At 42.2% G+C, this 109,290-nt stretch overlaps 2 protein-coding genes across 5 annotated transcripts; one reads left to right on the top strand and one right to left on the bottom strand.

Annotated features, from left to right (window-relative positions):
* Positions 1-21,323: 21,323 nt before the first annotated feature.
* ZBTB10 (zinc finger and BTB domain containing 10) lies at positions 21,324-67,721 on the top strand. The gene is made up of 5 exons (XM_048507403.1): positions 21,324-22,610; positions 30,669-31,560; positions 42,825-42,962; positions 46,403-46,575; positions 65,148-67,721. Exons 1-5 carry the CDS (start codon positions 21,696-21,698, stop codon positions 65,451-65,453), a joined length of 2,424 nt encoding a protein of 807 aa, XP_048363360.1. The 5' UTR covers positions 21,324-21,695; the 3' UTR covers positions 65,454-67,721.
* Positions 67,722-69,425: 1,704 nt separating this feature from the next.
* LOC125438821 (kinectin-like) lies at positions 69,426-82,404 on the bottom strand. Of its 4 annotated transcripts, XM_048507404.1 has the most exons (8): positions 82,325-82,404; positions 81,137-81,253; positions 79,113-79,297; positions 77,970-78,121; positions 76,758-76,920; positions 73,411-73,566; positions 71,645-71,812; positions 69,426-69,716 (listed from the first exon to the last, which is right to left on the bottom strand). In XM_048507404.1, the coding sequence occupies exons 2-8, from the start codon at positions 81,219-81,221 to the stop codon at positions 69,672-69,674; spliced, it is 954 nt and encodes a 317-aa protein (XP_048363361.1). In that variant the 5' UTR covers positions 81,222-81,253; positions 82,325-82,404; the 3' UTR covers positions 69,426-69,671. The 4 variants fall into 4 exon arrangements, with proteins under 4 accessions (XP_048363361.1, XP_048363362.1, XP_048363364.1 ...); XM_048507405.1 differs by lacking the exon at positions 82,325-82,404 and having other exon boundaries at positions 81,137-81,737; XM_048507407.1 differs by lacking the exon at positions 82,325-82,404 and having other exon boundaries at positions 81,050-81,137.
* Positions 82,405-109,290: the final 26,886 nt, after the last annotated feature.

Genomic DNA, 109,290 nt, shown 5'->3' with positions numbered 1-109,290 from the left:
GCATGTGCCTGGGGCGTCCCGCCCCCCGCCTCACGCTGTTGGCACTTTGCCACTGCTTGTGAGGTACATGGGGCTGAGAGAATTCTGATAGTGAGTTCTGACCCAAGTTTACCCAGCAGGCTTCATGTGGCAGAGTGGTGAAATAAATCCAATTTACCAGATCAGAGACAATAGTCACCTTCATATTTTCAGTACCAAGAGTCCCTGTGGTAGGGTGAGTTGCAGGATATGAGTGAGGATTTCTGGAATAAGCTGCAGTACCATAATTGGGAGCAGAGAAACTATGGCTGGTAATGAAGTTGGGATCAGTCCTGACAGGGGAAAACACCATGGCTGTGTCCATTTAATCTTCCAAGAGCAACTTCTGCTGAGGTGCCTATTCCAGTAGATGGGGGCAATGCATTTTTTGAATGTTAGCCACCAAAAAGATTGGTTTGGGTTGGAGCCCTCCTCACACTTACCTGCCATTCCAGGGTCTGGTCAAGAAGCTGCAGCAATGTCAGGGCTGGAGAAGCCTCCCTCATGCCCATTAATGCCAGGACCAGGCAAGGCAGCTGCAGCCACGTTGACAGGGTGGGAAAAAACCCTCTCCATATCCACGTGGCCTAGCAGAGCAGGGTTGCAACTCTATTTAGGCCTATGCTGTTAAAGAAAATGCCTTGCTGAGCATTTCTTCTTCACCATCCAGGAGAGAAGTTTGTGACAAGAAAAGAAAAAGACTCAACCTAGACTCCAAGATACTGAAACATTTTATGGAGCTAACTACAAATTACACTTACCACTGTAATTTGTTGTTTTTGTTTTAAATGAAAAGCTGTTTGTTTTAAATGAAAAGCTTGGCTTGTGAGAATTAGAGTAAAGAATTAGCAAGGGAGGAAATCGTTCTTAACCTTATTCCTGCCCTTTGTTTTTCACTTCCAAACAGTCCCTGCAGTGGTTTTTCCTCTTGTGATTGTCCTAATGTGTATTTACAGCTTTCCACTTTTCATTTTAGAGGCAAGATTGCCTCTATAGTGAAGTTTTTTGTCCTTTACGTTTTTTCTTGGTCTCCCAAGTCTGGAGGAAAATCTGAATAGCATGGCTCTGATTCACCGATTTAGATATCTGCAGATGGGAGCCACATGTCACTATTACGTATATACATTATCTATTTAAAATATATCCTGCCTCTACAACAACATGTTCAAGGTGGCTTACAGTAAAATTAAATAATACAACTCCATAAAACAGTCAGTGCAGAAAAATTCTAAAGGAGAACCAGAGTACTCAGAGATGTGTCTTTAGTTAAGCTGCCACCAAAAGGAGGCCCCCACTTGGGCAACAAAAGGACAGTCCAGATGGAGGGTCAAAAACAGAAGAGTTTATCTTTGCAACCCTTCTCCCTTAACTCAGAGGAGCAGCACAGAAAAGAGCTTAACTTGGTGATTTCAGGTAGGACAATATTAACTATAGAAAATACAAGGATCTTGATTGTACACACAAATCCTGTGTGTGTGCATCTTTTATGCTCATAGGCTATGTTTACAAGTTATGCTAAATGTGTAGGTTCATAGGGGCGGTGAATGAGCTAACAGACATGATTCAGTTCCTCTCATATGTTTCATTCCTCATATAAACTGTAAGTCATTCTAGAAGCTGTCCATGCAGAATGGACAAATACATTTGAAAAGAAAACATGAAACTGCCTTATACTGAATGAGACCATTGGTTCATCAAGGTCACTATCGTCTACTCAGACTTGCAGCAGTTCTGCAAGGTCTCTGGTATCACGCCACCTACTGCCTGATCCTTATAACTGGAGATGCCAAGGATTGAAACTGGAACCTTCCGCATACAAAGCTAATGCTCTACCCGTGAGCAATAGCCATTCCCCAAATGAGATAGGCTGATCTGGAATGCATCACTGAAAGCCACGAGAAGGTTGCAAAGCTTTGTCCAACAATCTAATATATAGTGACACTTTGCATAAGACTTTTTTTTTGCTTTTGCTGTCAAGTTGTAACTGACTTATGGTGACCCCAGGGCAAGAGAAGTTCAGAGGTGGTTTGCCATTGCCTGCCTCTTTATAGTGATCCTGGGCTTCCTTGATGCTCTCCTACTGAAATACTAACAAGAGCCAACCCTGCTGAGCTTCTGAAATCTGACATGATCAGACTAGCATGTGCGACCCAGGTAAGCATTTGCTTACCATTAAATCCATTAAATCCATTTGTCAAAATTCAATTCCCAATGCATCTACTTGGACCATTGGAATCAGTGTGTTTTTTCTACCAACAAAAGTGTTTAAGATGAGATGTGAAGTAAGGAGAATAAAAACACTTGTAAGCCCAGATCTTGGTTTAATGACTCACCTATAGCATTTTCGTAGGTTCACTGAACTTGCTTTCATGCAGTTCTCATCTTTGGTTGATGTTACTATCAATATGCACGGTCAAACATTTGTCACTTTTCATTCAGAGAAGAGGGCATCTCAGTGAGGTCTGATAAGTGTTTACATAGCTACTTCAAGTAGTTAAGATCATTTCAGACCTTTCAAGAACAAGATAATACTTGGAAGTGAAAGACAGCTCTGGAGCCCCAGTTCTTTGATGTCTATCAGCACTAGAAGGGCAAGTGAAACATTGCCAAACAATTAACAATTGCACAGCAGCAATCAGCACAGCCTCTGACTTTGAATGCTTTACTAAAACCCGTTTGGCTGCTTAGGATTTCAGCTCAGACTCTGAGGTCATGGAGCTCTGTCACTACTGGACTTTTAACTGTTAAGCTCCCGCCAAGTAAATTATTAAGCAACAAATAGAAAAAAAATATGCACAAGTCTTCTGTATGTAATTCCCCTTGTCTTACTTGCATATCAGGAGTAGAATGCTTCAGATAATGGCAGGAGAGCCTAGACACAGCACTAATGCAATTCTTATGTTACTCATCTGTACTGATTCACACATGCATATTCAAACAAAAAAGAGAGCAATGATTTGCATATATGGATCATATGAAAGGAAGCAGAGAACCCTATGGATGGAATCATCAGACCTCCTCATATAATCTTGAACAGCAGAGTCTTTTCAGCAGGCTCAGTTTGAGCATTAAACCACTGGTAATTAAGTGAACAGTAATTAAGTGTAGAGATATCATGAGTATGTATGTGTGTAGCAGCCTAATACTTTTTCAAGTGCATAAAAATGAGGAAGCTAGGACTGAAATTGCTTTTAAGGGTGCCAAGGCAGAAACCTAACCAGTAAAACTAAAAATGAACAGATGATAGATTGTGTGGAAGATGTTTGTAAACTTAAAACTGACCTTGAATGCTACATTAAGAAAGTCTAATGGAATGTAGATATTTCCCAGCAATGCATTCACCTCTGTCGAAGAACCCATTTTGCAATTTAAATATTGATCGTGAAATGTTGTCATAATGAAATAAATTTTCACCTTTCTCTCATTAACTCTTTGCCTACAGCTACTGAGGAACAACTCAGGATGAAGATTCTGTAATGTTTAATATGTGTTGAATTGTATTCCCTCACTTGCATTTTTACCAATACAATTGGTCCAGTTCTTCTTGTAGACTCTTGGGTGTAATGACTGGTCTATATTTTTTTCTGGTTATGGAAAGAAGAAATCACCACACCTGCACTCTCATCAGCATTCATGGAACACAGCATCCAAGAAAGTCATGCAATTGATTAATTTTGTGAGCACCTCCAAGCTATTGAGAGTGTATTCTCAGTATAGTTTGGACCACTGAAAATGTGTTACAGGGGAAACTAGGCACATATAATAAATAATAAAATTCTTGTAGTAATAAGATTTTTGAATTCACTATGAAATTTTACGATCTCTGGATATTTTATCTCTGTGGTTCTAGTCAAATGTGCTCATTCTTCAAGTTGTATGTGCATCTTTAAAAAATGAATCTAAATTAATCAAGGAGATTTTCCTACCCCCTTGTTAATATAGTGCTTGCTTTCCTTCTCACAGAGGCATAGACCTAATTGCCACGAGGAAGGAGCTAAACATTATCTTCCCAGCCTCCTTTCCATCATAATCCAGTGTGACAAAAGTATCTTTGTTATACCTATATTTGTTCCTTTGCTATTGCCTACTGACCTGACATTTCTTAATCTGAGCTTGTTTTCCAGGTCACTAATTTGCGTTCCTGGCCCTTTATATTCTCAGTTGGAATAGGGTGAACTCATCATCAATCATTATCATCCTGTCTCCATTTTATCCTCTCAGATACTTGGCTGGTGAACAACATAAAGCTTTCAAAGCTCTTAACAAACAAAGGCTCAGAAGTTTACTTTATTTGATAACTGTACTTCATATCACTTATTTATAAAACCAGTCAGGCTTCCTTTCTCATTAATACCTACCTCATACCAAAACAGCCTGTGAACAAATGCAACACTAAAAAAGTTTCCAGGAAATAAATGAAGGATCCCAAAATTGTTTGAGCAATTAACAGTCCCACCCTGAGCAGAGTTATACCCATCAGAGCCTATTGATTTCAATGGATTTAGAAGAATGTAATTCTGCTTAATCATGTCAAATTTCAAAATGGAAACCTTAAAGGAAATACTGGTCTGTAGAAAAAGTACACAGAAGGCTGCTTCTAAAAATCTGGATATCACATATGCTGTACACATGACGCTAAAACTGAATGTCAGCCTAAATTTATTTTTCAAGAAACATTTTGTGCTATTGCTAGCTAGCACCCCAATGTTGAGTCGCATTCCAGGTGTTGGGGGGGGGGGGGCATTTGCTACTCTACCTTGTGATAGCCCTCAGCTTATGGATCTTCCTCTTCTGTTGACCAAAATTGCCCAAATCTGAATGTAGAGACACCAGCCTGATCCTCAATGGGCCAAGTAAATTCAGTGGTAAGCAAAACCCTTTGAGGTTTCATGGGCATTATCTAGTTCTGTTCATAAATTGTTATGCTAACATAATCCAAGAAGAATGCATTTCTTTCCCATTGCAATAGCAATTTAGAATATGTCTGCTGGGGAGAAACATAACATAATAATAAAAAAAACCTTTGGAGAAATGGGAGATAAAAGAATCAGTGTGAGCAAACACATTATTACAGTTAAATTTACAGCTAGAATTTGGCTCAGTCTTGTACATATTCAATCAGAATTAAACCTCTGGGTGTTTAATGGGGCAACTTCCAGATTTGCATTAAGATTGCAGCTTTAAGGATCAGGACTCGGCAGTACTCCCAAGTACCCCCTATATTCCTGGAGCCCAGCCAAATATATAGGCGTTATAGAATCATGATTTGGAAGGGGCCATACCTACCATCTAGGAAGTTGGGACTAGATGGCCTGTATGGCCCCTTCCAACTCCATGATTCTGTGACTACTTCTTGGATCAAAGGAGAGAATCATGATTGAATTAAGTGCAATGAAATGCCATTTCATGATAAGATGGCTAGGTATGTATAAGAAACTGTCACATTCCTTTATCAAAAGCTTGTGACTCTATGGGTCTCCCACACCCAAACCAAATTAAATTATCAGGACTTGTGAGACAATAACCTGACATTCCATTCCATTGAAGGAGTGTCTCAAAGAATACAGAACTGCCCAGTAAATTAATCAACTCCTCAATCAGCACAATGACTTAATCTTTTACCCCATTATTATGTCTCGCAAGTTGCTCAAGTAAGGAGAAAATTGTGTTCTCACTGCTGGCAGAAAAGGTTGCAAATTGTTGTCAACGTTGCTTTGTCAGTGCCAACAGTTACCCTGTACAATTGGGCAACCAGTTGAGAAAGAAACTGTGCACAGGAATCTTGCCAGGACAGGCATTTCTCATGATCACACAAATACATCATGAATCCCCTTTTTTGTTTTTGCTCAGTAAAGAGTAAATGAGAAGTAGACTAACAGTATAGACCTAAGTAGTCATTCCCTTCTAAGCCCATTAACTTCAGTAGACTAAAAATGGTGTAACTCCACTTAGGTTTGCACTGTTACAGTTAAATCTTAAGCATGTTTTCTCAGGGATCGCTTCCTCAAAGTATATAGAATTGCAGCCCAAGGAGCCGGGCATTCATTTGATTCATGTTTTGACTGGCTCCAGCTAGTCTTCCTTGCGACAGCATAATACCATTATCATTAACAAGCTTTTACTGAATAGGCTTCTTACTATGAACTATTTCTGCTGCTGTTGTTCAGAAAACTCTTCTGAGAAACAGATAATTTAAAAAACAAAATAGAGAAAATTCCATTATTTTGGAATTTGTTCATCTGTCTACTACCTGGCTGCTCTTACTCACAAAACTCTTTTAATGAACTGATTTAATAAAATTAAAAAACTGGACAATTTAAAGTGTAAAGGACAAACTTCTATATCACATAATAATATGTTGATGCCACATTAGAGAATCCATTGGTACCCAGGGCTGCTTCTATATGGCAACAGTTGTCTATGCTTCTTGGCCAATTGTGGTCTGTTTTCCAGAGTATCCACACAGTAGTTTTCCTCTATGGGAGCTGAAAATTTTGTCACACCTGTGTTCATGTTCAAAGATGTTGGTGTGATGTGAGCAGATCACCCTGTCTGCTCAGCTTGTGCTGAACTGCTGCTAAATATGTATTGTCAAAGGCTTTCACGGCCGAATTCAACTGGTTCTGGTGGGTTTTCCAGGCTGTGTGGCCATGGTCTGGTGGTCCATCAGACCACGGCCACACAGCCCGGAAAACCCACCAGAACCTGCTGCTAAATATGTTTATACTTTGTTTTTGGAAAACTGGTCATATGCAAAGATGCTACCAGTTCAAACCAATTAGCAGACATGAGCATTATTAGGGACTACTTAGATGAACACAGCATTTATTTATGATTTATATAATTTGTTGTTGATGTGTACTTAGACAATTGCTTACTGAATGGAGCAGACATGCAAAAAGGTCAGGGGTGGATTGCACTGACTGTATGGTTAACAGGATACAGTAGAGCAAGCTTCTCAGTATCCACAAAGAGGTCAATGAAAAGATAAACCAATCATCAAAAATCAGCTTCCTGTTCAGGATTAATGAACAGGGTGCAAGGCAAACTGGTGTTCAAGAAACCCTGGTTTTCCTCACACTTTTTTTGCTTCAGTCCTCTGAATCCGTCATTCCTTCTCCTGCCACCAGAGGGCTTTTAAAAAAAACAACAACAGTAATTGTCCTATCAGGATAATCTTTTAATAATATAGTGATGTGTCAAATTCTTTGTTTAATGTCTGAAATAGTTGTTTTGTAACGTGTGTGTGTGTGGGGGGGGAGGTGGCAACTGTGAGGGACTGAGACAAGAAAAATGGTGCTGGCAGAATTGGCAAAGATACACACCTTCCTTTTCTCATGGTGTGCATGGTGTACTAAAACTGTGTTTTAGTAAGATCAGAACAAAGCCAAAGCCAAAGAAACCACAGGTGCAGGACAAACAGAGAAGGTGACCTGTGGATACTCCTGTAGTAAGAAGGTAAAATGGAGCAAAACATCTGTGTAAAAGCAATCCCTAGACTGGAACTTTTGGTCTCTCTGGAAAGTAGTGCTTATATTGTGGGGGAAAGAGAGATGCATATACATTAGAATACTTGCCTATCCAGGTGATTAGCTTTACCGTCACTATGTTAGCTGACAGAGCACTGTTATGATCTTAGAAATGTAACTGAGTGCCAATTAAGAAAGGAAATATCAGGGGAGAGTAAAGTGACAGGCAACTGCAGTGCCAAGGGAAAGTATAAAGGATAAAAGGATCTTATAGAAAATGACAACTGACATTTTATAGAAACACACAATGAAGAACAATGACTTTTTGTACAGAAAAGAAGTTGACTAGACTTGTCTTAGCAAATCTGAGGACCAGGAAAGGGAAATAGCTCAAAGACCTTTGCTATATATCTATATAGCAATATAAAATAAATATAAAAAGTCTAAATTAAATGGCAGGGGTTAATTTTGACACAGACTTGCCAGGACAAACTTTGGGACCTTAATGAAGTCCACAAACTTCAACCCTGACTCACAGTTCCCAGAAGCCACACAATCAAGTCTATTCCTATAGAAGCTGTGCAAATTATTCATACAGGATACATTGTGCAGAAAAAATAGGCATTAGAACAGCTGGACTCTTATCTGGACAACTGGGTTTTGATTTCCCACTCATCCACATGAGCAGCAGACTCTTACCTGGTGAACCAGATTTGTTTTTCCATTCCTACGTTCCTGCTGGGTGACCTTAGGCTAGTCATAGTTCTTCGGAACTCTCTTAAGTCCCACCTACCTCACAATGTGTCTTTTGGGGGGAGAGGAAGGGAAAGGAGTTTGTGAGTCACCTTGAGTCTCCTTACAGGAGAGAAAGGCAGAGTATAAATTCAAACTCTTCTTCTTCATCATCATATACTTGCTTCAATAATCTTCTTCCTTTGATGGTGATAGTTTGATAAATACCATGTAATACTAGATTCACCCAACAGATACTCCCCACGGAAGGGATAGCAATTGAAATCCTTGGTTGGTAGCAATGATGCACAATGGATATTCCTTTAACTAATTTTGCTCCCTTTAGCTAGTGAAATCTCTACACCAGCTTGTTTCCACTTCACACTATGGCAAAATAATGTTTACAGAGTCCTCATCTCATTCTGGACTGGACCTCTCTTTCTGCTATTTGCTTAATTCCAGGAGAATATTTTTAAAAGATTTGTTCATTAGCTTCTTTCCCCATTTCTCACAAAGCATTTCTTCTGGGACCACAGAAGTTCTGCTCCTTCCTCCTGCAGCAAGCCAAACTGGCAGAATCCCATTGTGTGGTTCCTGATGGCCATTTGGGCTGGATTAGCCCAACCCTCTTCTACTAATTCCTCTTCTGGATTATGTAACTGCTCCCCTTGGGGCCAGGCAGGGTTTGTTTGTTTGTTTTGATCTTGGCATAGCTCCCAAGTAGATGGGTACCTTTAAAGCTGTTAAGGAAGTACTCCTTACTTGGAAAAGTTTCTTGGGAAGTTTCTTCGGCCAGAATATGTAATAGACTTTAAAACAGATTACCTCTTGGGGTGATGGGAAGAGATTTGGTTATAGGAAAGAGTAATTGACCAAATGTTTGGTAGGAGAGAGCTGCCAATCATCCAGTTAACTTAAGAGAGATCCTGCCTAGAGTTATAAAATAGGTGGCTCTGGATAGATGTGTCTCAGAAAGGGGCTATAATTTTATTTTATTTTTGCTGATTCATGGTGACTTCTCAGGGCAAGAGATGTTCAGAGATGGTTTGGAATTCTAGCCTCCTTATCACGTCCCTGGTATTCCTTGGAGGTCTCCCATCCAAATACTTGCCAGGATCAAGGCTGAGAGTATCTAACTGGCAAGGTCATGTAGGAAGTTTCTATGAAAGAGTGGGACTTCAAACCTGGGCTTCCCAGATGCTAGTCTGACACTGTAACCAAACTACCACACTGACTCTCTATTATTCGTTTGTTTACACTTCCAAAAAAAAAAGGATGTAGAAATTCTACTTGATAAAGTAATATTTAGTAAGTAATATTGTCATATGACTCTAGGTGGTGCAGTAGAGTTAAATTAAGGCAAAAGAATGCTTATTTGAACTGAAGAGGAAAGTTGCTTTCTTGGCATACCCCAGTTCTGCTGAGTCAATATCTTTGAAAGATGTGGAGTCCCTCTCAAGCCCTGAGGCATAGACCCTTTCCAATGCATAGGACCCTCTGAACACTTTGTGGGCAGAACCTTAATCCAGCTTCAGCAACCAGGTCTGGACTCTGTGCCTAGACTGCTAACACACCTCGAATGACTTAGGGAGGGTTTCATTCTGTCAGGACCTCCTGATGACCTGGAGCCAATGCAGAAGCCATACCAAGGTTCCATGCAGTCTACTCCAGAGCATCACGATCAGAGACAAAAGACACCAAGGGCAGAAGCAGAAGCCTGATGTAGGAGTCTAAGAAAAGCAGCCTGGGGTCTACTGGACTCCAGCCTCTTCCATGACAGAATTGAGGTGTACTAGTTATTGACAGGAGCTGGGTTTCAACCAGGTTACCAGGAAAGGTAGAAATTCCAGCCTCTTCTTACGTAAGGCTGAAGAAGTTTGGAAACTTTGCTGGTTCTATAACTCTTATAAGGCTTGTTATGCTTGTTTTCCCTGCCTGCTGCAAAGGAGAATAGTTGCATGGCAAATAGTCAAAAATATATGAACTCTGGATATTAGGGTTGCTAAATGCCTTGAGAAAAAATGTCCTGTCCTTTACTATAGGCTGAAGGGAATGTTATTGACCAGGTGATGTTATCTATCTCCAGGTCATAAAAAGTTTCATTTGTCTATTTCCAAACAAGGGCAGTCCCACAATAGAATTAATTAATTAATGTAGTAGGGATGAGCCCCGCTAACCCAGCAGAGCCTCAGAAAGAGCGCAGGAATGCCTGTGCCATCTGTGCCCTTCTGGGTGCACACGCTCACCTGTCCCCAGGCCCCCGTGAGTCATAGGTCATGAGATGCCTGACTCACCGTCACAAGACATCCCAGACAAAGGGACAAAGGGGCGCATACCCCCAGGTATAGATTAGGCCCAGATGGGAACGTTTCCTCTCTCACGTAGGCAACCCCATGAGTTATGTACTGTACAGTATTCTCCTGCTCTTCCGCCTCCGGCCCGCCTCTTGTGAAACCCTAATAAAAGGTGCCAGGGACCAGACCACAGCAGAGTTGCCAGATCCACGGATCACGCTTCCTGCCACTGGCTCTCTCCACCGGATGATATCGCTGCGTTTCGCCTCTTCCTCGTGACCCTCATGGGCCGACTTCAATTAATTAATGGCACCATTAAAGAGGCAGAACATGTATCTCCAGGCCTACTGGCAATCCTACTCAAATACATGTGGAAACTGAGAGTGTATTTCCACCTTATCCTAAGCTGGTGTACTCAAAATCTTACCTGGGTATGTTCCCCTGGGTTTACTCTAAGAAAGTATGCTTAGAATTGTACTGTAGAAATACCATATTTTGATCCTCAGAAAGTGTACTTCCACTCCAACGTCTTGCTAATTAGTTGATTTGTTGTGCTTTTTACATGATACATACATGGCTGTACCTGTCTCAGTGGGATTCCTGAAATCTTTAATTTCAAGCAGCACTTCACAATAGCATACGGTGACCTTTTAAAGTTTTAAAAATGTACAGCATAGCCCTTTTGCATTGTACCATCTAATCATACATGTAGCCTGCCCTTTTGAAAAGTGGGTAGACCAACAAACCTTACCCCTTCTTCTGTAGTAAAAGCCGTAATTTAATAAGTACTTTTAAAAGTGTTGTAAAACAGCTAAAGTGATGCTCACTAGCAAAGCTATCCTGCATCCATTACATCAGGATAGGATATGATGTTATTAGCAGCTGAGCCTGAGAATCAGGGTTAAGAAAGTGCAGAACAGTACTAAAGAAAAAATCCCAGTTCTGTGGCCTTTCTATTGTTCTCTATCTGTTTCGCTGTTTAATTACCGGTACATCTGGTCAGCTGTTCCCTACCACATTAGAACCCAGCCTACTATGAAGCATTTGTAAAGAAATCCCTTCACCAACATAAAATGTCAACATACCACACTCATTTACAAAAATCAGGTTGCAATCCTATATACACATTACTGGGAGAAAGTCCCCGGAATAAAGCAGGACTTACTTATAAGTAAACATGATAAACAGGGCTTAAAAGGGTGTAACTGTTTAGTTTGGCACTGTATGTCTTTCCTATGGTGTTCAGCCATGCAAAGGAAAAGCAGCAGAAAAACTGTGGCAAGTAAAATGACATCTAAAAGGTAAATTTACCAAAAAAATAAACCCAGAGAAAAATGAGTGATTTGTTTGGTTCTGAAATGGGGGTGGCTGTGATTTATATTGACAAAAACAAGCAAACAAACCTTCTTAATCTACAATGCAAAAAGTAAAACATACAATCAATGTTTCCTTTTAATAAAACTCAGGATTATCAGCTTACAAAATCAACATTTTCCTTGTGTTACATTTTTTTAATAGGTACTTTTATTTCAGAGTACAGATAAAGCCAAAAGTGTTCCCTGAAAAAAGGTCTGTGATGAAAACTGAGGGATGCAAGAAGGGGAAAATTGGATGAATCACTATTTCTATGAGCTTCTCATTTGCATCTAATCCTGAATTTGGAACTGAAAAATTGCCTGAATGTGTGCTGAAAGAAAGGCTCTTCTACACATCATAATATCCCTGGACATGGATGTATCATTGGAAGTCAATGTAAACAATGCAGTAGCACAGATTGGCCATTTATGCATGCACTATTTACCCCATGACTATTTGCTTCACAGTGGAGTTTTCCCACCTTTTTGTATACACAAAGATTTTCCTCCTATGAAGTGTCCCTAGCCAAGCCAATCTGCCATTTTGCTCTCCTGCCACTTCCTTTTTATTTTCATGCAACTTCAATTGGGAAGGTTGCTTTGCCACCTTTTGTTGGTGGTGTCTTTGGGCTAGCATTAGTTCACAGACCATGCCAATTTCATGTCAATTTCACAGGGTCTATCACTGTAGCACAGTGGTGGTGAACCTATGGCACGTGTGGGCATGCATGCCGTCACCCCAGTTTGGCCACTCGGCAGTGGCATAGCGCCAAGGGGATGAGGGGCGGGCGGGCATTCCAGCGGTGTGACAGGGTGTTTCAGAGCATTCCAGGGATGTTCCAGGGAAGGGCAGGGGCAGACGGGGGCGTGGCAGGGGTGCAGGGCTCACGCGTGCCCTGGACAAAGTTTCCCCTTGCTCCACCCCTGGCACTCGGTCTCTAAAAGGTTATCCATCACTGCTCTAGCAACTGACTTTCAGCATTAAAATTTAAAAAATAAAGAAAATCCTTCTGATTGTTTTGAAATGGTGACCCAAAGAGTGGGAGGAACTGCTGTGGTGTGGGTGGGGGGAAAGGTAAGGCAAGGAGGAGTGAGAAAACCCAAAGAAAGCTTAATACACAGTGATCTCCTTCACTTTCCCTGCAAAAGGAGAAGAAAAGTCATACTTAAAGAGGGTTTGGAAACTGTGAGGATTCTGTGATCTGAAGGCAGGGTGATTGCCAAAGGGGGGAAACGTGTGTGTAACCGAGAATCAAACTCATAGGTAATGTATATTCAGTACACACAAGTCTATCTCTTCTCTTGCGATGGCAGCAGAGAGAGAGAGAGAGAGAGAGAGAGAGAGAGAGAGAGAGAGAGAGAATGTGTTGTGTGGAAGAAGAGGGGGAGAAAATATCAGTTCTGTGCCTTTAATGCTGTGCTGCTAGCAGGCAGGGGCGTGGCTGGGTCTGACCCCACAGGGTAAAGCAGGCAACAAGCACAAGCGTGGTCAGGTCACATTCCAATGGGTCAAGGCAGGCGGTAGGAAAGGCGTCACAGTGCAATAGGTCAAGGAAAACCAAGGAGCAGGCTAGGAATCAACCAGTCACACAGCAGCGACAGGTAACACACTTGTTGCACCCAGGCAGAAGCAAGCTCATAGCAAGGCTTATATAGAGCCTTGTTCAGGGGACTGGGATTCTGTGAGGAAGTCCTCATCAGATGCAAAGACTTCTTATCCCCCATACCTTACTGCCAAATGAACACTCCTTCTGTGCTTCTGAAGTAGCACCCTCTACTTCTGCCTGCTATGCACAGCTGGCTCGTCACTGGGTTCCTAGGAGGATCTGCAGGCTCCTCCACCTGTATGTCATCAGGCAGGAAAGGACTGGGTGTTGGCTCTGCTGCCTGGTCTTCTGCAGGAGCAGTCAACTCTGGCTGCACTGTGCCCTCAGGTTCTGCCTCAGAGTCCTCTGTGTCCTGGTAAGTACCCAGGGGTTGGCTTGTGACATCTGCTTTTGATGGGCAGAGTCAAGAAAATTAGGACAGAACCAGATGCCCCTGTGAAACTTGCAAGCAGTTTCAAGGCACTGGGCTGCCTCCTCACTTGTAACAGAGAAATATGAGGAAAGCCTACAGCGAGCCCACTGCACAAAAAACAGGCTCGAGGTAAGTGCTCCATGAATAATGGGCCCACATGTGTTAAAAGCCCATTTATGTAATGTGTTATACTTACCAAAATTTGTGCTTAATCTGTTTCCAGATAGCTAAGAAGGGGTGCACAAGGTACTTTTTAAACATTAAGCGTGTTTTGAGAGAAAAGTAGGGAAATGAAGAATCCTTTCAGCAAGGGATTCTATCAAGAAAACCATGGGGAAGTGAATTAATGCAAAAGGTATTATGGGATAAAATCCATCATCATTAGTTCAACAGTAGAAATAGAAAATGAGGCATCTGTCAAATAGGAATACTTAGCAAAAACAGAAATCTTAATTCTACTGAGCTAAATCTAATGTCTACTACACATTTGACAATAATTTCACTTTGATACTGATTAACAAACCTATCTTATACTGGTTAAAGTGCTTTAATATAGCTCAGGGATTCCGGAAACTTCAACTGGTGCAAAATGCAGCTGCCTGGGTCTTCACAGGGGCACCCTGGAGGGCTCACATCCAGCCATGCTGTCATAGCTGCATTAGCTACAGGTGGAGTACCGAATCAAATTCAAGGTTTAAGTATTGATGTTCAGAGCCCTGAACAGTCTGGGACCTTCATATGTGTGAGACTGCCTCTCCCTATATGTTCCCCAAAGAGCATTACACTCTGCAAACAACAACTTACTGGCAATCCCTGGCTTGAAAAGTGTACAGCTGACCTTGACCAGAACAAGAACTTCCTCGACTCTGGTGCTGGCTTGGTGAAACACTCTATCTAATGAGGCCAGGGCCTTGCAGGACCTATTGCACTTCCTGTGATACAGAATTGTTCTGTCAGGTCTATGGGTGGCGAAAGCAATAGTTTTATTGATCTTAGCTGGATTCCCTGACCTCTCCTTCTGTTCCTATATTATCATGATTGGTATTACCTAATTGGGGATGTGTGAGTGGTATTGAAATTTAAATTGTTCCTGTGTCGTGGATTAGTATATTTTAAGGTGCCAGATTTTATTGTATATTATTGTTATTCATTGTATGTTGATTTTATTGATTTTATAGAAATTGGTAATGCTACTGTTAGTCGCTCTGAACCTACTGTGTCAGGGGAGAGCAAGTTAGAAATGTAAATAATGAATAAATTAATAAATCTTTTTGAGATTTCAATTCCCTTTGGAATTCTGATACAGAAGGGAGATGAGCCACAAAATTACCACCATAGGAGGTGGATCCAGCCACAACATGGCTGCCTAAGCCTACCTTTAGTCACATGTTGAAGGACAGTGTGTTGTGATGCCGGCTGCTGCCAAACCAACATTTTTTAAAAATCTCAATGGTCAATCAGGAGGCTTGTTGGTCTAAAAGTTTCACCTGGCCCCCACTATTTTCTAAAAACACTTCATGGAACCCAGGATGCTTCAGTGAGTACCACGGTGTCCATGGGCACCGCACTGGGGACTCGTGTTATAGACTTAGAAAGTTTTGCTAGTGTTGGACATGCCATTGAAGGGAGAGTGGCATGCACACGCTCCATTACTGCTAATCTCAATAACTCCATGTCAGGTTAAACAACTGACAAAATCATAGTAAAGTCTTCTCTGGATCATACAATTTTGGAGATTAGGAATGGAATGTTGGAATATTCCAGGGGTAGGGAACCTGCGGCTCTCCAGATGTTCAGGAACTACAATTCCCATCAGCCTCTGTCAGCATGGCCGCAGGTTCCCTACCCCTGCACTATGGAGAAGGGGGGCGCTGTATGTAGACAGGTAGCATATCAAGGAGATGGACTAGCCTTCTTTCTGACTTACTTTTCCACCCCACCCCCACCCTCATATGTAGGATTCATGTTGGAACACTGAAAAAATACAACCTACACTACTACCACTTGCAGTTTGAAATAGTTTTACTACTATATTCTACTGACTGTATTAACTAACCTTAGCAGACACCAGCCCAATAGAGCGATGATTGCTTGAGGCTGTAACAAGAAGAAAGGAACAATTGTAGAGCTTGACTTCCTTTCTCCATGCTAGTATTTAAATATGTATAGTATATTTATATCATGCTTTTTCTACATTCAGAATCGCCTTTTTGGTCACTGGAGAAATAGTTTCTGAAAGTGAAAAGAAAATCTGCTGTTGAGTAAGAAGCAATAAAGTCATTAGCATTCCTTTAGAAGACTGAGATCACATCGTGATAAATGAAAGTACAAAATAGATAGAGATGAACTCAGATGTTTAATGGAAAAGGATTTTATCCTCTAAAACCTGGAAAAGAGAAAAGCATTGAACTGTGCTTATGAATCTGTCTGGAAAAGGAAAAATGGTTCATCATTTTTGCGGGGGATGTCAAGTCATAGCTGACTTTTGGTGACCCCATAGGGTTTTCAGTGTTCAAAAGTACGTTGCTATTGCCTGCCCCTGCATCAGACTCCTGGTATTCCTTGGAGGTCTCTCATCTGAAAACTTGCCAGGGTAGAGGCTGACTGACCCAAGGTCACCTAGCAAGCTTCCAAGGCTGAGTGGGGATCCTAGCCTGGAATTCCCAGATGCTAGTCTAACACTTTAATCACTATACCATGCTGTCTAGATATTAATTACTCATTAGATTTGTCTGCAAATTACATTAGACAAGAGGAAAATGAGTACCTATGTTGTGTTGGTACCTCAGTATTCTGAGGTGGTGTGCTTTACAATAAAGTGAAACTGGAAATATACCACAAACCAAGCAACAGTTTAAAGTTTTGTTTGTTGCCCGGCCTCATTATGATGAGCATGATAAATTTAACATATATGACAATGGATAGATAGAACAGAGCATTTAAGTTCTAGCTAAGTTTGAATATATGGAAATTTATATTGTTCTCATCACCTTCGCATCCCTCTTCTTCTTTTCCATCTATTACCTCACACTGTGGGAGAATTTTAGATTCTAATAGAACAATCCTAAACAGAATTACACTTCTATAAGCTCACTGGTTTCCACAGAAAAGAGGGACTGCCATGATTTATTACCCCTTAAAAAGCATCACCCATAATTATTATGATGTAGGAAATACTTATAGGCTCTTGAGACATATACATTCCATAAGAAAAATATATAATTTAATGTAACCAATTTCACATAATAGTATGATGCTGCTTCCCAAAAAAGTTATGATGGAGGATCCATCACTCACATAAATCTTGAAGTATGCGTGGACAGCAAATAAGTATTCTTTTATGACTGAGTGGGTATATGATTAATATTTTTATTTTATATACTCACCTTATGAAAGTGGTATTATTCTTATCCATTGAAGGAATCCTGAATCTGTTTGCCTGGATCTGTTTGCCATTGTCTAACACTGAAATGTGCTACAAACTAATTATGTTAAAAATGAGTAAAACCAGAAGAATGGGTGAGAATGGTGGTATTTAAAGAGGGAAGTTTAGCAATCCAAGACATGGATGTAAATGAAAGCAAGACACTACCAAAAGATAATTCCAGATAGGTAGCAATATTAGTTTGTAGCAATGAATTAAAACAGAAGACCAGTAGCATTAGAGACTAACAGAATTTAATCTGTCATAAACTTTTATCACCTCTGATGAAAGTTTAAAGTGAAAAAAAATGTCGCTGAATTCCATTCAAAAGGATAAGGTATCCCGTTAGAACTGAAGTGGACCACTTCCAAAAGACTATGAACTGGCAAAACACCATGAATAATATACAGGAACCTGTAAAGAGGGCATTATTTCCCATAGTGAGCTAACCAAGACACATCTCTACTGAGCTCACATCTTGAATTTGCATATAAAAACACACTCAGCATTGAAGTCTTCTGTTTGCAACTTTTTTGCTGCAAGGTAGCATCTTTTAATTTTGTTACTGAATGGCTGAAAAAGGTAAAATACTTTCTTGCTAGTTTCTGAATGCTTCAGTTTTGATATCCAGTTTGTATCCTTTTATTCTTTTGCATGAGACAGTTTAGTTCAGCCACTGTTCATGACAGAAAAACATTGGTGATATGATAGTGCATCTAATGTTAGAAGACATACAGATAAATGAGCCTTGGATTGCACTGCTGCTCTTACTGGATCTTGTAATAGTGTTGGTTGAACAGATATGAAGGCAATGGGCTCTGGGGTGTGCCACATTGGGGCCAATATTGTTGATAAGTAGTTGATTCAGTTTGGGGATATCAGTTAACAATGTGATGAATATTTACATCTGAATGCCCAGGGTGTAGGATACCTAACATTCCATTAAAATGAATGGGCCAGCTTCTATCCTAGGCTACAGATAAGGAAGAATATAGAGAATCAGTTGGCTTTTTTGCGCATTTATTCCTGATTACAGTGAAAATCCCAAGCATGAAATAGAAGTTTAAATTCTGTTGTGGTATTGCACAATATGTGGTTCTAATTTTGTAAACATTCTTCATTCCTATGTGTATTCAGCAGAACTGACAACCCATTTTGTCAAATAATAATTTTTCAAAGAATTTACTGCAGATACTGGTTCTGGTGGTTTTCCGGGTTGTGTGGCCATGGTCTGGTGGATCTCGTTCCTAACATTTCGCCTGCATCTGTGGCTGGCATCTGTAGATAGTTTCACTCTGTATTCTACAAAGCTTCCTAAGATACTTACAGTGGGGCCATTTACAACAAATTATATCCCATTGTAGCTGTTGCCTACTAAAGCTCATCATCATGCTATATGCATATGAAAACAGTGGCGCAGTGGCTAAGAGCAGGTGCACTCTGATCTGGAGGAACCGGGTTTGATTCCCAGCTCTGCCGCTTGAGTTGTGGAGGCTTATCTGAGGAATTCAGATTAGCCTGTGCACTCCCACACACGCCAGCTGGGTGACCTTGGGCTAGTCACAGCTTCTCGGAGCTCTCTCAGCCCCACCCACCTCACAGGGCGAGGAGATTGTAAGCCCCTACAGGAGAGAAAGGGGGGATATAAATCCAAATTCCTCCTCCTCCTCCTCTTCTTCTTCTATATAAATAAGTGGTTTTGAAGGAGGAGGGATATGCATCTCATTCATAAATAACCACCTCTCATGTCTGTATACAAGTCTTTGTATCCTATGCACACACTCCACCTCTGTCAGGCCCCACTAAAACAACAACTACCATGAGCCCATAAAGAACAGTAGCTTAACCTCCAATTCGCCTGCTGCTTGTTTAGTATACTTATGTTCCACATTTTGGCCTTGGTAGGCCACCAAGATGACTAACAATTTAACAAAAAAGTCAAAAACCTATTTACATACAATCAAATTATTGGATATCAAATTAAAACAACCAGTAGCCAACTTATTTGTACATACTTTTATCACTTGGTTGTACCCTTCAGGCATTTTTTAATGAACAAAAAAACAAACCTATGTAAGATCCCATGCACCTGGGAGCAAGCACTGCTGAATTCAGTGGGATGTCCATCCAAGTAAAAATATATTAAATCAGGTTACACAGCTATGATTCTATATGCACTCATAGGGCAATAAATCCTATTGAACAAAATGGAACATTCACAGGACTAGTTTGAATAATTGAATCTGTGCCATTCCTGATACATGGGTGGGGGCTTTTAGTCTGGAATGGATAGGAATGCAACATTTAATCAATTCACTTGTTAGATTAATTGATTGAAAACATTTTGGTTAATGGAAAAGTATCTGTATTAGGCTGCAGATTTTTTTTAACAAGATTGATTTACAATATTCACAAAAACGGTAGGTGTAGAATGCCATCTCATAAAAGACATTCCCCTTTCTGAAGGGCTGTCTAAAGTATGAGGTGATCCTGTTGCAGTAGGATGTAAGGTCTATAAGCAAAGTATGTTTTTAATTTCGATGCATGATTAATAATCAACCAAATACATACAAATAATTGATAACACTTTCTTTAATTAGATACAAGTTCTAGGAAAAAGTTATTTGAAAAATTGATGAAATGGTATGAAATTGCATTACTTTACTGAGAAAATAGTAAAGGAGCGATGAAAAGAAGATGATTTACGGTGCTCTCACATTCGGATAGTGGGGGGATTGCCCCCTTATTTAGGGCAAGCACAAGGCAAAGGGGGCCTGAGGAGTTATGACGCCCTATAAACTGTGCTTGGTAACTTCCTTGGAGCGCATGTATTACTCTTCTTGTCATTACGACAGCAGACTCGGGGGAGGGGCAAAGTTGGCCAAACTTTTATCGGTTCGGAAAAACTCGGTTCAACTGCCGGGCTTCAGCTCGTCCAACTAAGCACAGACGCTGGCCCAGCCTCCGGGCTGTTTCCCTCCGTTTGCCTTCTAACGCGCTTAGCAACCTCTTCAGGTAAACTCCGCGGCTGTGCAGGTAGCAACACGTCCGGAGCTGTGGCATAGTTGGCTGCGGCCGGGAGTGATGCAACAGCCGTGTCATTAACGCAAGCCGAGCTTGGTGCGGCACGTGCGTGACCTTTATATTTAAATTCGCCCGTTTCACAAGAAGAGTAATACAGGCACTCGGGGCAGTGCATTTCCAAGCAATTACCGGGGCCTGGTAGTGGCGCGGCTCTGCGCGGAGGCGGCTAGAGCATCGCCCAAAGGGCCCCCGGGCAGCTTTTTCCAAAAACCTGAATTAATCAGCGCGGAGGAGGCAAGCCGAGGGAGGGAGGACAGCCAAGAACAGCCCCTCCCCTCGGCAGCGGCGGCGGCTCAAAGACACACGAAGCTCCCACCGGGCGCTGGAAGGAGCCGGCGATGCGCTCAGCAATGGGAGCTTAGTGTAGTGGGCTGTCCCCTCAGGCTGGGCGTGCGTTTGCGAGGCAAAGGGGGTGTTTTGTTATCAGTAGGAAAGGGGCGGTGGGTGGGAGGTTTCAGCGATCTGTTTATGTTGCAGGCTGAGGTGTTTAGAAAGGGTTTCGGTATGAAGCGAGGTGTGGTGCTGCCAGGAGGAAGGCGCCCTCCTTAAGATGTCCACTTTCCCAGGGTGATGATGTCAAGGGGGGGGGGGGAAGGGAATGACTCCGTGCGCCCGAGAAGGGTGGAGAGCCTCCTTAATGAGGGGCGGGGAAACCATGTTGTGCTTTCTGGGACTGGAGGGCGGGGGGGAGAGGTGTGGCGCGCGCTCGTCCCCGAGAGCGTGTGTGAGAGCGGGGGTCGCGCACCGAAAGTCCTGCCAAGTCGTGGCGAGGCGGCATCGTCCAATAGGCGCGCTTCGCCGTGAGCGCGCAGGAAAACCTGACACTCGCCGGCTGTTCGGACTCCTCCTCGCCCCCCCCTTCCTTTCCTCACTCGCTCTCCCTTTCCCCCTCCCCTCCCCCGCGGCGTCGGCTGCTGCTGCCCTGGTGCATTGTGGGTGCAGTCCGTTGTTCATTTGCCATTCGACCTGGGCCCGGGGCCTGTTGGGGCGGAAGGGTTGCTGCTGTCGCCTGAGCAGGAGCCATTGTAGCGGGGGACAGCCGGAGGCGGCAGCGACATACAAGCCAGAAACTAGAAGACAGGGTTGGGCCCCCCTCCACAGACTTGGTGGCTGACTGGAGCTGCCTACCTGGTCGGGTGGGTCTGGTGGCTTCTCTCGCCTCCGCACCTTTAGCCGTCACAGCGGACGGTTGGAAGGCGAGCGGGGGGGAGGGGTCGGGGGACAGTTGGGCGCGAGGCAGGAAGGGGGGGCCGCGAGGGGCGGGAGGGAGTCGGGCGGGGGGCGCGCGCGCTTGCCCGCCATGTTCGCCGAGATGAACCGCAGGACCTTGGCGTTCCGGGGGGGCGGTCTGGTCAGCGCCACCGCCGCAGTGGGAGGAGGCGGCGGCGGCCAGGCAGCTAACGGCAGCGGCGACCCGGGCGAGGCCTGGGTCCGCCCGGAGACGGAGCAGCTGAACGGCCAGGGGGTGGAGGAGGAAGTAGAGCTGGGGACGGTGGAGCTGGAGGTGGCCGCGCTGGAGGCCCCGGACGCCGCCGGGAAAGAGCTCTTGCTGCTGCCCTCCGACTCGGTGGCCGCCGCCGCCCCGGTGGGCCCCATGTTCGCCGAGAGGAACCGCCGGACGTTGGCGTTCCGCGGTGGGGGCTCGTCGTCGGCGAACAATGGCTTGGAGGTGGCGGGGGCGGCCTGGCCGCGTCGGCCGCTGAACGGGCGGGGTGGCGGGGCGGAGGAGGAGGAGTTGGAGCTGGAGGGGCTGCTGGAGGGGAAGGAGCTGGTGCAGGACGGGGGGTCGCTGAGCGACAGCACCGAGGACGAGGAGGACGGCGAGGGGGGCAGCCTGGGCGAGGGGAGCGGCGCCGAGGGCGGCAGCTGTAGCAGCAGGCGGTCCGGGGGGGACGAGGCGGAGGTCAGCAGCGTGGGCGCGGGGGAGGGGGAGAGCCTCCCGCACTTCCCGCTGGCGCTCCAGCCCAAGTCCCTGCTGCAGAAGCTGCACGTCTCCTTCCAGGGCGCCTGGCTGAAAGAGTTTCCCTGGCTGCAATATTGCCAGCAGACGGGGCTTATGACATGCGCCTGGTGCGCCTCTGCTGCCGCCGACAGCGGCAATGGCGGGGGCCACGACGAGCTTTGCAAGGGCACCCGCAACTACAAACGACCCCTACTTCTCAGGCACCACCTTTCGTCGGAGCACCGACTCAACGAACCTGTCACCGCCGAGCAGGTAAGTGTGGGGTGGGGGCACTGCGGTGGGGCCTTGGTAGAGGTGGAGTCGGCTGGGAGACTGATGCTTTGCTTCCTTTGGGAAGATCCTCGCCAGGCAGCGTGCCCACCCATCTGAGCTGATTTAAAATGGATTCTTCTCTCTCCCACCACTGGGCTGGAGGGCACATTATGCTCCCGGTTCACCTTCTGTCTCCATAAGCAGATTACTCTGCCTTCTGTTTCAGGCTGAGTTGTCCTACAGTTTTGGTGACTACATTACCTTTCAACGGTTTAAGCTTCCATAATGGTTCCATTGTAGTATTGCTACTTCCTTTATGGTAATTATTACTTTCACTGCTCTATTTCTTTGGTATGGGAGGGAGCAAGTGAAACTTTCCAGGTGTATAATAGCTATTGTGGCTGATCATTGAGCCCATACATGTTTCTGATGCTATCTTTTTTTGTGTGTGTGCCAAACTGTAATTTTGTTTGTGGAAACCTATGGCAGTGTGTGGTATTGAGATGACTCACTTACATGACACCTTCAGTCACCAGATCGTATGCCTTGAAAGTATATGAATATGCAGAGAAGAGCATTATAAGCAAAGCATAACATTCTTCAAAGTTGGGAAGTGAAATTTCTTAGACACTATTTTCTTCTGTTACAGTGGTTGGTCAATACGTTTGGAAGTAACTTAGTTTAGGATTTTTGAAACTGTTTGCATTGCCTTCACTAGAGATGTTTATGTGGGACGACACTAAATCAGAATGAGTGCATTGGAAAACTTTAGTACATGGCATTTAAGGTTGCAGTAATACCCTGTCTTTGATTTAGGAGAAAGTTTTTTGTTCTTGGTGCTTTCAAGCTGTCGGATATTCCTTTTTTGAGTTATCAAGGATTGCCCGTTATGCTGGCTTCTGTGTTTACCTGATTCCCTAAACTTAAGCACTATGTTTTCAGTATAGAAATGATACTGAAACTAGTCACACATGGCATTTTTACATTTGAAAATTGTGTGTAGATGATTTCATTTTCTGCATGTTTTTTATTCTTTAATTATCATTGGTGTGGTTAAGTTTCTTAAATTCCAAAGTGTGCATGCGTAACTCCCAATCTTTTGAAGTAGGCTAGGTTAAAACATGAGTGAACCTTGTCTAGCAACTGACACGCAAGTTCAGTCAATACAGATGAGCGTTTGCATCTCTGCTTTTGTGGTCTCACTGAATGTAATGGTTATTATTTATTTTTGGATTTATAGGCCACCCTTCCCCATATGGGTTTAGTATGACTTACAGCAATACAAAACATAAAAATACAATCAATTTAGTTTCTTGGAAGAAAAGGGAAGGGAAAATGGGACAAAAGGATAAGATAGGGTAAGGGACAGAGTTCAGGGAGACCAGCTCTGATGGAGGTATTGTTACTGCCCTCAACCATAGGCCTGGCAAAAATAGTTCCATCTTACAGGCCCTGTGGAACAGTGACAAGTCCCACAGTGCCCTGGTCTCATTTGACAGAGCATTTCAGTGGGTGGAGAAGGGCAGAACTGAGAACTGTCTCTCTGGCCTTGGTTGATAGCTGGACACTTTTTGGGCCAAGGACCGCCAACAAGTTGCTATCCATAGAGCAAAGTGCTTTCTTAGGGGTGCATTTGGAGAGGTGGTCCTGTACATACAAAGTCACCGGACCATGCAGGGCTTTAAAAGTTAAAACCAAAAAAATTAATCTGAATGTGTACTCCACTGGTAGTAGCCAATGCAGCTGGCAGGGCACTTGACTTGTATGCTGCCATCACAGAGTCCCCATAAGGATCCATACAGCTTCACTATGCACCAGTTGGAGTTTCCAGGTCAGTCTCAAGGGCAACATAATGTAGAGCAAGTCATGATACTCTAACCTGGAAGTGATGGTTGCATAGATCACTGTAGCTAGATCAGGGCTTGAGCAGGAGGGGATCGAAAACTTGATCTAGTTGAGATGATGAAACACCAGTTTGGCCACCTGTGTGACTTGGGCCTCCATGGACAAGGAGGGGGTCAAGTATTACATCCTGTAGATGCGTAACTTCAACTGTGGTCACATTCAATATTGTGTAAAATATGAAAACAAAAGGACACATTGTACCATACTGTCCCTGTGTCTTGCAACTGTGGCCCAAATCAAGTTCAAGTATGAAAAATGCTACTCTGGTACATGCTTCAGTACATTTACATGCTTCTATACAAACCTTTTCTACTATTCCTTGTTGCATCTAATCTCCTGAATTATGCAGCACTGGAAAGATTGAATATATACAGGCCATACTTCCTGCCATAGATGCTAGCTTTTTGATCTTGTGCCACAAAATCCCACTGTTTTATACTATAGTTTGCCACCCAATCACTAGACTTAGCAAGGCATGTTAATAAGAAGTTTTTCTATTCTGTAGTGTTGGTTTCCTGGTTAAGATATATTGCCATTTTAGTAAGGACAGTTTCATGGAGTTTAGGCTGGTCTAGCCTGCTTTATTTCATGTGTACATTTTTAAAGCTCTACTCTGTAAAACTTCTTCCTGATTCACTAGCTGCTTTTTCCCCATGACCTTGTTGAAAGAATGAACTGAAAACCTGCCTGTCTGACCTGTGGCAATACCAAGCTTAACAATTTAGGTACTGCAGATTAATAAAAGCAGTGTATCATGCAGACTGTGTCCTCAGGCATTAACATTTAGATAGGTGTTTCATTTTATGTTCTAATTTCCTTGTAATATTTTATGGCCACTACATTTCAGTGCAGAGGTAGCCACATGGGGGAGGACCGGTAGAGGACAGATATTTCAAGTTACTTGACAAAGATATCAAATATGATATGAAAAGGCATTTTGTATTATGATTTGACTGTGCTTTGTTTTTAAACAAGTTTTCTGTTTCCCTGAGGTTGGTGCCCTTTATCTACATTTATGTTCTATGAGCATATAGCAAATATTGTGATTTTAAAGATTATCTTGCAGATTCCCTGCTTAAATATTATTTTTCTCAGACTGAGAAAGTGACTTCTATTATATGGCATTGTTCTGGGCCATCCTAAAATGCTGTTGGTGTTTAAATGTCTATAGTATCTTTGCATTGTATGGAGGTAAGCAAATGAAATATAATATCTTGAACTGATAGAAGCGGTTAATTTTGACCTTGGATTTAGGGATCCCTAAAATAGATGTACGTGTTTAGTCTCCAGTTTTGCAGACTTTTATTTGAAGATCATTTTGTAGGTCCGGCCATTGACCTTGTTTATAGCCCAATGTTCATATTTGGTATTTTGCTACTTTAATATACCTGCTTTTTGATTAAATGGATGGCTTCTGTGTATTGTCATATATGAAAATATAGAAATGTAGAAGAATGGCATACAGACAACCAAGTGTGATATAGGGGTTACAGTGTCAGACAGTGAGAAATACTTTATTGGCAGTTGTTAATGCATAAAGACTTAAATACAGGTTTATCACCATTCTGAATTTCCCTCTATAGATTTTGTTTTGGTTTAAATTTTTTGTTTTATTTGAGCTGTGTATAATCATCTAATTTTGCCAGTAATTTTATTAGTTATAAATTGTTTAGCTTGGGGGTTTTGGTTTAATGAATTTTGACCAAACTAAAAGCCTATGAGTTAAATAGATATACCTCCTAAGAAATAGAACTAGAGAGTCTCCATTGAAGAGAAAGGTGGGCTTACAACTGAAGTAAATAATTACCTTTCCGGAAAGGAGGGGCATGATACTCCACAAAGTTAATTTCATTATGTCAAGTTAAACCAGTAGTGGTACTTCATTATGATAACCAAACTAGGCAAGGAGGGATAATGTAGCAAGTGAAAAATAACATTTGGCACATTTGTGCCTGAATATGTAGCTTTGAACCATACTTGGAGTTGGTGACAGCCAAACAAGCAAATAATATCTGCACCATAAAGTTGGAATATTATGTATATACATGTAGTGATTACATTAGTTGTGTGAAAGCAGGAAAGATCTCTAGCTAGATAAAACTTTGCTGGCATCTATTCACTTATTTTAGACCCCTTCAGATATCTCTGGTTTTATATTTTGCTATTTGCAGTTGAGGTATCAGAAGAACAGCAGTTTCATTTTTGTCATAGAGTTTTGTGGCTTCTTAAGGACCAAAATGATGTCCTACAAACACTTGTTTTGGAGTGAACCCTGTTGAAGACTTATATTTACTGTTAGATAAATATGCAACTGATCGGGCTATACAGTTGCAGTCCACAAAGCTACTTTGCATGTGTCTGGCAGCTTGAGCATGCTCAGTGGGATTTCTTGCTTTGCATAGCAAACCACTCTATGCCATATTGTGAAGTACTTTTGAAAGTCCCTTCACCTCAGATGCTGTGTCCTATGTAGGAAGAATAGTTCTGTTTTGGAAACATAAGCTTGAAGTACCCTTTGATGTACAAAAATAGTTTTGCTCACTGCATCCAGTCCTAACTAGTTAAATTTTTCCCTAAGGAAATATCCTATATCAACCAACTCTACCCATCTGTGTGGGGTGAGGTTGAAAAAAAGGGTATTACTTGAAAAGTATGAACTTACGGAGTCATTCAAATAACAGTGAATCTGTCTTTAAAATGACTACTTTTCCATCTGGAGACAGGCAGTGCACTGTGGTCAACTCTGTGTGTTTACAGTTCAGTAGAAAAATACAGATAAAACTCAAATAAACCTTACAGATTGGCAGATAATTTCTTTGAGATTTAAGGTTGCTCAGATTTTAATGATTTAACTATGAGAAATCAAAAGTACAAAGAAAGTATAAAAATATTTGTGAAATTATCATAGTGATTTATAGCGTTGTAATGCACACACATATACATTCATGTTTAAGGCCTGGACTAGATCAAGTTAGATAAAATGAAATCTGTGATTTGAATCTTTAAATAGCTTGTTGGTTGCAGTCAGTTTTGATCAGGGAAAGGGTTGCATGGCGCAGGGAGAGAGAAGATTTAACCTTTTCTTTCCATACTGTGACTTGAATAGCGCCTCTGAAGCAGCAGTTAGCACTGAGTTAGTGGTAAAGAAGATGTATTGTTTATGTTATTGTGATGGTTACAGTCATTTAGACTAGAATGAACCAAGTTCAAATCCCTACTTGCCATGAACCTTGATGGATGACCCTGAACTTGTACTCTCTTGGCCTAACTTACCGGTAGTTAAGAGGATAGTTGTGTCGATAAACTAGAGGAGAGGAGCAATGTGAATTCTGCCCTAACCTCTTTTCAAAAAGGGCAGGGTGAAAATGTGATCAATGTCCCATAGCAGATCGTAATTATGAGATCTGTTGAAGGGTTTCCATGTTACAAAGTAGTTTTTCTGATATTAGTTTTAACTTTCTTTTGTAGTAACTTAATTATGCTCTTATTACGTGATCCTTAACGTGTAACATGAAAACATTTCCAATTAAATCTGATGGTGATGATCCTTATTCAGATATTTAAGGAGTAATACAATAAAACCAGGAAGAAGCATGCAAAGATTTGCAGGGAAGGGGAATTCAATTTCCCCCTTCTGGTAGCTGTGGCTGCCTCCTGTTTCTGTTTGTGCTTTTGCTCATCATGTTAGGCTGCTGAGGTCACTTATAATGCCATGTTGGACTCTGATTTTTCTTTTCCACAAGGTCTCTGTAGGCACAGGTACTGGTATTCACTAACTTCTAAAAAGCTAAGTCTTTCTTCCAAATCTATTGTAGAAGAGGCCAGTCAAGATGATTAAGGACTTGAAGCATTTTCCAATACAGAACAGCTAATGTTTAGAATATTTTTGGTTTATTGAAAAAAAACCTTTAAAAGTGGGTATAAGGTAGAGGTTTACAAACATATGCGTGGGGTGGAGAACGTGGGTAGAGCTTTTTCTCCCTCTCCTGTAATTCTAGAACTTGGGCAGAGGGGCACCCAGTGAAGTTGATAGGCAATGGATTGTGGGTGGACAAACACAAATGTTTCTTCACTCAGTGAGTAATTAAGCTGTGTGATTTACTACCAGACGATGGCCACTAGCCTAGATGGATTTAAAAGACCATTAGACAGATTAATGGAAAATAAATCCTTAAGTGGCTACTAGTCATAGCTTCTAAAGGGGACCTCCATGTTAATAAGATGATGATGTTTGGAATTATATCTCACCTTTCTCTCCTGTAAGGAGACTCAAGGTGACTTACAAGCTCCTTTCCCTTCCTCTTCCCACCAGTGGTGTATAGCCCTAGGTACCCCATGTCCCCGAGTGCACACATTTTGGTCACGTGGGGGGGCGCCGGATGCCCCCCACATGACCAAATGGGCAGCCCCTCTTCCCTGCCTACAAGCCAGGCACACGTTTCCCTCGCGCTTGGCTTGTAGGCAGTGCAGGGGAGTTGGGCAGCCTGCCCCTCTTCCCTGCCTGCAAGCTGGGCGCAAGTTTCCCTAGAACCCGGCTTCTAGGCAGTGAAGAGGGGCTGGAGCTAAACTCATGAGTAAGCAGGGCTTACTCACGAGCAAGCCACGCTTACTCACGAGTAAGTGGGCTCCGCATACGGGGGGGCGCCCAGTGGGGTTTTTTCTCTGGGCACCATTTGGTCCTGGTACGCCTCTGCTACCCACAACAGACACCTTGTGAGGTAGGTGGGGCTGAGAGAGTTCTGAAGAACTGTGACTAGCTCAAGGTCACCCAGCCGGAATGTAGGAGAGCGGAAACACATCTAGTTCACCAGATAAGTGTCTGCCGCTCAGGTGGAGGAGTGGGCAATCAAATCCCATTCTCCATATTAGAATCAACCTGGTCTTAACCACTACACCACACCAATCTATCTGCTAAAATTGTTGGAAAAAAATTACGGTTGTTATTGAATAATGATATTTATCAATTCTTGTTAAAGTTAAGTTTTGTCTTCCTTTATACATTAAAGTTGTATTGGCCTCTTTCCCCCTTGTAAAATAGAGTTTGTTGTATTTTGTAAAAGTTGCAGAACTTCATCTTAAACACACTTATAATAATTTTACAATAAATCATCTGGACCAGGAACTTTTCATAGCACCACCCATTTCTCTTATAGTTGCAGTGCCATCCATAATACATCTCTGTAATCTTAGGTAAATTTTGCTTTCTAAGGTATTCATCTATTTTTATCAATGAAATCTCTTGACGTTTCTATTAATCCATCCTCCTCCTTGCAGGATGCACTGCAGCCCTTATTCTCCACCTGTTGTCAATTGCAGTGCAGGCTCTTGGTGTTCTTTGCCATTTACGCCTGCTCTGTGACTAGCAGTGAAAGAACTTCCTGATAAATGTCCCCAGCCCCGCCTACCACCTCTGAATCCTGGAACTTCTTCCTCCGTTCCCTAAAGTGAAAGCGGAATGACTCATTGATCTGGCCCTGGCACCACATGTCTATTTACCTGCATCCTTCCCAAGCACTTGCGCTCTGCTGCCATTTGACAAAGTGTCTACCAATGTCTCCCACTGTGCATGTGTTCACCTTGGCCATGCTGCTGTGCTTTGCTTCAGGACCTCCAACTCTGCCTAGACTCATGCTGCCCCTTCTAGCCTCCATGTTCCATAGAAAACATAGCAGCACAGTCAGGGGCAACGGTGTGCACAGTGGGAGTCAGCGTAGTAGAGGGGGAGACTTTTGTCTCCCTGGCCATGAGCTGTCCATTATGTGGCAAAGAGCTGCATGTGACTTGTGAGCCACCCCTGGTCCAGTACATTATGGTCAATTTGTTGGCAAGGTTCTAGTGAGTTTAGAACAGTTAGTTGATACACAGTTTATAATTTTGGTATGTTTTTGGTGTACATGAGGAAATGTTAATATTTCTCTCAATGCATATTTTGGGTGGGAGTCCTGTGTGTATGTGAGCTGTGACGAAGTTTTGGAATACCTCCAAAGAATACCAGGGTTGTAACCCAGGGACATGCTACGGCAAACCAGCTCTGAATGTCTCTTGCCTTGAAAACTCGTGACATGATGTGATAGAGAGAGTGACCCTAAATGCTCAGCCGTTTTGGTATTGGGAATAACTTAAATAATATCTTTTTTTTCTTGCTCATTACAGGAATCAGAAAGACCATCAGAACTGGCTAATGAAAGAGATTGTGATTATAATATTAGGCCAAATGAGAACTCTTACTGCTATCAACTGTTGCAAGAATTAAATGAGCAGAGAAAGAAGGGGATTCTCTGTGATGTCAATATTGTGGTGAGTGGAAGAGTCTTCAGAGCCCACAAAAATATCCTGGTTGCAGGCAGCCGTTTCTTCAAAACTCTGTATTGCTTTACAAACAAAGAAAGCCGTAACCAAACCACTGTTACCTACTTAGATGTTGTTGCTGTTCAAGGATTCTCTGTCATCTTGGACTTCTTATATTCTGGTAACCTTGTGCTTACAAGCCAGAATGCTATTGAAGTAATGTCAGTTGCCAGCTACCTTCAGATGACAGAGGTTGTCCAATCCTGTCGCAATTTTATCAAAGATGCCTTAAATATAAGCATAAAATCAGAAGCTCCAGAAGCTGTAGTTGTGGATTACAATAGAAGATCTGTTAGTAGGGAAGGAATATCATCTAGGGATCAGAAAGTTGCTAGTTTCTGGGCAACAAGAAATCTTACTAACTTGGCAAGCAGTATAAAAACTGAGAATGATAGCTACTGCATCGATGAGGGCCAGTCTGAAAACTACCAAATCAATGATTGGGTCCAGGACAGCTCTCCTGAAATGGCCGAAAATGAGTCTCAGGGAGAAGGAAAAGTCTTTGTATGGAATGATATGAGTTCACAAGGACAGTTGTTTCAAGAACCTGGGAAAACAAGAAGGAAAAACCAAACTACAAAAAGGTTTATTTACAATGTACCACCCAATAATGAAGAAATGTTAGAAGAACACTCAGCTACTGAAGCATCAGTCCATTACCCGGAAGACAACCTGCAGTTCATTAAAGAAGAAGCAGGTAAATATTAGTATAATCTACAGAGGGGTACCTGCATTCTGTTGTAGCCAAAATAACACTTCTGGCACAAATTCTTGGAAGCTGAAACCCATTGTGTCAAACTGTTCAGATCAATTGTAAGAAATATGTGTATATGACGAGGTAAGAAGTGTAATAACTTCCACACCCTCTTTCTCTTGTTTCTGTTTGCTTACTGTAACACCTCAGAAATGGGCTTTGTCTCACAAAATAATAGCAGTTAATAGCACAGTACATGTTGGTCTTTGTGCTTCAGCAGGATTCTGTTTTGACTTTGCACAAGTGGGAGAAGCTAAGAATTATGTCAATTACCCTTTACTTTGCACTATATAAGTGACACAAAGTGAGGGTAGTTAGCTTTGAATGTGGCTGAAATACATGCTGCTTCACAGGTAGATGATCAAATGTTCTGTTACCAAAAAGGTGTAGAACAGAAATGGAGAAAGACCCTCACTTTTTAAAAATCTGCTTTCCTTCTTGGTTTACATCAAACCTTGATAAATTTCCTTTGGACCTATGACCCAGCCCAAAAATTAAGCCCCGATTCATCTGTAACAAATAGAATATTTTTCTGGTGTATCAAGTCAGTTTAGTGTTGCCTCTAATTTGTGAATAGAGCTACTGACTGGGCTGGAGAAAAGTGTTCTGTGTCTTTATACAGAAGATTAATATGATATTAGTAATCAAATGATGTTGTTTACCTGCATGCCAGAAAAAAACGTTTCCCACAACAGTTGGCTACAGTAAATCCAGCAGGTCAGTCCTCCTATGAAAGGTAAGAACATCAGTTGTGAAGAACTGAATCCTTACTGCTCTGGAATGCCTTTCTAAATAAGGCATTTCTTCCTTGTCCTGTCATTTCAGATGAGTTGCAAAATCCCAGGAAAAATGTGAAAACTTTCACACAGTGCCTTAGTTTGCTGCAGGAACTGAGCACATATGCATATAATTGGAATAAAAACACTTTCCTCCCTAATTTTCTCCATTCCATCTTTTTTCCTCTCTCTGTCATCTTCCTTGTCTTAAGTTTTAGGTTGTAAGCTGTGTAAGCTTCTTAGAATAAAGACGTGCCTACTTGTGCTCTTTTAAGCATCATGCACATTGAGTAATCTGTGTAATAAAAACCCCACCATTTGATTCAGCAAAATAAAAAGCATCTGGGCTTAAACTAATGGGATTTAGTGGGATAGTCATGTTAAGTGTGTGTTAATGAGAACAAGAAACCTAAAATACATGTATTGCGACCTAAGCTTTAGTATACTCAGGCTTTTTGGTTAAGGTGATGTTGCTCCTACAGTTGCTCCTACAAGTTTCCTATGTAACTTGAACAAAGGTAAAGGATTCAAAAGTAATCCAAGAGTTATTTGTTGTTCAATAGAATCCATTGGGAGGCATGGTAAACAGATTTCAAAACAGGAGCCCCTGCTTAAACTATTGGGTAAAATGACTTATCCTGTGTATACAATTATTGCACCAAAGCCAAATTTGAAACCACCCACAATGTTTGTGTTCTGAATGATTCAAACACTTCTGAAAATTGACTTGAAGACTGTAAGACTGGTGCCTCTTCTCTAGGCCAGGCTTCTTTGTCTTCATTCTCTCCTGTATGCCCCTCCCCCACACCACACAGCCACCTGCCTGCCATCAGCTCCCACTCCCTCCACACCTGCAGAAGTTCTGACAAAGCCAGTGAAGAGGCAGCAACCATTGAGCACTATCTGCAGTAGAATGTCTATCTTAGCAACAAATTAGCTGTGTTCTAAAAGTTTTGCAAGGCATTTGTTTTAAGGGCTAACCCTTAACCATAAACAGAGTTTTACAGAGTTTACAGGATAATAACTGCTGGAGCTTTAGGTGGCAGGAGCCAACCTAAGGTTGCCATGATATCCTGGCATGGAAAATTTTGAAACCTAGGTTTACACAGATAATCTTTTTTTGTGTGTTGGAAGGTTAATTTACTTTTGCACCACAGAGGCAGCCACAGATGCAGGTGAAACATTAGGAACAAGATCTACCAGACCACTGCCACACAGCCCGGAAAACCCACAACAACCAGTTGAATCTGGCTGTGAAAGCCTTTTTGTAAAATTGGGACAACATTAACGATATTCAGCGCCAGCAGCATACTAGGAGAAAATTAATTCATAAGGCATATTGGCTCAAACAACTAATTTGGCTACCTGTAATAAGTAAAAATGGGCTGCAAGTGACCACATAAATAACCCTTCCAATTCTTTCATTCTGCTTGCTGTTTAATGCTAAATGGGTATATATCAGGCCACTACTTTTCTTCTTTGCGAAGGGAAGACAGCCCAGACTCCCTTTTCAGAACACAGATGAACACAGATAAAATGAGGCAACATTATGTATACTAGAGTTTAGTGCTACTTTGAGCCATAAAGTTACATGACAAAGACTAGACTGGGATAACAGTTTTCTTTGCAGCTTCTGTCTGCATTTTCTTTCTCTTGACTCCTCTGTTAGAGTATGTGGTAGCTAGTAGCTATGTGTGTACACTGTTACGTCTTATAACTAGGAATGAGATGCCAATATTTTGCAGTTGTCACAGCATCTACCAAGTTTTTAGAAATGACTGTGAAGCATGCATTCAAACACAAGGTAGCTTATGCACAGCAGCGACCACAATAATTATAATGTCCATCTTCATCAGAATTGACCACTATCACTACCGAGAAGTGAACAGCTAGGCAAGCACTTGACTGCAACACTACTGCTCTTCTCCACTCTTTCTAGATCAGGGGTCCCCAAACTTTTTAAACAGGGGGCCAGTTCACTGTCCCTCAGACTGTTGGAGGGCCAGACTAAAAAAAAACTATGAACAAATTCCTATGCACAAATGATTGTAAAATGTTTGATTTCACCTTTCAGCCTTTCTGTCATGGTCTATTTTTAGAACAATGACCAAAGTATGTCAAGTACAGGGTGGGCTCCAAATATTGTTGGGGAGGCTGTGGAATACCTTCCCCTGTAAAAAAAAAAGCAGAACTTTCCCAATGAAGCATTCCATCTAACCCAGGATCAGGTATCTTCCTGGGTTCTTTCCTCCCTAGCAGCCAGCGAATGATTCGCCAGCCTGGCTGATGCTAATGGGAGTGAGGCGGAACAGAAAGCCTGAGAGCAACACATGGAGTAGCTGAGAGGGAAGGGTGGAGCAGGCGTTGCCACATGTAAGGTTTCCAACTCTGCGTCAGAAAATTCATGGAGATTTGGGGGTGCCATCATGTAATTGCAATCAACAGCCATTGGGGCCGGTTCCTCCTCTCCCTCGAGCCCCCACTGCACATGAATGGAGCTATCGCCGCCATGCCTGGCGGGCTGGATAAATGCCTTCAGGGGGCCACATTTGGCCCCCGGGCCATAGTTTGGGGACCCCTGTTCTAGATGGAAAGGCTTAAAAAGGTGCATATGGGGTATAATGCCAAGCCTTTGGACAGCTGCTGGCTTCCACCTCTTTGTCTCTATCTGTCTCTCATGTGTGTATGTGTGCGGAGGGGGGTGGTATATTTGAGGTTGTTTTTTATTTGTGTTTAATCTGTATTTTAATTACCTGTAAGCCACAAGAAAAGTGGGATAGGGCCAGGATATAAACCAAACAAATGAAATAAATAAAATATTAATAACCAAAATGAGAACTGATGTGAAGGAATGGCATATTGGATACAAATGAGTAGTTAGCATTTTCTATTGGAAGCACTGTTTCAAAAGACTTAATGTTTCACAGAATACTGCTTAGGAACTTGGTTTTTGTCATTCAGTGTTATTTCTTGAGCACTGAACCACCCTCAGTTCCTTTTTATACAGTATGAGCAAAAGAATAGGAAATTATCAGACATTGAGTTGAAGGAGCAGTCCTAAGTATAAAAAAAGCTGTGCATACCTTATAAATGCATACAGGTGCAAACATGGGCAACACATGGAATGAAGGCAAAGGCTCATGCACTCTCTCGTGTCATTAAATGTGCTTGAATTAGATAGCGATTCATATTTGAGTATTCTCTTTATGTGCTGGCATAATGATTGTGGCCACTGAACAGGAAACAGAATTCCTCTTCACATGATTAATTCTTTCTTTCTGGCAAATACTTTATTTCCCATATGCTGGTATTGATAGTTGAAGAAACTGCAGTCCTGACAACACTGAATTATAGATGTGGTATTCCAGGAGTTTTAAATATGAGCATTTTAAGTGCTTCAAGTACTTAATACACTAATTCCTTTGCTATAGTGATGCTAAGTAGCATTTCAGGTTCTTTGTAAAGTGAAATCTTCTCAGTACCACAGATCCAGTTTTGTGGATTTGTGTGATTCAGTGCTGTTTCAGAACACTGTAGCCTTGATACTGCTAGCATTTGTCAGTTTTTGCCTCCTTATCTAGATTCTGATTGGCAGCAGCTCTGTCATTGTTTTTCTTCTGAACTTGCTTGGGCCTGAACCTTCATGGTCAATATCTTTGGAATATTTAATCTACCCAAGGCTCAGATTTTAGCTTTGGCTTCAGTAGAACTCATCTGGGCTATTTTATACTTTTGCAGTGTTGTGGGTTTAATGTTACTACTTATTAAAACACTTCTTGATCCCATGCACTACTAGTATGAGTATATTGCTGATGCAGTTTTGTGACTGAGTGCTTATCCCCTCTTCTACATTTTCCTTTGGCTCCAGACTCTCCCTGATCCCTCACTTCTTCTGTTAGCTTTTTGTGCTGCTGCCAGGTTTAAAGAGCCTGGAAGATAGTGGCAAATAGCTAGGGTATCTCATTTTGTTTCTTTAGAGTGGCACCATAATGATTGATCCCTTAATGGATTAAAAAGAGTTCCTCAGGGCAGCCGTCTTGAAGGAAGAAGAGAGAAAACGTATGGTGTAGGGAGGTTTTCCCAGCAGTACTTTCATTCTTTGTGCTGTTTCTCTATAAACTGGGCTAATCGCACATCTTCATAGTGTAGCTAAGTGGTTCAGACTGTTCATAGATATGCATACATTTGCTTAAACAAATTCTGAGACAACTAATCTGTGAAGGACTAGTTGAAGGAATGCAGTAGGGGAAGTGACATGGGTGTCATTCATAGCAATGCCATTTCACTCTTCAGATACTTCACAAAGAATCTAACCTATATCAAGTGTGTTTATTTGGGTCCCAGGCTTGAGTCATCAGCGCATTCTCTCAGTGTGTCCCATAGCCCCTGCCTAACAAACTTCCTAACTGAGCTGACTCCTGAGTCAGTGTTGAGGTCTTCCAGATTTTTGTCCTGAGGAATTTCATTTCTACACAGAGGTCACTTTAACAGGGTAGCCCACAGATTTATGCCAGCCATTATAATAAAACTATATGTATCTGGTGCAGTGTGAATAAAAATCAATGACTTTTTTGTTTTTAAAGTTTTTGAATAATATTTTTTTAAAAATCTAATCTGAAGATGGCTTCTAATTATAGCTCAAAAGTATGGAATAGAGATTACTAATTTGTAGTTCTGTAATATGAAGCTACATGCATGTAGTATGCTTAAGGATTTTTTGTAAATTAGTTCCAATAATTAATGTATTAGAAGCCCAGTTTTTTGCTGTTCCAGAGACTTCTGTAAAGATTCTCTAGGTATATAATTTCTCCTTACTCATCAAGATTTAGCCTTGTTGGAAGATACTAGCACGAATGCATCGTTTTGTAGGTCTCAAGCTGAAGTTACAAAATAATTGCTATGTAATAATGCATATCATGCTCTTCTAAAAATGAAATATGCATTTATTATTGTCAATATATTTTAAGATTATACAGCCCATCAGAAATGGACTCTTTGTAGAACATCATGAAATTGAGTTTTCCTGAGTAGAGATGTGGATTATATCTACCTTTGTCTAGTGCCATGTATACAGTAGATTTGGATTTTAGTTTCAATGAGGCTAGAGCTGTCATTTTATTTTTATCCAAGATAACTATTCCATAAGCATGAATAGATGGCTGTCTGGTGAAAGCTGTGTTTTTGATCACTATTTTCACATGGAGACAGAAGGTATCCTAGTTGAGAAGAATCACTCATTTGATATTGACATTCTAGCTTCCTATTTTGTACTTGAGAAGAAAAATCTCCACTCAGTTTCTCCTGTCTCAGGTGAACAGTGGAAAAGACTTCCTTAGACTTTCATTCTGTATATTACTTCATTTTTCCTTTTCTATCTGCTGGAGCATGGGTGCCCTTTTTTTTAAAAAAATGCTGTAATTCTTGCTATCTGGGGTAGCTGGTGCATGGCGTGGCTAGCTGAAGTGGAGCTCTTAGACCTTTTAATCTAAGAGGACTTGAAGGTTCTGCTGAAGTACAGATGAAGAAGAAGCATGCCTCACTGATGGCTTTCTGGAGGAGACCCTTCAGAGAAATGTTAAACTGTCCCAGTGTCTAATGAGGAAAAATAGCTGCCAGCTGCTTAGAGTCACAAGATGAGGGATATGGTCATCTTAAATGCTTAGGGGTCCAGTTGGTTTTTGGAAAGGGCCTGCTACACTGTCGAAGCCATAATATGCTTCTGGGATAGCAAATGGACTTCTGCAGTACCAGTGAGTCAAAGGCATCCTCATTCTGTCACAAAGTCTTAGTTATTACCATAATTCAGTGAGCTGCAGGGTAAGATGGCAAGGATAAATTAGCAACTGAACAAAACCAACCAGATGTGTACATTTGAAGTCCTATTTCAGAGTAGTTATGACAGCAAATAAATTTTTGCCCTCACTTCACCTGTCCAGTCCTGCTCACCTAAACAAGGTTAAGATTACTATATCTTGATCCCTTATAACGTGTGGCTCAGAAACTTCAGTAGATTGTTTTAACTTTATGTCATGAGTCTGTTTTTGACCTTTGACTATTGTGGCTGGTCCTGGTACTCTAGATTATTATAACTAACTTTGTCTGTTTAATCTTAGTTTAAAAGAAGGAAAGGCCTTTTAGGAAAGAACTTTCCATAGTTTAAAAGAAGGAAAGGCCTTTTAGGAAAGAACTTTCCCTATGGACAGCTAATGTTGTAGTTCTAGTTTCTAATCTTGCATTGTTGGGCAGACACTGGCTAAGTGTTTGGTGTTTCTGAATGAAACAGACAACCAAGATCAAATCTGTAATTTCTTCTGTCCTGTTCCATTAGGAGGTCAGTGGATGGTTTGTGATTCTGTTGATCCTCATAGATCACTCTTTTCAATAAAACGTAGGTTACTTGTTTCTCTGTTGCTGGGGTAGGGTCCAAAATGTTCCTCTATGTGGAGCTCACTAGTAGGGTTTGGTATATTCCCCATGCCTTTTGACATCTATGTGTTGTTAAATCTATATCTAGGCTTTCCTCTGCTTCTGAAAGCTGACATGGCCAGGGCATAGGTTGCATCTTATTCATAATCTGCACTTTTGTAGAATGGAAAGGTAGTATTTGCTTATAGACCATACTGTGTTTGCATTGGATGACCAAGTTCAGTAACACTAGGAAACCTAGAATTTAATCATAGATAATTAAATGTCTGCAGTGGCCAGTATCTTCATGTTTAGTGGCATGATGCCTATGCCTTCAAAAATGAACTGATCCTAGTATTGCTGAGCCATTGCTCCATACCACTTATTGCTCCATACCTACTGCACAAATCTCCTCATGATAGCAACATCAAACATATTTTGTTCAGAGGCAGTATATCTCTAAATGTAATTGATAAGGCAGTCCTGTCTGTAGCTGCTTTGCTTCTTAGGAGCAGAGCATGCCCTGGTTGTTAATCTTTTTTTACAAGAGTCCTTTATTAAAACTTCACTATAGTCTTCCAGTTTTTAATTGGAAAGACTTTAGTTGCTGGCCTTGTACTCACTATGTAAGCTCTCTGTGGTTAAAATAAGTAAAATAAAAATCCTCTTCTAGAGATTTAAATTTCTGGAACTTTTCCTGCCGTGGAACTCAGGTTGTCTCCCTCTGCCTTAGGGGCTAGGAGACAGCCCAAAGATTAAGGACCCCAGAGTCATTCATACCATATACATTTTTTCTCTCACATTATGTAAATCTAATGTTGCTACAAAGTGGTGAATAGAGCAGCCAATTGACCTTGAGCCAAGTGTCCCTTCAAGGTACATCAGTTTCAGGATACCATTACCAGAAGATGCCAGCCACAGATGCAGGCGAAACGTTAGGAACAAGATCTGCCAAACCACGGCCACACAGTCTGGAAAACCCACAACAACCAGTCTATATACATAGAGTTGCAAAAGAACAATGAGATTAAAATCTTTTTCTCAAATGTGTATGTTTATTTTATAACATCTTTACTGTGAAGAAGAGGCATGTTATCTTTGCAGACATAAATTCAAAGTTTTGAGAACTGAAGAGCAAAGCATTTGTTATTAATATCTTCTAGATGGAAAAATTTCCCCAAATTATCTTACAGAAACCTCTGGAAGAGCATGACATTGGGACTGAAGTAATGGAATTCATCTACCAGAAAAATTAATCATTGCATGAATATACAGTTTCATGCTACATAACTAATCCTTATTTCATAATGAATAACTTTTGGACTGTAATGTATCTTAGATAGAAAATTATTCAAACTATAATTTTTCCTCAAAAAGCATTCTATTAAAAATCCAATTTACATTTTCAAAATTCAATTTTTAAATTTTTATTCACCCTCAATCAAACCCTGTATACTCTTATATGTGTGTCTTTGCTAAAGTTGTTTTAAATCTACTACTGTACATATTTTGCTGTACTATAAAATAGTACTAGCTGTGCACACTGTACAATGATTTATTTGTCATGGGTAATTTAAATGGGGGGGAGGGAGGAAACTGAAGTAAGCACCCTCTGTTTTATAAGCTGGTTCTAGTAAATATTGTTGCACTTTGCATGTGTTTGTACATAGATGTATATTGATCTGTTTCAGTTGTATCCCCATGCATTTGTCATGATCTGTCCCTGTTCTGGCCTGATCCTGTCATGTCTCCCAGCCGGAATGTGGGATCCTTTGTCTGGGACTTTCATTTCTTGCCTGCTGTTTAGTTTTGCTTTTACGCATGGGCTAATCAGCTCATTAGGCAGCTGCTGACTTCTATACTTCAAAGCGTTGGGGAGTATGGGTTGTTTTGCTTTGTTTTGCTTCCCATGAGAATGAAGGGGTGCTGTTACCCGAAGGATGGTGTCAAGCAATATGGAAAGGGGGAATGGAGTGAGGGTATAATGGAAGGTGTTTTGGTGCTTAATATTTAGTTCTGTCAATGGAAGTCTAAATGCTTAATCCTGATGCTGTTTTTAACAAAGGAAATCATTTAAACATGAAGTCTCATTACTGAACAGTCCAGGGGCATGACAGCATTAGTCTAGTGCACATAGATGACTTTATTAAGAGTTTGATGTGTAAGATGGGTGAGTCAAAGTATGCACATAGGATAAAAGGGTAAAAATAATCCCTCTGACGCTTCATAATATCCCGTATAAAGTAACTTGCAGTTTGTAGTTCTGCCTGTTGTTGATTGTCATGTCTTCATCTGTCGTTCTGTTCAATTGGTAGTCCCTCTTGGAATGCATATTCTTGGTCACCATTGGGTTAATACTACTGTGGCAGGAAGGAGAAGGAAATTAGTCACACCTTGTCTAGAAAATAGTGTTTGACTTGGGGTCAGTTTCCAGGAAAAAATGCATGAACACAGGCAGCAAGTCAGTTGCATAGCACATGCTCCGTGTTCAAGATTTCATCCTTGCTAGGCAGTGTATGATAGCAGCAGGCATATATGATAATGTCGATTAGCTCCGGGATGTAGAATAACTGGGTCTTAGGAGAATTCACTAGTGTGTATACTGTTGAGTCCAAGTACTGTAATTTGATTGCTAGGTCATTATTATCTATATATATAAAAAGCTAACAGTGTTTTTGTTGATGACAGTATACCTCAGTAACTGCTGGGCCAATTTCTCTGAAAATTCCCAGCCACTATAGTCAGCCAGGCGAGAGTGTTTTTAGATGTTCACATACCTGAAATTTCACACCTGGCCCAGGTAAAACGCCTTTTTCCTGGCTCTCCCTGGTGAAAGACATGCAGCTGCCTGTGTGTAACTGTCACCCTTAGAATGTTCGTGCTGCTTAGAATGTTCACTCAGACAGCCAGATATGAGCAGTGAAAACAGTACATAGGCAGTAACTCGAGTGGGAGTGAAACACATACACACACATACACACAAGGGAGAGGGAAGGGAGGGAGGGGTGGCATGCAAGGGAAGAGAGGGATGGAGAGGAAAGGGACGGAGTGGGAGGCATGCAAGGGAAGAGAAGTGAGAGAGGGGAGACAGTGAGGGGTGGCATGCAAGGGAGGGGAGGCAGGGGGCCCAGCATCTTGATATGACCCACCCACCCTAGCGGAGGGAAAGGGAAGGAGGGGGAGGGGTGGCATGCAAGGGAAGAGAAGTGAGGGAGGGAAGAGAGTGAGGGGCGACATGCAAGGACCGGGAGGGAGGGGCCAGGCACCCTAGATTCCCTGAATACTGCGGTTACAGTTAAGAAAACCAGGCACACATTACTCAGGAGTAAGCTCGGTACAGCAACTGTGTCATATTTTGAATGACTGCGTCGCGCCCCTCAGAGGGTTTCCTCAGAAGCGACACCCATTGCCACCAACCAAACTTACTCCCAGGTACAGGATCATGACCAGCCAGCCTAGATGTGTGGGAGGGGTGCCTTTCCATTCCCCCCCCCCAAGGAATGCGGGCCCACACATCAATGACATCGTACAGTATCAGGCTGCGTGTTTGCATGAGCACGTACTGCTGGCCTCTGCAATTGATTTGCTGCTACTGTTCCTTTTCCATTTCACCACAATAAGCCACAGCAGCACGTGGCTGGGCCCCGCTAGTCAAGTATACACCCTCACTGTATCTGGGATCATCTGTTGTGCTTCCAGCATTGGTTTTTCAGTATAGGTGTGGCTGTTTGGGTCCTATTTCACCTGTGGAAAGAATGGTTAGAGTAGTTATATCCATCTTTCTAAGGATCACTTTAGCAGATACTAGACTGCATTATCTGACCTGCTGCTTACATGGATTTTGACTTGGGCATGCCACATGTGTATGTGTGTGTGGTAACCATTCATGCCAGTGCGTAGAGTACCTTTAGCCTGAAGCCGCGACTTAACTCATAATCATATCTCTTTCACATACAAATAGGTCACTTGTTTGGCTTCAGTAGATAGACTTTTTATATATAACCTTTCCTTAACCTCTCCTGATAGGCACTTCTAATGATTTCAAGTTCGGAATGTTTCCTGCTATTTCAAATGATTTCAAGTTCGGAATGTTGCCAGGTACTTCAAATGATTTCAAGTATGGATTATTACCTGAATCCTGGCCAAAGGAAACCTGGGAAAATGGCAAGTAACTTCTATAATTATTTATAGTTGCCTGTTTTCATAATTAGTTCTGTATGCTGTGAGGGTAAGGGTGCATAAAATTCTTTATTAAAAATTGGCTGCTGAATTGATATTAGAAATTATTTTAATTGCCACAGAAGAGCAACGTCCTTGTATAAGTTTCGCATTAATTTGCAATTTACACAACATACATCAATACGGGACACAGACTAGCACCTGTTCTGGTTAGATGTGCTTTAAAATTCGTAATATTCTTAATGTTGTATAGCAGTTATTGATCAATTGTAGTTTTGAACAAGTATTACCCTTCCTGGACTTTTGCACAGGGAACATTTAAAAAATGGCAGTTGGCCTTTCAAATTTTGATCTCTGATTCACATTCTTTGCTGAGGCAATTGTGTATCATTAAACACAAGCATTCAGTTGAAATTATGCAGAAGGATAAAAGTCACTTGATTTATCAAACAGCAGAGTTTTATCTTCAGGATATATTTACTTGAATAGTATATTGTAGAGTTGAGGAGGGTAAGAAATATGAAGACAGTATTTTAAAAATACTGTTTTTCTAATGTCTTTAACATATTGGGTTGGATCTCACATTTTTTTTGCCAACATTGGCATGTTCCTCCAATGTGTAGGAAGCTGTTTGCACCAGAGGTACATATCAGAAGAACAGAGTAGTAGGACTCAACTTCTTCCATAAGTGTGATAAATGTAGGGATGTTTTATAGAGATGTTATTCTTAAAATGCTAGTTGTGTCTCTGTAGATAAACATGAATAACATAGAGCAGCAGTTCATTCTGCAAAGCGATCATACAGGTTTTTTTCCTGTAAGTGTTTGTGTTGGGAGTATGTTAGTTGCGTATGGGGATCTTGACGCTTTTGCTTGGTTCAGACCAGCTGAATTTAGTTAGGAACAAACACAATCTTGTATGTTGCTGAAACCCAAAGCATCCTTCCTGTGTGGATGTAAATAGTATGTGATTCTGCTTTTGCATGCTATACACCAACTCCAAGTTCTTTGCTCTCAGAGGTGTGCATTTTCTAGAAAAAATGTTAAAATTTCTAGACATTTTCAAAATGTAATTAAATTTAAACAGTTTACATTTGTTCATATTCCACATTTAGCCCCACTAAAGTGATTGATTTTTCAGCATTATAGTTCTGACAACTATAGATAGAGCAGAAAAATTTCTGTCGCATATATGTAAATATAGTCTCATTGACTTAAAGTTCAGAAAATAGTGTTACATAGTTTAAAATTAAGTTATAAAACTCCAAAATAAAATATTAAAAGGAAAAAAGGAAATAGACCCATCAAATTGGTCCTGGAATCACTAAAAATATGGGAAGTGTAAAAAGTCCTATAGCGTAACACCACAACGAAGTTCTGTTGCTACCTGCAAGAAACTTAGCTACGTCTTCACATACCACTTGATTCCAATAATTATTTGTCATGATTTCTTCAAACATTTCCATAAAGTTTTATAGATAAGGTTTTAAAAATTGGTTGCATTAAAACCTCAATTATCATTACCCAAATAAATATCTGAACATTGAGTGAAACCCCAGAGTAGACCAGCTACATAGACATGAAAGCAATCAATGCTTAGAACATTGTTTATTAATATGCATGAACAACTCAAACTTTGCAGTTGGGTTTTTTTAATGGCTTTCAGCCAATCAAATATTTTTAAAAAACAACTTGCATCAGTTCTTGCAAACTGAATAAATCTTCATAGAGTAGTTGAACAAGTGAGCTTTATAACTGATCTCCTAAAGGTATATTCTCTAGCAAGGCAAGGAATCCAGTGGAGATCCTTACTCTAAAATATGAATGTACCTAATTGTGTGTGTGTGTTAAAAGAGTACGATCAAGTCACTTCCAACTTCAAACTGGGGGCTATTGACTTTATTTATGGAGACAATTCCTCTTGAGTCTTCCACTTTTCCTAAAATTATTGAATTTCTACAGAGCAGTGACATAGGTATAGATTTTTATGGGGGGGTTCGGGGGCAAGGCCCCCACCCGCCCCTCGGGGCATGGCCACATCTCCCCAAGCCCCGCCCCGGCCTCAGTGCTTATAAAAGCAGCTCTCCGAGGCCAGAGCAGGCAGACTCCACTGCCCTGCCCCCCCCCCCCACCAGCGGGGCTCCCAGCTGGTAGCCAGCAGTCCCTTCTCCCTCCCCTCCAGACAGAGGGGTAGCTAGGGAAAATGGAGCCTGGTGCAAAACCTGAGATTTGCGCCCCCCCCCCCATGGGTGGCTGCTGTGATGCTGAAATCCATCCCCAAACAGCATCACTTTCAATGGTGTTTAAATTAGGGAGTCCAGATTCCCCTTTTTAATCCATCTTAAAGGGAGAATCTGGGGTCCCCAGTTAAAACAACATTGAAAGTGATGCTGTTTGGGGGTGGATTATCCCCCACCCTGAAACAGCATCACTTTCAAGGTTTAATCTGGGGACCTCAGATTCTCCCTTTAAATCCATGCCAAAGGGGTTGGATTCAAAAGGAGAATCTGGGGAAATCTGGGGGGTCAATTTTCCTGCTGTCAGGGGTACAATTGTTAAGCTAGCAGCACCAACCTTTTAGGGTATCTTTAGAAGATTCTCCTGATGATACCACCCAGGTTTGGTGAAGTTTGGTTCGGGGGGTCCAAAGTTATGGACCTTCAAAGGTGTAGCCCCCATATTCTATTAGCTCCTATTGGAAACAATGGGGGATGGGGCACCCATTTTGGGAGTCCATAACTTTCAGGCTATCACAGGTGCCCCCATCCCCCATTGAGCGAACCTTCACCAAGCCTGGGTGGTGTCAGCAAGAGACTCAGGGGTGCAATTGTTAAGCTAGCAGCACCAACCTTTTAGGGTATCTTTAGAAGATTCTCCTGATGATACCACCTAGGTTTAGTGAAGTTTGGTTCAGGAGGTCCAAAGATATGGACCCTCAAAAGGGTAGCCCCATCTACTATTAGCTCCCATTGGAAACAATGGGGGATGGGGGCACCCCCTTTGGAGGTCCATAACTTTGGACCCCCTGAACCAAACTTCACCCAACTTGGCTGGTATCATCAGGAGTGTCACCTGATGATAGCCTGAAATTGTGGTGCCACTTGCCTAAAAATGCGCCCCCTGCAGGCAAAAAACCACTTTAAAATACAAAAAAACACAAATGGGGGCAGAGCTTCAGACATGCAATGGGCGGGTTTGAACCCGAGAACCCCCACCCCTTACCTACCTCCTTGCTACAGAGTCTTGTCTTCTCATGATGTGACCAAGTACAATAGTCTAAGTTTAGTCATTTTAGCTTCTAGGGACAGTTTAGGCTTGATTTGCTAACCTAATAATCAATCAGTGTAATATTTATGAATGGCAGAATTTTTCAGAAACTATGCTGATTTCATTTTCATACTAAACTTGGTTGTGTCTTGTTCTTAGGTGACTCATCTTTAATCATGAACAAACTGAAGTGTCCACACTGTAACTACGTAGCCAAATACAGAAGAACACTAAAGAGACACTTGCTCATTCATACAGGAGTGAGATCTTTCAGCTGTGACATTTGTGGAAAACTGTTTACTCGTCGAGAACATGTAAAGAGACATTCCTTGGTATGTAACATTTTACAATTGCTACACTGATGAATAGAAAACAGTTTTGGTATGGATAGTAAATTGATGTACAATTTTTAAATACTATCATATTACTTTGTGACTATGGCAATTTTGATTTTTTTTAAAAGATCATATTAGCTTTAATCCCAGAATGTCTTTGGGTCGCCTCAGTGGTTGAACTACTTAAGAACTGCAGAATTATTTCTATGTCTTAACATGCTCAAACCTGTGTTGTAATATCCCTAGAGATGTAGATTGAAGAAAAACAAAAAAAGGGGGGGGTGTTTGAAATATATGCACTACCACTTTATCAAGCCTAAATTTATTTTGCTGCTGAAACTAATTTTTTGAAACATAAATGTGTAATTGGCTTGCGTTTTGCAAGCAGCATTGCAAATATACTTGCTACTGAAGAGGGAACTCTCTGCAATCTGCTTTTTTAATGTAAAGTCCATGATGGTCTTCAAAAAGCATTTTACCAATTACAAAAGAAAAGGTATTTCATTGCTGTTCTTCCAGTGCTATACAAAACTTCATTTTTCCATTGGGAAAAGCGTCAGCAGGAGAGCATAGGTATGTTTCTGAGATCATGTTTGTGAAATTATCTTCTGGGACTTTTGTCCTTGCCATCACACGTCCATTCAGTTACAAACTTCAAAAGTGTATTAACAGTAAAAGGAATCTCATCCATTTCAAGATGCTCTCTTTCTCACAGCAGACGGAACCCTTACGTTAAATGCAATCTTCTTATTTCTATGGTGCCCCCATCTAGAAATCTTATAGTCAGAATCATGGGGCTTTGTCTGCTAATGACTTACAGCTGCTTTTTTATGTACATTTTTGTCCTGTAGCATTTGAAGGTAACAGTATTTCCTGAGGTTGGTGGAAGACGCATTGACCTTTGGGTTGAATGTGGCATATGTTCCTAGAACCATTTTGTGGAATATGTGCAGAGCTTTCTTGGTAGATGGGCGCCTGATTCCAAGACCCTTCTGGCTGAAGTAACATCAGTTATTCTTAACTATTGGAACTTCATTCAGAATGTTGGTTGTATAAGAACTGATAGGACTTTGTGTAACCTACAAGAAGGGAATCTGTAAATCACAACAAGGTTGACCTGGGCAGCTGCTTTAAGAAACCAGAATATGGTGTGTCTGAAGATTGAATTTCCAAGGCTGTTGCTACCTGTCTGTGCAGCATATTTGCTTTCAATTTTTGGTCTACACGATGTTGCAAGTTCTTTTGAATTTGGTATAATGTCAGGCTGCACACATCTAGATGTTTTTGTTTGCACCGAAAGGAAGAACTATAAATTCTACTGGGGGGGGGGGAGGGGAGACATATTGTATGAAATATGCTCTTCACCACTTGCAGGGAGGCAGGCCAATCAGAAATCTCTGACATCACTTCCTGTGTAGGTCCTCTGGGTCAATTCCCTCAGTATTGTTCCTGCCTCTGCAGGGTGTGCAGCTATTTAGTGAGACTCCATTCATTACCTCAGTCTACGGCCTTTGTGTGTCCTGTGAGTGTGCGAGATCAGTTGTTTCTCTACCCCCCGTCTTGCGTGTGTGTTAGTCCCAAGTGGGCAAAAGACAAAAGGGAGGTAGGAGATAATATGGCCTTGCAATCATTCACACTTCCGAGGGAGACATTCTCCCGCTCAACTGCAGAGGGGACGAGAGCAAAGGCACAGAAGAAAACGCAAGCGGAGCGCTTTTCTCCGAAGCGAAGTTCCAAGATGCAAAAGAGTACAAAAGCGGCAAGGCGCGAGGAGGGAGCTCCCGCGCCTAAGAAGAACAGGACGGAATTGCCGCGAGGGAGCTGCGCGCCTTCCCAGGGCTCAGCTGCAATGGCCGGCTGCCAGCTGAGCTCCTCCAACCCTTCGCGGGACTTGGAGCGCTTAGCTGAAGTATTGGTATGGCAAGGAAGTGATGCGGAAGTTCCGAGTGGTAGCCAACCGATCAGGCAAGTCCCAGGCTCCGGTACTAGTACGGGGGGGGGGGGCAGTCCCAGCTGGAGACGGGGGAAGAGGCTCCAAACGCCATTGCGCTGGAGGCCACCAGGACAGAACCAACAGTTCCCGCCAATTTGGAGCTCACGGCCTGGCACAATGCTTCCCCTGCTGCCTTTGCAGCCTTACTGCGGCAAGAGATAGATAAAGCGCTAACAGCGAGGGACCGCCAGAGAGTTGCTATGCGATCTCAGCGCTCCCAGATTGAACCCCCTCCCACCTCTTCTAGCTTGATTGTTCGTTTGTCTCCTCCACTGTTTCTTCCCCCTCTGAGAATCTGTCCAATTCCTCTGTCTCTTCTCTGTCTGACCCATCCTCTTCCTCATTGGGAAAGGCTATTGGGTCCCTGTAACGTCCCAGGGGCCCAATAGCCTTTCCCAATGAGGAAGAGGATGGGTCAGACAGAGAAGAGACAGAGGAATTGGACAGATTCTCAGAGGGGGAAGAAACAGTGGAGGAGACAAACGAACAATCAGCCAAACTGTTTAGAAATGAGAACTTGCAGCTTTTAATTACCAAAACTATCTCAGCTTTGGATCTGCAAGACAAGGCTGATGCGGAAGAGCCCGCAAACCCTCTGGGCGAGGGGTCCTCAACCAAGACAGTTAAAGGATTCCCAAAAGGAAAAGAAGATTATTTCCCAAAGGATTCTGAGGGCGAAAAATATTTCCTAGTGCCAGAATATTTCGTGAAATGCATAAAAAAGGAATGGTTAAACCCAGCTGGCAGGAAGGGACTTCCCCTAACCTTTAAGAAAACATACCTGTTACCTACCCCCTTTCATGACATGCTGCAGAACCCTCCAGTAGATTCCCCAGTGGCAATCCTACACTCAGGGGGGCTAGTAGCTAAGGAAGGTGAGGGAACTATTAAAGACCCACTAGACCGCAAGTCTGAAGCAGCATTACGCAGATTGCATGAGTGGCTGGCGGCACTGATTAAATCATTAACCCCAGCTTCAACAGTTTCCAGGGCTGCCATGAAGTGGCTCAAGAGAATAATAGAAAGATTACCACCGGAGGAGGCAGCGTTAAGGGAGGGGGTAGAAAGGGTTCTAATAGCAAATGCCTTCATAGCAGATGCCACCATGGACGCGATCGCATTAGCAGCTAGGACAATGTCATCCAACATGGTGGCAAGACGGAACAACTGGCTACGCCCCTGGTAGGCTGACACTCAATCAAAACATGTAGTGGCAGCCTACTCCTATTACGGAGGTGCCCTATTCGGCAAAGAATTGGATCAGGTACTAGTAGAAACTAAAGACAAAAAGAAAGTGATGCCCAAGGCCATTAAACTGGAGAGATCTCAGAACTTCAACAGTACAACCTTCAGATCTCACAAGACACTACCACGGACCCCCAGAGCGGGTCCACGCCCAAACTGGCAAAACCAAAGTTCCTTTCGGAGCAAGCAAAACTTCCGCCCCTTTACCAAACAGGGCAAAAACTTCAAAACAGACCGCAACAAGAAATGACGGTTTGGACCTCCCGGTGGGGGGTCGCCTTGCCAAGTTCAGCTAAATCTGGCAAGGAGGTCACGTGGACAGTTGGGTACGGGAAGCAGTCCAAAAGGGCTACGTAATAGAACTCCAAAAGATACCCAAAAAACATTACGTGCCGTCTCCACTGTCCAAAAACCCGCAGAAAGCAAAACAAACATTGGAGGCAATAGAACATCTGTTACAGATACAGGCAGTAGAGGTGATCCCGATGCAGGAGAGATCATTAGGATTATATTCGCACTTCTTTACGGTCCCCAAAAAGTCAGGGGACTGCAGAGCAGTACTGAATCTAAGATTCCTCAACAAATTTATCAAAGTCCCAAAATTCAAAATGGAAACACTGAGGTCCATCTCACTGGCACTAAACCACAGAGACCTTCTGATGTCATTGGACCTGAGAGAAGCATACCTCCATGTCATGATCCACCCCTCACACAGAAAATTCCTAAGATTCGCGGTGGGGGATCAACATTTACAGTACAAAGCACTTCTGTTCGGGTTGGCAACTGTGCCAAGAACGTTCTCAAAAATTCTATTGGCCCCCATCACTCTCCTCAGAGAACAGGGAGTACATATTTACCCCTACCTTGACAATCTGTTGATCCGCTCCAGGACATACTAGCAGGGGGTAGAAGATGTAGAAACAGTAGTAAATGTGCTACAACACCACGGATTCCTGATAAACAAAGAAAAAAGCTCGCTTACACCAGCGCTACGATTAAATCACTTAGGTGCAACCATAGATACCCAGCACGACGCTCTCTTCATACCGGAGGAAAAGGTAACAAAAATCCAACAAGTGACCAGGAAAGTAATAGGCGTGCACTAACAATCACTAATTCAACTAACAAGTCTATTGGGCCTCTTAATCACGGTAATAGACCTATCACAATGGGCATGTCTTCATACATGACCCCTTCAACTGTTCCTCAGACGTTTTCAAAGGGACATCATTCTAAATAGGGACAGGAAGGTTATTCTCCCTACCTCAGTCAAGGACAGCCTACATTGGTGGACGCGTTGGGACAGCCTCATCAGAGGCATTTGCACCATCACAGACCGCAGATATACACGGACGCCAGCCTCACGGGATGGGGGCAACCCTAGACCAAAAATTCATTCAGGAAGCATGGTCACAACAAGATTCGCGATTACCCATCAATCTTCTTGAGACAAGGGCAATACTGCTGGCGCTGATGCACTTCAAACCACAACTCCAAGACCAGCACGTCATCTTGAGGATGGACAATGTCATGGCGAAAATGTACATAAACAATCAAGGCGGCTCAAGGTCAAGCAGGTTACATCAGGAAGCAACCAAAATACTTCTCTGGGCGGAACAACACCTGTTATCCCTAGAAGCTCAACACATAAAGGGAAAACAAAACAAAAAGGCAGATTGGCTGAGCAGACAACAAATCCAGGAAGGGGAATGGCAACTGAATCTGGTAGTCTTCCAACAAATTACCGAGGTTCTTGGTTGGCCAACGGTGGACCTGTTCGCGTTGCCCAACAACGCCCAAGTGGAGATGTTCATGACCAGGTTTTACAACAGCAAAGCGATGGACACAGATGCCTTGACGGCACTTTGGCCCCAGGGAATTCTATACGCGTTCCCACCATTTCCGGTGATAGTTCAACTGCTCAGGAAAATAAAAGAAGAAGGAGCGACAGTGATACTGGTGGCACCAAGGTGGCCCAGGAGGCCGTGGTTTTCGACAATACAGGAAATGATGATTGCCCCACCAATACAACTGGATCCGGTGCCAGATCTACTCTCACAGGGACCCATCAATTTCCCCAACCCAGAATGGCTAAAATTGACTGCGTGGCTTGTGAGAGGAGACATCTGATGCGAAAAGGATTTTCAGCAAAAGTGGCAACCACCATTCTGGCAGCACATAAACGGTCAACGATTACTATATATAACTCATCATGGAAAGCCTTCGTAAGATGGTGTGGCAGTGGAGCAGTGGTCCGTCATTACAGAACATACTGGAATTCCTGCAACGAAGTTTTGACTTAGGTCTCCATAGCTCCACTTTAAAAAGACAAATTGCAGCCATACCCACTGTGTGCCCATTCATTGAAGGCGTCACCATCACCAGACAGACAGACATGAATTTCCTAAGAGGAGTTAAGCTATCACAACCACCGACAATGCATAGATTTCCATAGTGGAGATTACACACAGTGTTAACAGCCCTTACTAAACAGCCATTCGAGCCAATTCAAGAAACGGATCTAAGATGGGTTAGAATGAAAGCATTGTTTCTGGTTGCGATAACTTCAGCAAGGAGAGTATCAGAGCTTCAAGCGCTGTCTACAAACCCAAAACTTTGTATTTTCCACAAAGATAGAGTCACGCTGAGACCAGATCCGGCTTTCATCCCAAAAGTGAATACGAACTTCCATTGGAGACAGGAGCTTACGATTCCTAATTTCATGCCGAATCCAATTCACCCAAAAGAGAAATTATGGCACACACTAGATGTCAGGAGAGCATTGAAGGCTTTTCTAATCAGGACAGAGCATTTGAGAAAATCAGAATCATTATTCATTAATATTCAACCTCCAAAGGTAGGCCTTCTACGCTGAAAGCAACCATCATTGAGGCTTACAAGGTTAGTGGTCTGACACTCCTGTCAGGCGTAACTGCGCACTCGATTAGAAGTGCGGCAACCAATGCTGCATTTAGAAACCATGCATCTGTGGAGGAAATAAGCAAAGCGGCAACTTGGTCATCTATTTCATCATTTGTACGACACTACAAATTGAATTCCATTGCAGCCGCAGATGTGGCCTTCGGCAGAAGAGTATTGGAAACCATCATCGGGGATTAAGGGGACCCACCCTAATTAGGGGACACTGCTCGGGGAGGTCCCATACAAGATGTCTTCCCCTCCAGTAGAAGAGTCCATTGGATACTCACCGTGAAGGGCTTTTCTACTGGAGGGAAGGGAAGACATCTTGACACACACACACACACACACATACCCCGGTCTCGGTTTCTTCCCAATGATGGTACTCCAAAAGAATAGAGAACGTGAGAGAAAATAGGATGGAGCCAGAGTAAAACACAGCTGAAGTTATGTTTTATGTTGTTAACATTGTGTTCGAGTGTTAAAATGTTATATGTTTAGTTCGTCTTCCTGTGGTCCTCATGTCTACTACGATGTCAGGCAGAATACTGAGGGAATTGACCCAGAGGACCTACACAGGAAGTGATGTCAGAGATTTCTGATTGGCCTGCCTCCCTGTAAGTGGTGAAGAGCATATCTCATACAAGATGTCTTCCCTTCCCTCCAGTAGAAAAGCCCTTCACGGTGAGAATCCAATGGACTCTTCTAGAGGCTGGCATGGTATTTGTGATGGTTATAGAAGAGTCTTTCTCTTTCAGTTTCTATGAAATCAGGTTCTGCCATTCTGGGTCTACAGTGGCCCATGTTGAAGTATATCCAGACAGATTAGAATCTTCCAAAGGTCTTCTATTAATGATTACATGAATGCTTAAAACAGGGGTCTTCATGGGCATTTGCAGGTCAAGAGTTGCTTTTCCTTTCCTGTTTCTTTTGGATAATAAGAATAGATGGAAAAGCAAAGAGGGAGCTCAGTGACGGGAGGGATATCAGGACATCTGTTTGCTCTGCTCCTGCTGCCTGGAATCAGGTGAAAAATTGGACAAATGATGATTGATATACAGGATGAAGACATCTAGGTTTCCAAAATGTTTTGCAATATGATGGAAGATTTCGGTCTTATTTAAAACATTTGTGAGAGACCATGGGTTGCCTGCTTATCCAGTCTAGGAGCATGTTCTGCTGCTCTGTAAGGGTTCAGTTGATATCAATTTGAGGTTCTTTTTTGCCCAAGATGGCATCTGTGCTGTCTCTGCATGCAGGGTAGATAACTTGGACCTTGTTTATGAGGGCTTTCATTGAGATACTGTCGGCTCTTATCAATATGTGATTGTTTTTGATCACATTTTGGAATCTTGACTATTGCCAGTCTTATTGCTCTGATCTCGAGGTGGTTGATCATCTCCTGCTTTGCATGGTTCCATATCTCTTTTCACATATCTTCTCTGGCAGGTTGCTCCCCAATCTGTCAACCTCATATCTGTAATTGCCTGAATTATGCTGGGCTTTATATAATCATTGCCCTTGGCACCAGAAGAGGCCCTGTTGTAGCAGGTAGTTGATGTCTAAAGAAATACTTTCCTGTAACATCCCTTCTCCACTCACATGAAGTACCTACCATACTCTGTACTTCTCTCTCTCAAGTTCAGAATTACAAGTAGGTCAGACCATCACACATTTCTCTTGTCAGGTTCTCTGTCTTACTGATAGAGACATCAGCAGACTGGGCAAAATCGCCCGGATTTTGGAATTCAGTCAAGGCCAGGCGGCTGTTCTGAACATCAACACCATTGAAACCCTTACACTCTGCCTCCCTTAAGAAAAACTTCTCCCCCCCAGGTTTGTGCGGAAAGGTGCGGTGGAAAGCAGAAATAAGGGAAGGGGCGTCAATATTTTCTGAATAGACCCATTGATTATACCCAGAGGAATATCCCACCCAAGAGACTAAATATTGCAAGCGTTTGCGATTAAAACGAGAGTCCAGGATGGCGTCAATTTCGTAATGCTTGTGGCCATCAATTATAGTCGGCGGGGGTCTCTCCGGAGGGTCGTGCCAGGCATCGGAAACGGGAGCCTCCTTGAGTAAACTGGAATGAAAGACAGGATGGATATTACTTAGAGAATTAGGCAAGTCTAACCGGGCAGTGACATCATTAATCACTTTAGTAATCTTAAAAGGTCCCACGAATCTTTTGCCCAGTTTTGAAAATTTATGTACGTCTCTGAGATTCTTGGTAGACAAATATACCCAGGCTTACACACATAAAGGGAAATCAGAGCCGTGCTTATCCGCTTTGAAGTTTTGGGAATCTTTAGCTTGTTGTAAGGCGGTCTGGACTGTTTTCCACCCCTCGGCCAGAGATGAAATCCACTGTTGGAACTCTGGAGGATTCAACGCTTCTGCGGGTAGTTGTGGCAACGGAGGGAAGGATCGGCCAGACACAATTTCGAAGGGGTTTTTTTTTGTACTGCTATGAACCGCATTATTGTAGGCGTATTCTGCAAACGGAATTAAATCGCACCAGTTGTCTTGGTGATAGTTGGTGTAACAACGTAAATACTGTTCCAGGGTTCTGTTCGCTCTCTCCCACTCACCGTCACTTTGAACGGTAGGGGCGGCATTGCCGGGGCGGCCCCCAACAAGCCCAGAAAAGCTTTCCAGAACTTTGAAATGAATTGGCCCACGGTTGGACACCACCTTGACGGGGGAGGAGTGTAGACGATATATATGCTGAATGAACAGACGCCGGGCTAACTTAGGAGCCGAGGGGATGGAAGTACATGGGATGAAATGGGCTTGCTTGGAAAATAAATCCACCACCACCCACAAGACTGTGTTGCCTTTGACTCTCTGGCAAAATCCGTAATAAAATCCATGGAGATGACTTCCCAGGGACGGAGGCCACCGGGAGAGGCTTTAACAGACCATGGGGCTTTCCCGGAACGGATTTGGCTTCCGCACAAACAGAGCATCCTTTGATATATGTCTCAATGTCTTTACGCATCGCGCGCCACCAAAATTGACGGCGGGCCAAATGCAGAGTCTTAAGGAAGCCAAAATGTCCAGGCGAGCAGACATCATGACAGGCCTGGAGAACTTGCTTACGGAGGGGAGGCACGTACCAACAATCCCCGGCCTCCAAACACCATTCTCCGCGTAATTGGGAGTCACCTTCCTCGCTGGTGGCTCAAGAGCCCCGCCTCCTCGAGTTCCCATAGGAAAGGAGAGATCAGGCTGGGAATGGGTGGTGAAGGAGGAGTGGACGTCTGAGATCGAGTGACAGCCAGCCCCAATTGGGAGGGGGAGAGAACAGTGCGCAGGATATCCCGTAAGGCAGCTCCACCCTCCTCGGCAGGCCGAGAGCGCATCAGCCAGTTAATTGGTTTTTTCCAGGGAAAAAATGGACGGTGAAAGAGAAAACGAGAAAAGAAATCGGCCCAACGGAGTTGTTTTGCGGACATCTTGAGGGGTGGAAAGGGCTGCCAAGTTCTTGTGATCCCACCAAACTTGAAAGGGGTGTTTAGCCCCCTCCAGCCAGTGGCGCCAAGTGGAGAGCGCTACTTTGATGGCCGCAGTCTCTTTATCCCCTACAGTCCAGTTGAGCTCAGCACCAGAGAATTTTTTTGATAAATAAGCACACGGAACAAGCCTATCATCTTTATTTCTCTGCAACAGGGCTGCACCAAGCGCTTTGTCCGAGGCATCCACGTGAACCACAAAAGGAAGATCTGGGTCAGGGTGTTTTAGGATAGGTTCGGTAGTAAAAGCTGATTTCAAATGTTGAAAGGCTGTCTGACATTCCTTAGACCAAGAAAGGGGGGCCCCGGGCTTGGCAGCCTGTGGGTCTTTACCTTTAGTACGTAAGAGGTCTGTGAGTGGGAGAGTCAGTTCAGCGAATTGGGGTATAAAGTCAACGATAGAAATTAGCAAACCCTAGGAAAGACTGGAGTTCTTTCCGATTGGTGGGGCAGGCCATTGGAGGACTGCTTCGGGATCTTAGCAGGATCCATTTTAACCCCTCGGAAGAGATCCGATAGCCAAATAGTCTATGGAGGATTGGTGAAAACAACATTTAGAAAGTTTTGCAAAGAGGGAGTTGTCGAGCACGCGTTTTAATACTTCCCGAACCAAGGCTTCATGCTCCTCCATGGTTTGTGAATAAATTAAAACATCATCTAAGTACACAACTACTCCCTTGTATAGTAAGTCATGTAGAACTTCGTTGATGAGGGCCATAAAAGCTCCGGGGGCCCCACTTAACCCGAATGGCATTATTAAGTATTCATACTGTCCAAATTTTGTGTTAAATGCAGTCAAATGTTCATAGCCTTCCACAATCCTGACTCTGTAGTATGCTTCTCTTAAATCCAACTTAGTAAAAATACGTCCCTTGCCCAATGCATCTAAAAGGTCCTTGATCAAAGGCAAAGGGTATTTATTGGACAGGGAAACCGCATTGAGTCCTCGGTAATCCGTACAGAGCCTTAAAGACCCGTCCTTTTTTTAACAAATAATACAGGAGCAGCATGTGTGTGTTTGGTAGCTCGTCGTATGAATCCGCGAGCAAGGTTCTTGTCTAAGAAGGCACGAAGTTCCTTCTCCTCATTGGGACTCATGCGGTAGATTCTACCCTTGGGCAGTTGAGCCCCTGGCTGTAATACGATTTTGCAGTCAGTGTCTCTATGGGGTGGCAATTGATCGCATTCTTGCTCCTGAAATACTCTGGCTAAATCCTGGTAAGCCGGTGGAATGCCAGTGGATTCGGGAGCAATTGGAGCTGCACAGCTGACGAAAGCCAGGGGTGTATGTCATTAGGAGGTGAGTTATCCCCCCAATTCATGTGTTCTCCACAGGGGGGGTCAGTGAATTCTAAGATCCGTTCTTTCCAAATGATATTTGGTTCATGCAACAACAACCATGGCATGCCCAGGACAATGGAGTGTTTGGCCACTGGGGCCAGAATAAAACTAATTTTCTCCCAATGGTCAGCGCGAGGAGAACCGGTTGCGTTTTGAACTGGGCGGTCCTTCGGCCCCGAGGGGCTGCCGTCCATTTGTGTGAACGGTATGGGCTTAGCTAGGGGAACTTCGGTCTAATCCAAGTTCTTCAGCCACTTGGGACCGCATTAAGCAATGGGAGCACCCAGAATCTACAAGGGCTGAGGCTATAATACGAGTGTGCTTAGCGGGGTTGGCCAGAATCGCTTTGAACCGTAATGGGAGGCTGCCTTCACTCACCGCATCTGGAGTCGAACCCATATCCATGGGCGTTGATGAGAGGCAAACCGCCACTTCCCTCTTCTGGGTCGCCGGTAACCGCCTTAGACGAGCCCGTCGGAGGCGGCCCGGATTTACGTGGTGGCTTGGCTGATGGGGTGCGCCGCAGCCGGAGCGGTTGGCTTCTGTTTTTCGGGCAGTTGGCAGCTAGATGACCCGGTCCTCCGCAGTAAAGGCACAATCCCAAACGGCGACGGCGCTCGGAGGTGGTTTCAGTAGAGACTGCTGGGCTTGACTTACTGCGAGTCGCAGAGGTGGTCGTAGCAGCGGGTTTTGGCGCGTGGGCGCCCCCCGGCGCGAGCGTAATCCAAACGAGACGCCACTTGAGATCCCAATTCGATCCATTCAGCAATAGTGCGTGGGATCCGAATAAGGAACACCGTTTCTCGCAGTTTGCCGTCGACGGCATCCGAGAAGTATTCACATTTCATGCGCTCAGGCCACTCAGGAGGGAGTCGAGCAGCCGCCGCACGAAATTCACGGGCAAATTCAGCAAAAGAGCGGTTGCCTTGCTGAATAGATTTAATGGTGCGGATGGCTTCATTTTCAGCATCCGGATCTTGGAAGCGAGCCCTTAAGGCTTGGAGGAACGCAGCCCTTAAGGCTTGGAGGAACGCAGTATCATCCCCTTGCAGGTCAAAAAGAGTCACAAACCAGTCGGCTGCCGCTCCATCCAAGACGGAACCGATGTCCCGTATTTTTTCGCGTTCAGACCGGTACAAATCGTCATAGTCCTCCATGTGGGCATCGAGTTGCAGGATGAAGTAGGGGAGTTTGGAAGCGGTCCCATCGAAACGGGCAGGTATCGGAGGTCTGTAATATCCTCTCTCCACGGCCCTCGGAGCTCGCTGGGGCGGCGGTTGCGCAGGTTGAGGCAGTGGCCCAGGGAGAGCCGGAATCGGTGGAGGTGGAGGCACAGGTGCCGGCGCCGCTGGTGCTCTGGTGGGAGCAGGCCTTTGGAAGGTGGCAGATACGCGAGTAGCAGGACCCAGAAGCGTCGCCCCTCTGGCGTTGGCTGTACCGGTAACGGCGTAGACTCCAGCTTGGGGCATCTTGTCCCGCTGCTTCTTCAGCTCCTTTTCCAAGGCGGCTAAGTCTCTTTCCTTGCGAGTCAAGGCATCTTGGTGCGCATGCAAAGCTGCTTTCTCTCGTTCCAGTTTGGCCAGTTCGTCTCGTTGAATGGCTGCAGTTAGTTCACTTTGTGCACGCATGGCCTTAACGCTGCGTTGACGCTCTGGATCCAGTTTGGAGTGTTGCAGGGCCTTATCATGGGTCGGTAGATTCTGCATATATTCCCGTTGCACAGCCTCTTTGGCACGGTCCGATTCGAGTTGGGTTTCTTTGCTCTGATGTTACCGGTCCTGGTGCCGGTTTTCGCGCTCTTGCTGCAGCTGCTCCCGTTCCTCTTCCCATAGCTGGCGTTCACGGGCCCATGCTTCTTGGGCATCTCGCAGTCGGGCCACTTCCTCATCCCAGCTCTCTTTTGACGGGAGGGGAAATAGGTCCGGATGAGAAGGCAGGCTTTCTTCGGATTCCTCCTCATCGAATTCAGCACCTCGTGGTCCACCGGCGGCTCCACGGGGCGCCTCTGGTGCAGCTGCTGATCCGGGATCTGGGGAGTCCGATCGGAAGCTGGTACGGATACCCCTCCCAATCCCGATATAGTCCCGGTTTCTACGGTGGTCTTAGGACGGGCCCCAGTGCTAAGTGCCACGGTGGATTCTTGGGAGCATCATCGAAATACGAGTCCAGGAATCGTTCAATTGACTCCTGGGTTGCCGCGATGAAAAGTGGTCAGGCCCATCTCCTCTGTGACAGGTTGCATCTGAGGTTTGTAATCCACACGGAAACGGGTAGGTATCCGATCCACAATACCGATCCATAGACAGCGCCCCAAACGACTCATGCAAGTCCACATGATCGTTCCCTCGTCCCTCGTCCCAACGAAGTAAGGGAAGACTCGTGTTGATACGAGGACGGGAAAGAGTTACCAGCGAGACCCGTTCTCCCGCCGGTTCCTCCAAATCCAGAAGGGAAAGCTCGGAGCCCTCTTTGGGGGCTACCGCGCCTTCCACAGTTTCAGGAATATTCAACCTCTCCATGCCGAGACACCAGAGGTCCACTACACTGGGAAGATAGATGAACTAGGATTCCTGCCACAATGTAAGGAATTCCATAGAAGCAGAAATAAAAGGCTTTTTGGTGTAAAAGACCGTTTATTCAGACATCCTAGAAAGCTCACGTACACGACGTGGCAGGAATAAAGTCTCCCGCCAGAAGCACAGGTTATAACTCTGTCCATCCCATCCCCCCTCCCGGTTTCTCATGGGAACGGAGTTCTCATCTCTCTCGAAGAGATAAGGCCTCCCCCAGAGTCTCCGCCGCAGATGCTGGCCCATCGCCCGGATTTTGGAATTCAGTCAAGGCCAGGCGGCTGTTCTGAACATCAACACCATTGAAACCCTTACACAGGGTAGTCCAGCTCCTTTAATAACAGGCCCTGCTCAAACATTTCAGACTTATTGGAGTTGGGGGCTCAAACGCTGTTCCACTCACATGCTGCCCCTATTTATTTATATCCTAAAACATATGTAGACTGAGATCTTCATTGGTATGCGTGTGTGTTTCTTTCACAGAGACACACAGCCAACAGAATTAAACAAGGAGTTAACTTCTTTAATGGTTTGAAGATAGCACTGAAGTGAGGTAGAAATTGTGTTTGTATTAAACTTATGAATTGTTTCCCTATTCCAACAGTTGGGATTTTTTGTTACAAAGTGACTTTTCTTTCTATTTAGCTTTAAGTTGATCTTTGCCTTTGCTTCTCTCAGGTGGACATACTCTTTTTCCCCTTAACTCCCTAGCTCCCAACTGCTTTCCTCGCTGCCATTTTCCATCTCTCACTAACATTCAGTCAGCTTTGGTCACTCTTAGGGAGAGGTGGAACCTAACCTGTCCCTCAGACTGCCTTTTGAAGGGTCTGTAGCTAGAAGGGTCTTAAGAATCACTGCAGGGGGATAGTATTAGAACCTCATTCAAGGAACTAAGTCCAGACAGGCAGTAATTAGGTTTTGTGGTCTTTCCAAAGTTTATGACCTGAAATATATTAGTTACTTTGTCATTCCAGAGATTTTCTGTATTTTTTTTCTTCTGGTAGAGCCTATTTCTGGAGGACGGACCCCTGGGTGCTCTGTCTGTTGTGGTGGATTCAGGTTATTCTTGGATGAGCTGATAAGAAACACATGGTAGGTTAGGCATTGAGAGCTGGCTAGAGTGTCTGTACTCATTTTTCTAGACTCAGAGATCTGATCAGGAGGATGAAAATAGATCCTTCAACAAAGAAGTACTAGCCTTGGAGTGGAGATACGTCTTGGCAAGGCCCTGCAGTCAGACTGTAGGCCCGTAAGGTTTTCTGAGAGCATAATCTGACTTACTGACTTACGTAGAGATCCTTCCCCATCTTTGGTAATGAGGCCCCCTGACAGGCGAGCTACTGCAGGGGCATCTAGTATCTGAAAAAAATCCATAACATTAGTAGGCAGAGAACAAACGGGGTGGGGGTGGGGCGCTAGATTTTGTATATGGGAGAGAGTTGTAGCTTCATTTGATACTCAAAGAATTCTGGACATTATATTACCCTTTCTGCAGCAGGTAACCTGGGGGAAAAATTCCATTTTCTCTTTGGCCTTAACTTTAGGATTTCTCTCTTCTTTGCCAGTTTCTGGGGGTTCTAAGCGATTCCAGTGCTAAACTTGGATAACATTCCCAGTAGTCCCTTTGGTTATTTCCTTCTCAGACCTTTCCCCTTATTCCTTGTTAGAATAATTGTCTGGTACTCTTGAATCCTAGGAAGAGGGGCTGGGTTTCTATAAGAAGCGTGGGGACTATGGACCGCTGAGGATTTTTGTACTGCCTTAGTCAACCAGGGCCAGTGCCTCACAACCTGCCCCGTATCTGAGGAATCCTCACTGCTCCCTCATCTAAATGACAGGGGAAGAGGGAAAACAGAGAAGGATCTTGCAGGGTCCTAAACTATTCTAAGGCCACTCACTATAGCCAGCTTGCTACTTGTAGAAGGCATCCAGAAAACGGAGCCTGGGAGGGAGGGAAGGAGTCTTGATTTATGATGGTGCTCTGTCTCTTTGACTGCTTCATTGTTGCCATAAGCACTGAGCCCAAGTGTCCGCCATTTTTGTTGGTGCAGAGGTTCTTAAAAAAAATAAACAGCAGCTAAAGAGGCAATCTCCAAGGCATGGTAGAATTGGGTGGAGTACTCTTCTCTCCACTTGTGCTGATCTGCTGCTATTAACTAATCTGCAAATCTGTACCTCCTTGATCACACTGAAGAGTACTGTATATACTCGCGTATAAGCCGAGTTTTTCAGCCCTGTTTAAAGGCTGAAAAGTGCCCCCCCCCCCCCCCCGGCTTATACGCAAGTCACTGCTTACCAGCCGGCTCTTCAGGCCTCTGCCGAGGCTGGGGGCATGGCCGGGACGACCTCCCTGCGGCTGCACAAGCTGCTTGTTTCTGCCTCCTGGGAGGGTGAAGGGGAACCCTGGCTGGCTGGACTTCCTCAAACCCCAGGAGGCAGAGGGAGCTCCTTATTTGGGCAGTGACTCCCCCTGATGTCATTGCCCAAATAAGGAGCTCCCTCCACCTCCAGCTGGGTTTGAGGAAGCCCAGGCAGCCTAAGGTGGAGGGAGCTCCTTATTTGGGCAATGACATCAGGGGGAGTCATTGCCCAAATAAGGAGCTCCCTTCACCTCCCCGCAGGCTGGGCTTCCTCAAACCCAGCTGGGAGGTGGAGGGAGCTCCTTATTTGGGCAGTGACTCCCCCGATGTCATTGTCCAAATAAGGAGCTCCCTCCACCTTGGCTGGGTTTGAGGAAGCCGGGCCTGCAGTGGAGGGAGCTCCTTATTTGGGCAGTGACTCCCCCTGATGTCATTGCCCAAATAAGGAGCTCCCTCCACCTCCTGGTTGCCTGGGCTTCCTCAAACCTTTTACCTTTTAAAACTAGCTTACTATGGCGCAACACAAGTCCATGCACAAGTAATTCCTTATTAGGCCCTTATTAGCATGCAAAATAATGCGCTTTCAATCCACTTTTAATGCACTTTGCAGCTGTGCGGAATAGCAAAATCCGCTTGCAAACAATTGTGAAAGTGCATTATTCTGCATGTGCGGAAGGGGCCTATGAGCATGCTTTTGGGGTCTGAAGATGATCTTTTTCAGATGAAAATGCACTGGGCCCTAAAATTTATTTTAATGTACCTTTGAGGGTTTTGCCTCTTTTGTTCCACAACTGGTGATTCTTTGTTGCGGTATTTTTTTTACTCTACATTAATTGCAAGTATACACTGACTGAGCTTCCAGTTTGTGCCAGATTTATACAACACATATATTTACATTTTGAATTAAAATCCCCATGCGTATCTTAATCACACAATTTTGAAATAAAATCACACAGATGTTTTCCTATACTGTAGGCAGAAAAGCTCGTGTTTGGCCTGTAAATGAATGTTGCCTCTCCAACCTTTGTTCTACTTGCATTGGCTTTAGCGGAGGCAAAATATTATCTGTATTCCAGGTATTGGACAGTGGAGTTGCTTCCTTGTTACTTCACTCCTGAGCTATAATGAAATTCTCTTGCATGATCTACAGCAGAGGAGATTTATTTGCTGTAAACATCCAAACTTGACTTGCTAAGGATATAAGCCAGTGATGGCGAACCTATGGCACAGGTGCCAGAGGTGGCACTCGAAGCCCTCTCTGTGGGCACGCGAACACAGAGTTTGTTATGTGGGGGGCAAAAAATCACACACCCACACACACACACCCCTAGGCTGGCCTGGGCCACAGAGCATGACGTGCGCGCACTGCAGTGAGCAGGGAGGACTCGGCTGGCGGGCCTGGCGCCTGTGTTCCGGGTGGCTGCTGCCTTGGGGGGGGGGGGGCAGAGGAGGCAGAGATGCTAGAGAGGCACAGAGCGGTGTGCGTGGAACTTGCTGGAGGCTAGAGCAGGCTGACCCCTGCTCGAGCGAGTGGGGCGGAGGAAGAGGGAGCCAACCGGTTTTTCAAAACTAACACCTCAGCATTCAGGTTAAATTGCCGGGTTGACACTTTGCGATAAATAAGTGGGGTTTGGGTTGCAATTTGGGCACTCGATCTCAAAAAGGTTCGCCATCACTGATATAAGCTGTTTGAACAGATCATACTAAATGCACAATTAAAACGTTAAATATGTATTGCATAGGTATACTTGTTTGGCGGTAATGACAAGCTGGAAATCCTCATTGAGGATTTCAATTGCAGGTCCATTTTACCTACAGTAATATTTGAAATAGATCATACATTTGTGTTATCTCTTCCCACTGAAGTTTGCATTGATGGGCTCAACGCTTGACATGTTCATGTTTCTTAAAAGTTCCGTGATGAAAAATATTGCTACATTGCATGTGTTGGATGTCATATGAATGCTTCCAGTGTAATTTTTTTATCCTGTTAACCAAGTTATTGTGATAAGGAACATGTTTCAGGTTCTCTAGCTACTAGGATTAAACATGTAGGTAGTAGCAACTCTGGCATCTTTAAAATGATGCAGGCTTGTCTGTGTTTTCAGTAGCCAGGGAAAGATACTTTCCATGCTGAATGTTTCAGTGCCTCTAAGAGAACCTTTTCTTAATTATTCCAGTATTTGTATTGCTTTCTTCTACTGTGCTATTGTGTGATTAACTCACCTAATATCAGCCTCACTGTTAACCTATGTTAGTGTTTATTCCTAATAAAATTGTATTTATTCAATGACACTTTTGTTTTTAAATCCATCTTTTAAAAAAACACTGTGCTGTAAAACAAGGTCCAAGGGTACTGTACAAGTCAGCATATTAAGAAACTAGGTCTGTGTAAGTGCTGCGAAGTGCCTGGTCTTTTCTTGCTAAGACCAGGACCTTCATTCCACTAAGCCAGCCGCTTATGTGTAGCACATAGTAAAGAATGGAAACAAAATTCCAAGATAAACAGCATAGAACAGGGACTATTGAAAGAGTGCTCTGGATTACTAGCATTAGTCAAAGCAAACTTGCTAAGCAGTGGAGCTGAAAAAAAAGTGTTCTGACTTATTGTCCTTTCTTTTTTAGGTTCACAAGAAGGATAAAAAGTACAAATGTATGGTATGCAAGAAGATATTCATGCTTGCAGCCAGTGTTGGAATAAGGCATGGATCTCGACGTTATGGTGTTTGTGTTGACTGTGCGGATAAATCTCAATCAGGAGGGCAAGAGGGAGTCGACCAGGTTCAGGACACAGATTTTCCAAGAGATGAAGAATTTGAGGAAAATGAAGTGGGGGAGGCTGATGAAGAACTTCCTGATGACGTGGAAGAACAGAATGACCAGACCCGATGGGATGAATCTGGGGAAATCTGTGTGCCTTTAGAAGACTGACAGGGCATAATGGCCTTCCAGATGCTTTATTTGGACATCATGTGGATTGACCATGTAGATTTCTTGACTGAAGGCTTGGAAAACATGGTACAGGCTGAATGGAAGTTATGTTGCTGTGAAAATTGTAGGGTCAAAGCCTTATAGCAAAAAAGGATTATTAATTTTTTAAAAAGATATTTGCACAGGACTGTATAGCATACAGCCATTTGGTTGAATTATAGAGTCCTCACATCTACAGTCAATTATCAAAAGAAAAAAATGTATTTTTATTATTTATAGGATATAGCTATTTGGTTCCTATTCAAGCATAGTAAGAGCTATGCTTGTGTTACACGTTCATGTGGCCCCTTAACATGAATGAAGCAAATTGCAATCTTGTTTGGAAATACAGAGATGGCTCCCTCAGATCCAGTCATGGTTTATGAACAAATGTGGCTAATTTGGGCTGGTGACTTCTGTTTCCTGAAAGTGGGCTTTGCCACATGTCCCTTGTCTTCCCCGCAAAATATCAGCATCTTGATTAGATTGATCTAAGTCGCTTGGCTATTGGTCAGGATGTGGCTTATCTTCCAGCTTCTGGAGGACTTAATCAATGATACTTAATTTAGTGATTCCCTTGGTTTTGATATTGTGAGTTTTCAAAAGCTACTTTTTCACCAAATACACAATAATGACTTAAATTACAAGGAGGTTTGTGATTGGAATGAGCTTTTCTCCTTGCCACTTAAAATATTTTATATTAAGACACTTTCTGGCATGGCTGCCCATGTTATTAATTTATGTTATGTTAGCACTATTCCTACTGGCTTATCCTTTTTATTCACTACTGTATACCTCAGTCCATCACAAAGCTTAGAGTCCTAGATTCTGGGGAAGAGTGTCATAGAAACAGTAAATGTCATTGGACTTTTAAAATTTGATTTAAATAGTTCAACCCAATTTGTTTGCTTTTGTCTAGTTCTGTTATGTGGAAAAAATAGACAAGGCTGTCTCTTTTTTTCTTGTGCCCCATTACTCTTCATTAAAGTGAACACACAAAATAAGTCTTTGCTTCTCTCCTACTTTGGGGGTTCTTTTATATACCAAACAAATTACATTAACTTGGCAGCTTTATTTGCTGGAACCTTTTTAAAAATAACCTTGGTATTTGTTAGTATAATTGATAGAGCTATTTATCCGCAATGCTCTTTGCTTGTTTTTGGATGAGATATTGAAACTTGAATTTTTGTAGCCATAAATCTTTTCTAAACTTGTTATATTGTACCAATGATTTCAGGCCTTTTTTCTGAGGGAAGGGAGGGTATTGCACCTTTTTATGCTTAGAATTCTCAACTTCATTTAGTCTGAATGCAAGTGAACTACTTGAACTTGAGTCATTGCATTCAGTATATTGCTATGTCACAATGAATAAATATGCACAGCATTTACCGTAACACACAGCTAGGCCAGTGTGACAGTACTGTATAATAATTTGAGGGGGCACCATATTTGAGTTTTAACTTTAAAATGAGTATATTTTCCTATTTTATATCAGTAACTAAATTATGGTAGTTGTGTGATAAACTTAATTGCTTTGATGGATAGAATCTTAATGGTGCTCATCTGATCAAAGTTGATATTATATATATATATTATATTATATTATATTTAAAGAGACAGCTTTATTATCCCTTATTTCATTACAACAATGGCTTAATGTTAGACACTGTTTCTGCAGGATGAAACAGACATTGAATTATATGGGTATTGTAACCTTTTCTATCCAAATGCTTCATTGGTAGATTCCACATCACTGTAAACTTGACAGCTGGGTAGTTCTGGGGTCTTTTTTTTTTTTAACTGAATACATCTTATTCTCGTTCTAGACTGAAATGAGTAATGTGTAATTCTGGTGGGGTCCAAAGTAGAAAATAGTGGGAAAAGATAATATGAATGGGAAGTATTTTAAACGTTAAGTAAATGTTCGGCTCTGTGAATATGTAAGTTATAGTATAAAGGTTCTTCCACCTCATTCCCCCCCTTAAAATAGTTTACAATTGCTAGATCTGCCTATAAAAAAATCTGAAATTCACCTAAATCTGCTTTATTAGAATATACTATTCTGATGCTTAAACTGGACCTGGCTTTACATACTTAATGTATTTTACTTTTTCTCTTGAAACCGAATCTCCTTTTGCTACTTAAATCATTTATGTATATCTGGTAAATTATGACCAAATTTGTTGTTAGATTGCATACAGTAAATTGAAATATACACTTGGTACACTACAGAATTGTTGTCCTTTTTGTTCGGGTTATATATGTTTTTTGCAAAGAATTTTAATAGATGTACATAAACCTTCTTCAGTTGATCTTGGATATTGGTAAGTCTGCATTTTGAGAGTTTCTAGTTTATTTGTCTAGTCAGTCAAGTTTCTGAAAGCTTCAATTTTGGGTTTTTTATCTATTTCAAACATAATGTTGAGTCACCTAGATTGTATTATTGGAATACAACAAAATCTTGAGCAGTTGGCACTCTGTGTGTTCTGTGAAGTTTTTCTCCTGATCAAGTTAGTTGTCTGACAGACCACAGAAGACCTTCCCATCATTTTAATCTTTGAAAAAATTCTTGATTTCAGAGAAATCTCTCCTTTGAGACACATTCTAATATTCTTGCACATGCACTTGTGTTCTATGATTCTTGTATTTATTGGTCTGCAGGGCAACATGTTGAAAGAACCACCCGATGGCCATTTAGTACAGACACCTCATATTCTTCTGCAGAAAGAACAGTGTAGAAAATACTGGCCAGTAGAGTTCCTCATTGAGGAGGTTCTGATCCAATGGCAGAATTACATGTTTTGTATGTAGGGGGTACCAGGTTCTGTCCTTGACTTTGAGTTACTGCACTTTGGCAAGCAGAGAGCCTGCCTAGAATTATGGGGAGTTGCATGAAATGCATTATTTATGTCTTAGTGAGCATATAAAACTTTATTATTTGTCATATTTATGGAATTTAAAAATACAATTATCTCTGTTTCTTATTTAAAAGGTTGCATGCATATTTAATACAAAGGAGAATTGCAGATTGCTACACCTTATGCTACCATAGCACATCTATTTTTAATTTTTGCCATAAGAGATGTAGGAAGAAATAAAAGTTGGAGGTAGAAAACAAATTCTGTAGGTAAGAAAAAGTGTGTTGTTTAGACTGAAACTCTCAGTCACAGTGCTACCTACTGGTCTGAAAGCATTTTTGGATATTATGCTAAAATTTGTAATAACGAAAACACAGAATTAATCATGCATTGCTGTGAAGCAAATAGCACATTAACGGTTGCCAAAATTATTTACTTAAAAAAAAATCTTGAAACTATTGTACCTGTATAGTACAAGGTTTTTTAGTTCTTCCCAACATTTCTTAAGTTTTCCATCAGAAGTTCTCAGATTTTTTTCATGCTATACATTTGGATTCTAAAAGAGAAACTATTTCAAGAAAGATTGTCTTCTGCGCTTCCCCCCCCCCCCCCCCCCAAAAAAAAAAAAGAAAATTCCACATTTTCTTCCTGGGTTTTCTCTTCAGTAAGTATAATGAGTCATCCCTCTTTATTTAGGTAAGTCATATCCAAGGGCATTTCCTGAATATTTAAAATATTTAATTGTACTATGATATAGAAGAGTGTTTATGTTTACTAAGTTGTACATGATACCTTCTCAGATAATGGAGGGTTGCCATAAGATGCTTCCTTACTCAAATAGATTATGTTTGTTGGAACAAATTAATACATTGGAACATTGTCTTTTGAAATGTGTATTTTGGAGTGTGATATAAGAGAATGATGGATTCTGTCACTTCTAGTGAGGGCAAATATACCTACTAGAGAGAAACTTCAGGCATTGAACACAAGGCCGCTTTGGCTGGTGCAAAGTTTTTTCCCCCAAGTTATAGTAAGATATCATAATATGAATAAATAAATGAGTCTGGAGACAGGCTATCAGGATTGTTTTAACTTTATCAGTGTGATACTGCTCAAGGCCATTGAGTCGAATGATTAGTTTCATTTAGAAAGAAGACTGCTTCATTTCTTCCAGTGAGCCAGCAGACTTTGATAACTGCTTTGCAAAGTTAACTCACTGAGTTGTTTGCTGTTCACCTACTGGAGAACTTCCCTTTTTTCCTGCAGATGAGGTGCTGTATCAATAGGAGACTTTAAACTACTGAGGCCACTGGACAAGCTATTAGCATGACTGTAGACAATGGATTTCTCTTTCCTTTTCAGCGATCTAGGTAATGGAAAAAGATATTAACTCAGTGTGTTACAACAAAGGAAAAAAATGAAATCTACAGTTTTGACTATATAATCTTTTTTGAGGGATTTGAACCTTGGTAAAAAGGTTCCTCAAAGATGCAGTGGTTCAGGTATATAATATCTGGGTAACAAATACCTGGACAATAATGCAGAGATAATTAATAAGAGCTGTAATGGGAAAGGGGGCTTCAGTTACTGTCCATAACCTTTTGTTTTTCATAATGTTTTGTTCATATTTCCCATGTTACACAGGCTTTTAAAAGCCATATCTGTCTAGAAAACTGCTATAAGCTGAGGATCGAGCCACAAAATTTTGCACCATAGAAAGCTATTACTTAAAAAACGTTTTGTTTTTTCATTGCTGGTTCTATAGCCCTGATCACTGTGAATGTGCTAGTCCCCTGACCTTTTGAGATTCTACCTGGTATTCCATAAGCATCAGTCTTTAAAGAGTAAACACATATTCTCCCCTTTAAAATAAGAGCTTCATAAGGTTCTGAAGCTGGCCTTTAACTATTTTCATGATTGCATGCTTAGGCTGTAGAAATGTAGTTTCAACAACTCTAAAAAGAACATAGATTGCAGATTGATCTCTGGCTTTTTGTACATCATCCAGTTACATTAAGCATCTTTTTTTAAAAAAAAAAGGAAAGAAAAGCCCTTTGGTATTCATTAGCAAAAGATTTTGGCAAAATAAAGGACATCTCTCAGATTCAGTAGTAGTAGTTTTGTGCATCGTAAATGTTTGTTCAAGCAATAGTTTCTGTAGGAGTAAAGCTATCATGTATAGAACTCCAAGAGCTTCATTTTGCACAAGTTGGGGATCTTTTTGAACAATTGCCCCTCCTTGCAAAGCCACAAACTGCTTTTGAGATTTGAATTTTAGAAGTTGTTAACCATACAACATGAAAGTGTTGGCAGGCTGTGGAGTGCTCTTCAGCCAATGCAAAACTGAATGCTTTGATAGGTACACAGAATTCAAGTCTTTGAAGCATGAAGTAAATTAAATGGGAAAATGAGTTACTATGCTTAAAGGGATTGTTGTAAAACTAGCACTTAAATCGCTAAAAAAGCTCACAGGAAAAAATGGCAGAATAGGTCTTTCCCTACTCTGAAGATTTTGTCCCAAAATCCTCTCTGAAAAGCAAGAAAACCTTGCTAACAAAATGATACATATATACGATGTAAAATGATAGATATCTATTGGATGGTGTATATTGTGGTACATTATATTGCTAACAAAATAGTGCTATAGGTACAGGTCCTGCAATGATGAGGGTATTGGGTAAAATAGCCTCCTTCTCGCTCTTCTGTTGGCAGTTTATAGAATTAGGAGAAAGAGGCTATTTTATCTTATTCCCTTTTGTTGCTGCAGTACTATTATGATAGCCAAGTTTTGTTAGTGGGGTTATTCTGGTATTCAGGATTTTTAGGACAAACAGCAAGCTATTTGTGAAAGGTGTAGAAAGATCAATTCTGTGAATTCTTCTGCCTCTAATATAAGCTGATCTGCTTCATTCAGTGGCGTATTTGCCTGGGGACACTGATCGGCCCCCCACGTGACCAGGAAGACGGCAAGGCAGCAGGAAGTCCTGCTGCCTTGTCGTCTTCTGGTGTCCTTGGCCCTGCCCATGTTGTCATTGACATGGGTGGGGCCTATTAAGTCAGAGGATACCCCCCAAACCTCGCCCCCCCTGGCTGCCAGCTCTCCCCCAAGCTGGGGAGGACAGAAGCAACTGGAAGGCTCCATGCTGGGGCTTTTGCTTTTATAAGCTTGGGGGAGATGGCGGGGGGCGCTTAGAGAATGGTACGCCTCTGGCTTCATCTACTATGTTGAGTTACTTTTCAGGCTTATACTGGGAATGTACAAAGGAGGGGGTAGAAACAGACATTTGTACTTACCTGTTTATGCAAGTGAGAAACATATTCTACCAAATGAGTTTTTTCTGTTTGCAGCTTGAAATTTTCCAGTTGAATGCTGGAGTGTCTCCATTCTGCATCTCTTAGTTGTGACTGAAGAGAGTGCTCGTTTCGGTTCGCAGATTCTTTTTGTTGCTGGAGAGACATTAACTGTTGCCAATAGCTTCTATTAGCATTCAGTAATATTTAGCCTTAACACTCTGCATAGAATACAGGCTGTTTATATAATCATTATATTTTAATCTTATATTCTAAAAGTGAAGTTGGGCAAATATGAGGATACTTAAATCCAGTGTTTTGAGCTGTGAACAGGCAAGACAAATATGTCTGTACCTAAAATGGGTCCCAAGTTTGCAAAAAAGAAGAAGTGAAATCTTTAAAAAAGGCATGGGGGTTTAAAATCCCCCAAATTACAAAAGGAGTACCTGTAATTCTAAGCAGGGATTTTTTCAGTGGCTATTGCTAGGCAACCACATAATTCCAGGCTTCAGTTCCTGTGAGTAAAACGCAGGGTCCTTTCCAGAGGACTCATTAGAGCCAGGCGTGACTAGGGTTGCCAGCTCCACCAGGGTAGGAAATTCTAGGAGATTTTATGGAGAGGTCCGAGGAGGACAGGGTGAGACCTTCAGCCAAATATAATGCCACAGAGTCAACCCTCCAAAGCAGCCATTTTCTCCAGGGGGACAGATCTCTGTTGTCTAGATTTCAGTGGTAATTCTGAAGCTCTCTCCAGGTGCCATCTGGAGGTTGGCACACCTAGGCCTGGAAGCCACCTCTGTATAACTACGTACCACCCTACTTGCGTAACTGAACTAGGCATGGCTGTTTGCTAATCTTCAGCAGCAGCCACCCTATGGAAGCCATTGTGATGTAAGCAGTTAGTTTCAGAGTAGGTTCTCAGTGACCCAGGTTCAAATCCCTATTTTACTGTGGAAGATTATGCTTATGGACCGGTTCCAGATTTTTAGCCTAATGTTCCTCACAGGGTTGTTATATGGATAAAAAAGAGTGGAGAATAATGTAAATTGCTTTGGTCCTCACTGTGGTGAATGGTGGGGTATAAATGAGGTAAATAAATATAACTGAAGATGGGAGGCAGATAAAAGGGTAGGTTGGAGAATGGCTGAGGAGGAGGGAATGAAGGAGGGAAAGAGGAGAGGATATAGGACTTGTCAGGAAGAGGGAACGAAGAAACAGGGTGGGGAGAGAGTTGTAGGGAAAAGTAAGATACTTTCCACAAGATTTCAGGGTTCTCTACTATACAAATGGGCCTGGCCCTGTGACCAACACCACACAACTAAGTGACAGTTTTCCTAAGTAGAAGCTGCTAAGGGAAGCCTAAGATAGAGGGCCAGATAAAGGTAGGTTGACTATTGGGTGAGAAAGAGATAGGTTAGGAAACTCTGAGATTTGGGAAGCAGAGCCTGTGGATGATAAAAGTTTGAGGAATTTTAGAATATGCCAGACATCTTTCTGTAAATGTGGAACATGCCCCAAGTTTGCAGAAAGAGTGAAAATCTAAAATAAATAAATGAACCAAAAATAAACAAATAGAAGCAGAACTGGTACAGATTCCTTGCTGTTCAATTAGGCCTGGCCCAGGATGTTATAATTAAGAGAGATACAGCCTTTTCATTAAGAACCTGATAATCAAGTGTTCTGCTTTTTATTTTCATCTTCCAAATTTGAAGTGTGCTGTTACAGCATTTATGATCTACCAGTGTTGATTTAAAACATAAATGTACGACCTGATCCTGTGCTTTAAGAACTCTCTGACTGCTGTCCCGGAGTAATGTCATCAAGTAGGTAAGCTCTTTTTCTAGATGCCGTTCTTCCCCCTTTGCTGATACAAGCTCAGAGACCCGTCTTGAATGGGAGGCATTTTCTTCTCTCAGCTGCTTCTCCTACAGTAGTCACATGAGTTGGAATATACCAATCTTGCACAGGATGGTCAAGGGCACAATCCTCACCCACATGACTATGCTACTTGCATTTCCTCATGATTTGTAGCATTCTTGTTCTTCTAGACTTTTCAAGATAAAACTCCATGTGTGCAACTGCCATAGCACTGTCCAGATCACACATAGGGTAGCTCCATGCACAGATTACACTTCTGGTTCTGCCTTCTAGCTTTATAGGTCTTCATGTTTCTCAATACTGGACAATGTTGCATGTGTGGCTGAAAAGTACTATGTGTGATGCTATAGAAAACTGCATGTGTAGTTTTCTTGGGGTGTGTGGAGATAGCCTATAAATGGCCAGTGGCGTAACTAGGCAAACGAGCCCTGGGCAAAACCTGAGTTTGATGCCCTCCAGGCGCGTGCCCAGTGCAGCATGCGCGCCCCCTCCCCCTTGTAGCTATGCCCAGTGGCGTATCTAGGCAAACTGGAGTTTGGTGCCCCCCCATGGGCAGCCGCCCTCCCCCACTGTGACCAAGCAATGATTTTTTTACACCAGGTCGTTTCAAAGTCACCATCACATTATAGAACATGCCCCAACTCACAAATCTGAACACAGCAATAGGCCATGCCACACAGCAGAAATAATTTTTTTGAAAACAGTTTCAAAGTGCTTTCAAAATGTTTTATTGCTGCTATGAAAACATTTTATGGTGTTGTATCCAGTCCCCCCAATTGGGGGAAATAGCATCACTTTCAATGTTATTTAAACTGGTAGCCCCAGATTCTCCCTTTAAGGTGGATTTAAAAGGAGAATCTGGGCTCCCTAGTTTAAACAAGTGATGCTGGAATCCACCCCCAAACAGCATCATTTTCAATGGTGTTTAAACTAGGGAACCCAGATTCTCCTTTTAAATCTACCTTACAGGAAGAATCTGGGGGTCCCAGTTTAAACAACATTGAAAGTGATACTATTTTGGGATTGATTCTCCCCCACCCTGAAACAACATCACTTTCAATGTTTAAACTGGGGACCTCAGACTCTCCCTTTAAATCCATGCCAAAGGGGGGGGGGGTTAAAAGGAAAATCTGGGGAAATTTGGGGGGTGCCTGCTGTCAAGGGTGCAATTGTTAAGCTAGCAGCACCAAACTTTCAGGGTATCTTTAGGAGACTCTCCTAATGATACCAACCAGGTTTGGTGAAGTTTGGTTCAGGGGGTCCAAAGTTATGGACCCTCAACGGTGTAGCCCCCATCTTCTGTTAGCTCCCATTGGAAACAATGGGTGATGGGGCACCCCCTTTGGGAGTCCATAACTTTGGACCCCCTGAACCAAACTTCACAAAACCTGGGTGGTATCAGTAAGAGACCCTCCTGATGATACCTCCCAGGTTTGGTGATGTTTGGTTCAGGGGGTCCAAAGTTATCGACCCTCAAAAGTGTAGCTCCCATCTCCTATGGGGGATGGGGCACCCCCTTTGGGAGTCCATAACTTTGGACTCCCTGAACCAAACCTCACCAACCTGGGTGATAGCATCAGGAGAGTCTCCCAAAACATCCCTGAAATTTTGGTGTTGCTAGCCTAAAAACTGTGCCCTCTGCAGGCCAAAAATGGAAAAACACTGAAAATACAAAAAACCCACAAACGAACCTGCAGTTTTTGCGCCCCCCACAAGGGGGCGCCCTGGGAAACTGTCCACTTTGCCCAATGGGAGGAACGCCTCTGTAAATGGCATCCTGCCAGTTTGCTCAGTTTGGACCAATGGAGTAGCAAACTGGGAAAAACTATCGTATGAGAACGGGCTATGTCCTTATGGCACTTTCATGTTACCGTATTTATTTATTTACTGGTTTGTTTGCCACCCTTCCTCTCATGGGCTCAGGACAGCCTCCACCTATTCCATAACAATAAGTACAATACAATCATAAATTAATCAACATTTAAAACCCAATCGAAAACCCCCATGGTGACAAATATTTACTGAAACATCCCAATACAGGAGGGGAAAGGGAGAGTCCAAGATAGTGGAAAAAATGTAGCTGGCTCAACCACATGCCTGGTGGAACAGCTATATCTTACAGGCCATGTAGAACGGCATCAGATATCATAGTGCCCAAGTCTCAGTAGACAGATTGTTCCACTAGGTTGGTGCTGGGGCCAAAAATGCCCTGGCCCTGGTTAAGGCTAGCCAGACATCTTTCAGGCCAGGGATCACCAGTAGATTATCATTTGCTGAATGCAGCGATCTTTGGAGGACATACTGGTATGAAGTCAGAATGGTAAGATGCAATACTTGAACAATCAAAGTGTTGTGCTTCTAGGGATTAGCTGTATAGACTATTCCATCCATCTTATTTCTTGGCAATTTATCTTGTGTCACTTGTTGGGAAATATCCGCAGATTGTGTGTCTACTGAGATTAAATGCAGTTAATGCTTCAAAGCTCAAGCTGGAAAAAAAGCATTCTGCAGATATGTCCTTGGAGAAATGTCTGAGCTCATATTCCTCTGACTCTTTCATATCTTGGAGTTATGGACTGCCACTGTGACTCAGAATGCTGAGTATTCCCAGTGAGTTTACCTTTCAATGCATACTCATGCTTTTCCTTGGGAAACCAGTACAGTTTCTGACTACTTTTGATGTCACCTCATTGTATTCAACAAGTTTACTGTAATGTTGCTGCTCTCTAAACTAGTGGTACTACCTCAGATATGTTTAGCTGCTGTACAACCAGTAGTTAGTTTGTGACTGTTACAGAAGTGTAAATTGCCAATTCATGCTCTGGTCCATTTGCTGCTAAAGTCTACTTAAAAGGAGATGGCATAGAAGTGTGCTACAGCCATAAGCCAATAGACAACCATATGATGCAATTAAGGACGTCTGATTTTACACCAATCCTTGGAACCTTGCAGAATTCCATTTGTAGTGCTGATGACCCCAGAACCTCTACATTCTACTCAATGAGCTACTTTAGTCATAATTGGTTTTACTGTAATACTGCTGCATTAACTGATGCATTAAAACTTATCATAGAGTGATTCAGAAATATGTATGCATGCATTTCTCACTAATTAATAACATATTTTATATGTTTTAAATGATTTTGTAAAGAAACTAGCATGTGATCTTTTCTAATAATTTTAAGGAATGATACTGAAGATAAGGAACTAATTTTCCAGGCAGAAAATGGAAACTTACCCTGCTTAGCTGCCAAGTTGCTTCCAGCACTTGTGTTTGTAAGAGGCCATTTTTTCTTACCAGATGTCCATAGTCTTCTGCCATCTTGTTGAATAAGTATTTATCCTCATCAGCTGAAAGTTTGCTCTCATCAAGCATTTGCTTTAATTTTTCAGCCTCCTTTCTAGGTGTAAATAATGTTTAAATACAGATTCAAACAAATTGGTAAAAGGGGTGTGTGTGTAGCCAAATGCATTACCAAGCGAAAGTAAGGTAGTATGTTTTAAACGATTTTCAATCATTTCAGTAAATTGGGCATCATTAGGAAAACCTAATTTTCAAAAAATCCTAGCTCCTTTCATATAAGACAGCTGCAAACTTAGGCCGTTTCCGCACGGCCCATAAACGACGGCCTGGGGGCGGTAAAAACGCCGCCCCCAGGCCGCCGTTCGCACAGGCGCTGCTGCTGCAACGCAGCAGCGGCGACCTGAATGCGCTTCCCTCCCCCCAGAAGCGTCAGGCAGCCCTAAACCTTTAACAAACCTTTAAAGGGTTGTTGTTGGGAAAGGCGTAAAACGCCGTCAGCCCTCACTCCGTTCTACTCACGATGTCCTGCGTCGTTAAGCCTGCTGGCCGTCCGGGCCCGCCCGCACTGTCCTCCGACCTCCAGGGGTCGGGAGGAGCGGCGATGAAGCGAAGCGGCTCAGCAGGCGTCCAACGGCAGAAGGTAACATTGTGAGTGCCAGAGGCGGTGAGGAAAGCGAAAATGGCTCGATCTTGAACCGCTACTCTCAGCCGACTGACCTCAGGCTTGGCCTGGTCTTGGCGAACTTGCGGCGGGCTTGCGTACTTGCCGTCCAACACTCTTGGCGTGATGGAAGTACAAACCGATCTTGGAAAGCTTGGCCTAGTAGAATGTGAATTTCAGGCAACAACTCAATATGCAAGCTGGAAAAGTTATCTAGATCCCTATAATAGGGATCCTCAATCCACAACTCAATCCACATTCCTTCCTGCCATCAAATATTAAAAGGTATGTGATCTCTGAATATAGAACACTGCATGAAGCATGCACGTTCTAAATGGTGGCTTTCTCTACTTTCTTCCCCTTTTGCTTAATAGTAAAAGAAGTTGCATTGTGCATTTTTAATACATGGCCATATAGTGTGAAAAGTAGATGCTCAGTAGTCTTGTGAGAACCAAAGGACTGATAATGTTCTTATGTGTCCTTACCGGAGTTCCTGAACTATATGCTGTGTGGACTGGCCACCGGTTAGGTGTTCCTCCTTGAGCTGCTGGAGTAATGCTTGCAGCCGTATGCACTCCAATCTGCTTTCTGTAAGTTTTCCTTCTGTATCCTGGAGTTTCTGGATCTGATGGTGAAGCTGAATAAAGAACACTATAGAAGTGAATAATAAACTTAAGTGTTCTTACACCAGCTTAATAATCGTATGATGGTTAAGATCAAATACCAGTGACAGTCAAACATAGGCCTTTCCCAATCTGTCTATTATAGGGATCTAGATAACTTTTCCAGCTTGCATATCTGCTGCAGGGAACACTGCACTGCAATGCATTTAGCAACGAGGAAGGCTTTCAGGATCTCTTGCTGGATCAGATTATGTTAATCTATTGATGAATATCCATTCTGTACTCCACCTGTGATGTCATTAGCAATGAAATATTCTCCTCTGTGCCAATCCAGATTTAGGCATTTTCCACATAGGAACAGGCTTGCATGATTTTGCTATGGTTGCTGTGGCAATGAGGCTCCCATATGGTAGATTTCCCTGCCATCTCTCCCCCCCCCCCCCACTCCTGAGGCTTTTTCAGTTCTAAAAAAATCATGGGGAAGGAGAAATGGCCACTGCAGGACAGAAACAGAAAATGGCTGCCATGTGAGTGGGGTGAGGAATATTCAGACTTTCTACTCCCAAAGTGATCATGTAGGCTTTGTCATGATCTTCTAAAAAATTTTTGTATCAAAACAGGTTTGGGAAAGATGAGATAAAAGCTGGGCATGATGCTGGGCCAAAAAAAAAGCAAAAACAAAACCACTCTCCAACAATTTGAATTAAATGTTTGATTTTAAAAAATGGAATCAAATGATTTTATTCTAATCTGGTGACCTAAAACTGGTTTATAACAAAGCACATATATTTAGGTTGTACTCTGAGCAGTGAAGATACTTTGATTAACAAATAAACTGTCTCTCGATAGCTGAAATTTCGTTCCTCTCCCTGTTGCAATGTTAGTCAGAAATTGGCGTCTTTTCAGCAAAAGCTGTTCTGTCACTCAGCACAATAAAGCACCAAGTCTTCTACATTAAATGCATTTTTTGAAAGATTTATTTATGACCACATCCAAACAGCTTACCTGAGTTTCTAGAAGATGGACATTACGTTCTTTTTCCTTCACTGTGTCTACAGTTTGCTTTAGGTCTCTCTGGATATTCAGGAGTTCTGCTTCTTTGTGTAAAACATCCTGGGTGGAGAGGGCAGCCAATTCCCTCAAATTTGTGGCTTCCTCCATTAGTACCAGTTTTTCCTGAGCATTTGCATCTGCAGGAAATCATTAGTTTCACCCCACATTAAAATTTTGACAAACCTCTCCATATGGGTTACTCCCAGGAAAGTGTCCTTAGGATTTCACTGTAAGATACTTGGCTATTTCTAAGGCTACAGTCTTAATCATGCTTACCAGGAAAATTGTCCCATTGAATAAAGGACATTTCCTTAGGACCGGGATGTGAGATTCTCTGTTGTGCTTTCAGTCTTCACTTAGTGGGTAATGTGAAAATAAACAACATTTTGAGCTGCCATGGCTGGCCCTTTATAGCTAAGAAAGCACACCCAAGTTAAAGCTGCGAAGTGTTTTGTATGATCTGGAGCAGGGGTAGGGAACCTGTGGCTCTCCAGATGTTCAGGAACTACAATTCCCATCAGCCTCTGTCAGCATGGCCAATTGAAGCCCATGCTGAGGTGAAGAGCTGATAGAATGCTGGATTCCTGAACATCTGGAAGCCATCGGAGTTCTGATCTGGAGCTACTGAAAAGCTTCAAGGAAGTTTTAAGATAGAATCCTAACCTCAAGATTGAGATTCCTTGTTGTGGTTTGCCACCAATGATTATCCTCTACTTGCCCAGAACTGGTAGAGCAATGCAGGTGTCTGGGTGTGCTGGTATTCTTGAAAAATCAAGTGTTATAACCCATTTGTCATATCAGCAAGTTAAGAACATTCTGAGAAGCTGTTTCATAGTATGGGGGCTGCCACTAATAAGGCCTGTATACAAGCCATGGCTGAATACCATGTAAGGGGAGGGATGAAGAGCAGGAGCTGGCCAGAAAAACAGAGCTGACATGCAGGCAATGGTAGTTCTTCCAGTAAACAGGCACCGAGTTGCGAAAGCCCTCAGGAGTCAAAGTTGACACCTTGTACTGAACCTGGAAATATACCTGCAACCAATGCAAAGGGAACCCACTGTCTCTCCAGATATCAAGGGGACTATGATACCACAATACAGCCTGGAAAAACTTTGACTATCTGAATATAGAAAATATTAAAGCCAGTGGTAAATCTAGCCATGAACAGGTAAGCAGAAAGTACCAGAGAAGTATCACAGTCTTCATGGAGTACCACTACAAGATAAATAATTTGTATCCTAACCCAATTTTAGTTTATAAAAGGTATAGCTGGGACCGAGTGTGAATGGTCTTGCATAATCCATGCCAATAAACAGCATCTCCCTCAAATATACCTCAGGTTTATTCCTGTAGTTCTTAATCCAGCAAGAGATACATGCAAAGAAATCTGCTTGCATGTATGGATTTGCTTTGCTAGGTCCAAGTGGTAATTTGTTGCTCTAAGAGCTGGCTACTTTCCCCTGCTTGTATCCGAGGGAAGTCAGCTTTTGCAACAACACGCAAAATTGTGGATAGTGGCTGATGGTGGTACAGTGTGTTCTCTACAGGAATAATTAGATCTGGCTAGGGAGAGAAGTATATGTGTCTGCCTCTTCCAGAAGAAAAATGGTAGTTACATGCCAAAGCAAGTCTTACATTGTCTCATAGTTCAAAAATATGATAATTTCCAAAAGAAGTGGGCCATTAACATCAGACAGAATATGATCTCTGATGGGACTGATCCTTGGTTCTACCCTTCCCAGAACAGTCTCTTGCATTGGTCACATTACCTGGTCATAATTCTTCATTATGAAAAGATTAGTACTTGCTAACTTCCTTTTTTTCTCTCTCCATCCCTTTTGTATCACATTTCTTAGACTGTAAATTGTTATTTTAATTTGAAAATCCACCTTCAGCGCATTGGCATAAAATATGAGCAGGTGTTGAACACTGAAACGCCTTTAAGGATATCAACCTATGAAACTATTCTTTGTTACCAGAAAGTGTTTGAAGAGCCTTCTGTATCTCTTGCATTTCAGTCTCAAATGTTTTGCAGCTGTTTTCTTTCTTAGCAATTTCCATTTGAACTGTGTTTTGATTGTAGCCTCTAATTCCTTTATATCAAAAGATACAGATCAACCCCTTAATACTTATTTGGTATGCAGGGTTTTATGCCTACTGCTGTTTATGGACTGGGCCAAACCCGATTGTAAAAGGCCTATCTGCAGATACATCTCCGAGTGCCCTGAAATAATAAGTGACAGTTTAAAATAAGAGAATGGGAAAGTGTAAGCAAGAACTGACATGCCCCAAAGGTTGTGGTTTTCACTCTGAGTGAGCAGAGCCGTTTGTGCTCTGCCATGAACACCTCTTCTTTTCTGTTTCACTGATCAGAAATTGCCCTCAGCAGAGTTGTGTTTCCAACTGGCTTGTGGCAACTGTTCTTTCAAGTGAAACATTTTGCTTTTTTGCCCCTAAGAACAGCTAAACAGTGTTGCCCAACTGATGACAGGAGTAAGCAAGTGCTGGTTACACCCTTCTAAATCTGCTGATTTACATGGGTTTAGAAGGGTGGAACACTGTTTAGGATTACACTGCTTGTCTTTTCCATTGAGTTCCCTGCAAGCTATAGAACACAGGTATCTAACTCATGGCCCTCTAGATGTTGTGGACTACAGTTCCCATCATCCCCCACCAGCATGATGCTGGCAGGGGATGATGGGAACTGTAGTCCATAACATAGAACATTTAAATACCTTCCACAATGGATTAGTTCACCCAGGCATCTATGACCAGCCTATTTTTACTGACATATTCCTATTTCTCCAAATAGAACTGCAAATGTTATACATTCAATGATTAATTTTAAGATATTATTTCTATAAAATAATCAATTTGTGAAAATGCACAGTTAATGTTTCTAGGTCGGGGAAGTGGGGCAAAAACGGAAGAGGCCCATGTGTGCAGGTTTGTTTCTGCACTTCTGTTGGCCTCTCTTCCCCCAGCCACAGCCCTTCATGGCATATAGAGGACCCCAACTTCCTGAAGGGACTGCCAGAGGAGAATGCCTGATAATGGAAAAATAAGTGTGCAAGTCCTGTGTTTGAGAGGCGAGCTAACAATTTTTAAAATTGAATTAATCAATATGGAAATGTATGAAACACTGTGAACACTTAAGTTGTTACCTTCATTTTCTGCAGCATTTTTTCAGCTTCTCTAGTAATTCTTGGTTGGATACTTGTGGCTTTTTTAGCTCTCTCTCTGGTATACAATGCATGATTAAGGAACAACTGCAATTTCAGTTCACCAGTTTCGCATTAATTCACTCGATCATGTTTTATTTCTTGTGATTTGCTCTTTTCTTTGAAATTATTCTAAATTGTATAGCACGAATGCTCACAAAAGCCAGTTCTGTATAGCCTCTTCTAAATGCAAGAGGAAAATAAATTTGCAAAAGTTTAATCCTTTTTTAAAGTGTATTTCTCAAACCCAAGTAACAGAGGTCATGTTTAGAAGGACCTGAGGAAATAAAAATTTGTGAAAGTAAGTTCACAAAATTCAGCTCTGAAATCAAGAGATCTTCAGTCAGCAAGGGAAGGGTATAAAATAAAAAATAAAATAAAGAATGTCCTTGATGCTTCTGATTTTCTATAGTAGTAGAGCCAGTCTAAATTTCCCAACAGAGACCCTCCTGCCTCAGCCTACCCTGGGAAAGGAAGGGCACTTCCACTAGGTAGTATTGTTAAAACTTAAGAGGCATCTTATGGATTCCTTCCATGTTATCATACTGGGCCATCCTTATGTGCTAGTGCCTTTTCTTAACAATCACCCCTCCCCGTTTTTTGCCTCGTTCGCATCTTGGGAATTTTGGAAATTTGGTATGTGCACATGTTCTTTAGCTTACCTTTCATCCCATTCAAGTACTACCCATTTTGACAGCAACTGCCGAGTATGTTTCCATTCTAGTGCTGATAAGCCACATCTGTTCTGGGATTAAGTCAATTTAAGTTTGTAGAATGGTTAATCTGTGGTTAGTGGAAACCATTTGTTTCAGAGGTCCTGGGGAGAGCAACCTTTTTAGCCTGAGTGCCAAAATGAAACATAGCATCTACCTGTGAAAATGTAAATATGTTGGTACATAAAAGCAGGGAGAGATGAGGATTATGCTCCACAGGAAAGGTGGGCGCACAGCGGCGGCATTTCTGCTCTTCCGAAAGCCCATGGCAGTGCATGTACAGCTTGCAACTTCCAGCACTCATTGTGTGGTCTGTACTGAGCAACCATAGAGACAGGGCTGCTTGTACTTACTAGGGCTAGAAAGACCATGGCTCAATGGCTGAACATCTGTTTTGTATGCAGAAGGTCCCAGGTTTATTCTTACCATCTGCAGTTTAAAGATCAGAGGGTAGGTGATGCAGAAGTCTTCTGCCTGAAACCCTAGAGCAGAATAAATAACACAAACTAAAAGTGTGACTTAGTATAAGGCACCATCATGGGTATGAGCATCAGCTGATTTCACTTCTCCAGGTTTTAGAAAAAAAAACCATCCTGGAGTTTTGCTCTCTCCAGCCTGGCTCAACTTCCTCTCAATTTAGGGAATGCAGCAAGAAAATTCCCATGCTGAGCAAAATGTTCTGGCATGCAACCATTTAGCACACGTGCCAGAAGTTGTCCACCCTGAGACAGCCTACACAGAAGGCATAGTATTTTCAGCATTGTGTTTGTATAACCATTGATCTGAGAATAGGGTATACAGGACAACGTCCCTGAGTTCATCTATGAAATGCTAGAGAGTATGCAATATGTAAGCAATGTGGCATTAAGGCTGGTCCAGGAAAGCAGGTTTGACTCTTCATTGGGGTTCAGTGGAGGACCTTATGCAAACTTGCTCAGCCTAACTTAAGTCCCAGATGATTGTGAGGGCAGAATAAGTTAAATCCTACATGCACAGCTCTTGCTTGTGTCCTGGAAAAGCAAGATACAAATATGAAGTACGTTTTGTTCCCTGGATTCTTATAGTAAAGCCGATATGTGGCAAAAACTGAATAACTGTGTTGTTGATGTTCTAGAAGAACAGCTCTCTTATGTCCATTTCAAGGTCATTTTGAAATGGAAAGCGTACTTTGCAGTTTGATGTCTTTTAATAGTTTAAAGCAGGGGTAGGGAACCTGTGGCTCTCCAGATGTTCAGGAACTACAATTCCCATCAGCCCCTATCAGCATGGCCAATTGGCCATGCTGGCGAAGCTGATGAGAGTTCCTGAACATGAGAGAAGCCGTAGGTTGCTCCTGGTTTAAAAGGCAATTATGAGAGAGCTATAAGGCAATGCCTGTTTCCCTTTACTAAGCTTCTCCTGGAAAGAATTCAGACATAAGGTTGTGATGGACTTACTTCTGACAGGCAGGCAGTAGCCCGAACATTGTATTGTCACTACGAAGTCTAAAAAGGGAATTAGTCTTCCTTCTTAAAGGATGGACTATTTATTTATTTACTTCATTTATACCTCACCTTTTCCCTCAATGGGGACCCAAAGAGGCTTATATCCTCCTTTCTTCCATTTTGTCTCCATACACGTGCAGTAGGCAAGAAAAACTAGGCTACAGCTGTCAAATTTATTATGCTGCTACCTGAGCTGACAGATGTGTTTCTTGGCACAAGTACCCAGTGATGTTAAGAGGCAGGGTTTTTCAAGCTGTGAAGCACAGAGCTCATACAGCTAGTCACAGAGGTAGCACACGCCACAAAGAATGCACTTTTTGTGTGTCAGTGTAAAGTTCTGTCATCACAGTCAACTTATGGTGACCCCTTGGAGTGGTCCATGCAAGAGCTGTTTGGAGGTGGTTTGCCATCACCTGCCTTTGCCTAGACTGATAGAATTCTGAGAAACCTGTGATTGGCCAAAGGTCAGCTAGAAGGCTTCATGAGGAGGACTCTGCCACATTTAGAGTTTGAGATCATAAGGGACAATTTAGACAGAACACGACTCTGGCAGATACAAGATTAAGGCCGGTGGTGTCCTAAAGTAAGAGACAGATATTAATTTCAATGGAATTTGAGTGTTCTTGTAATAAAATAAGGAAGGGGGTCAGCACAATTAAGTGGAACTGGGGAACTGTCATGAAGGCTATCATTCTAATGTGAGCACCTGGTGCTATGGCCAGTGAAGAAATACTACTGAGATTTAAGACCTTTAGTTTACACAACTATTAAGTTTTCAAAAACTGTTGTGGGTTTTCCAGGTTGTGTGGCTATGGTTGGTAGTTTTTTCTGCAAGCATTTTCCCCACATCTATGGTGATGTCAGGGGTATATCACAGCGAGATGTTTTTTCCTCTGTGATGCATCTTGCTGTGACATCCCTCTGAAGACACTAGCCATAGTTGTGGGCAAAATGTTTGCAACAAAAACTACTAGACCATGATAACACCCACTTGGCAGGATCTCAAGTTCAACCCCTGACATCACCATTTAAAACAGTGGGGTAGTAGATAAGGTGAGAGATATTGGACAGATTAATGGTTTGAGACCACAGATGTCTTTAAAAAGAGATTAGACATTTATGGAGGGTACATTTATCCCCGTGGTGGCAAAAGGGAATCTCAGAATCTCCAAATGTAGTAAGCTTCTGACCAGCAGTACTAGGAGGCAATATCAGAGGAGACCTTGGCCTCTATGCCCTGTTTTTTTTGGTCTTCTGGGGCAACTGGTTGGTCACAATATGAAAAAGAACAATGGGCTACTGGCTAGCTCAGATAGGGTACCTTTTAAATTCTTCTCAAAGGTTATCCTGCCCTTGATCCTCCAATATATCCTCCATATTTATTCAGAAGCCCAATAAAAATTGTGATAGGTATACGTGAAAGTTCTTTTTTTCCCCAACTATAGGAGGAAACTCCTGGAATCCATGTCCTACGAGGAGAGACTTAGGGAGCTGGATATGTTTAATTTGGTGAAGAGAAGGTTAAGAGGTGACATGATAGCCATGTTTAGATATTTGAAGGGATGTCATGTTGGTGAGGGAGCAAGCTTGTTTTCTGCTGCTCCAGAGATTAGGACCTGGAGAAATGAGTTCAAGGTGAAGGAAAAGAGATTCCACCTAAACATCAGAAAAAACTTCCTTACAGTAAGGGTTGTTCAATAGTGGAATGCACTATCTCAGAGCGTGGTGGAGTCTCCTTCTTTCCTTCTTCGGAGGTTTTCAAAGAGAGGCTAGATGGCCACCTGACAGGAGTGCTTTGATTGGGTGTTCCTGCATTGCAGAGGGTTGGACTTAATGGCCCTTGGGGTCTCTTCCAACTATATGAGTCCATGATTCCTGGTCAGATTACAAGGTACTGCATGGAAAATTCTGTACAGCATTTGTCTTTCCCAAATAAAGAAAAGTACATCACATTTCTTTTCAAACAGAAAATTATTGATTATACAATGAACAAAATCAGTATTTTGCAATCTCTTGAAACAGAATAGACTCAGATCCTCACTTTTCCAGAACACTGTTTTCTAAATGTATAAAGTATAACTTATTAGACAAATGTATGATTTTTTTTAAAAAAATCTTGAATTTACGTTATTAAGATTTTGATCCTGCCTTACCCCAGCCAAGTCAGGCTCAGGGCAGCAGACAAAACAACAAAAATATTCTAATCCATCAAATCAAATCAAATCCAGGCTACTATAGCTAAAACTCTACCTTATAGCGTTATAGTTTAAAAACTGTCATCCTAGGAGATTAAAACATTTCCTTGCATTTCAAACAGAGCAAGGGCATCCCTAAAGGGACCCTCTGCTACTAACCTACTCACCCCAACTCCCTTCCCCCTGCCAGCATAATATAGTGGTTAAGGGCAGGTGTACTCTTTTCTGGTCAAGCAAAGAGGAACAGGATTTGTTCCCCCATTCCTACATTCCTAGTGGGTGTCCTTGGGCTGGTCACAGTTCATTCAGAACTTTCTCAGCCCCACCTACCTCACAAGGTGTCTGTTGTGGGAAGAGGAAGAGAAGGGGTTTGTAAACTGCCTTGCAAGAAAGGTGGGGTATTAATCCAAACTCCTCTTCTAGGGCTTATAACCTATCTGCTGCTCGTCAATAGGAAAAAAACAGGGGAGGGAAAGAGCAGAGAAGGGAGAAGAATAAAGTGTATAAACGGGTAAAAGGGAAAGAAAGGAAACAGGGAGAAGGAGGGAAGGAAAGGACATGGGAAGAAAAGAAAGAGGGTTAAGGGAAGGGGAGAGGGGAGGCCAGGTTAGATGTTAACCATGGCTGCCTCAACTATGGATCTGGCAGAACATTTCTGTTTTCAGGGTCCTATAGAACTGTCCTATAACCCACAGGGCCCTAATATCCAATGGCAGGGAGTTCCACCATACTGGGGCCAAAGCCGAAAAAGCGCTGGCCCTGGTTGATGCCAGTCAGATGTCCTTTGGGCCAGGATTTCCAGGAGATTACTGATCAAGGAACATTATGTCCTCTGGGAATAATACTGGGAGGTGGTTGTATGTTTGAAAGGATATAGATATGATGTCTCAGATTCCAATATGACCACTTGTTTTTGCAAATTCTTTATGTATTCAACTTCAATTGAATCCAGAGAATCCATCTTTCTGGGGGGGAAAAGGAGTCACCACTGGATAGAGGAAACAGTCAAATACAATAACACAATTGCATATCTTCTGCAGAATTTAGTCCACTAAGAAGATGTGTCTATGTATTATAACATTTTTTTGCAGTTTCTAAAATAATACATTATATATGTGAATCTATGCAAAAGGAGCTGCGTTGTGTAGTGGTTAAGTGCTTACACTGCCACTCACACGGTCAGGAGTTCAAGCCCCCTGTGGGTCAGGTATCCTGGCAGCTGGCTCATGGTCAACTCAGCCATCCATCCATTCTTGGTTGGTAAATGAGTACCTAGCTCATAGTTAGGGGGTAAAGAATAGCCGGGGAAAGCAATGGCAAACTACCCCACAAAAGTGGCTTGCCTATTGGGTCAGATACGACTGAAGGAGAAACTTTACTTTTTTTAATATGTGCAAAAGTTTAGCAGTTTGATAATTTAAAGATCTGCAAATTTAATGCTGTCTCTGTGTTGGAAAGTTCTAATCTTTTTTTTTCTCCTATCTTTACCCAACAATTTCCCACTTTTCCGCATAATAAATGAAAACTTGGGGCTTGCATGAAGTTTCATCCTGTGAAACATTTCCTCTAATTGAAGGGGTTTCCATCAGCAAAGCAGACCCTCCTCACTTCCCACTCCACTCTGAAATGCTGTTCCCAGAGAACTGCAGCAAAAATGTGTGAAGTGCCATTGGGTTACAGCTGACTTATGGCAACCCATTAGGGTTTTCAAAACAAGAGGGTGATAGAGGTGGTTTGCCATTACCTTCTTCTGCACAGCAACCCTGATATAGATTTAAACAAACACCAAATTATAAAACATTTAAAAGGTGCATTTATTTTTATTGGGCAACTGATTAATTTACTTATTCTTTATATATAAGTGTGTGTGAAGTGTGGCCAAGTCACAGCCAATTTATTGTGATCCTGTAGGGTTTTCATGGCAAGAGACATTCAGGGGTGTTTTGCCATTGGCCGATTCTGCGTAGCAACTCTAGATTTCCTTAGTGGTTTCTCATCCAACTACTCTCTGGGACTGACCCTGCTTAGCTTCTGAGATCTGATGAGATCAGGCTAACCAGGGCCATCTCGGCCAGGGTGCTTAAGGGCAGTAAGAGACAATAAGTTTCTCAGCCTGGTGGGATAGCGCCTCCCCGATTATGATTTACAGCTAGGATTAGTCTCTTGCCTTGAAAACTTCACTGGGCTGCCACAAGTCTGTATTCCTGACACCAGTCCTTTCAGGTAGACCAAGATAAGGGTGGTTTTGAAATAGGTGGGGAGTGGGGAGCGTATGGTGCCATGCATGTTGTGCGTCAACACAGAGGAGAAACTTGAGCCGGGATTCCCCAGGCAACTGTATTTCCAGTGCATTAGTAGTAGCTGAGGGATTGAACTTAGCTGTCTTTTCCCCTCCAGCCTCGCAAAGTCCCGCTCCTTTAGCTGGCGCTCCCCAAGGCAGATATTCCCCAGCACCTTTCTCCATTCCGCTTATTCAGATGCGTACCTAATAGCAGCAGACCTACTTACCAGCCCGCGCCCCCTGGTCTTGCCCCCAGAAGGCTGGCGCAGAAGTTTCCCAGCGCGTAAGAGCCACTCGGCTTTGCTTGGCTGCCTCCTCCCCGCTGCTATAGGAACAATCCCCGCCCGCTCTTCCGGCGCAGACTCATTGCAGCGTCCGAGTGTCTCCTTGGATTCCCCCTTCCCACCCCATCAGGTCGGTGGCACGGGAAGGATGACCGGGAGGTGTTTTTGTGGGGGACTACCTGGCACCTGTGATTTCTTAAATCTGAACAGTGCAACCCGAACAATACTTTTTTGGGGGGGGAGTCAGGGTCATTGAGTAGATCTGCTTAGGACTGTACGGCCAGGAAGCTATTTAACAGAGTATCTAGGACCAGGAAAGGGGATTATTGGGGATTTATGGTCCCCGAGCTTTGTTTTGTGATCTTGATTAATTAGCTTTGCAAGTAAGTAACTTTCAACAACAACAACACATCATCTCAGGCAATCATCTGAAGATATTTGACAAAGTTTATATTTCACGCGCCATCACAACAATTACCATGGGTTTGGGGATGTTTAAAGAACAAGTTTGGGTTGTAGTCTTAAATGGATGAGGTGGTGGTAGGTATAAAGCAAGATGCAATTGCTCCAAAGGCTACTGGGAAAGAAAAGCTAAAATAAAGAGGCTGCTTTATTTTGGACGATCAGATGTTTTCTGAACCTCAGTGCCTATCCCTCGTAAAACAGAGCTGAAGAAAACCAGAAGAAAGACCACAGTTGCAGAGGCATTATTTTCTCTTTAGAAAGGGTGTGAGGCAGGTATTTTACAAAGCAGATATGGACGTGGGCCAGTCCAAACAAGATTTTACTGACCTTGTATGTACACTAGCCAATGCACAGAGTGGGCTTCCCATTTTGGCAAGGCGCTTCTAGGCACCCCAAGGGTTGACAGGATGGGTAGAGACACTGTTTTCTTAAAAACAGGGTTCCCCCAACCCACCATGGGTCAGTCTGGTAACAGGCTAGTCTGGGCTGTCCATGTCAGGGTGCACCACACATGGTTCAACCTAATTATATCTGCATAATTCCTTTTTTCCATCTTAAACTCTCACACTCCGCCAAAATCTGATTCTTTTTTCTCCCTCATACTTTTTTTGAAGTGTCCAACCTGGTTATGATTTTCATAACTATGGGAAATTGCTCACTTTTTGTGGTTTACAACATGATCCGAAAAAAGATACTGTGATAGTTTGCTCTTGCAATAAAATATTTTAAATTTTATGTTAAAAATTCAAGAAATTGTTTTAATATACAGATGTAAGACCTGCACTTACAGAGGTCTCAAAGTCAATTTTGATTTTAATATGCAGCTTTTCCTACAACATTTTTTTTTTTTGCAAGGAGAATGAAAGCCTGTCACAGTCCGTCTGTATTGGCAAGGAAATAAATCCCTGACCAACGAGGATAGAGGTAGAGGCATGTTGTCAAGTGTAGAAATGCATAGAAATGTAGCCAAAATGCAATCGTTGCACATCTATTTAGAAATAAGCCCATTAAATCCATTGAGGATTTACTTCTAAATGAACATGTATAGGATAATATACAGCCACTGTCTTCCAGTCTGTCCCATGGAACTCCACAGCAGTTACATGTTTACAATTAGTATTTTTCCTGCTTTCTACAGTACAGTACACACATTTTTACTGTAGGATTTTATATCTGGATCCTCCTAGGTAGAGAATGAAAAGTAAGCAAACTAACAGGGTAGCAAAATAGAAGCTGAAAGTATGTGCGAGGCCATAGACATTCTTGCTTGTGCAAACGTGGGTCTGTGATTTGTGCTGTTGTTGGAAACCATTTTTACCTCCTGAGTTTGCATTCCTGCAGTTTCAGCCAGCCGTAGGATGTACTTCTGTAAGTTAACAGGAATTGGCACAACAGCCAGGGGTGTACAGCTCACGAGGACATATGGGGTCATATGTCCCCAGGCGGCCGCCATTTAGTCATGTGGGAAAATCGCCCCCCACACTTCTAGCCTGGTCAGCTCTGCCGCCCCCTTCCCATTGCGGCGGTGGCATGATCAGCATGGCTGCCTCATTAAACTCCTGGCTGCATTTGCTGATCAAAATGCGGTGGGCGGGAGGGGGGGGGTTTGTTAAGTTGATTGGGAGGAACAGGGTTCTCAGCTCATTTTCTCCTGGTTTTGCTTTTTTTCTGGTGCTGAAGTGGGGTGGGGACAACATTTTACCCGTTTTACTTCGCTCTATTTATTTCCTCCCCCACTCCCCTGCTTTAGAGTTCTCTTTAGATACACCTCTGATTTTAGCAGATCTTGATTTGATTTGTACAACCCATCCATCTGCATGAAGGTGAAGGAAAAGCTGCATCCTTCCATACTGGAATTCACACATCTCCACCCACTCCACTCCCTGGCTTCTCTTGGCCAGGGATGTTTTCTTTTTCTGCCGTCTCCTCCTTTCCTTAGCTGCCAGCCCCCCCCCCCCTTTCTGATTCCACATGTGATGAGAGAAACACCAAAGACTGCCAAACAGCAATTCCCTACAAGGCGCAGAAAAAATCAGTGGGCATCTTGATTTTCTCTTGGGAATACCCTCAAAAATCAAGAGTACATGGACAGTATTTGCAATGGGGCTTGGGGTGAAATAATATAACAGCAAGGACTGAATGCTTCCACCTGCTCCATTCCTTGCCCTCAGAGTCTTTATTAGAAAGCTGGGGCCCAGAAAGCAGTTGTTGAAGGGATACTGTCCCTTTGGGATGACCTTTTGGGGGGATCTGAGGCCAAGGCCAGCTTCTCTGTTCAGCTGCTTAAGGGATTTGCAGGTTAAGCACTCTTCCCTTCATCCAATCCTCCCATATAAGCAGCGTCCTGGACTCTTTTTATCTTAGTAAATCTGAGATCTCTAGCATCTATCCTTAGGATCAAGCTGTGTTACATATTTAAGTGTATATCTATGTTATTTTAAATGCAAAGTGTAAATGTGAGACACCAAACATGCAATTCTATATATTTTAACAGCAGAGAGTCCCAGAACTTAATAGTGGCAGTATTTTTGCTTTCAGTCCTGATGCTGAAAATGTCCTGATCTCTGTTGCTGCTGCACCGCCCCTGGGAAAAAGCAGAAATACAGAGAAGGGACATGCAAAAAGGCTTTGTAGACCACCTGCTTCCCTCACAGCCCCAATGCAACCAAGTATAAGAAGATCAAGTGCCGGTTTCCATAAGCAAGTTGTTGATCTGATCATTTGCACAGCGTGCTAGTTTTGTTTTAGTCTGCTTGACTGCAACGTTGTGTACCCTATCCAAAATACTCTTTTCCTTTCTAAAATGATTAGTGGTTTAAATTCCAATTTGGGTCATGTAACATCACATGGGCCCAAGAAAGTTTGACTGGTCTTCTCTATTTAATAGAGAATACTAATGATAATAAATACTGATGATAATAAATAGATCTTACAATTACTGGTAAGTAACCCTAGCCACCTTTCTCATAATAGAGAAAGGAGGAGGTTTAAGATTTTGGAGGTAATGCCACACTCCTCTCTGCATTAATAAACATAATTTTTAAAAGGTAATTTGCCAAACTTTCTTTGTTTAATAGTACATTAGCAAATACATTCCCCATAACTTTTTATGAAGAGTTAAAACATAAAACTATAAAATGCACACATGTATCTGCTATGGAATTATTTTACAGGAATTTAAAGAAAATCCATTTATTGGCATCCTAGAGATGTTTTTTACAGTTGAATATTTTGCTCTTGAATCTCTGATTAAATTGAAAAATGTAAAATTACATGTATGCCATTCTTAAGATTGGGTCTGCTGCCATTCTTAAAAGTTTTTACAGCATGCCTGAATAAAATGAACTAAAATAACAGGCTTCAAATAAAAAATCTAACAGCATTAGAGACACATTCAGTAGATAAACTATTCATACCAGTTGGAGCAGAAAGGTTTAATGAAAACTCCTATGAAACAAAAACTGACAAGAACCAAAAAATTAAACAGAAGACTTGTTTTACAGGACATTTCTTCTTCTGCATTGCTATATATAGTCTAATTTTCAAAGTGGACAGGAAAACTGGATTTTATAGTCTGGAAATCAGATGTGACTCCAGGAGATCTCAGCCCAGAAGCCAATTTAAAACAAAATGTAGGGCTGCTCTACAGCGTTTCCGCTTTATTTCTGTTCTTGTGCCCACCCTGCAGGGCTTGTGGTTGCATGTCTGAATGTCTGATTCCACAGCTGTTTTCTGATGTGTGTTTTTCTGACTATACAGGGCGCATGTTTTGTTAGTACTGGGGTTTTGTCCAGTATTTCAAACTGTTTTCATTCAGACTCTACCTTAGTCTCAAAATGGCTTACAATCTCTTCCTCTCCCCCACAATAGGCTCTAGTGAGGTGTGCTTGTAAAGATTTAAAGAGTGTGTGTTTCTTTAAAATGAGAGGTAAGTTGTAGAAGGAAGGGGGTGAAAGTGGGGAGGAGAGAGTGAACAGATGGGTTGACGTGGGAAAGTGACTGTGGACAGTCTGTGTTGAAGTGACAGAGAGACAGAGTGTGAAAAACTTGGAAGAAAGACATTCTGGCCTAGAGCAGTTATGGCGAAACTTTTCGAGACCGAGTGCCCAAATTGCAACCCCAAACCCACTTATTTATCGCAAAGTGGCAACATGGCAATTTAACCTGAATACTGAGGTTTTCGTTTAGAAAAAACGGTTGGCTCCGAGGCACGCATTACTTAGGAATAAGCTTAGTGAAGCAACCGTGCAACGCTTCAAATGGGTGAATCATGATCCTAGGAGGGTTTACTCAGAAGCAAGCCCCATTGCCAGCAACCGAGCTTACTCCCAGGTAAAGGATCATGCTCAGGCCAGCCTAGATATGTGTGTGTGTGTGGGGGGGGGGTTGATTTTCCACCCCCCTCCCACATGATGAACTCTGTGCGCGAGTACCCACAGAGAGGGCTCTGAGTGCCACCTCTGGCACCCGTGCCATAGGTTCGCCACCACTGGCCAAGAGACTGAGAGAGTCCTTCTGTGCTAAACGTATAATGCTAGATGAAGTGATGAATTGCCAAAAAAATAGGGAGAAACATTAAGAAACTAGAGATGGAGTCATATCCTAATAGGGTCTCAGAGATGTAAAGGAGAGAGAGTGTGGTTTGCTGTAAAGTGAATGTTACCTTTGTTAAATGTGACCTGGAATCCCACACGTCATTTCCTCAGGACAGGTAGCCCTTCAAAACTGCTTTAAACTCAGACACACTAGTTCAGGAGAAATTATAAAGGGGTTTGGGAATTAAATTCCTGGTGGCAATGACATATAAAGGAATAAATAAACTTTATTTTGCAGCTAATATATGTATTTACAAATAAATAAGAGAGTGGGCATGGTAGTGTTCTTGAAACAGGGAAGGGAGAAAACTGCCTGTTTTCAACACACGCATTTGTTCTATGATGCTTGCTAAATACCTGTACAGGTTGCCACAATTCTCTCAGAACTCTTTCAGCTCATGCAGAGGCAGGCAATATCAAATCACTTACGAATGTCTCTTGTCTTGAAAACCGCAGTGGGTTGCCATAAGTTGGCTGTGACTTGACGGCACATTACACATACACCCCTCCCTTGTCCTGCAAACTTCTGTCATAGGTGAAGGCAACAGTGGGTGTTGCATGGTGCTGCCCATTTTCACTCTCCTATCTGAGCAAGCAATGATGGCTGCTAGGAGAGCAAATCAACAGCTAGAGGAAGAGAATAGGCAAGTATGCAGAGGGTAACACACAATGACCCATTCCCTTGTCTAACCTTTTTGGTCCATGTTGTCATTGTAGTGCCACTCCAGGGACTGCACCTTGCTGATAGACACTAAGACCAGCAGCCTACTCTAAGAGATTGGGAAAGAGCTCTTGAACACATTCATTTGGGAGAATAGCGCAGAAAATCCCAAGCAAACATTTTATAGCCAAGCAAGCAGAACCTGGTTCTTACAGAAGATGGATAAAGCTGGGGCGGGAGTTCAAGCATAACAGCTGTTAGCAGGTGCATCCTTTCTGGTTTCAGCTGTTATGAATGACAGAAGGCCCTGGCTTACATTTTTAGCATCTTGCCGATTTAGTGTGTACTTCTGAAAGGAATAGATGTTTAATAGGACTGGCTGACTATGAGGACAGGAAGAGAAAATAGCATGCAATAAAGGAAAGTTTCTTGTTCCTGCCAATGAAGAACCAACCTGAATAGTCTGACTTTACCAGGGGAACCACAGAAAGCAAGCAAGTTGGTCCTAACATGCATATTTTGATTACTCTAATCTTCACCAGCACCTCCAGGAAATTGAGGAGCAAAATTTGATTTGTAAAAATAACAAAATAACACCTTGAAGACTAAAGAATTTATTGTGATACAAGTTTTTTTATCAATAAATTTATTATGTTAGATGCAAGTAGGCTTTGCTTCCCATAATAAATGGCACAATACATTTGTTAGGTTTAAGGTGTCACTGTTTCAGTTGCAACAAACAAACATGGCTACTGTTTGGTAACTCACTTTATTATGCATAGATTTTCTACCTCACAATGTACTGATTACCCGACAGATATTTGGAATTTATTTACATCTCCCACAATTTATCATCAAAAAGCTTTTTCCTGTGCTGAAAATCCAGCTAGCAGGGAATAATATATCCAGTACTTACCTGTTGGTGGTCCCTGGCCCGAAGGCTGTCCTACCTGGTGAAACTCTCTGCATAGGGAGACCTGAGCATAACAATCTGGTTCAGTTTTGTCAGACCTGTAAAGTCAGGTATATAGTTGAGGGACAGTGATTGTACATAGCAAATCTGTTTTTAGGCTGGGAATACTACTAGCACATCTACCCTTCTGCTTTTTTTAGCATCATGTATTGTACTGTTTTAATTTAGTTTTAATCCATGTATATTTAGTATATTTTAAATTATTTCTGTCTTGACCCCTGCTGTGCAAGAGGACAGCAAGCTATAAATCTAAGTATAATAAGTAAATACTAAAAGACACGTGGATTACCACATAATGAGAAAGATTTTTTTCAAAGGCAGTCATGGCTACATTTCTCTTTAGTACGCAGTGTCAGTTTCCAAGTCATAAAAGGGGCTCCTGAAACATGAAATTCATCTGATCTGGAACTGACGAGGGGCCAGTGGCATCCTTCTTTCTCATACCCTGCCAGTGATATAGGTAACTTGGTTTATTAAAAAATAAATAAAAATAGTTCATAATTAATTTTTTGAATTGTAAACCTATTTTCCACCATATGAGGGCACCATATGACAAAGATTTACACACACAGTGCAACACATGGATTTCAAAATGCTTGCAGTTCCCACCAATTTAGGATAAATTATTTGAATCCCCCACACATCAGGCAACAATCTGCACATTGATTAATCTTACATATGACAATTATTAAAAAATGAACACTATGCCAAGTGAGCCTATCTTCTAGCCACATACCATATTGCAGCCTAAAAAAATAACATTGAATCATAGTTGGAAGCAGCCGTGTAGGCTATCTACTCCAACCCCTGCTTAATGCAGGATCAGCCAAGAGCATCTGTGACAAGTGTTTGTCGAGCCACGGTTTAAAGACTGCCCATGAGGGAAAGCGTATCATCTCCCTGGGTAGCTGATTACATTGTTCAACAATTCCTACTATAAAATTTCCCCCCTAATATCCAACCAGCAACCACTATCTTTGTGCCCATAATTTAAACCCATTATTCTGAGTCCTACCCTCTGCTACCAACAGGAATAGCTCCCTGCCTTCCTCTAAGTGACAGCCCTTCAAATACTTAAAGAGAGTAATCACGTCCCCCTCTACTTCCTCTTCTTCAGACTGAACATTCCCAAGTCCCTACATTCTGTCCACTTACTTTTTGAAGTGAGACCTCCAGAACTGCACACAATACTCCAGGTGAGGCCAGACCAATGCAGTATGCAGTGGGACTATGACTTCTTGTGATTCTGATGTTATGTCTTTGTTGATATACCCTATGATGGCATTAACCTTTTTTTGTCACTACATCGCACTGACTGTTCAACGGTCCACCCATACCCCAATATCTGGTCCACACATAGTGCACTGCTACCAGAAGTGCATTTCCCATCGTACCATATGCATGTATCTCATTTTTCTTGCCCAGCTGTAGGACTTCACTATAGTCAGACTTGGCACTTATCGTTGAATTGTACCTTGTTCACATCCACCAACGTTTCCAGTATGCTTAAATCTTGTTTAATTCTATCTTCTGGTGTGTTCACAGCTCCTCCCAACTTGGAGTCATCTACAAATTTAATGTAGTCCATTCCACATCCTCATCTAGATCATTCATAAAAATATTGAAAACAACCGGGCTCAGAACAAAGTTCTGGGGCACCCCGCAGGACGCCTCCCTCCAGATGACATGCCATTGATAACTACTCCTTGACTGTGGTTCTACAACCACTTCCCTATCCACCTAACTCTCCTTGAGTCCAGTCCACAGTCTTCTAGTTTACTCAACAGAACATCATGGGGAACCCATTCAAGAACTTTGCTGAAATCCAGGTAAACAACATCGACAACATTCCCTTGATTGAGTAAGCTTGTCACTTGGTCAAATAAGAAAATGATGTTGGGAACAAATCTGTGCTGACTTCTCCAGATCACCAAGTTATCCTATAGGCGACCTCTAGGAACTGATAAGGAGTCAGGTGCTTGAGAATAAAATATGCTACCATGCTTGACTCCCTCAGTCTTCAAAGTTACAGAATCCTGGCACTGTCCTAAGCAATTAAGCTGAATAAATCATTGCTTGTTATTGTGAAAAGGGAGAGAATTTATGGCTGCAGAGTAAATCTCGTTTTGGTATCTCACTCTGACCCTTAATTCCATCTGGTCAGCTACAGGGTTGCATGGTGTCAGATCATTAGACACGAGTTTGATTGGCCACCTCAAATCCTCTGCCACAAAGTATGGCTATTCAGCCTTGCAGATTGTGCTTTCTTGATACCTTACTATTGGTGCCAGGATGCACCATTTTGGACTTTGACAAGTGTGTCATGATGCCTGACACTATGGCTCCCTGACAACTTGGGACTTTGCTCTGGACAGAGTGGCACTCTAGTGAAGTGGAAGGATACAACTATAGACTGGCAACATCTTGTTCTGACTCTTGCATTTGAAGGAATATTCTTTTACTGATTAGTTAGTCTCCTATGATAAAGGTTTTATTATTTTATTCCTCACTGCTAATGTTCTCTTATATGTATTCTTGTACAATCTTAATACATTTCCTTTAATCATATTTTGATGGTTTTTTAAGATGGGAAAAACAGCAAGAAAAGCTGGTATAAAAGTAAAGGGGATTAGTTATTTAGAAATTTTATGCATAAGGTGATGACAAGATGGGAGCCAGTTAGATCTATTATCTATTCCTTTATTATTCTATTCTGATCTTTTTATCTATAATGTGTCACTGTATGGGCTATTGGTTATTTTTCAGGGAACAGAGGTTGATATTCTGTATTTCATGCTCTTTTTCTTTATTCAGAGTGGCAGATCCAGCATTCTTATAGTTTGTTGTGGAAATAAAAATATTTTTAAAAAGGAGTAGGGAAAATGTTTTTGAATAAATATGTCTTAGTTTTATCCATAAATACATCGTGCTTCACATTTGCTGATTTTTACTTGTTTCATTTTTGCTCTTTTATTTCACTACAAAAAAACCTCTGACAAAGCAGTTTGTACACAAAGGCTTTTATTACATGAAATAGTTCAACATACTCCATGGTAGTTAATCAGTTTTAAGTGCATTTAAGTAGAGTTGTGGACATCATAACAGTCTGAATAGTTTTGTATGAAGGGCAGGATTCCAACTGAACTCAAGCAAGTGCAACTCACAGAATATCCATCAACAGTAAAATACAGATAAACAATGATATTTAGACTGGATAAGCAACAGCATATTTTCACATCTAAGCATCACAAAATAGAGCTCACTGATTGGAGACTACCACTAAAATGAATTTTGAAAAACATTACTAACCTACTTTCTATGATCCACATTCTTGAATCATGTCACTTCAGTAACTTATCAAATATTTGTCTGACTTTATTTTCCTCTTAAAGAGGAAACATTTCAATTTTCCTACTCTTATAAGGGAAAAGGGGGACAAGAAAGATGTAAACATTTTGTGGTCCTTTTGAAAGCCCATACAGGGAGAATAGATTGAGTGCCACAACAAAGTGCATTTTACCTGAAGCCATCCATTATGGCCAGTTGAAAATCTCAAATCTCACTTGTGAAATCAGTGTTTTGATTCACATAGCACTATAGTTATTCATTTCTGGCATAAAATAGTTAGAAAAATTTAAATCATCACATAAAGCCTTTTCTCTAGAATTCATAAAGCAATACAAAACACATTTTCTTTCCTTAGAGAACAGTGATAAAACACTAAACATTTAACCATATGGACCTATTTTATATATATTTATAATATATATTTATATGTATGTACAAGCACATGATATGCCAAAAGGCTAGCAAAGCACTTAACCATTCAATAGCCCATCCCCCACCCCAGGGTTTTGAAACCTGAACTGGTTTTATTTTTGCATTTACAGTCTGATAGGATTCCACAGAAATAGGAATTAGAATACCTGTATTTGGCTAAAAATTATATAAAAAGAACATCTGTCAAATACCCTTCCATATACATATACATTAAAAGTATCCAGTAATTCCATTAGTGCCAAAATTGGAAGCTCTCTTTCAATTATTTATAAAGTGAATTTTGTGATATTACTTATGATAAAAGAATCTTTCGAGACAAGGATTACTCACTCTCATTGCGATCTTTGGAAGGAGTTCTGGCAATTCCAATGAAAGCAAAACCCCCAAACACGACACAGTCTTGCAGGCTTCGAAAGACATCAGACGTAGTTTGCAGCATTTACCTAGGGTAGTTGCCATCTGTCCCCAAGCCAAACTAGAGGTAGGCTGCAGTTACCCTCTAGATAGATTCTCGCTTAATTCTATGGAATCAACTTCCAGTCACTGCTAAGAGGTAGGCTTGAATCTAATCTGAGGCCAACCTAGAAATCACCCCATGGCATGTGGGTACAACAAACTGTTATGAACAAGCCCTCTAGTGATGTGGTAATGGTGGCTATCTGCACATGAACCCAGCCCTTCAGTAATATGTTTGCAGGTAGATCTTTTCTATGGATGAAAGTATATCACATTGTGTCGCTGCAGTCATAACAGACTAGTAGAGACCTCTGTTGGATGTTGGATAGACAAACAGTATTCCTAAAACATGTTTGTTAATCAGACAAAAGTTATATCATTTGTAAACATTTTAGTAAAATGTTAATGCTATTTTAGTTAAAATCATTGTTATTAAATAAGATTCTTTTTTGTTCTGTACCCAACAGTCTTGCAACTGAGTACATATTGGCATCATATGCTCTCAAAATTAAATACACTGTAAGATAAGGGATGGAACCAGCCAGTGGTTTTTTTCACTCAGTCTCAATCTCTCTTTCTTCCGTCCCAATCCCAGAACCCCTCTTTCCTTTCTCACCAGTGGAAAAACAGTCTGGAGCCAACCCTTTCACTTTTTAAATCAGCATGTAGCAGCTGAAAACATTAGAAGCACTTTGTAACCTGAAACCTATGAATAGGCCATGGCTGCTCCGATGCAGATGTCGTTTATTAAGTGTGGTTTATTCATGTTGTCACAGATGGGAAACATATCATCCTCCTACCATTCACAGTGAGCACTGGGCCCAGTCCAGTCAAATTAAGTATTCTTGTCTCCACCTATTTTCAATAAATTATATAGGTACAAGGCGGTTAACTCTGTCACTGGAACCAAATGGTGTTTAAAAGCATTTCACTTTTGTTGGATTGTGCTTATTTGTTTTAACTACAATAACTAGAAAAATGTTTCTTTTCCCATACCTATTCCTATACAAATTTAGCTCTTAAGTTAAGAAGATATTTGTTTGTGCTAGGAATGCAGGCTTCAGTGATTCATCTGGGGCGATATGCGTCAAATATAAATGGTTGGGAAGATGTTTTGACTTTGTCCATATAAAATACTGTATTTTTATGAAAATGCATAGTTAACAGTGACAAATACATTCATTCACTAACACCCAAGGAAGATTCTTGCCAGAAGGAGACATACATATCACACGATGGCACTAAAACTGCCTTCTGAAGCAAACGTAGAAGCATCAACTCTATAGTACTGGCTACATTTTTCTATCTTCCTCTCTAGTTCTTTGAAAAAACCTAAGCTCATTTTGCTATCAGAATCAACTCGTATCAAATAAAATAGAAAATGTCAAAATAAATCACAGGGGATTGCTCCTACTGAGGTTTTTGTAAGGTTTTATAGAAGAGTTTATTAAAAAATCTATTATAAATAATACCTAAAAAACCAAACTGGACATCCAAAGCTGAAAGTGTTGAATGACCTTTATATTTATTGTCTCCAGAATTGCCTATTTATTCATTTACAGGCTGATATGGAAAGGCTAGGTTTGTGAGAGTCCAGCCTGATTTTGTCAGCTCTCAGAAACAAAGCAGGATCAGGCCCTGTTAATAGTTCGATGGGAGACAAAAAATGAAGCCTGTCTCTTGCGTTACAAACCCTATGGGGCTGCCAAGCTTATTTATTTTGTAGGTATTCAACATTCACTCGAGTTACATACTTTTCAGCAGCTTCACCTACCTTGCAGGGTAAGACTATCTTGCCTCACTTATGTCTTCAAGGATCTGAATTTATTACAACACATCATCATGTTCCTTGATGCATCAAAAGAATTAGGATGATGATCTACCACATAAATTAATCAAAGGTTTTCCGTGATACATAAACAAGCCATAGAGGAAGATTTAGTCTAGACACTTAACAGATACATTTTTTACTTACGATGTAAATGTACAACTTTTTTTAAAAAAAATGCTAAGATTGCAATGTGATTATCTGAAGGAACCTCAGAGAAGCTCATTACAGGGTCCTTCAGTAATGTTTCAAAGTAAGTAGTTACTGAATTGCTGCTTACGTGTAGGATCCTATAGAGATCTGCTGTCAGAGGAATTTCTGTCCTTGGAACTTGACTTTCCAACTTTTCCCTTCCTGCCTTAGTCCAAAATGCTGCTTTCCCAGGGACGAGAGAAGACACACACACACACCCGGAACAGCATCAGAGGGAAGCTGGAAGTCTGTGCCAGGGGGATCACCAGAAATCCTCTGTAGGTGAGCATGGATCTCTGAATTTAAGGAAACTCATGAAACATTTTCCTAGAAGAAGTTCTCACAAGGCGATTGTTTCAATGAATTACACATATAGAACTTGCCTTGTGAGGAGTTGGACTGCCATGTATGTCCCGGCTAAAACTAGCTTACGTTTCCAAAAATTAGGTTGATCCTAGACAGGCTGCATCGCAACTGAAGAAGTGGTGATACAGTCAGGTTAAGAGTAGACTGCTAAAATCTATTAAAACCATTATGCCTGAACATTGGAGCTTATGAATGAGTCCCTCCCTGGTTACAGTTGTTAAGAGATAAAGGACAGACAAAATTAATAAAGGTTTTAAAACATGAGCCCAGGATTTTAAGAAAGGTTTCTAACGCTTCAGTAATATTCTGCATTCTACCAAGCATGGTCTGCCAAAAAAGTAACTGCAGAGGCTCTGAAATTCCTGAAAAACCATCTATCAACAGAAGTGGTGTATGACAAGAACTAAAGCCAAACTGTTATTTCATGGGTAATTCACTATGGATTCAAAAAGCAGCATAAGCAACCATAATAGTGCTATACTACACTTGGAAGAGCACTTCAGGGCTTTTGCTCCTCACTTGAAAAGATGCATCTGCACTAATTTCACCAGTACCTTTTGACACTAAAGAAAGAGGGTTTTGCTGGTAGGACAAGGTGCAGTACAAAAAGGCAGAAATGGGTAAAATGATGGACTTTACAGAACCATCTGCAAGGCTTATGGAATTCATGGGAAAACCAATGGTATTTTAAACTTGGACAGCCTTGCGATTGAGCAGCACATGTAGATTGTCCCCATCAAACATACATGTATTTGCGTTAGAATTTGCATCCTTCCCCAATGGAGCTAACAGGAGTGCCATGCTGGGAAGAGGTGTGGATGGGAAGGTTTAACCTCACCCTTTCCTCAGTCCCCACCCAAATTTCATCCATGTGCACCTGCTACTAGTGGGGACATCTGATTCAGCCTTTAGGTTAACTCAACAAACGAGTGGATAATAGGCACTGCAATCCTAACCATTTTATCTGAATTTAAGCCCCATTCATCAGCTGAACTTCCACACATTCTAGCCTTAGATACATATACACATGTAATATCTAAAAAGGTTTGTCAATGAGTATCCTGTTGCTAGCTTTTGAAACAAAACAGATGTTTTGCATAAAAGGAACATTTTTTCCATTGCAAACTGCAACTGGTTGCTTCGCAGTCTATAAATATAGTCCTCTGCCTCTGTTATCCTTCTTCAAGAAACACTGAAGAAGTGATGGTAACCAGGTCTGTTCAGAGGTAAGTCCCGCTTGATTCAATAAGGCTTACTCTCTACAAAGTGTTCTTAGAATATTACAGTCCAATTCTACTGAAAGACAAGCGAAGAAAGCTTTTCCTGCGCTGCTATAAAGAGAAATCGTTGAGAGAAGTATTGTCTTGACGCTGTTACTGCCTTAATTTACTACACCTGTGTAGTTAAACAATTTTTTTTGACTAACACCAAACGACTATTCTGCATTAATAAAAATATTAGTATTAAAAAGTGTAATCTTCCTGGCTTTCCTAATATCACATCAAAGGATACAACAATTCATAAAAACTAGCCCTAAGATCAGTCCACAGAAGTGAAGCTCATCATGTGTACAAAGTGAAGAGATGGAGGAGGGCAGGATCATTCTCTCTTACAACATCCATTTATTTTAGTGAATAAAATGGGATCCTTGCAGAGGCTTCATAAGAATAACTGAATATTGGGTAGCAGTAATGCTTTGATTGATCACGTCCATATCTATGGAGTCTTGTATTTCAGCTTCCGTGTTCCATCAATACTAGAAATAGGTACAACTTTTGAACAATTCTGCTGACTCTGCATATCATGGCAACATCACGAAGTACTACAGTCTCACAGTTTATCTAAAATCTAAGCCATGCAAGCTGAAAGTGTTCAGAGCCACAAGACAGCAGCTCCATATAAAAGTTCAACAGTTTGTACATACAAATAGGGAGCATTTTTAGTTTGACTCAGCAGTTAATTCATAGGAACATTTCAGGACACTTGATGACCTGACATTTATGTTTGCTGAGCTTCCATCAGAACTTTGATGCAAGAGTCTTCTTGGCTCAAGCCACTCACAATGGCTGAGTCTATTGCTTTTCTTTTTATCTGTGCACTGACCTTCCTCCAGATGAAAGTCAAGGTAACAGCAATGGTAAAATGGCAAATAATAAAGCAGGCTATTCCCTAGATCTCTTAGTCTTTGGTTAATCCTAGGGTTCTCGGAGAATAAGATTTGTTTCCTTTGGAGAAAAACTGCTAAGATCTAGGAAAACAATACATTCCATAGACTGCATCAAAAAGAACTAGGACAGTTGATTATTCATGATCTAGAACTGCAAGCCAGGATGATGTGTGCTTTTTAAGATCATCAGATGCCATTTTAAAGCAGGCCCAAAGCCTGAATTGACTAGATGCCAAGTGTATCTTATACAGTACAGTAGGAGAGCTTTCAGTGACTACCAAGAATCTTGTTAGCCCTCTTTTCCATTAGCTACACATAATCCTCAAAAATGGGACCATTTTCATGACTGTAACCCAACAGCAAAAAGTTTTAAACCTTGAGGCTGACAGCAAATTCTCTTTAGAAAGTATTTTCAAACTGTACACCTATTAAAATGTATATAAATGATGGGTCATTTCAGAAGAATTTAAGGAGAAAACCGGGAAACCTAATCGTTTGCTTCGAACCCTTTTATAAAATATTCTAGTCTGACTTATACAAGATCTGGTGAGAGCTTTCTTCACAGTGGTCTATGTGCCCCTTCTCCAACAAGTTAGCCCTTTGTTGAATAAAAAGCAACTATTGCACCATTTGATAAGGCTGTTATTTCTCTCCGTTTTACTACAATTCCTGCATAAATCTTAAAACACCAAAAATCTTATGAATGACTAATAAAACTACTATAATATCTAAGCTGAGCTTTAACTCAGCTCTCAGCTAAGCTGAGTTTTATATCAGTTCAGATGGCTATCTATTGCATGGCATATCTATAATTTCTTCTCTATTTTACACATAAGATTTGGGACAAATAGAATTCTGGATCAACGATAAAGACTTTGACACCACAAAAAGCCAGATTGTCGTGCAATGTAAATACACAGGGACAGGGCTTAGCAATATAATTAATCACATTCTAGTAATTTCATAATTCAATGAACTCAAGTTCACTGTTAACTGAACAGATTTGATCATAAGACTTAACGAAAATAAGACTCAGATGAAGCAGACAATTTAGAACAGTTCTTTTTAAATGTTTGCCCCCTCAGATCACCTGTTCCACGCTAATTTGACTTCTAAAGAACTCCTGATACTTGGTCAAAAAGTTACAAATTTTGGGCCTGCAGTCTGGCATGACATCCACACAATACAAAGTGAGAATGTGTCATAAAATGCCCTCTGCCACAGTAGCATATTTCAGGGGAAAGATCAGGAATGCTAGATTGCACTGTCTTTTAGACGGCTCGCCTGCTACCACGACTGTTTCATGAAACAGCCTCTGAGTTCCCGGGAACACAACCTGACAACCACGGACTTGGAATTCAGAACTACCCCCACTTTCTCTGCCTTTCGACAGTTATTACTATTCAGTTTCCCATATACTTTCATATAAAGTGAAAGATCTAGCAAGATGAGCACCATCATGAAGACTCTGGCAAGTAACAATCATATAAAAGATGATGGCCTTAGAGCCCTCGGACTATAAAAATAGCATTAAGTAATCCTCAGGTAGAAGCCTTTGTTACAATTTTTTACTTTTGCATCCATAATAAAGCCATGTTAGGCTCCAATTTGAATGTTTTCAGGTTTAACCATCTGAATGACTGCTTGCACGGTTTATTCTGGTTATTGGTATCAAAAGCTACCTTGCTGATACTAAGCAAATGTCAACTAGAAAGGAGAGGCACCATAGCAAAATTTGCACCTTTGTGCTATCTTTATATCTTGAGTACAAATGAAAGAACAAACTTTAGGCTGTCATACCTGCCCTGCCTATTTCACTTTCTCCAGCATAATATGGAGCACCAGAGTTCTTCCTTAGTTTGCTGTTTCCCTTAACAATGGAAAAGATGACAGATAACTGGTTCACTGGAATCCTGAGTGCCAAAATGCCCAACGCTTTCTACTTCAGAAGTCACTTTCTGTCTAGGGAGAGTAGGAAAACAAGAGGAAACCAGGGCATTCTTCTTCTTTCATGGTTGGTTACAGAAAAGAATTGAAGAGGCCTAAACTATTTGTTCTGAAAACAGATTTACATCACTTATAGATATACAGTTAAAAAAAACCTAATAAACTGAGCACTATCTCAATAGTGTACATAGAATCTCTCTTGGTTCTTAATACATTCCTGTTGCTACGTAATCATGTCACTTGTAAGTCACTCTCAGCAATAAAGTCTTAATTTACCTATTGATATTCTCCATATTGGAAGGGAGAAAGTTTTGAAGGTGTGCTAGCACAAAATATGGCTCTCTTCACTGTTCGGATTTCGAACACCAAATAGTAGCTTATTCTTTTCGATTCCTTTATTTAGTCTACACACAATTATCATGCTATTACAAGGTTTTTGACCTTGTGAAAATAACTGGAGGTAGGGATCAGGCTAACGCTTTCCTAGATTTCTACTTGATCTGGAATTATCTGTTGAACAAAGAAAAAGTCAGACATTCCACTGAGCCTGCGCAAGCTCCTTGCCTGAGACTAAACAGTTCTTTGGATCCCAATCCTTTTGATGGGAATAAAAATAAAACAAAGAAGAACACTGACGCCGGTTTAATTATACTGAAAGCAGCACTCATAGGATTCGATGGTGTCTAAAGGCAGCCTCACACGCCAAAAGGGGTATTTATCACACACAAGTACTCTACTTGTTCCTGGTGCGCTCAGACACAGAGGCCGTTTCCGCATGGGCAATGAATGGAGACCTGGAGACGGTAAAAACGCCGTCTCCAGGCTGCCATTCGCACGGGGGGCGCAGCTGCAACGCAGCCGCGCCGCCCAGCGCCCTTCAACATCCCTCCCGACACTGAAACCAGCATTTCCCAGGCGCTTCCCAGCGCTCTTTTTGGTGAAACGGCGCAGTGCAGCTGCTGCTGAGCGAACGGAAGCGGCTTCACGCCACCTCCCCCCACCCGGCACTCACCTTGTCCCCGGGCCTCCAGCGCTGTCGCCCGAGAGCCTGAGGGACGCGACTCTGCCCTGTGCAGCTGGAGCAGGTCGCGCAGGGCCAGGGGCATGTCCCCGAGGCCGGCGGCGTGCGGAGGAGGCCGGGGGGGACATGCTGGAGTTGGCGAGAGCGCCCGCGCATCCGATAGAGCGGCTGCCCGGCTGTTTCCCAGAGACCGTCCATCGCCGGATGGTCCCAATGTGCGTTAGTCCGGCGTCATAAGCGCCGACCCGGCGTTCCGCGCTTTGTGCGGAAGCTTGACCAGAATCTATGACCCAAGGGTGCATTCAGACAAAACAGCTAGCAAATGAAACCAGCACAGTGAAAATCAATTCATGTTGATTTTAATTTATCAGCATTAAGCAATCTGAGAACTAGGTCCAGAAAAGACACAGCCAATTGTTTATTTGTTTTTAAGGTATGAGATCTAGTATCCAAGGCCATGCCGTATGTTAGTAGCACGAGACAGCTGATTAGAGAGATATTCAAAATAGGGCTGAGATAAAATTGAAGGGGGATGCATTTTATCACCATTTTAACTCCCAGCACAATGTGCTTCTCCTCTCCTTGGGTGAAGTATCAAAGGAAAGCTACAAGAAGGGGAACATGCATTTGAATAACTGATTTCTGTCCACCAGCCATTTATAGGAAGTGAAACGTTCAATGCCATCTCTTGAAATCTGGATGGTAACATTAGCACACAGCCCAATCCAATGGAGTCATTATGTTATCACATTCCCAATATAATCAACGGCTGGTTGGGGTCATAGTAGAATGGCAATGAGTGGGCATGAAGGTAAGTGTTCTGCTGTAAGTCCCCCGCCCCAATCTACCATTTCACACTGAAAAGATACACTGGCCAACATTCAGCACAGAACTAATTCAGAGCAAATACAATAAAATTCAGCACATATTTTTCACAGCAATCTATGAATTAAGGTTGCTGCAGTGGCTTATGGTTTATTTGAGCAGTTACCTATCATTCTGGCTTAGTTACAGTTCTGGCTAATGACCCCCCCTTCTGTTTTTCCCCGTATTTCAAAACCCTATTGAAATTTTACAACAACTACAAACCCCATCCCTACTCCCCAAAACCTGTTCTAAGTAGTTTTAGAACAGGAAGTTACTATGTACAACAACACAAAGTCCAGCAGTCCATTGTTAAAATGAACTAAAATGTTTCTTTCAGATTCTAGTTCCAATATAGCCACCTACCAGTTAGTTAAGTCAAGATCAAGCCCAGTTTAGGACGGACTGGCCCACCCCCACAGCCTTTGCCCTAATTATGTCAATCAGTAGTGACAATGCTGTGAGGCTGTCTCTGTGTTGCTATGTGAGGCACTCCAACAGAAGCATAAACATGTGAAACACACAGTATAAATCCTTTACAAGCGCAGAGAAAGAGAGTTAGGTCTAGCAGCTGATTATGGTAATTAACTTTAAGAAACATACCAGGCTAAGATGGGTGGGCCACATTTGACATATA

The sequence above is a fragment of the Sphaerodactylus townsendi genome, linkage group LG09 (genome assembly GCF_021028975.2).
Source record: "Sphaerodactylus townsendi isolate TG3544 linkage group LG09, MPM_Stown_v2.3, whole genome shotgun sequence".
NCBI classification, from domain to species: Eukaryota; Metazoa; Chordata; class Lepidosauria; order Squamata; family Sphaerodactylidae; genus Sphaerodactylus; species Sphaerodactylus townsendi.
Note: the sequence above shows the minus strand (reverse complement) of the source record. Positions and strands in the feature narration are given on the sequence as shown.

Bases quoted from the DNA above. Each gene is read 5' to 3' on its own strand.
- LOC125438821 (XM_048507404.1), bottom strand. From the start codon at position 81,221: ATGGAAATTGCTAAGAAAGAAAACAGCTGCAAAACATTTGAGACTGAA. The intron at 79,298-81,136 runs GTAACAAAGAAT...GATTTCCTGCAG, and splicing joins GGCTCTTCAAACACTTTCTG to ATGCAAATGCTCAGGAAAAA. The intron at 71,813-73,410 runs GTCGTACATTTA...TATTGGCAACAG, and splicing joins TTCTTAAAGCACAGGATCAG to TTAATGTCTCTCCAGCAACA.
- ZBTB10 (XM_048507403.1), top strand. From the start codon at position 21,696: ATGTTCGCCGAGATGAACCGCAGGACCTTGGCGTTCCGGGGGGGCGGT. The intron at 22,611-30,668 runs GTAAGTGTGGGG...TGCTCATTACAG, and splicing joins AACCTGTCACCGCCGAGCAG to GAATCAGAAAGACCATCAGA. The intron at 31,561-42,824 runs GTAAATATTAGT...CTCTCCTGATAG, and splicing joins GTTCATTAAAGAAGAAGCAG to GCACTTCTAATGATTTCAAG.